General features: G+C 51.8%; 2 protein-coding genes and 1 long non-coding RNA gene across 3 annotated transcripts; 2 read left to right on the forward strand and 1 right to left on the reverse strand.

The window, feature by feature from the left end:
* Nucleotides 1-6,590: 6,590 nt before the first annotated feature.
* C13H10orf143 (chromosome 13 C10orf143 homolog) lies at nucleotides 6,591-47,881 on the reverse strand. Its single transcript, XM_046026922.1, has 4 exons — nucleotides 47,586-47,881; nucleotides 18,511-18,618; nucleotides 18,341-18,403; nucleotides 6,591-7,133 (listed from the first exon to the last, which is right to left on the reverse strand). Exons 1-4 carry the CDS (start codon nucleotides 47,685-47,687, stop codon nucleotides 7,104-7,106), a joined length of 303 nt encoding a protein of 100 aa, XP_045882878.1. The 5' UTR covers nucleotides 47,688-47,881; the 3' UTR covers nucleotides 6,591-7,103.
* A 727-nt stretch (nucleotides 47,882-48,608) lies between these two features.
* Nucleotides 48,609-49,943, forward strand: LOC123955193. The gene is made up of 2 exons (XR_006821222.1): nucleotides 48,609-48,743; nucleotides 49,387-49,943. It is a non-coding gene; the product is annotated as an uncharacterized LOC123955193 (long non-coding RNA).
* A 13,406-nt stretch (nucleotides 49,944-63,349) lies between these two features.
* Nucleotides 63,350-96,824, forward strand: GLRX3 (glutaredoxin 3). Its single transcript, XM_046027191.1, has 11 exons — nucleotides 63,350-63,477; nucleotides 69,906-70,014; nucleotides 78,994-79,068; nucleotides 79,799-80,000; nucleotides 86,053-86,225; nucleotides 86,437-86,498; nucleotides 88,764-88,821; nucleotides 90,482-90,534; nucleotides 93,311-93,350; nucleotides 93,444-93,536; nucleotides 96,583-96,824. Exons 1-11 carry the CDS (start codon nucleotides 63,389-63,391, stop codon nucleotides 96,631-96,633), a joined length of 1,005 nt encoding a protein of 334 aa, XP_045883147.1. The 5' UTR covers nucleotides 63,350-63,388; the 3' UTR covers nucleotides 96,634-96,824.
* Nucleotides 96,825-141,601: the final 44,777 nt, after the last annotated feature.

The raw sequence follows: 141,601 nt of genomic DNA on the forward strand, positions 1-141,601 counted from the left end.
GACCTTCCCCTGCAACACGGTTAATGAAAAGCAGTTATCCTGGTCGTCACTGGGTCACTGCCCAGCACTCCGCCATCCCGCTGACCCCACCCTCACCCCTAACTCCAGCAGGGCTCAGGAGCGCCACCCACCCCTGCAGGACGGCCCAGCACGACCGGGAGGAGTGGAGCCCATCCAGACGCCTGTCAGGGCCGTGTGCCCCCAAACACGGGGTCGAAGCCTCGCCCCCAACGCAGACTGTCTATCTGCCCATCGCACCTAGGGTGGGGTGCTTGTCTGAGTCCCAGATTATCCGGGGTTTCCAGTGGCTGGAGGAAGAAGGGGATGTGGAGAATGAGTGATAAGGGTCTGGGCCATCCACAGCCGAAGATCGCAGGAGATGAGGGGAAGAAACGCCTCCATTCCTCACAGAGAGGGAGAAGACTGAGTACTTGTAAGTCTTGACTGGATTTGTGTTGTTTTTTTTTATTGTGGTAAAACACACATGACCTAAATTGTGCTATATCTGAGCGTCCCCATCTGTGGCACGAAGCATAGCCACAGTGTTGCACAACCCTAATTCCAGGCGTCCCCAGCGCTGTTTCACCTTCAACTGGAAGCCTGTCCCCGCCGAGCAACTTCTCACCCGCCCGGCTGCGCCCTGCGAAGTTCGTGCCAGGCAGCCCCGCCTTCCTGCCCGGCTGCGCAAGTACGAGGTCACGTGTGACGGCCGGCGGGAAATCCTCACCAAATGTGCGTATGGATTTGTAAGGAACTGATGGGTCACAAGTTTCTAAAGGTGCTTTAAAATGCACAGCGAAACCGCAAGTCCTAGTCATGAGCGGAGGGCAGCAGCCCTGAGATGACGTCTAGAACAGCGCTCTCCACGGGGCCTGCCCTGTGGGGGAGGGGGCTTCGCCACAGGGTCAAGGTCAACGTTGGGGGGCAGAGAGGGCCCGGCTTGACGCCCCATTGCTGGCATCCAAGGCCCCATGCACAGATCCACAGTCGCAGTCACTACTCCCGGGTCCCATTCAAGGAACCTCAAATGCGTCATTCCACGGTTCACTGCTCACAGCGGGTTCCAGAGGGGAAACCGAGGCACAGGGTCAGGGCTGGGGAAGCAGAGCAGTCGCAGGCAGGCACCTACCCCAGCGGTCTGCCAGACAGTACTTCAGGCAGTGGGTTTGAGGGCTGCCTTGTCTGACAAAGTATACGATTTGAATTCCTCCAAAAACTGGAAATACTGTCCACGTAGAACCAGGGAGCTGTCTGCCCCTCCACAAAGGTCCCGTTTTCTCACCACCTCAGTGACTCAGGGATGCCGATTCTCAGAACGGTGGGTGGCAGCTATGGGATCTTACTGAAAGGCTGCAGGGACCCTCCCAGACCAAGTGTCTGCCTATTAACAAGACCCCCAGCCCTGGGACCCACCCACGGGCGGCCTGAGGAGCCCGCTTTGGACAGGCTCTGTCCTCAGTAGTCCGGTGAGGGTAATGACTCCCTCAAAGGGTTTTAGGTTGTTAGAAACGATCATGCAGCACACTGACCTACAGTGTCACTAAGGACAGAGCAGCTTCCTTCTCACTACATTTTGGGGGGAAATGCACTATTCAGTTGTCAACAGCAGTATTCCAGGAAATGATCATCTGAAACAGTTATGATCAGAACATCTCATGCAAAAGAGAGAGCTAGGACTGAGCTTCAAGTACGGGACCTGTACTAGGGAAACAAGAGCCAACGCAGGAAGAAAAGGAAGCGCCTGGATACATAAACTGTGTGTATCTGGCAAAGAACCCAGTGTCTCTGGGCAGCAGGTCCCCGTCCTGGAGCGCTGCTTGTCCTGCAATTAATCAGGAAATTCGGCCGCAATCCAACTGCCGTCTTACGTGGCTTTTATTTCTGAGACCTGATGAGGTGATTCTGGGGTGGATGCGGATGAACAAGCGAGAAAAGCCGGGAGCCGGGAGCGCCCTGACTGACAGCGGGAAGCCGCAGAAGTCAACCGCCCGCGCAAGGACACGTACGCGCCTGGGCCTGGCTTCGCACTTTCTGCATGCGCTGTGCTTGAGTAAAAAAGCTACACGCATGCATGCATCCCCCGTCACACACGCACACGCACACACACGCGCGGTGCTCCGGCCACCAGATGACAAAGACAGATCAGAGAATGGAAGACAAAGCACTTTTCTCAGAATTTTACTCTTTTTTTTTAAAGGTCATAACTAAATGTGATTTAAGTTTGTATTTGTAACTATTGTCACTTAAGTGAATTTAGATGTCAGGGTGGAAATGGAATTTACCATCAGTGGAGAAAAATGTGGTCAGAGTAACTGTTAGTATCTGGGGAAGAAATCGAGCTAGACGTATCACCCTTTGCCCCTCAAAATTTTTTAGCTAGAGGCAGGTTTTAGATGTTAAGAATGAAATAAGAAGCATGCAGAGTTATAGATGCATAATTACTTATCAATTCATGTGCTGTACAGAACTTGGGAGAAAGGAAGACCTTTCCTGAGTGATTCTCAAGCTGGAAACCAGAGAAAAAGAGGCTGACAGGACAGGAAAGTCCTACGCGTGGCCAAGGGGACCATAAGCATCACTGAGAAGAAAGTGAAAAATCATAAAGTGGAAAAAATATTTGTAACAGAAAAACAGACTTATTACCCTTAACATATAAAGAAGTGTTAAAAATAATTAACAAAAAGATACAGGTCCCAATAGAAAAATGGGCGAAGATGGAAGTTCATGAGATACGCACACGGCCGATAAATGTATCAGAAACGCAAACACCAGATGAACGGAACGAAGTCAGCAGCAAAGATCAGAGAGGCAAGGATCAAAACAGAACTTCTGCCAAAAAATCAAAATGGAATCTGATCAAGCTTTCCAATCAACTACCAATTCACAGGAAATGTAGCGGTCAGAGGCGTAGGTAAAACATAATAGAGACACGATTAGCAAAATCTTGACACAAACTCTACAAACAAATGAGCTTTTTGAAAATACAGCCCAAGGGGGGAAAGTAAGGGATACCCTCAATCTGTAGAGACAGAACTCATCAGCCCGTCAGATGTGTAGACATTATTTGGATCCCAATTCAGACAAGTCATAAAACACAAAACCAAAACAATCACGTATGAAATTGATAAGACATGCAGAAATTTAACCAGAGACTAGAGATTTCCTAATAGAAGGAATTACTGTAAATGTTGTTTGAGGAGTAACAATCACACCCTGGTGATGGCTTTTTAAATGTCTCTGGGAGGGTCACATGGAAGTAATTACAGGTGAACTGACATTACATCTGGGACCTGCGTCCAGTGCACGGAGCGGGTGGGCAGCCAGAGCTGGCCACGGGCTGGGCACTGCCAGAGATGAACGGCACTTGAAGGAGTCCCTTGTACTGTTTCTGCTGCCAACTTCGGGTGTGTTCATAGTGTTCCAAGTTTGGAAAAAGCACAGAGTAGGCTCTACTAGCCTTGGTGACAGGGAAGGGCTGTGCGCTCTTGGAACAAAATTTGAGAAGGCAGAAAACCAGAATGGACCCTCTGTCCCACCAATTCAACTTGGAGAACGTTCTCTTATGAAAATAGTTGGAAAACTTTATGAAAAGGGGTAAGAATGGTTACCCGCAATTTCTGTAATAGCAAGTAGATAAATGAATGGTGAACGGATGAAGGTCTGAGAAGAACCTACACACACATTCCAGAGGGACTAGACAAAGGCCCTGGGGCACTTCCGTTCAAGGGGACAATGTGCAGCGGTTCAAGGAGAGGACCCCGTACACATTCATGGACACGAAAACATGTGCATCAACATCAGAAGCACATGTCTCTGGGAGTTCCCGTTTACGGGGAAAGTTTTACAGCGACACGTATGCTACCATCAGGGTGGGACGCGGAACTTCATGTCCGTTTTTCATTTTCATGGATGTATATAGTTTTAGATTTTTCTGTACTAAGTATGGATTTGAGGCCTAATTTTAAATGTTTAAGAAAAAAAATTTGTAAGTAAACCATATATTAAAAGGAGGCAAAACATTTTGAACGATGTTAATGTCTCTTCCTTAACCACTTAACCGCGTTTTTGGGTTTTCTGAAATGAGAGTTTTAGAATTTGTCGGTTTCGAAGCCACCAGAAACTCGTTTTGTGAAACGACAGGAGGAACGTGCTGACGTTCTCGTCCGTGCACCAAACATGAGCAACGCCGGAGCGTGGGTTCAAGGACAAACTGAAAACTTAGCTCATGGCCCTGCGCAGACGAAGTTGCAAGTCGGCTTCCTCAGCTGACAAGGGCAGGTCTTTCCCTCCTCTTCTGACAACGAAACACAGATGGGTGTTCCAGTGTTTCACTGGGTGGCTCAGTCGGTTGAGCATCTGCCCGCAGCTCGGGTCGTGATCCCGGGGTCCTGGGATCGAGCCCCACGTTGGGCTCCCTGCGTTGGCCTGCCACGAGCACTCTCACTCTCGCTCCCTCTCTCAAACCTTTTTTGTAAAAACGAGAACACAGATGAAGCACTTTAAGGCCTGAGCCCTTCTGTGGGCCTCACGGGTGGGGCGTGTGCAGGTGTTACCTGTTAGCCGATGTGCTCCCATCGCGCGGTGCTGACAGACTCATGTGGCCGGGAGGAGTGGCTGCCGTGGGAGGCATGTGGCCGCCTCGGGCACTATTCCAGCGAATCCCAACATGAGACCCGGGCCTCGAGCCTGCCCCGCTGGGCATCCTGCCTGGCCTTCACCCCTGAAGACGGAAAAGACATCCCCACACCTACCTTCCGACTTCATAACCAACCTGTTCTGGCAAGACGGGCCACGCGCTCTGGGACGGGTCCCCGCCACTTCCCCAGGCCACATTTCCCTGCAGCAAGCGGCCCCCCTGCCACAGCACGGCAGTCCACGCCAGCCCGCAGCCACCATCTGCGCCCGTGGCGCCCGCGTCCCCAGCTCCGCGTCCCCCGTTCTTCCCCAGTGAAGAAGCATCGCTCTTCCAACCCTGAACACAGCCAGCCAGTCACCTGCACGCCATCTCCCTCACAGCCTCCAAGGGCAGCGCCTGAAGGAGGCTGCCTGGGCGCGGCGGGCCCAGAGCCGAGGGGAGGCCGCAGGCCGGGGTGTGCGGCAGCCGGCAGGGGAGGCCAGGCTGGGATGGGCCCTGGGATGAGGACCCCACGGCCGTCTGCCCTGTGACCCGGACTGAGTGGACAAGACGCGCTGAGGAGACACCAAAGCCATGTGTCACACGCGCTCGCTGACACAGTGTCCATGGCGAGCATCCCTCCCCGCCCGGGAGCCAGAGGGATTCGTGATGAAACTGCCGGGCCCAGCGTCACCCCAACCTTCGTCCTTGCTGCCGCTGCGCTAACTTCCATGTCCTTTGCTCTCCGAAGTGCCTGCTTTGGGGTTTGAGGGGCTGCCCAGTGGAGCTCGGCGGCGGCCCCCGAGCGGTCACCAAGGTCGTCTGTGTATGCCTGTGCCTCGGGCTCCCCGCAAGGCCTGTGCGCCGTCACCCCCTTGTGCAGAGGGAGGGAGACAAGGCCCCAAGATGCTGGTGACTGGCTCACGCGGCACGACGCCGTGGGGGACATGGGCCCCGCACCCCGTGTGCCTGGCTCTGCACGGGTGCTCTCCAGCCGGCAGGAAGATGCACGGGTGCTCTCCAGCCGGCAGGAAGATGCACGGGTGCTCTCCAGCCGGCAGGAAGATGCACGGGTGCTCTCCAGCCGGCAGGAAGATGCACGGGTGCTCTCCAGCCGGCAGGAAGATGCACGGGTGCTCTCCAGCCGGCAGGAAGATGCACGGGTGCTCTCCAGCCGGCAGGAAGATGCACGGGGCTTGTTCTCTACAGAAAAGCTTTTCATTCCCTAAGTAGCCGGGGCGACGTGTGTGCTACGGCCCTGACCACAGCGACCGAGTCCGGGTGTGGCCACCCCCTCTCCCCGCGAGGCCAGGGCAGAGGCACGAGCTCACCCCGGAAGAAACGCTGTGAACCTAAGAACTCCGGAATGCCCGCGGTTTCTCGGAGAACGGAGACGTGTCTCCTTCTGAAGAGAGGAGGCCGTGACAGCTGTCGCACAGCATTCACGGCCACGAATCCCAGCCACGCCGCTCTGGGCCTCGGCTGCGCTGGCGGGGACGGCCGGCTCGGCTCAGCAGACCGTGCCCTGACCCGCGGCCAAGCGCCCATGACCGCCCACGACGCTGGGGGCAGAGAGTCTCCTCTGTCTCCGCAACAAAGCAGGGCGCCCTGCGGCTCCCGATGACCCCCAGCCGGCCGGCACCGTGCCTGCCTGTCCCCACACCGGTCTTCTCCAGCCCTCCCGTGCCACGGGAAACCCCTCCACGACACTCGCCGTGGCCGTCATGGACTGGCTCTTCAGACCACCAGTGCTGAGGGGTGGTCGCTGGCGGAGAACACGGCCCTGGGGGTGACACGAGGACAACGCGGGGAGTGCGGGGCTCTGGGCGGGGGAAGAACCGGGAGCAGTCCCAGGACCCAGTGGTTTCCTGGCCACCTTGCCTGTAAGCACGAGGCCGTCGCAGGAAGCCTTCAGACCCGGGCAGAAGGACGCCGGTCTCCAGTCAGACGATGCACAGAAAACCCAAGAGAAATGAGAAATTTCCATTTTAATACCAAAGAGGCTCTGTGTCTGATAACTCCATTTGGGGAATTACACAGAACAGACTGGACACCCGCATTTACTGAAATTTAGTTTACGATTACAGAGCATTTTAGATATAAAAATAAGTCTTTTAATTACAAAAGAGTACACGAGCAGCCCTGGACCCACCCACAAAACGACGGGAAGGTGTGAAGCAGGACCACACCCGGACCCTGTTCCAGAAGCCACACGGTCCTCAAACCTCACAGGAAATGGGACACTGACTTTTTTTTTTTAACTTTTAAACGATGCAAACGATTTCCTTGTCAAGAAAGAGCCATCTGAAAGGTGTGGCGGGGGACGTGGGGCTGAAGACTCCTCTGAGGTGACAGGGTCCTCCTGACGCGCGCGGCAGGCGGTGGGATCTCCTGGCCGGGCACGCGGGCTGCGATGTGACGGGTGGGCACCCAGTCCCTGCTGAGGGCGACCCTCGCTGGCACAGACAGAGCCTTCCAGCTCGCACTCCTACTGGCTCTCGGTGTGGTTAAGATGTCCCTACAATGATACAAGAACACACGGTGGGAAGGGATTCACGGCGGCGGTCACCCCCGCGCAGGGCTGCACCTAAAATCACAGGCCCGTCACTTGTGAAGAATGTTTTGTTTCTGAGGTAAGTACATGTTCACAGACTATACATACCATATAATAAAAAAGATATTAAAGCACTTTCTACGGTGTCTGTTACATAGAAAGTTCCCAATAAACATTATTTTTCTTCTCCCCTATAGTGCTATGAGGGAAAAAAAAGAGTGAAAATATAATTTATATATTCATAAAGTAGAATTATTTAAAATCACGTTGTCTAGATATCGAGTAGGGACCCAACACAAAGGCGCTGCGGCGGGACCAGGTTCCGGAAGTGCCCCGGGTTCGTAACCGTCCAGGGCCCCTGCCCACCTCACCTCACGCCCCCTCACCTTCACCCGCAGGAGGAAACGGGACGACCAGATGGCTCGGGGCAGACAGGTGGCCAGACCCCGAGCCACTGTGAAGTGACCGGTCTTGCCCAGCATCTAGGAGCCTTTGTCCCACTTGGCCACGATCCCAGCAGAGAGCAGTGTGAACCCGTGGCCCAGTGGCAGGAGCCGGCAGGGGGGTCCTGCTCTGTAAGACCACGTTACGATGCCAGCGGGCTCCCCGGGCTGGCGGAGGCCTGGAAGGGCGGGTGGGGCCAGAAAGCCTGGTCCACGACTGTGTCCACTTCCGAGAAGGCGGTGCTGTTCTGAGCCACGGGGACCCAGCCTGAGAGGCCTGGGACTGGCAACCGGTCGCGGAGGTGGGACCCAGGCTTGTGAGCACCCATGTCACAAACATGGCTCGTTCAGGTGGCTCGGAATGGGATGGTTTGGAGGCTGCTGATTCTACCGGGGGGGGGGGGTGGTCTGGAAGGCTTTACACAGGAGAGCTATCTTGAGTGGACCAAAAAGACACAGTGGAATCCTACAAGGTGGAAGAGAGCCTCCCAGGCAATGGGAACAACAGGTCAGAATGTTCTAGAACCAGAGAAGCCATCGGGGACAAGGGAAGCCACGTTCACGGCACACACAGGCAGGGACAGGGGATCTACTTGGATGGTCAGGCTGCACCTAGACTGTAAGTACAGGTGCTGAATTTATTCCACAGGCCTGGTTCCCAGAGCAGTAAGACTGGCTGGTAGGGAGGGACCAGACAATGCCGTCGCCGTCTTCGTCTGCTGCCAGCAGCACCACCAGCGCGCGGCTCGGAAACCAAACTTTCTTTTCAAGAAGGTCTTCACTGAGACGCCTCCATCTGGCCCCCGTCCCCACTCCCACCCTCCCCATGCAACGGGGTCTTGCTGGAGGCAGAGCGGACCAGACAGTAACAATCACACAGACAGGCGTCAGCATGAACACTGAGACGTCTGCAGGACCCGGGGCACAGGAGAACCTGCACTCACTGCTCCTTAAAGCTGCCGGGTTCCCGCCCAGGGCCCGGTCAGGTTCTCATGTCACTCTAGTCGCTCTTCTCGGCACCTTCCCATTCGTCAACGTCCACCTCACAGTGCAGAGCCATAGTGACACCCAAGCAGGAGCCTGTCTGTCCCTGACCGAGTGGTCGGGCACGCGATCCCCGGACCTTGCAGGGCCCCGCGGCGCACACCAGCCCCCACGGGCGCGTGTGACGGCGGGGTCTGGGCGCCGACTGCGTGTCTGACTCCACAGGAGCGAGGAGGTGAGTTGTGCCCGCCAGGCCTGTGCTCGCTGACCATGCCGGTGCCTGAGCAGGCCTGAAACGTCTCTTGTAAGACACCGTGGGAACATGTCACTTCTGGTAAAATACACTTCCAACAATTTTCCACCAAAGAAACATGGGTTTTGAAGACAGCTTTTATTCGTTTCTAATACTGGGATCAAAGGGGCCTCAGGCCCAAAGGTGTCGCACCTGGACACGGCACAGTGAGTGTCAAAGCACAGATCCTCTCGGAGGCAGGGGGGAAGCCTCCGGGCCTACGACGACCCTCCGGAAGACGGACAGCTGACTTCCCATCGGAAACACAGACATCAGGAGGCAGCGAGAGGACGCAGGCACAGTGATGAACTCCGGTCCATGCAGAGTTCTGGATCCAGCCAAACTAGCCTCCAGAGACAAAGGTGTTCCTAGGACAGCCCCAGGTACAGAGGACAGGCTGTGGCGAGCAGACCTAGCCTGCAACAACTACTGAAGGGAATCCTGCAGGTCCTGGAACCCAAAGTCAGACATTCACATTTTTCTCAAAGTGCGAAATGGCCTTTCAACACGGCTCACCCTCTCCTCGGGGCAGAACAGATCTTACCCTTCCAGAAGCTTTTGTTCTGTTCTTCTGGTCATCTGGAGACTTGCTGCTCCCCACCTCCAGAGGAAATCATGTGACTGTGCTTGTCTCCGAATTCCCACCGAGTAAGACTTCATCTCTCTCTCCCTCCATCCGAGCCACTGTCCCAGGGCACCCACCGGCCTGGGTCCTCGTGCTGTAGAGGCCCCCACTCCGGCCCGTTTCAGCTGTACCTCTCCGTGGGGCGAAGAATCCGCAGAGCCAATGGGATGTGTCCACCCAGACCGCTGCTCCCCTCAGAGCCTGCTTTCCGGGGGGCAGCCTCTTCTCCAGGTACGTTCCCCTGAGGACAGACTGCTCCATGGCCCCACTCCAAAGGCTCGCTGTCTGTTGGAGGGAGGCTGTGTGAGGTGGGAGCGGGGCTGAGGAGCCTGGACGTGTCCTTCGAATGTGCTCAGGGCCCCGTGTCACAGAGGACAGAGCCCAGAAGCAGGGAGAGCCATGCCCGGCAGCCAGCCTTCCCATATCCCACAGGTCCCGGGACGGGACTCTGAGAAATTCAGGAATTCTGTATCGGAATCTGGCTTCCGCCTTGTCATCAAGGCTTCGTTGTCAACGAGCATGTGAAGTAGCTGAGGAGAGCAGGGCCCACATCAATGCAAAGGACACCTGATTCTTGAGATGACTTCTTTGGTTTTTTTGCCTCCATTCCAGATTCTTCCATAGCTCGGAGGCTCTGGAACTTGCCGTAGCCTTATCTGTGTAGGACCCTTCCAGGTCGTGGGAATGGACAACAGGAACAAAACTCAACAATCAGCAGTACTCAGCAGCTTCCAGTGAGCAACTCGGAACAACACCGAGCAAACTTTATCATCTCCTCCCACGGATCACCCGCAAACGGACCAAGGTTGACAACTGCTCCATCTGGAGCGGGGGCGGGGGGGGGGGAGGCAAGTGGGTAGGACTGAAGTCGGGGAGGTGGAGGCGGCCAGGTGGCATCCCGTAACCTTGCCCATGCTCCCGAGGTGGAGTCGGGTGCTCGCGCTGGGAAGAAGATCCAGGGCTGAATCCGGGCTCAGGCTCATGCTGGGCTCAGCCCGAGCAGGCGACTCACAACACCCACATCCCAGATGCGTGAGGACGGGGAGCATCACGGAGGAGCACTGCTGAGCTGGGGACAAACAGGTCCTTTTGAAACCAGGAACGTGGAGGAATGTGCATTCTGGAAAAGCCTTGAGTTTACAACGAAAAACCAAACAAACCGCACGCCCAGCTGTCACGGACTTCGGAAGCGGGCACGAGGGCAGACTCTCCAAACTCCAGGGAGCAGCCGCTCTCACACAGAACTGTTTCAGCGCGAACCCAGGTGTCCGGGCTCTGGAGGGGCATCTGGAACTCGGAGAGGACACCACCGCGGTCTCCAGCAGGCGCCCCTATGAGGAGCCTGAGCACTTTAACGAACCCACTTGCCTGGGGTTGCTACTGTCTTTCTTTTTTTTTTTTTTAAGATTTTATTTATTTATTTGACAGAGAGAGATCACAAGTAGGCAGAGAGGCAGGCAGAGAGAGAGGAGGAAGCAGGCTCCCTGCTGAGCAGAGAGCTCGATGTGGGACTCGATCCCAGGACCCTTAGATCATGACCTGAGCCAAAGGCAGTGGCTTAAACCACTGAGCCACCCAGGCGCCCCTGCTACTGTCTTTCTAAATTTCTAGTTTTTTTGTTTTACCCCTTTTGATCCCTCTCACCCTCTACCTCTGGCACCCACCAAGCCGCGCTCAGTCTCTACGCACTGCTTTTTCTTCTTCTAAGACTCCACTCACAGTGGGATCACACAGTGGGAGTCTTTTTCTGACTTATCTCACTCAGCACAAAGCCCTCCAGGTTCACCCACAGTGTTGCAAATGGCAAGATTTCATCCTTTTTTACAGCTGAGTAACACTCCACTTTGTGCGCACACACGGCTTCTCGACCCGCTCACGCGCCGTGTTCGAACGTTCGACATCCAACAAGCACGAGGACTCTGCGTCCCGGCACCGTCCCTGCAGCTCCTCTTGGGTTTTCTGTGTAGGTAATTACAGCAGCTGGAAACGATAGTTTATTTTCTCCGGTCCAATTCTTACACTGTCGCTTCTTTTTGTTGTCTTTACGCGCCAAAAGTCAAAGCATCATCCCTCCCGGGGCAGTCAGGCACCCGCCCGCGAGCAGACTCAGCGCTGAACAGAAGTGAGACGGCCAGCGAACCTGGGCTCCCCTCTTCGTCAACACAAATGCTTCCACGACGTGGGACAAGCCCCACACCTCCCCAGGATAAACACTTCTGTCTCTGGTTTGCTGAGTTGTTATCCTGGGTGGAACTGGGGTGACCAGATGCTGTTTCTGCATCAACGAGATGATCATTTGGGTTTTTCCTCCTTTGATCCGGTAGTCATTTTCTAACGTGAACTCACCCACATGTTACTTCACACAGGATTTCTGTTGACCCATAAAGCCATCTGCGATGGTAGCTTTTAGGTTATCTTTCGCAACTCATCTCAATCTCTCTATCACTGGTCCGTTCATGTTCTCTTCTGGAGTCAGTCTGGGCGGCCGCATTCCCTGTGGGGGGGGGGGGCGGGGGGCTCCCACTCTGGTCATCCCAGCCTTGTGCATGGTACAGCCGGTCCCCATGTTCGCAGGTGCACTGTCCCCTTCGAGTGCGTCAAAGATGTCATGCCAAGGTTTCCCCAACAAGAGGTCCGGGTCAAAGCACCCCCGCCCCAGACAAGGCCTCCTGCCTCCCCAGCGGCCCCACAGAACTTCATCATCCTTCCCCTGCACCGTGACAATGTGTGCAGACTCCACGCCCAACACCCACCCGCCACGACTTCAGGAGAACAAACCAGCGACAGACAAAAACGCAATACACCCTCAGGGCACACCGCGTAGCCAGGGGGAGAGCCCGTGAGAGAAACGCCTGAAGCGCCCCGCATCCCCCGAGTCCGCACGCCTTAGGAGAAAGCAGCTCATCGTCAACTTGGGGTCTCTCATTCTCAGCAACATCTTTTACTCCTTTAGTTTATATCAATGTTTTACATGTTCACGCTGACTCTCAACAGCATCATACGACACGCGGTCTTCTGTAATTCCCTTAATCCATCCCTTTTTACTGTGTATACTTCATTGAATATACCCAAACTGATCTATCCGTTGTCCTATTGGACAGGTGGGTTGTTTCCGGCTTTTTGCAAGCAAGCAATGACATTGTAAGTATTCTGTACATGTTTCTTCGAGCGTCTGTTAAGATTCCCAGGAAGCAATCTTCTGGGTCACCGGGAACAGCCGCCAGCACTCTGAGCAGGTACCTGCTCTGCAAGTCACCGAGCCAAGGTGCACGGCCTCGAATGAGGTGGGCGGACCCTTTCACTCCACATTCTCGCCTGCACGTCCATCATCAGCTTCTAATGAGCAACCCGGCACTGTTCATACTCCATCTCCAATGGATCATCTTTAAAGGGCTCGGGTTTGGCAAGCAGTTCCTTTTAGGTCAGGGGAAGGGATATGTGCGTAGGACTCAAGTGGGGGGAAGTGGACTAAGGCTAGAGGACAGAGGATGTCCCATATCCTCCTCCACACTGGAGCTTTGTTCCTATTTTTTTCCTGCTAATTCGATGCTTTAAGTTGATACCCTTAATTACTAGCAAGGCTTAATGTCCGTTCACATTTACTGGCTAATTTGGTTCCCTCTTCTCTGAACTGCCAATTTGCACTTTGTCCGTGTATCTGCTACACTCCATTTGTACGTCACAAACGTCTTCCCTGCCTTATGGGATCTTCTTAAACCGTAATGAGGAACTTTGATATGCAATGTGTCTTATGTACATAGTCAACTGTATGCATTTTTTCCCGTGTGGCTTTATTAGATTTTGTACTTTGCACATTTAGGGTCTTTAACCTTCCACCCACCTCCCAAGACTGATATGTGTGAGGGAGAGATCTAGTCTTCTTTTTCCCCATAAGATGGCCACACATCTTGGCACAGTTAGAGGACCCTGTCCTTCCCAAATGACCTGCTATACCATCTCTGCAATGCATCGAGCGGCCATATACCCAAGTTTAAAGCCCACGGATTTACTGCATTGGTCTATTTCCCTACCTGGGCCAAGGGCACAGTCGGAATTCTCGGAATTCTCGCAACTTTGTAATGTGTCTTGACATCTGACGGTGATCTCCACCACCTTGTTCTTCCGCTTCTAAACTGTCTGGCTACACATGTCTCTCTCCAATTCTGGGAAATTCTCAGCTACTATCTTTTCAAAAGCCGTAAGTCTTTTCATTACCCTTTTCTCTTCTGTTCTCTAAATTCATTCCTTCTGGATTTCCTGACAGAACTTCCATTCTTAGGGGCTGCTGGGTGGCTCAGTGGGTTAAGCATCTGCCTTCGGCTCAGGTCATGATCTCAGGGTCCTGAGATCGAGCCCGCATCGGACTCTCTGCTCCGCGGGGAGCCTGCCTCCCCCACTCCCTCTCTGCCTGCCTCTCTGCCTACTTGTGATCTCTGTCTGTCAAATAAATAAAATCTTTTAAAAAAAAAAAGAAGAAGAAGAAGCTAAATCCGAAGACAGTGGACTTGAGTCGATCCAAACGCCTCTGCTCTGGGATTCGCCTTTGGCTGTCCTGACACAGCCAGACTCTTCTCCTGGCCACCGTGTTCCTCTGGTCGGAGTCGTCCAGCACTGAGCCTTGGCCAAGGAGCTGTCCCTGCATCTGGGGAAGCGGTCACGAAGACTCAGGCCCTCGTCGCAGGTGAGAGCCGCTCGCTGCGCCCAGTGCGGGACAGGGAGGCCGTGAGCACGCGGACCGGCCAGGAGGCCCGGAGAGCACCCAGAGCCTGCCCGCAACCACTGGGCCCCCAACTCCTTATCTCTCAACGGACGGTGCTGAACAAACTCTAGGATCCTTGACAAAGCTGGGCCAAGTGGACAGGCGTGATCTGATTCTCACAGAAGCAGCGAGGAAGTTTCCCTTGGTTCCATCTGGTGGCGTTTTCTCCTCTCAGGATAAGAATAAAGGACTGACAAGGACGAGCTTCTGCAGAAACGGGACACAAAGGGCAAACACACTGCACCTCGGCCTTCTCTCCTCTGTGTCAGGACGTCGTATTTCGTCCCCGTCTCGGCCTGGCACCTGGGCCGCTGGGCGTGACCACAGCAGCCATCCCCCGTGGGGTGCAGGCCGGGGAGAAAGGCAGACTGTGCGGCCGCTCCTGGGCCGCTCCTGCCTCAGGGCTTTGTCGACAGGTGTCGTGGAGGCAGGAAGCAATCACCAGTGAGACAGAGAGGAACGCCCAGCACGCGGGCCTCACCCCGGAGACCCAGAGGCCCGTGCTTAGAACAGCAATCTTTCTCTTTTCCCCCCAGGTGGACTTGGCCTCTCGTTAGATAATTAAGCCCAAAAGGATCTCGTCAGGGAGGGACCTAGGGACTCGCACAGGGAGTTTAACGTGGCTTCAAACACACTAAGGGAGGAAGCGCAGAAAAGCCTTCTGCCTGGCGGGGGTGGGCGAGGCAACCAGACACTCCCTCCCCAGACAGCCTCAGCCTCCCCCGGGGGCAGGTCAGGGGGAGGACGTAGGGAGGCGGTGGCATGACCCAGGGGCAGGAGCCCAGGCCACGCACGGAGCTGGGACCACTGGGACAAATCTGCAGGAGCCTGCACCCTGGAGGGAGGGGCAGAGGGAGAGATGCTCCCGCCCCGGCCGGCCTGGCCCCAGACCCCAGCGTCCGGGTCAGAAACCAGAAGCCAAGGAGTCCCCACAAGGCAGAGCAGAGCAGAGGCGGGGAAGGTTGCTGAGGAGGCACAGGCAGTGGCCGTCAGGCCAACCCATACAACCGGAGGGCAGTGCCGCCCGCGAGGGCTCCTGCGCCGGGAGCTTTGATGTCAGAGACCAGATGCTCTTGAAGACGGTGGCGGGAACCCAGCATCTCCACCTCAGCAAAGGAGGGAAATCTGTCCCTCCTGGAGTTTTCTGCCTTATGCTACCCCCCAGCCCAACGGAGCTTCGCTCGGTTGCTTGGAGAGCTTGCGGAGCCCTGCCAGCTTTCACTTAATGGGTCAGAATCCACCAAGGACGGCGTGGTCTCCACCCTCCCGCGGTTGCCATGGGCCCCGGGCTGGCGGGGCCAACCCGAGCAAGGAAGCGGGGGGCAGGGCTGGGCCCAGAGGAGCGAGCACCTGGGAGGGATGGGGGTTTGCCTGAGGCGGCCAGCGGCACTGCTTCTGGGCTCGGGGCCCGGAGCACCGCCCCTTACCGCAGGGACAGGGACGGTCTCCCTGCAGCTGTCAGTCACCTGAGCAGGACGCAGCAGAGGTCAGAGGAGGCAGCTCCGCCCCGGCAGGGACCTCGCAGCAGCCAAAGCTGCAGTCCACGCGCAGGCGGCCAGCGCAGACCCTACGGAGAGGGGACCACGCACCAACCTGGAAATGAGGCGGAGGAGGCCAGCTAAGAAAGGCCCCACATACCTGTGAAGCCAAGACCCCGCATTCGTGAGAAACGGCTCATGTTCAAAATGAGGAAAAGCTCAGGAGGAGAGAGAGAGCAGGTGCTCAGGCACGAAGCTGAGAGCGTGGAGATTCAGGGCAGGACCCGCCAGTCGGCTGAGGTCCTGCACAGTCAGAACCACACCAGGAAACCAGGTACAAGGGGGGTGATGTGGGGGGCACCAAGGGAGGCAACGGGGGAACAGGGAGGTGATGGGGGGAACAGGGTGGCGATGGGGGGCACCAAGGGAGGTTATGGTGAGGGCAGCACCAAAGCAGCTGAGACTCGCAGGCAGGTTTCCCATTAGGCTCCACAGACCCTCCGATACAAACTTTGCTTCTCATTGACCCCAGGTCACCACCCTAGGTCCGCTCTAGGAAGATGCTACAGGACAGGGCACACTCAGGCACACGAGTGCACATTTGTGAATGGAGCCGTGTGTCTAATAAAGTCTTCTGAAATTTGGAATCGCCGCCCATCGGTGATTTATTGTTAAGCACTTCTCCCTGGGATCTCACATTTCTAAAAATACTATTTGCTTTTTATTTAACACTGAACCTTCTGATGTTCCAGAATACAAAAATGGTGTCTTATTATTTTAAAAGCTTAGGAGAGAAACTAGCCATATTATTAGAAAAAGAAGATATATGCAGCTATAGTCTGTTCAAATATCAAGAGGTGTGACTTTTCAAATTCACATTTCAATCTTTATTTACATAAGACTTTTAGAAACAGTGGGTGTAAATATTAAATCACCCAAGCCTGGATGAAATTTTATTGAGAATAACTACAGATAAAGGGAAACTGATTTTTTAAAGTCAGTTTCTGAAATTTAGATGGAAAGAATATCGAGCACTAGGGAAAAATGATGTATTTACCTATCAATATAGGTTCTCTGCTCACAGATTCATTTCCTGTGAAACAGAACAGAGGCAAGCTTGGGGAGTAACAAAGGAAAGAAAAATCCTAATCAAATAGAAACTGTTGTTCAAACAGAATATTAGCTAAAATGATCCAATCAGTTGCTTGAGCCAAATTTTTTTTTCTTTAAGCCATTCATGCCAGAACACAGCACCTTAGAGCATTAAGAATCCACATGATGCTCCAAGCGTCGGCCCAGCAGATGGGAGATTTGAGAAATACATTCCATGGAAATGGGATGAGAACAAAGAAGGTTGCCAGTTAGTCACCAGTGTTAACACGATTTACTCATAACGGGGCCACATTTCTCAAGGTAAACATTGTGTTTACCTGGGCATGTGTGCTTGTTAAAGGAATTGACCTAAAATACAGTAAGTTCGAATCACCAGATCTCTGACTTCACTATTGTTCAGGATTATGGCACGGAATGCAGTGTAACATGCAGAAATTCTCCTGAAAATAAGTACGAAAAGCACACCTTCACAGAATGAGTTGGACACTAAGCTTTGTTTTCCTATTTCTACAACGACTTCAGACGATCGGCAGTTCACGTGGGCCATAACTGACACCACGCTAGGTCTTCAATTAAAACAAAATCCGTGCCTCTCACTGTAAAACATGTAAAACCCGGCAGCCTGCGGTACGCCCATTCAAGATCTTACAACGGATCCACTCAATCTTTTGCTGACCAAAACAGAGCACTACAGTTCTCTCAACCCTATAGAGGGGTCTGAGAAACACTCACGTGTACAGAGATACACACGCACCCCCAGTTTCTAAACACACAACACATAGACACACACTCTTCTCCTGGTTTCTACATGGCAATTAAACATAATTCTATTTTATTCCAATATTAACATTCCAAGTCTAAAATAAAAAAAAAAAAAAACACAAGAATTACAGAGGTTACCAAGGACATTAACTTGTTCTTAGAATAAGCACAAAATTACTAACAATCGTACTATTAATGCCTGTGTGTACTTTACGGTACACTACCCAACACAGGAAACTGAGATTCTGACTTCGGCCATTGTAGACCCTTTACGTTGAAATAATGGTGTGAACACTGCATTTCTCCTCCCGAAATCTGCAGTTTCTGTGAAGTTTATGGGAACACCAAAGAAAGGAGAAAACAACAACCATTCCTATTCCTATTTTTATAATTAACTGAGGTCAGGGCTTCACTCCAAGATGTCCCCAAATGATCTCTATTAACTGTATCTGGTGGCCTGTTCCCTTCCCTGAACCCTGTGTTGAGAAAAGATTTTAAGTGCATTTTCATTTCTATTTCCAATCTGAAGCTGGAAACAAATCAGTCTGCACCCCAGCAGAACGCCAAGAAAAGCTTAAATCAATCTGCACCTTTTTATTTATATCCCTCATTCCTTAGAAATGTAATTGCCGTTTTTATTAACTTTGTTTTATGGATCTAATATTTACGAACAAGTCTGTCTTTCATGTCACAGCAAGAAGGTTAATGCACTTACAGACTCCCCCGCAATACATCTCGGGCAAGGCTGGGCCGAGCTCCCTCCACCGTTGTGAGGAATCTAGTCAACAAATCAGAGCCGCAGACGCATCAGAACAGGGACTATTTACACTTTTTATTAAAATATTTAAATGGATCACAGCTGGCTTGGTGGGAACGACAACCTACCCCGACACGTGGCCGCGCCTCACCACTCCAGGACACTGGGGCGCTGAGGTTTGTGGGGGGGCAGCCCCACTCCGGCCCGGCCGCTTCTCCTCTCCTGCATGCCCGTTTCTGGAAGACATGAAACGTCACTTGAGGTGGCTCTGGGAGCACGGGACACTAATTGGATTTGCCTTCTGTGAACTTCGGCGGCAAACACAGACCCCTGCAGAGTTGCATGAGTTTATAGGACGTTTGAGGGGTGATTTTAAACGTCGTCTTTCAGGAACATGTTCCATCAATTACATTTAACTTTATTATTTCTAGCACTGTTTGGTGTTTATTTGGCTTTATGGATTTAAAATAGACATTTTAAACAATTTTGGTCAAAACTGTTATAATAAACTTGTGACTGGTTTATTGATATTGAAAATAAACAAAATCTATCAATTTTGATCTGGAAACTAGTTACATGCTTTAACACATTTTGCCTACTTCCAAGTTCCATACTTTCTTAATAAAATATGAATAATTCACAGGAGGAAAATTCTTTGTTTCATTGACACTGAAGAGCAAATTAATTTTACTTATTTTCAGGTTGCACACATGCTCTGTTAACTGATAACCTTCGGGAAAGTTAGCATTTGGTTTTTGCTTCCCCATGAACTAAAGAAGATAAATTACAAAAGCAATCCTCTAACACTAAAGGAAAAAAAAAAACATTCACTCTCAAAATGCCAAGACTCTGTGCATTTTGTGCACAACTTCGTGTTCAGCAACACAAAGATGAGAACCAGTAAGAGTTTTGCAAAGGGTGGTGAAGTCCAACCCTTACCCCCAGGGCCAGCCTGCAGACTCTGCTACTGGACAGCTCCCACCAGGTCTGAAAACAAAGCCCTCACACCGGCTCCCTCTGCTTCTCTGGTCTCTTGCAAACCATCATCATGGTTTCCACCCAATTTGTTTCTTATCTGTACTATTACTTGTGTTTTCTAAACTGACTTCTTTTTTTAAACTTAATGGATTTATTCATTATATCATGGGTTTGGAGTGCTAGGTTTACTGTTCTCTAACATGCCTTAAAAGATTACAGGGAAATTTTGAAATGAAACCGGAAAATGCTGAACTCTGAGCCCCTCAGCCCACCGAGAAGAATTTCTTGGGTGAGTGCTTACCTCTGGAAGGCTGAAGACAAGACTGGCTACGCAGTCACTGACTTCCTTATGGTTCCCCAAATGAAACTACAAATTCTACATCAAACCACACCCTGGGCATAATGAAGCCAGAGAATGTGAAATATGAAGAAAAGGGTAAGAGAAAAGCCACCGGGTCCTGTGTGGGCCCCCTAGGCCCCCACCTCACATGGGCTGTCACAGTCTCCAGGGACCAGGCCAGAAGGAAAGGCCGCAGGACAGAGAGCAGCACCGAGAAGGGTGAGAAGTCCACACGAACGTGAAGAAGAGCTGACGTGCCCGAGCGCCTGTGTCAGCCCACGCACAGCGTTAAGGGACAGACACCATTTCCGGAGACGTTCCCGGGAAGACAACAGGCAAAGGGGAGGGAGAGGCACCCTTTGGCAACTGAGCGGTGAAGCTAAGAGGAAGAGGAGCAGCGCGGGGCTGTAGGCGTAAAGAGGAAATCGCATCAGATTCACCCCCGCCCGTCCTCCCCAAAGCCAAGCAGCCGGCCAGCAGCTCCCACCGCGCCACCTGCACTTGGCTACACCAAACGAAGAGGCTGCAGCCAGATTTGCGATCTCTTAAACACTCAAAACCAGAAAAACGTCCTCCTGAAAACCACCGCAAGTCTAAAGAAAATTGGAATTTACACTCCCAAAACGTAATTAAACATATTCAAACATTTGAGGATATGAAAAACCACCCTGAATTAGAAATGTAGAATTAAAAACAGAAAAGGACAAAAATGGAGAGAGCAAGGGATTGGTACGTGGACTCGGGAAAGTAATGGAAGGAAAATAAAATTACCTCAGAAGTAAGGACTCGATTACAGAGCATCCAAGGAGAATAAATTCAAACAAAAACTAACAAAGGGCATTGAGGAAAGACAGGATCACAACCAAGAGGAGGACAGCAATAGAAAGACTGGAAAAGGGGAGGAAAGCAAAACAAAACAATACAGCAAAGCTAACATTTAACTCTGTAAGAAAATTCCCAGAATAGAAAAAGGCCCAGGGCGCCTGGGTGGCTCAGTGGGTTAAAGCCGCTGCCTTCGGCTCAGGTCATGATCTCGGGGTCCTGGGATCGAGTCCCGCATCGGGCTCTCTGCTCAGCAGGGAGCCTGCTTCCCTTCCTCTCTCTCTCTCTCTCTCTGCCTGCCTCTCTGCCTGCTTGTGATCTCTGTCAAATAAATAAATAAAATCTTTAAAAAAAAAAGAAAGAAAAAGGCCCAAATCTTCAAAGGAAAGGTACCTGGGGAAAGGTTCACAGGGTACCTGGGGATAATGTCTCAGAAGGATCAACTCTGAGATGCCTCCCAATGAAACAAGGGAGTTCAAAGGAAAGGACAAAGTCCTCAGGGCCGGAGGGCAATAACCAATGACTATGCCAAGGAAGCAAGCTGGCGGGCGACTTCTCAGAACCAACACACAGGCACCCCAACGAGGCAGCAACTTTTTTTTAAATTCAATTAAAGTATGAAGCAAGACTTTTAAATCCAGCCAGCCATCCTTCAATAACCAAGCCTACAGAAATGCAGTCTTTAACAGCGTGAATTTGGAGAGGAGGACGCCCGGTCAGCCTTTCTTGAGGATTCTATGGGAGGGTAAGCTTTCCCTGCTGCGGCGACGACCAGGAGCTACAGCAGAAGGATTTAGGAGACACAGACATACATGGTAGGACAGAATAAAGGCGCAATGAAGCCAAAAGACCCACGTGCAAATATGACACACAGTAACAAAACAGAAGTAACTCAACTAAAAATGTGAGATGAAGGAAGAGGTAAAGAGCAAAACCTTTGAGTAGTGCACAGGTAGTTACTGTAAGCAACAGGTGTGCACTAAAGAATGTGAGAAAGAAACCAAATCAGACAATAAAGAGTTCAACAAAACAGGTTACTGAGGACATAGAAATAGGTTTAAATACAAAGGTAATGACTAGAAAATACAAATCTCTCTAAATCCAAAATCAAAAATATAAAAGCAAAGAATACAGATCTTATCAAGGAATTGCAAATACAACAAAACACACATATTATAAAATATTCGGATAGAGCTGCAAACAAATACATCGGTCATGTCAATAAATATTAATGGCCTTAATTTACCAATTTAAAGAAAAAGGTTTTTAATTGGGCTCACAGAGCAAGACCCAACTGAACCCTGCATACAAGAGGCACACCCAAAATAAAGTCCTTCAGAAAGGCCAAAGAGCAAAAGAATGAGTGAAGGTAAATGAAACGAAAAGAGAGACATAGGCAAGTAGAATTCAAGTCCCAAAGAGTTAAACACAAGAGGATATTTAATGTTAAAGCTGCATTTCCGATGAAAACAGTAACACTCGTGAACATCTATAGAACCAAGTCACACAACCACCACCCTGGGGGGCCCGTGTGGCTCAGTCTGTGAAGTGTCTGCCAGCGGCTCAGGTCGTGATCTCAGTGTCCTGGAATGAGCCCCACGTTGGGCTCCCTGCTCAGCGGGGAATCTGCTTCTCCCTCTCCCTCCATGCTTTCCCTCTTTCTTTCTCTCACATAAAATCTAAAAAACAAAAACCCCCACCACCTTTACAAAGCAAAGGTGACAGGATATGCAAGGCGAGGCAGCAGGCACGGACTGAGAACGGGAGCTCAAATACACCCTCTCCATTCGAGGCAGAGCAAGTGCACGAGGAAGGTATGAAGACAGACGGAAGCAACAGCAACAACCAAGGCAGAGCTTATAACACACAGTAAAGTCCATACCCTGATAATACAGAAAACATATTTTTCTCAAGAATCTATAGCATCCCTACAAATGGTCATATATTAGGTCACAAAGAAAACATCAACCATTTCCATAATGTAGAAATACTCCAAACGCTACTTTCTGATCACAATGAAATAAAAGTATACATTATTACAAACAACAAAAAAACCCAGAAAGTCATTTCCACTTCGATATTTAAAAAATCTGTTGTTCAAAACAAAGAGGCAACCCACGGAATGGGAGAAGATATTTGTAAATGACAGTACAGACAAAAGGTTGATATCCAGGATCTACAAAGAACTTCTCAAACTCAACACACACAAAACAGATAATCATATCAAAAAATGGGCAGAAGATATGAACAGACACTTCTCCAACGAAGACATACAAATGGCTATCAGACACATGAAAAAATGTTCATCATCACTAGCCATCAGGGAGATTCAAATTAAAACCACATGGAGATACCACCTAACACCAGTTAGAATGGCCAAAATTAGCAAGACAGGAAACAACGTGTGCTGGAGAGGATGTGGAGAAAGGGGAACCCTCTTACACTGTTGGTGGGAATGCAAGTTAGTGCAGCCACTTTGGAGAACAGTGTGGAGATTCCTGAAGAAATTAAAAATAGAGCTTCCCTATGACCCTGCAATTGCACTGCTGGGTATTTACCCCAAAGATACAGATGTAGTGAAAAGAAGGGCCATCTGTACCCCAATGTTTATTGCAGCAATGGCTACGGTCGCCAAACTGTGGAAAGAACCAAGATGCCCTTCAACGGATGAATGGATAAGGAAGATGTGGTCCATATACACAATGGAGTATTATGCCTCCATCAGAAAGGACGAATACCCAACTTTTGTAGCAACATGGACAGGACTGGAAGAAATTATGCTGAGTGAAATAAGTCAAGCAGAGAGAGTCAAGTATCATATGGTCTCACGTATTTGTGGAGCATAACAAATAACATGGAGGACATGGGGAGATGGAGAGGAGAGGGAGTTGAGGGAAACTGGAAGGGGAGATGAACCATGAGAGACTATGGACTCTGAAAAACAACCAGAGGGTTATGAAGGGGCGGCGGGAGGGGGGGGTGGGGTGGGGTGGGAGGTTGAGGAACCAGGTGGTGGGTAATAGGGAGGGCACGTACTGCATGGAGCACTGGGTGTGATGCCAAAACAATGAACACTGTTATGCTGTAAATAAGCAAATAAAAATAATTTTAAAAAATAAATAAATAAATAAAATAAATAAAATCTTAAAAAAAAATCTGTTGTTGACATTTAGTGAAAGACTAAAATACAAACTAAAAGTATAGAATTTTTAAAAATAATTACACAGAAAACACAGAATCTATGGGATGCATTTAAAGCAGTAATTGGAGAAAAATTCATAATATTTTTATCAATAAAAATGAAAAAAAATGACATTAATCAACCAACATGCCTTAGCTTGTTAGTACCCCAAAACGAAATGCAAGGAAGAAACAATGGAGGGAAAAGCTGACTAATGAGGGGAAGTTTTCCACTAAAAACAGCAGAGCTAACTAGTAATTAATTCTAAGTCTTAATGGTTTTTTGCAGGGCCAGGGTATGGGAATTAACAAAGGAGAAAATCTACCAGCTACTTGATCAAGAAAAAAGGGGAGAAAGAACAAATACGGAGAATAAGAAATGACACGGGGTAAGTGACCAGTGAAACAAGAAATTTTAAAAATCCGAAGAGACTCCTTTGTAGACCTCCATGCAAACAGACTCGAACATGTTGCTGGCATGGACAGCTCCCCAAGGAAGCTCAGATTGGCCATGACCAAGACTGATCCCACCGCAGTCAGAGAGCCAAACCAGATGGAAGTCAGAGAAGACAAAGTTCCCCAAGCAGGCACCTCCCCAAGGAGCACCAGGCCAGAGAGCTTCACAGGGGGTTCTACCGAACGCTGAAGACCAGAGAGTTCCAGTGCTCTACATAAACTGCTCCAGAGCACTGATGGGGATGGAGAAGTTCCCAAGTCCTTTTACGAAGCAAGATTAATACTGATACACCAGGTAAAGAAGAACAAAGAAAGAAAACCATGACCAGTATCCCTCATGAATATCAATGCACTAATATTAAATAAAACATTAACAAACAGAATCTAACACCGCAGGAAGAAGCCACACACCATGACCAAGTAGGATTTTGTTCAGAAATGAAAGTTGGGTTCAATATTAGGAAATCCGGTATCATTCCTCGTATTAATAAACCTAAGAAAAAGATGTATGATGATCTACCCAAATACTGAAAAACACTTTGACAAAATTTAAAACCCATTTATAAAAATTACAGGAAACAGAAATTGAGAGTTATATTGTTAACATGATAAAATATACCTACTTTATTCCTAATGGGAGTATCTTACTTAATGGGAAAGACCAGTGGCATTTCCACTAAAATCAAGGCGAGGATGTCCAGTCTCCATTTCTGCTTACCACTGCCCTACCCTAGAGGCATTACATGACCCTAAATAATTACGAAAGTCAAATCAAGTGGAGGCATAAGAATGAGCAAGGAAGTAAAACTATGACTATTCGCAGATATCGTAATATATATCTGGAAACCCCCAGAGAATCAATGATAAAACTAACCCAAACAATGAACGAATCAATTGACTAGTAGGACACAAAGTTCCTACGAATATATACATATATACGAATGAGGTTCATTCGTATATATTTTATATGATACAAAATGTGTATACACATTGTGTACACATTGTGTATACACAATGTGTATTTTGTATCATATATACGAATGAACCTCAGGCGGACTAAGGACCTAAAAATGTAAGGAAATGAAACTACAGAATTCCTAGAAGAAAAGAGGGGTGAGCTGCTGATATAGACAGACTTTCTCACTGTCACTCCATACCCAGAAGCAATGAAACAAACACTGATGAATTTGACTACATAAAAATAAAAATGTTTGGAGGACAAAACGAAACAAAACAAAGCAAACGGTGCCCTCCACGGCACAGAATAGACAAACTGGAGGAAAGTATTTGCAGCCTACACCACAGGAAAAGGGCCGCTCCCCTTAATATATGAAACTCTCCTAGAAAATGAGGGACAAAAAAAAAAAAAAAAAAAAAAATGAGGGACAAAGAACCAAACACACTGAAGAAATATGGAAAAAAGCCACAAAGAGACAATCGACAAGAAGTTTACAAGTCCGAGCTTGCTCACACTTAGTGAGCAAACGAGGAGACCCCACATGGCACTTGGCATCTACCAGACCGGCCACGGCCGAGGTGGGAAGCGGACTCTGCTGGAGGCCGTAGGGAGACAGGCTGTCCTGCACTGCAAATTGTGCAGGAAACTGGTGCTACCTAACAAAAGCTATAAACAGACTTTTTAACCCGGAAATTACACCTATAGGAACTTACCCAACAGGCACACCTACGACGATATGGGAAAAAAGCCTGCACAGGGTTACTCGCTGTAGCCCTGGTTAAGCTGGAAGATCCTGGAAACCACCTCAATAGGCACAGGCACGAGAAGCTGCTGGAGAAGCCGCTGGAGAAGCCGCTGGAGAAGTCGCTGGAGAAGCCGCTGGAGATGCGCGGTGCAGCTCAACAGCGCGGCTCCAGGCAGCTGTAAAACCAGGGGAAGACCTACGCGGACCAGCCTGTGGTGATTCCCAAGACTTACAGTGAGGGGCAAAGTGCAGAAGAAGAGAATGCAAGTAGGGCGATGAGCTTCTGCCCGGGCCCGAGGTGCCAGACACCTGCCGAGGCGGAAGCGGGAGTCCGGCTGAGCGTCTGGTCCCCAAGGTCACCAGTCTGAGCATATGCCAGTTGACGTGGGAACACTGCGGCCAGCAATTTCCGGATTTCACTTTTACCTCAGCGCATCCCGGACCACTTCCCCACAGACTGACCGCCCGGAATCCTAAGGAAGACCAAGACTCCTAACACTCAGCCCAGCTCCTCAGTTCTTTAATTTGCATTAGAAACAGCTTCCGGCTTTAACAACCGGGCGCAGTCAACGTGGCGGAGGAGAGGCGGCTGAGACGGCATCGGGTCGCAGCAGATCAGCTGGTTGTCAAACATTCCCAACACCGACGAATGCAACAGGACACGGAAGAGCAGAAGAGCAGCAATCCTAGAGACAGAAAATCGACCACTTTCTGAAAGGCAGGACCAGCGGAGAAGTGAATGAAAAGCGACGGGAAGCTAGACCGTGGGGGAAGGACCGGCTCCCGGCAAGCGGCAGAGCAAGGGGACACAAAATCAGGACTTTTAAAAGTCTGTTCCACCGAGGGACTTCGCTCCAGAGGCTAAACCGGGGTGAAGCCCACACGGGGACAGCATGGCCTCAGGACCCACGGGGTCACAGAAGGATCGGGGATGTCTGAGTGCCGCAGAGCTCGCAGGTATCAGAGCGGGAAAGCCGGCTACAGAGACGGAGCGAGGAGTGAGCTCTCAGCTCGGGCTTACCTTGAACTCTGATCTGTGGCTCAGTCAGGCCACTGCTCTTTGAGCAGGGACTCCACAAGTGGTAGATCCGGGGACACCCCCCTGCAAGAGCAGCAGGGATCTGCTGGGTTTGGAGACTCCAGGCGGGGCTGTGTGCCAGAGACAGAGACACAGGTCACAGGCTCGGGGAGCTTGGAGCTCAGCCAGAGGCCAGGGAGTCAGGAGTGACTGAGCGCTTTTCTCCAAGGATGCACTGAGGAGTGGGGCCCCGAGCTTTCTGCGCCTCCAGGCCGGAGACTGGGAGACCGCCACCTTCATTCCCGTCCTCCGGAGCTCTACGGAAAGCATTCAGGGAACAAAAGCTCCAAGAGCGAACCCAAGCAGATTACTTAGCCCGGCCCAGGGCAAGGACGGTGCAATTCCCCTTTGGGAAAAGACATTTGAGAATCACTGCAACAGGTCCCTCCCCCAGAAGATCAGCAAGAACATCCAGCCAAGACCAAACTCACTGATCAAGAAGAGCAGAATTCAAGAGGAGGGGAAAGCAAAGCATAGAATTCATGGCTTTCTCCCCATGAGTCCCTCGTCTTGTAAATGTAATTAATTTTTTTGGATTTTTTTCTTATTCTAATTGTTTAAACTTTTCTTCTTTTCTCTTTTAACGTTTTTAAACTAGTTTATCTTAACAATACCTTTCATTAAAAAATCTTTTTGAACCTTCATTATTATATTTTATCCTTTATTGTATCTAACTTTATTTTTTGTATTCATGTATTTTGTATTTTCTTCTAAAAAAAATTTGGGATACAACTTCTTCTAATAGATCAAATATACCTTAAATCTAGCACAGGGCTTTGTTCTAGTCTCCAGCCTGAGCAAATTCTCTCCACTTTTCTTTTTCTTTCTTTTCCCAAGCAACTTATCAACTCCTTTTTTAGAATTTTTTAAAAAATTTTCATGTTTATAGTCATAGTCCATCCCGTCATTGTGATTACCCTTATTTTGTGTATGTGCATCTATATATAGATATGTATATCTACATGTATCTATATAGATATATCTCTATACATATAGATACATATAGATATATGTAGACGTGTATCTATAACTATACCTATATATACGAAAGTTTTTCTTTCTTTAAAATTTTGGGAGGTAGTTTCTTCTAAGACCAAAATACTCCCCAAATTAAATGGGTGCCTCTGTTCTACTCACCAGTCTAATACATATATTTTCTTTGAAAAAAATTTTTTTTTCTGAACTTCTTTTTACCCTTCCTTCCCCCCACAATTTGGGGTCTCTTCTGACTTGGTTAATGCACATTTTCCTGGGGTCTTTGCTACCCTTTTAGTATTTTATTCTCTCCTTTATTCTTATCTGGATAAAATGACAAGGCGGAAAAATTCACCACAAAGAAGAGAACAAGAGGCAGTATTGAAGGCTAGGGACCTAATCAATGCAGACATTGGTAATATGTCCAATCTAGAGTTCTGAATGATGATTCTCAAGGTGCTAGGTGGGCTTGAAAAAGACATGGAAGGTATTAGAGAAACCATGTCTGGAGAAATAAAAGCCCTTTCTGGAGAAAGAAAAGAACTAAAATATAACCAAGCTGAAATTAAAAAACTATTAATGAAGTACAATAAAAAATGGAGGCTCTTATTGCTAGGATAAATGAGGCAGAAGAGAGAATTAGTGATATAGAAGACCAAAAGGCAGAATAAAGAAGCTGAGCAAAAGAGAGACAAACAACTACTGGACCATGAGGGGAGAATTCGAGAGATAAGTGATACCATAAGACGAAATAATATTAGAATAATTAGGCTTCCAGAAGAAGAAGAAGAAAGAGAGAAGGGAACAGAAGGTATATTGGAGAGAATTTCCCTAATATGGCAAAGGGAACAAGCATCAAAATCCAGGAGGCGCAGAGAAACCCCCTCAAAATCAATAAGAACAGGTCCACACCCTGTCTTCTAATAGTAAAATTTACAAGTCTTAGTGACAAAGAGAAAATCCTGAAAGCAGCCCAGGACAAGAAGTCTATAACATACAAAGGTAGAAATATTAGATTGGCAGCAGACTTATCCACAGAGACCTGGCAGGCCAGAAAGAACTGGCATGATATATTCAGAGCACTAAATGAGAAAAACATGCAGCCAAGAATACTCTATCCAGCTAGGCTATCATTGAAAATAGAAGGAGAGGGGAGACTGGGTGGCTCAGTGGGTTAAGCCGCTGCCTTCGGCTCGGGTCATGATCTCGGGGTCCTGGGATCGAGTCCCGCATCGGGCTCTCTGCTCAGCAGGGAGCCTGCTTCCCTCTCTCTCTCTCTGCCTGCCTATCTACTTGTGATCTCTCTCTGTCAAATAAATAAATACAAGCTTAAAAAAAAAAAAAATAGAAGGAGAGATTAAAAAGCTTCCAGGACAAACAAAAACTAAAAGAATTTGCAAACACCAAACCAGCCCTACAGGAAATATTGAAAGCAGTCCTCTAAGCAAAGAGAGAGCCTAAAAGTAGTAGACCAGAAAGGAACAGAGACAATATACAGTAATAGCCACCTTACAGGCAATACAATGGCACTAAATTCATATCTCTCAATAGTTACCCTGAATGTTAATGGGCTAAATGCCCCAATCAAAAGACACAGGGTATCAGAATGGATAAAAAAACAAAACCCATCAATATGCTGCCTACAAGAAACTCATTTTAGACACGAAGACACCTCCAGATTTAAAGTGAGTGGGTGGGGGCACCCAGGTGGCTCAGTGGGTTAAGCCTCTGCCTTCGGCTGAGGTCATGATCTCAGGGTTCTGGGATCGAGCCCCACATCGGGCTTGCTGCACAGCAAGAAGCCTGCTTCCCCATCTCTCTCTCCCTCTGCCTGCCTCTCTGCCTACTTGTGATCCCTCTCTGTCAAATAAATAAATAAAATCTTTTAAGAAATAAAAAAATAAAGTGAGGGGTGGAAAACACTTTACCATGCTAATGGACATCAAAAGAAAGCTGGGGTGGCAATCCTTATATCAGATCAATTAGATTTTAAGCCAAAGACTATAATAAAAGATGAGGAAGGATACTGTATCATACTCAAAGGGTCTGTCCAACAAGAAGATCTAACAATTTTAAATATCTATGCCCCTAACATGGGAGCGGCCAACTACATAAACAAATTAATAACAAAATCAAAGAAACACAACAATAATACAATAATAGTAGGGGACACCTCCCTCACTAAAATGGACAGAATATCCAAGCAAAAGATCAACAAGGAAATAAAGGCCTTAAATACACACTGGACCAGGTGGGCATCACAGATATATTCAGAACATTCCACCCCAAAGCTACACAATACACATTTTTCTCTAGTGCACATGGAACATTCTCCAGAATAGATCACATCCTGGGTCACAAATCAGATCTCAACCAGTACCAAAAGATTGGGATCATTCCTTGCATATTTTCAGACCACAATGCTCTGAAGCTAAAACACAATCACAAGAGAAAATTTGGAAAGAACCCAAATACATGGAGGCTAAAGAGCATCCCACTAATGAATGAATGGGTCAGGGGTGCCTGGGTGGCTCAGTGGGTTGAGCCTCTGCCTTCGGCTCAGGTCATGATCTCAGGGTCATGGGATCGAGCCTGCTTCCCCCTCTCTCTCTGCCTCTCTGCCTACTTGTGGTCTCTGTCTGTCAAATAAATAAATAAAATCTTAAAAAAAAAAAAAGAATGAATGGGTCAACCAGGAAATTAAAGAAGAATTGAAAAAATTCATGGAAACAAATGATAATGAAAACACAACAGTTCAAAATCTGTGGGACACAGCAAAGGCAGTCCTCAGAGGAAAATATATAGTGGTACAAGCCTTTCTCGTGAAACAAGAAAGGTCTCAAACACACAACCTAATCCTACACCTAACGGAGCTGAAGAAAGAACAACAAAGAAGGCCTAAACCCAGCAGGAGAAGAGAAATAACAAAGATCAGAGCAGAAATCAATGAAATAGAAACCAAAAAAATAATAGAACATCAACAAAACTAGAAGCTGGTTCTTTGAAAGAATAAGATTGATAAACCCTGGCCAGACTTATGAAAAAGAAAAGAGAAAGGACCCAAATAATTAAGATCATGAATGAAAGAGGAGAAATCACAACCAACACCAAAGAAATGCAAACAATTATAAGAACATGTTATGAGCAAATATACACCAGCAAATTTGACAATCTGGAAGAAATGGATGCATTCCTAGAGATGTATAAACTACCACAACTGAACCAGGAAGAAACAGAAAACCTGAACAGACCCATAACCAGTAAGGAGACTGGAGCAGTCATCAAAAATCTCCCAACAAACAAGAGCCCAGGGCCAGACGGCGTCTCAGGGGAATTCTACCAAACATTTAAAGAAGAATTAATTCCTATTCTCCTGAAACTGTTCCAAAAAATAGAAATGGAAGGAAAACTTCCAAACTCATTTTATGAGGCCAGCATTACCTTGATCCCAAAACCAAACAAAGAACCCATCAAGAAAGAGAACTACAGATCAATATCCTTGATGAACACAGATGCAAAAATTCTCACCAAAATACCAGCCAATAAGATCCAACAGTACTTTATCCCAGGACTGCAAGGTTAGTTCAACATCCACAAATCAATCAATGTGATACAACACATTAATGAACAAGAGAACAGGGTGCCTGGGTGGCTTAAATGGTTGGGTGACTGCCTTCAACGTAGGTCATGATCCTGGAGTCCCAGGATCAAGTCCCACATCGGGCTCCCAGCTCCATGGGGAGTCTGCTTCTCTCTGACCTTCTCCCCTTTCATGCTCTCTCTCACGCTCATTCTCTCAAAAAAAAAGAACAAGAACCATATGATACTCTCAATAGATGCTAAAAAAGCATTTGACAAAGTACAGCATCCTTTCCTGATCAAAACTCTTCAAAGTGTAGGGATAGAGGGTACATACCTCTATCATCAAAACCATCTATGAAATATCATCAAAACCATCTATGAAAAACCCACCGTGAATATCATTCTCAATGGAGAAAAACTGAGAGCTTTTCCATAAGGTCAAGCACGGCAGGGACGTCCATTATCACCACTGCTATTCAACATAGTATTAGAAGTCCTAGCCTCGACAATCAGAAAACAAAAAGAAATTAAAGGCATCCAAATCGGCAAAGAAGTAGTCAAACTCTCACTCTTTGCAGATGACATGATATTTTATGTGGAAAACCCGAAAGACTCCACTCCACTTGTACAGGAATTCAGTAAAGTGTCAGGATATAAAATCAATGCACAGAAATCAGTTGCATTTCAATACACCAATAGTAAGACAGAAGAAAAAGAAATTAAGGAGTCAATCCCATTTACAATTGCACCCAAAACCATAAGATACCTAGGAATAAACCTAACCAAAGAGGTAAAGAATCTGTACTCAGAAAACTATAAAGTACTCATGAGCGAAATTGAGGAAGACACAAAGAAATGGAAAAATGTTCCATGCTCATGGATTGGAAGAACAAATGTTGTGAAAATGTCTATGCTACCTAAAGCAATCTACACATTTAACACAATCCCTATCAAAATACCATCCATTTTTTTCAAAGAAATGTAACAAATAATCCTAAAATTTATATGGAACCAGAAAAGACCTCGACTAGCCAGAGGAATATTGAAAAAGAAAGCCAAAGTTGGTGGCATCACAATTCCAAACTTCAAGCTCTATTACCAAGCTGTCATCTTCAAGACAGCATGGTACTGACAAAAAAACAGACACATAGATCAATGGAACAGAATAGAGAGCCCAGAAATAGACCAGAAATAGACCCTCAACCCTATGTTCAACTAATCTCGTCCAGTAGAAAAAAGACAGTTTCTTCAACAAATGGTGTTGGGAAAATTGGACAGCCACATGCAGAAAAATGAAACTGGACCATTTCTTTACACCACACACGAAAATAGATTCAAAATGGATGAAGGACCTCAATGTGACAGGAATCCATCCAAATCCTTGAGGAGAACACAGGCAGCAACCTCTTCAACCTCAGCCGCAGCCACTTCTTACTAGGAACATCGCCAAAGGCAAGGGAAGCAAGGGCAAAAAATGAACTATTGGGACTTCATCAAGATCAAAAGCTTCTGCACAGCAAAGGAAACGATCATCAAAACCAAAAGACAACGGACAGAATGGGAGAAGATATTTGCAAACGACATATCAGATAAAGGGCTAGTACCCCAAATCTATAAAGAACTTACCAAACTCAACACCCAAAGAACAAATAATTCAATCAAGAAATGGTCAGAGGACATGAACAGACATTTCTGCAAAGAAGACATCCAGATGGCCAACAGACACATGAAGAAGTGCTCCACGTCACTCGGCATCAGGGAAATACAAATCAAAACCACAATGAGATCCCACCTCACACCAGTCAGAATGGCTAAAATTAACAAGTCAGGAAATGAGAGATGCTGGCGAGGATGCAGAGAAAGGGGAACCCTCCTACACTGTTGGTGGGAATGCAAGCTAGTGCAGCCGCTGTGGAAAACAGTTTGGAGGTTCCTCAAAAAGTTGAAAATAGAGCTACGCTACGACCCAGCAATCACACTACTGGGTATTTACCCTAAAGATACAAACGTAGTGATCCGAAGGGGCACATGCACCCAAATGTTTACAGCAGCAATGTCCACAACAGCCAAACTATGGAAAGAACCTAGAAGTCCATCAACAGATGAATGGATAAAGAAGATGTGATGTATATAATACATTATACGTTAATTAAAAAATTAAAAAAAAAAAAGAAATACAGCTTTCAGGGCTCTGAACTTAAAATTAATCAGGGACTTCTGTAAATGCCAGGAGATGTATCACTGACTGGACTTATTTTCAGAGATGGAATTTTCCCTTCCTTGTCTCGTGTTAATTGTGTTCTCTACATCTTTGGCAAATAAAATAAAATAAATTATACACAAGAGAAAAAAAAAGTAGGGGTTGCGAACACTTGACCTCGCCTGCTCATCCGGACAAAGGAAAGACAGGGAGGGAACACCAGGAACTAAAGACATTGCTTTCCCACGGATGGCAGATGGGAAAAGGTAAGAAGAAAGGGGGACGAGAGGTATGCAGCGGGGGCAGACACGGTGCAAATTCTTCCGAAGCTCTAGTCACAGAACTGCAGTAACACTTCACATACCCGAAAAGAAATCAACCTGGACGTCAGACCGAAATGGAACACAAATTATAGCAAATGAAACTATCTTACAAACAGATAACAGAGCCACACTGAAATGAGGAACTAGCCTCAGTAATTCTGGAAAATACTATTTTCACTAGAAACTCTTTAAGTCTCAGGACAAAAAAGAGCTGTATGCAAATATTGACTCTAGTTAACGGATCTGGTTCTCAGAGATGAGCAATTTTGAAAGTATTTTATTGGTAAACTGGGACTGTATAAATAAGAAAACACACTGTGAATAAGGAGAGCCTGGTTTCTCTCTGTTGAAGAGACAAGTTACAAGAAAGGGAAGGGAGGAGGCTGTTAAAGAACCCAGTGGTGGGGCGCCTGGGTGGCTCAGTCGCTGAGCATCCAAGTCCTGATTTTGGCTCAGGTCATGATCTCAGGGTCATGAGATCAAGCCCCACATCGGACTCTATGTTGGGTGTGGAGTCTGCTTGAGATTCTCTCTCTCCTTCTCCTCCTCCTCCTAAATAAATCCTTTAAAAAAAAAAGAAAGAAAGAAAAGAACAAGAACCCAGGGATGCTGGATCTGGACTGAAGTCAGCATGAATGCAGTTCTCAGTACGCATCCAGACAGCAGCGGAGGAACCCAGCTGTGTGGATATGCGCGTAATATGAAGCACGGGAACGAGCAATTACACACGAGGACGCGCACCCATGCCAACACGTACACTTTCTAGCTGTGTCTGCTGTGACTGGTGGCATCCTACTGGTGGCAAGGCTATACCTAGCACGTAGACACTGCTTTCTAACTACCATCTCCTGTTAAAGGAATCTAGGCTCCATGGAGAGGGGTCGGATCAGGCCTTGAACAGGCAAAGCATGAGATGAGCCTGAGACACTTCGTGTCACCGCAAATAAGTTTTTTGAAAAAGCATGAGGCCACGTCAAAAAGACGAAGGTACGCCATCCTGAAGGAGTTCCCAACAGCCAAAGCCGGAACAACTTAGGTAATAAAATAAGGAACAAGAGCATTGGATCGTAATCTCGAGAATAAAATAAATACCTGTGAGTCTAACCAGACATCAACAAATGAATACATCATGAGGGGAAGACATCCTCTCTCCTTTTCAGCGGAATTCTAATTAACAAGTGGAAAGGAATGAGGAAAACACAAAACCACCGTTAAGTAAATGCCACAGTGAAGGTTATTGCAAACAAGATTTACCAGGAGATGCTAAAAATCACTGGGCGAGAGTTTAAGGAGAGATAGGATATTGGCACAGCCTCAAAGCATCTCCTCCAAGGTTTTCATTAATTACAAAGAGAAAAATGGTGACTTCACAGTGGTTGAAATCACCTTCGCGGAGGGACAAAGTCAACGCCAGCAATAAGGACAGGCACCGCGAACCCCTGATCTGATGCACTGAGAAGGCGGAGCGTCACCTCTGTGGTCTTCATGCCAAATGCGTGGCCTTCGTTAATCACAGAAAACATGAGACAACCCAGACTGCGCGACACTCTACAAAATAACTGACCACCATCCATTGAAAGTGTCAAGGTCGTGAGCACTGGTTAGTGCCACAGATCCGAGGAGACTGAGAAGCACAAGAACCACATGCAGTGTGGACCCTGGATTCTACCCAGGTCAGAGAAGGGCTGTTCTGGGAAAACAGGGGAGACAGGAGAAGGTCTGGCGTCTTCGCAGCCCCTCACTTTTCACAGTGCGCTCACTGTACTAACATTACGTAAGTCGTTTAACTGACGGTATACCTGAATTCTCTCCATTATATTTGGGGGGACCCTTTCTGTAAATCTGTAACTACTCTGAAATAAAGTTTTTAAAAGTGAAGGGAAAACAATCTCTCATACCCCTGGTGGTAAGTATACCACACTTCCAGAAATCCTGATTTAAGCCAAATTGTTTTCCCATGATCTCAACCCACTGATTCCAATTTTTCCCTCTTGAGCAACATAAAATAAACAGTCGCTCCAGCAGGAGACAAACATCCGTCCAGATGTTTGCCGATCGCGCTCAGGGACGCAAGAGGTTTCCTCTCTCCAACCCACCATTCCTGCAGCTTTCGCTATCCCACACCCAAGATGTTTTCCAGACTCTTCCTATCTGAGACACCCCGCTCTAGAGTTTCCAAACGGTCAGTACCCCTCTTAAAATAAACCATAAAAGACACTTGCAAAGCCAAGTGGCCCCCACAGCGGAGAGCAGAATGGCTGCCCTCCGTGGCTCCGCAGTGCGTGTGCAAGGAAGAAACCCACCGGCTGGAACAAGCGCAGTGGCCCCGTGGCGTGGCTGGTCCGAGAGAGGTGGGCATCCTCCACTGCCCCCGCGTCTTCTCCGCGTGAAGCGGCTGCCCCAGCCCTGGTGCTCTCTGAAGGTTCCTCTTTACACGGAAGGGCTCCTTAATTTGACATCTGTGTGGTCTTCTGGTCTATCGGAGTACGTCCAGTCCTCCTTGTCTCGAATACTGCAGTGATCCTACTAACCACCCTCAAGATGTTTGCAAAGAACGCAGCCCTCTGCGCCCTGACCAAGGCAGATGAGAACACCCCGGGAGACCGAGGACGTGGGTCTCGGGTTACTCGGGACATAATCCTCACACTGTCAGCACAAACACAATGGGTTAAACTGGTCTACTCCTGCAAGCTGGGCTGATATAAAGTAAGCCCACATCACTGTATACATGGGCTTCACGCTCCCCGTCCATAACACGGCAGCAGGCTGGCAGCGCAGCGGCGTCGTTCCCTGCTCTCTTCCGAGTAACACCAGACTGGCCAGAAAGGGAAGCAAGGAGGCAAGGGCGGGAGACTCCGACCTAGAACTCATACTTTCTGGATGACCCCTCAAACGCTGGAAGTGCATCAGAACCATTTCTGTGCTGGGTCAAGTGACACCTGGCACGTTAAGTCAGCAGCCTTGTGCTCATCCGTGGCGACAAGCTGACATTCTTTAAGTGGGTCAGGCAGTTGGGGAATTGGGTCTCCACATCCAGTAGCCGGTGAAAGGGGGAGTCATGCTGGTACATAGCTGGTGGGTAAGAGCTGGGCTCCTCTAGGGCATGTGGGGGTTACCTGCTTGGGGGCTCCTGACCAACTGAGTGGATTAAATTATTCACGTTTTCTGCTATTTATAGCAGATTACTGAGAGCTGACCGCATGCGCTATTGACCTGGACACTTACTTGGCCAATTGTCCAGTTATTACGGATTGGCCTGCACCAAAGGAAAATGAAGCCCGCGGAGACATTTAACTCTAGGATTGTGTTGCAGGGTTTGTTTTACTCCCTCCTGGAGAGGCTATGTCAGCCTTCATAGAGGCAAACAAAGATTTACCACCCAACTACGAAGACACTTGCACTGTATAAACAAAATTAAAATCCCGAGTATACACAAAGACCCCATTACTTAGCAATATTGAGTATCAATCGAATAGCAACCTCACCAGAGAACACTGCAAACACGACTGGTTAAGAGAAGACACCTGATAAGACACATAAATTAAAATATAAAATATGTACTGTGCTGCTTCAATGACAGAACAAAAACCCTGGCAGGTGTCGGCAAAAACAAGGTGCCCTCTGGTGAGCAGCATGAGCCCACCTTTGCTGCCGCGGACTTTCTCCTTCATTAGAAGTGACGAGGCCCAGCTGGATGAGCAGGGCGCGGGGCGGGGAGGAGGGTCACAGGCTCCACGACTTGACTGAGTGTAGAAACCAGACTGGGGATGTCTTCAGGACGCACCTGGCACACACTGGTGAGCCAGAAGAGGGGCACAAGCCCAGAGAGCACAGCCCCGGGCCACCTCTGGAAACTGCTCCTCTGCCGCATGCCCCAGAGGGATGTGGAGGAAAAAAAGACGCCAACTTCCTGAAACGTCAACAAAAAAGCACCCTGTATTCTCCCCAATCTGCACAGCAAGAAAATAGATTCTTTTTTTTTTCCTTTTTAGATTTTATTTATTCATTTGCCAAAGAGAGAGAGATCACAAGCAGGCAGAGTAGCAGGCAGAGAAAGAGGAGGAAGCAGGCTCCCCGCTGAGCAAGGAGCCGGATGGGGGGGCTCCATCCCAGGACCCTGGGATCATGACCCAGGCCAAAGGCAGAGGCTTAACCAACCAAGCCACCCAGGCACCCCGAAAATGGATTAATTCTTAAAAAATTAAACGCCTGAATTAAGCATCTTTAATGCACGCGCCAGCACACGAGCTAAGCATACACAGAATACGGATGTAAACCACTAGAACTCAGAAGGCAGTTAAGGGTGAGTCTCTCGACACACGCATCTAATCTTTCATTCTCTACATACTGTGGGCATTTTTATGACTTTTTTCTAAAGACCATTTGCACTAGCAATGTGTAACGCTGGTTAACTGAGTCCTAGTTACCAGAAACAGTGGCGGAGTGAGGCTGCATAGTTCAGCAGAGAGGTTCACTTGCGCTGGAGAGGCAGCTGTGGGTGTCCGCCAACCTGAACACAGAACCATTAACGCGGGAACAGCCAGATTAACAAGGCCTGTGGAGCGTCGGAGGGAAAACAGCTCCACCAGGCCCAGGGTCTCCTTCAGGAACCCTCTGGCGTGTGTGGATGTTCACCTCTGGTGTCATGTGTCCTCTCGGGAGGTCCGCTTTCTTGGGAGATTGAGCATGGTGACACCTGACACAGGGTCAACTGCGGAAACCAGAAGCTACGGTTCCTCCTCTCCACTCCACACTCTCAGGGCACGCTGCAACGTTAACCACATGGATCTTACATCTTGATGCTGTGCTCTACTCGGCTGTGACCACTTCCGGAAGACGCGTCAGCCTGCCGTACGTGGGCTTCCCAGCCCATACCCCGACCCCGTCTGGCTGGGACACGGGGAGGTTCAGGGAAGAGAAGCAGTCTAAGACCACAGTCAAAAGCAAGAGTGACAATTTAATTCCCAGTGGGCTAGTGACCTAGAGGAAGGCAACAGAGGGGGGAAAAAAAGCCATGCTCATACTTCCAATTAAAGTAAAAAATGGGAATGAACTTGCTAGACCTACGAAGGATCAAGTGCAGGCTCGCGAGATTTACGAAGTCCACCATGAACCACAGTCACACTCCTGATTAAAGTGAAGGATCTTAGGAAACCAGGTATACAAATTTACCCACCACAGCTGGGACTCATAAAGGTCACGCACGGTTATAAAAACTACAGTTTAGGGGGGCGCCTGGGTGGCTCAGTGGATTAAGCCGCTGCCTTCGGCTCAGGTCATGATCTCAGGGTCCTGGGATCGAGCCCCGCATCCGGCTCTCTGCTCCGCAGGGAGCCTGCTTCCTCCTCTCTCTGCCTTCCTCTCTGCCTACTTGTGATCTCTCTCTCTGTCAAATAAATAAATAAGATCTTTAAAAAGAAGAAAAAAAAAAAAAACTACAGTTTAGGGACGTTTCCACATTGGTTACTTCATTGGATCCTCTTAACAACCTCATGACATAGGAAAGATAAGAAACTATTTCTGTTTTGGAGATGGGAGAAATAAAATCCAAAAACCTGAACTGGCTTGTGTGGAGTCTGGTGATCTGAAAGGACAAAGCTGGGGCTTTGGTGGCTTTCAGTCTAACCTGGGAGATGAGACTGAAAAATAATACCGAAGAAGCACTAAAAACCAAACCATGTATGAAAAAGATTTGAAAAGTTAATATAAACTTAAAAAGATCTACCATAATCAAACAGTGTGTTACTGGCATAGGGATAAACATACAGATCCACGGAACAGCACAGAGAACCCGGAAATAAACCAGTACATTTACGGTGAACTGACCTTTGACAAAAGCGCCAAGACAACAGTCTTCATCAGAAACGGTATGGGCACGATTCAAGGTCCGTGTGCAAAAGGAGAAACTTAGGGCCCTACCTACACACCACACACAAACTCTAACACAAAGGGATCGGAGAGCTAAACATAAGTGCGAAAAGCATAAACATTTTAGAGGGGAACATAGGACAAGATCTCTGTGACCTTAGGTAAAGAATTCTAAGATATGACTACAAAAACATGATCTATAAAGAACCAAGTTAACAGACTGTACTTCATCAATATCGAAAACTCTGCAGGCGTTGAAAGGCAGCATTAAGAAAGTATAAAGACAAGCCACATTCTTGGAGAAAATGTTCACACGTCATCTGTACGCTAGAAGACATGCATCCAGAATACATAGAGAAGTCTTCCAATTCAACAAGACGACACAATTTTTAACTGAGCAAAGGACTTGATAGTGATCCCCAACAAAGACATACAAAAGGCCCGAAAGTACGTGAAAAAACATGTGACGTCATTTGTCATTAGAAAAATGCCGATGAGAAACACAACGGGAGAGCAGTTCCCTGATGGCTACCGTCAGAAAGAGACGGTAAGGAGCGCTGGCAAGGTGTGGAGAGACCAGAAGCCTCATTCCGTACTGGTGGGAACCCAAACGGTACAGACGCTGCGGAAAACACTTGGGCCATTCCTCAGAACGTTAAGCCCCTGGCTACCGCACGACCCAGCAATTCACAGCGAAGTAACCGCCCAAGAGACACGAGAACACGCGTGCACACAAACACTTGCGTGTGGATGTTCACAGCGGCGTCCTGTCAAGTCTCGAAGTACCAACGACCCGCACGTCCGTCGTGCAGGGCACGGGTGAAGTGGGCAAGAGCCGCATCGGGGAGCATCACTCAGCAACGGGAAGGGAGAAGACACGGATCCATGTGTCCGCGGGGGTGAGCCTCAAAAACGCGATTAGACCGAGTGAAAGGAGCCAGTCGGGACAGAGCACCACTGTGATTCTGTGTGTCCCAACTGTCGGGCACAGACGGACCCACAGGGACAGAAGGTCAGTCACAGCTGCTAAGGCCCGGGGAGGGTGGAAGACAGTGACCGCCCCCTGGAACCCAGTTTCTTTCTGGTCATGAACGTGGTCTTTATTTGGGTGGCAGAGATGTTTACAGAGCTCTGCAAATGAGTAAAGCGACTGACCTCTGCACTTTAAGAGTGAACTTTGTGGTGCGTAAATTCCAAACAGATCTGTTTTTAAATATGCGCAGAAGCTCTGAATAATTCACGGAGAAAGTGACCATGATGAGAAGACCCATGAAGAGCGGTTCGCCAGCAGGTCACTCGGGAAGCGCAGATCAGAATCAGAGACACCAACCGCACCGCCCCTGGAGGCACCCACCGCCCGCAGGGGAGGCGGACTCACCAGCGCCCTCCCCAGGCTGCCGGCAGGAACGCGGCGAACGCGGACTCACCAGCGCCCTCTCCGGCGGGACGCGGCGGCTCGGGCAGCACAGACCAGCGACCCTGCTCCACGGCTGCGGAGGACTCCGGGAGCCCCAGCCGCCCGCGCCCGCTCCGAACGCGGTACTGCACTGCGCACGGCAGCCTCACCGCAACCGACGCGAGGTCCGAGGAGTGAAACGCGGGAAACGGCGAGGGGCGGGTTCGCGCAGGGGAGCGGCCGCCAGCGGCAAGGAGGCCCCGCTGCGGGCGCGACGCCCCACGGAGGGGCGGGAAGGCGCGGGCAGGGGCGCGGCGGCTGCGAGGGACGGAGCCGAGCGGGGAAGGCGGGCCGGGGGACATGAACGCGTGAGCTGCGACACGGTGGCGGGGGTGACGCGAGGTTCTCCATCCGGGCTGCGGCCCCAGCGCCGCGGGTCACCAGGAACCACCCCACGCGGGCCGACGGGTCGCCGCCTCCCGACCTCGCTCCGGTGACCGCCGCAGGACAGACGCAGGCTGAGCCGCAGCCAGGCCGGCGACGGCGACAACGGGGCATGCTGGGGCGCCCGCCCGCCGGGTCCCATCCCCCGAGCGCGGAGCGTCCCCGAGAGCAGCGGGGGCGGCACGTGTCGGCGATTCCCCCGCTTCCTCCTTGACACGCGCCCGTGTCAGTCCGCCGGGATGCGCCCGCGGGACCCCGCTCCGCGCCGGCGCCACACCCCGAGCCCCGGTGCCCCGCGGGCCACCGCCTCACGCCGACGCTTCGGGGCCACCAGGGCACGTGCGGATCGCGGCGACTGCGGCGGCTGCGCGAGAGATGGAGGCGGGGCCGGAAGCGGGGCGGGGGCGCCGACGGCAGGGGCGGCCCGCGGAGCCCGAGCTCACGCCCGCCAGGGAGCCGCGGAGCCCGACCGGGGACGAGCGAGCCGAGGAGCACCGCACGGGCAGCGCCGCAGCCGCCGTCAGGGCCTCGCGGCGGGGAGAACAGCGACGAGCGACCCCGGCGCGGCGGCCCAGCGGACCGGCGGACCTTGCCCGGGTGGACACCGCAGGGCTCCTGGAGGGCCGGTAAAGCCGTGGGCCATCGGCGGTTTTGCTGACCCCGCTGCACTCACTGCGTCATGTTCAAGGGCAAGCAAAGGCCGGTCTGAAAGCTGCAGAGATTGGTGAAAATGGTAGATGGGACTTTATAATTTATTCATATCAGAATCTCCCCCAGTTGCATCAAAAATACTCAGTAAAGCCTCAGGATACAAAATACACAAATCTGTTGCACTTCTATACACTAGTAAGGAAGTACCAGAAAGAGAAATTAATCCCATTTATAACTGCACCAAAATTAATAAAACACCTAGGAATAAACTGAACCAGAGGGGAAAGCCTGTACTCTGAAAACTGTAAAACTGATGAAAGAAACTAAAGACAACAAAGGGGCACCTGGGTGGCTCAGTGGGTTAAGCGGCTGCCCTTGGCTCGAGTCATGATCCCAAAGTCCTGGGATCAAGCCCCACATAGGGCTCCTTGCTCAGCGGGGAGTCTGCTTCTCCCTCTGCCGGCTGCTTCCCCTGTCCGTGCTCACTCTCTCTCTCTGACAAACAGAAAAACAAAATCTTTTTCTAAAAGTACATTTAAAAAAAAAAAAAAAAAAAAAAAGGAGCCGTGCCTGGGTGGCTCAGTGAGTTAAAGCCTCTGCCTTCAGCTCGGGTCCTGATCCCCGGGTCCTGGGACCCAGCCCCAGGCGGGCTCTCTACTCAGCAGGGAGCCTGCTTCCTCCTCCCTCTCTGCCTGCCTCTTGGCTTCCTTGTGATCTCTGTCTGTCAAATAAATAAATAAAATCTTTAAAAAAAAAAGAAAGAAAGAAATTAGACACAAACCAATGGAAAGATATTCTATGCTCATGAACTGGAAGAACCAATACTGTTAAAATGTCCATACTACCCAAAACAATCTACAAATTTAATGCAATCCTTACCAAAATACTAAGAACATTTTTTTACAGAACTAAAACAAATAATATTAAAATTTGTAGGAAACCAAAAAAGACCGAAATAGCCAAAACAATCTCAAGAAGAAGAACACAGCTGGAGCTACCACAACCCCAGGCTCTAAGATATCCTACAAAGCCGCAGGAATCAAAACAGCAGGAAACTGGCCCCAAAACAGACACAGACATCAATGGAACAGACTAGAGAACCCAAAAATACAGCCACAATTATATGGTCCATTAATCTATGACAAAGGAGGCATATGCAATGGGGCAAAGAGAGCCTCTTCAACCCAATGGTGCTGGGAAAACTGGACAGCTACATGTGAAACCATGAAACTGGACCACGTTCTGACATCATATACAAAAATAAATTCAGAATGGATGAAAGACCTGAGCATGAGACCTGAAACCATAAAAAACCTAGAAGAAAATACAGGCAGCAACCTTTTGGACATCAAGTAAGAAGATGCTGTCTCCTGAGCAAGGGTCACAAAGGCAAAAATAACCTATTGGGTCTACATCAAAATAAGAAGATCTGCACAGTAAAGGAAAGAACCAATAAAACAAAAGGTAACCTAGTGAATGGGAGAAGATATTTGCAAGTGATATATACAATAAAGGGTTAATTTCCAAAATATATAAAGAACTCATACAACGCAACACCAAAAAACCCAAATAATCCAATTAAATGGGCAAAACGTGAATAGACATTTTCCCAAAGAAGACATACAAACGGCCAACAGACACATGAAAAGACGCTCGACATCACTAATCACACACAGAAATGCAAATCACAACTACAATGAGCTATCACCTTACACCTGTCAGAATGGTCAAAATAAAAAACACATGACATAACAAGTGCTGGTGAGGGTATGGGAAAAAAGGGACGCTCGTCCACCACTGGTGGGAATGCAAACTGGTGCAGCCACTGCGGACAGCAGTATGGAAGTTCCTCAAAAAATTAAAAACAGAATCGATATATGATCCAGTGATTCCCACGACCAGGTAGTTACCCAAAGAAAATGGAAACACTAATGCAAAAAGATACATGCACCCCTATGTTTACAGCAGCAGCATCAACAAAAGCCCAGATATGAAAGCAGCCCAAGCGTCCATCCATAGATGAATGGATAAAGAAGATGTAGTACACACACAACGGAACATCACCCAGCCGCAAAAAAGAACGAGGTCTTGCTATCTGTAACACGGATTGACCTAGAAGATACCATCCTAAGTGAAATAAGTCAGCCAGCGAAAGACAAATACCATATGCTTTTGCATGGATGGAATTTAAGAAACAGAACAAAGAACAAACAAAAGGAGACCCGAAACACCTTCTTACATAAAGAGCACAAACGGGTGGTTGTCACAGAGGCGGCAGGCAGGGAGGTCCCGTAAGATAAAGGGGACTAAGAGGACACCTACTGTGACGAGCACTGAGTAATGTACAGAATCGTCCAATAATTATACTGTATATCTGAAACTAATATAACACTGTACGTACATTACACTTCCACTAAAAAAAGTACATACCAGAAAAATACTCTGGTAAAAATGTTTTTCAAAAGAAAAACAAGTGATAAACAAAACACCTGTCAATAGCCAATGAGGTACTGCGCGCTGCTATGTTATTCCACAGGACGCTGACAAGAGTCAAAAGAAATTACAAGAGAGAAGCGGCCTCTCCTCCCTAGGAATCAAAAGCTGGAAAATGGATCTTGGATCAACCCAAAGGAAACCGGAAAAGACACCAATTCAATTGTGAGCTGAGACATTCTGGGTGCTTCTCTCCCAGAGAACTGGCTTTCTATAGAGGTCATGTGGAAGGAGCGTCTTCACGGATGGTACAGGCTGAGCATTCACGACTCGAGGTGTTCTGGGCATGTGCTTTCCTTCTGGAACAGGTAGTGCGGTGACTGTGCCGTGAGCGGGAGGCCTGAACAAGCCACGCACCTGATGCCCCCAGGTCTCACGGTCAATCTAACAAGGATTTCCCTTTTCTTTCTGCAGAGCCTAGAATACTGCTTGCTGTACAACAGGTGCTCCAAACGTGTCAACCTAACAGAAATGATAGCCCTACTGATACTTAACTGCTCCACCTGTGACCTCATAAGGCACCCTTCCCACAGTCAGGACCCTCGGGGGATGAGCAGAGGTGGCTGCCCCTGGCTCTGATAACTGCTTGTGAAGCTATTACAGAGATGGGTCCTGGGAGCTGCCGTTTCTAAACTCCACTGGTGCTCATGATGCACAAGGTGTAGAACCACTAATCTGTGAACAGAGGTAGGAAATGCACTTTGCACAGAACCAAATTCTGGAAGGGGGCACGTGTGAGAGAGAGAGAGAGAGAAGAGAAAACATGGAGCAAGGACTTGGGTACTTCACTGAACTCCATCTGAATTATTAGACAAAGACCAAGGCACACGACAGTATAAACAAGGACTTTATGGGATTAAGAGGCCATACACGCCCTGGCAGTTAGACACTGAGCTCACTACTCCTGGGCAACGGCCGGGGCTTACAGCAGCCTCAAGCTGGGCACGTCACTTCAGCACCGCAGTCTTAAAGACCATTCGAGGTTTCGCCTCTAAGCCTTTCTTCCTTTCCCATCAATAAGGACTTTGTTGCAAAGCCCCATACAGGAGGCTAAAGAGCCCCATAGCTAAGAGGACAGGCTCTGGAGGCAGACAGTGAGGTCTAAGCCCTACTTCCCTACAAGCTGTGTATCCCCGAGCCAGCCCATTAACCTCCCTGCACCTCAGCTTCCTCCCTTGTAATCTGGGAACAGTAACAGGTTATTGTGAACGTCAGAGAACCCCCTGGCACCCACTCAATGAGCAGCAGTACCTGTAACCTCTGTTAAATGTCCCGAAGACGGAAAATGCAGCCTGTCCGAGGCGCAGCTCCTTTCCTCCTGCAGATCCGCACCAGTCTCACCAGTCTTCTCTCAGTAACAGCACCACTGCCCACCCCGGTGCTCCAGTCACAGCCCTGGGAGCCAGCCCATTCACTGCCTCACGGTCGTCTCCATCCAAGCCTGTCACCTCCCGGAATCCAGACACTCCTTGCCTCCCTGCCATCACTCTGACCACCAGAACCTTCATTCTCCCCAGAGCTCCCAGAATAAGCTCGTAAAATGTCAGTATGATCATGTCACTTTACTATTTACTTCCAGCGTGTGGAATGCGAGCACTGTCGTGGTGACCCAGCGCTGACCTCAAGTAAGGGGACCACACTGGGGAGTGCCGGAGCCCGGAGCAATCTGGGTCCCTGGGTGTCTCTGATATGGGCAGCCCCAGTCCCAGCCCTGTACTTACCGTCCCCAATCCACCCACCCCTCCGCCTTGTTGGAGCGAATGTGGTTTGAAGCCTCCCTTGCAGAAGCTGAACCTGTGCCCTGGCAACATGGACCCTGGAGGTGCGGTGCTTCTGTGACAGGGCGTAGGTGACACTGGCCTGGTGGGCGGGCAGTGGGGGTGAGGACGCCAGTGCAGGGAAGGAGACTAGCCACTCCTGTTACGCTGTGCAAAACGTCGGAGAAAGCAGGGCTTGCATTACTCGGGCGTCAGACTCCAAGCTGATGAAGCCTGCAGGCGCAGAGGACGCAGGATTCAGCTGCGGGGCTGCCGGCGGCTCCGGGGTGCTCTGAGCCGGGAAGCCCCGCGTCAAGGAGGTGGGGTGAGAGCCAGGGAATCCGCAAGCGGGCGTGGAAGTCAGAGCCCTGCTGCGGCCCCACGGGACTCCCTCCAGCTCCCGGAAAGGCTAAGGAATTCCTGTCTCCCCTCCTGCTTCCCTTCCAGACTCCGCAGGCCTGGTCACGCTGGTCCAGCTCCCGCCGGACCTTGATCGGGGCCCGCGCCACCAGCCACTCGCCTCGCCCCGTTCGCTCCGCTCGAAGCGCTCCACCCAGGCGTGCCCTCCACCCCGCAGCCCTACCCGCCCAGCCCGGCGCCTGCACGCGGGGGCGTGACTCAGGAGCAGCAGCGCGCACACCCCGAGCCGGCGCGCGGGTCAGGACACTGCGAAGGACACTGGGTCGCGTCCTTCCCGCAGCGCCAAACAAGCCGCTTGCGGCTCCTACATCTCCGCGCAGGCGCGGCCGGGGAGCCCGGAGGCGGGGCAGCGCCGCGGCCCCGCCCCTGACCCCGCCCCTCGGCCCTGGCCTCACCCAGCCCGCCAGGAGGGCGCGGACGCGGGCGCGACCCCGGCCAGGCCGCCTCCGGGAAGGCCCCCGGGCAGCCACAATGCCCAGAGGGGCACGCCCAGGGACTCCGCCCTCCCGGTCCTCACGCCCAGGCCCTGGGGCTCACCGCGTCCCCCGGAACCTGAAGCTCTTCCGCCCTCCGCCGTCGCCACCGGCCCAGCACCAGGGTGTCCATCCGGCCCCAGGCCCGAGTCCGCGGGCCTCTCATTCCACCGGGCGCCGGCCGCCGGCCCAAACCGCTGTGTCCACGCCTCCTTCCCCCACGTGTCCCGGGGGAGCCAATGAGAGACGGGGAGCGAGGCGAAACCCGGAGGGGCTGGCCCCGCGGAGCCTGCGGGCCGGCGCAGCCAAGACCTGCGTCTTCTGAGCGAAAGGGCGCTTCTGTCCCAGGTCACCATTTCTCGAGGGCCGGCCTGTCACCTCTCCGACCACTGCGAAGAACCCACTCCTTTAGCGTCCTGCTACGCCTGGTCTACCGGCGGCGGATCGGCCGGGAGAGCGCCCGCCTCCTCGCTCTTGTGATTGGTCGTTCAGCGCCGTCGGCCGCCGTCTTCCTGCGGCTGGTGGCTGATGGATGGCGCAGCGAGCCAATCCGCTTGGGCGAGGGAGCGGGTCTCTGGGAACTGTAGTCCCGAGGAGCTGGACTCACTTCCGGGCGGCGGCGGCCCTGGGGCTGTCCCCGGGCCTCCGGCGGGTGTTGACCGCGCGGGGCTTTCCCGGCCCGCTGCAGGGCTGTGCACAGGGACAGTGGAGGCCTCGCCGCCCGCCGCTGCGCTGAGCCCGCCGCCGCGCTCGCGTCCTCCGGGAGCCGGGTCGGGAGCAGGCGGCCCCCGCCCAGAGCGCGCCGTCTGACCCTCCTGTTAAGCAGCTCCTGCCCGAGCCGGGCCTCGGGCAGTGGCCGGCGGCGGCGGCGGGTCACTGGGCTGCGGCCAGCGGGGAGGAAAGCTGGTCTGCGGAGGGCGGGGCGCCGGGACGGGGTGGGGGCCGGGGGCCGGGTGCGTGGGCGCCGCGACCTCTCCTGCCCGACCTCAGCTCCGGAGCCGCCGCGGCCGTGGCGCCAGCGTGAGGACGGCGGGCGGGAAAGCAGGCCCCGCCCTGGGACCGGATGAGCCCCCGCCCGGCTCCCCGCGGCGGTGCTGGGCGAGCTCGCCGGCTCGTCGGCCTCCGTCCGCGCCCTCGGAAGGCGGCGGTGAATCGGGCGTCCGGAGGGCGCGGGGAGGTTCGCAGGGGACGTGGCCAGTGACCCTCGAGATGCTCAGAAACGGTGCGTCCCACCGCTCGTCCCGCGGCGATAGCGCCGCCGCCGGCGCACGGCCCCGGCCCAACCCCGGGGCTCTCCCCCGCGAGGACCGCAGGGCGCCCGCGGTGCACACGCTGAGTTGTGGAGACTCGATGTGGAAAGTGAGGTGACCGTGGTAACCGGCCCTATTGCGGTCACCAGGCTGCGGTGTGAGTATGTATCAAGTCCTCGTTCTGCGGCGTTCTGTGCCGGTCGCGCAACAAACGGAGGCCCTTTGGGGCCAGGTGTGTTTTGGAATTGATCGCCAGGATTTTTTTTAAGGGCCGTATGTATACGGTGTGAAACACCTTCAGCGGGGCCGGGATGACACCTGTAATCCAGCACAGTATTTCTGTGGCAAAATGTGGGAATGTTCAGAAATAATCACCCTAACTGGGACATATAACAGCATTAGTCTTGTATCAGTTTCCCTGAGTTTGCCCAGAATGTAGGAAGAACTCACTGGTAGGACCACATTTCAGAATTGAAAATAAGGTGCTACCGTGATGCTGTAGGACTCCCTCTACTTTAAAAGCTTTTTTTCTTGGTGTTGCAGTTTTGATGAAATGATCTGCTGTGTCGTCTGGTTTCTTATCACTGGTCTTTGTACTTGGGGCTGCTCTTCCAGGTGCCGAGTGAACCGTCGGGTCATGAGGGTCATGTAGCTTAGCCTACAAGCTAGTGACAGACCCTCTCCTTGACCAAACTGCACTCGGGCTCCCCTGAACTCTCTTCTCAACGAGTCCCCGACTTTCGGGCTTCCTCGTCAGTCTCTGCATTGTCCAGTTTAAGCAAGAATCTTGCTAAGTTGGTTTGCCAGAATCCCCGATCCTTGATGCCTGATCAGCCTCAGTATCTGATGGGGCTCCTCATTCCCCACATCCCCCTGGGTGATGTCTGATCACCCGGCCTGCCTTCAGCAAGGATCCCATTAGGTTGATTTAGAAAGAATTGCCCCTCACCCCAGATGTTTCCTCCTAGTAACTTTTCACCCACCAACTTTCCCCTGCCCCGATCCCACTCCTTGGCTGTAAATTCCCACTCTTCTCTGTATTGGGAATTGATCCTACTCTTCCCTGCTGCAAAACTCCAATGTAGTAATTCCTATAACTGTCATAATACATTAACTGTTAGAAAAAAAAAATGTCACAATGATCCCCCTGAATAAAGTCTGCCTTACCTTCATGTCGTGTCGTGAATAATTTTTTCTTTAAAACACTGTGTACAGAAATAAATATTTAATAGATCACAATTTAGTGTAATACACTGTTTACCAAACACCAATCATTTGGGTGTCAATTACAATATGTACATAAAACTCTGCTATTACTTAGTATATTTGTTTAGATTAATATTGTAAATTTTTTAAACTAAAAATAATATAAAACATCTGTTATATGATGTTTATAGGGCTCACTATTTTAATATTTTAAAGCAAATACATTAACTATTAGAAAAAACCTGGAAAATCCTCATGACATCGGATTCTTGCACATGACTCCAAAACCAGAGTCAACAATAACAAAAATACATAAACTTGACGATATCAAAATTAAACACTTCTGCACATCAAAGGACACCATTAACAGTGATAAAGCAACCCACGAAAATACTGGTTTAAATATTGGCAAATCGTGTCTCTGATAAGGAGTTGATATCTAGAATACATAAAGAACACCTACAATTCCACATCAGAGAAACAAACAACCTGATTAAAGAGCGGGCCAAGGCTTGCATAGACAACTCTTCAAAATGATACACGATGGCCAATAACCACTTGTAGAGATGCACAACATCAACTGATCGTGGGGAGTGGAAGCCCAAAGCACAATGAGATACCACCTCACACCCACTGGGAGGCCCATCATAAAAACACGAGTGTCGGCTAGAATGTGGAGAAATTAGAAGCCTTGGGTGTTGCTGGTGAGAATGTTAAACACTATTAAACACAGTATGGTGAAGTCGGTCAGAGAAAGGCAAATACCATATGATTTCAGTGATATGCGGAATATGAGAAACAAAAGAGATGTGTTCATCTCTTCTGAGGGAAGGAGGAAAAACCGAGAGGGAAACAAACGTAAGAGACTCTTAGCCCTAGAGAACAGACTGACTTTGGACAGAAGAAGGTGAGTGGGGGATGGGCTAGATGGGGGATGGGCATTAAGGAGGCACTTGTTAGGATGAGCAGTGGATGTTGTAGGTAAGTGATAAATCACAATATTCTAGTCCTGAAACCAATATTCCACTGTATATGAACTAGCTAGAATTTAAATAAAAACTTAAAATATTTTTAAAAAAAAGTATAGCATTTCCTCAAAAAATGAAGAATAAAATTACGATTCTGCTCCACTTCTGGGTACATAACACAAGATAACAAAGCCGGGGCTCGAGCTCCCATGTTCACAGCAGCACTAGACACAGTAGCAAAAGGTGGAAAGAACCCGGGGCGCCTGGGTGGCTCAGTGGGTGAAGCCTCTGCCTTCCGCTCAGGTCATGGTCTCAGGGTCCTGGGATCAAGTTCGGCATCGGGCTCTCTGCTCAGCGGGGAGCCTGCTTCCCTCTCTCTCTTTCTGCCTGCCTCTCTGCCTGCTTGTGATCTCTGTCTGTCAAATAAATAAATAAAATCTTTAAAAAAAAAAAAAGGTGGAAAGAACCCAAGTGTCCAGAGACAGATGAACGGATGAATAAAATGCGGTCCACCCATACAATGGAATACTGTTTAGCCTTTAGGAAGGACATTCTCTCTTTCTCTCTCTCTTTTTTTTTTTTTTTACATTTTATTTATTTACTTGATAGAGGCAGAGAGGCAGGAGGGGGTTGGGGGGTGGGGGGTGGGAGCATGGTTCCCTGCTGAGCAGAGAGCCTGAGGCGGGGCTCAATCCCAGGACCCTGAGATCATGACCTGAGCCGAAGGCAGAGGCATTAACCCTCTGAGCCCCCCAGGTGCCCAAGAAAGGACATTCTGACACCAGCTACTACATGGAACCCCGAGGGCGTTATGCTCCACGAAATGAGCCCATCACAAAAGACAAAGGATAACCCTACTTCCATGAAGTACTGGGATAATCAGACTCGCAGAGACAGGCAGATAGTGGTTTCCAGGGGCTGGGGGAGGCGTCTGGGGTGTTAGTAGTTCATGGGTGCAGACTTTCCCTTTAGAAAGATGGGAACGGTTCCAGACACGGATGGATGGTGTTGATGGTCGCTGAAGCCACTGAACTGTACACTTAAAAATGTTTAAAATGGTGAATGTTATGTTATGTATATTTCACTACAATAATAAAGTAAATATACTAAATAATAAAAGAAAAGTGTTTTTCCGTGCACTGCTTACCATCACTTGCACACCGCCTTCCGGGGAAATGGCTCTCAGGAGGAAGGTGACCTGAGTTCCGCTTCTACCCTGCTCATCTCCAGCTCCCAGGCAGAGTGCTTGAACCTCTCATTCCCCGTCACTCTCAGGGTATAAAATTGGGATGCTAAGAGAGGTGCCTACCTCATTGCGGTGCTGTGAATTTTGGGGGAGATACTGTCTGCTGAGTGGCGGGCATGACGCGCAATGTGGAGTGCATGGTCAGCTCACAGCTCACTGTAGCTGCCCGGCCACCTTGGGTCTGTCCCCATCTGAGCACTGGACGTTTGCGGTAGTTTGGTTTGCCGAAGGCTGCAGAACCTAACGAGTGATGTGCACCGGGGCAGCTGTTCATTTCTGAGCCTCAGTTTCTCCATCTGCACAGTAGGAATACAATAGCTTCCTCCTGTCACCTGCCTTCCGGGAAGAGGGAGCTTCAAGGAGTGGCTGCAGATTATTGGAAAACATGCTCGGGGGCGCCTGGGGGGCTCAGCTGGTGTCTGACTCTGGATTTCAGCCCAGGTCATCATCTCAGGGTCATGAGATCGAGCCCGATGTCTGGCTTCGTGCTGGACATGGAGCCTGCTCGGGATTCTCTCTCCCTCTCCCTCTGTCCTTCCCCCCGACTCACATGCTCTCCCTCTAGAAGTAAAGAAATAAAATACATATAAAAAAACAAGAAAGAAAAACATGCTCAGCTTAGCCTGGCCAAGGGAGGGGTGTGTGTGTGTCTCTCTGTGTGTGTGTGTGTGTGTGTGTGTGTGTTGTTGGGAGGGGGTTGAGTAACTGTTTTGTTGCAAAGCTACGTCTGATTCTCCAATGACTTAAACATCCCCCCTTTCAAGGTCCCTCCAATGACCTCCTAAAAATTGTTACCTCTGCTTATCTTGCTGGGATGTAAAGAGACACTGCATGTTAAAGCTCTAGTACAGAGATTGGCACATAGTAGCTATTTAATAAACGACAAAGGTCCCTTCTTTTGCTTCTTGCCCTCTTATTAAAAGAAATTCCCAGCACTTCCTTGGGCACCTGTATAGGTTTATAATTTTTCTTTGAAATCCACAGCTTTTAAATATTATTATAGCAATACCGGTCATCCTCTTTGCCTGGAAACATTTCCCCCTAAGCTGCAAGGGCGTGTTTCTTGTTGCTCAGAGGGCTACTGATCTGTCCCTCCTCAGAAGGGCTGGGCCCACGCCCTGCCCTGAAGCAGCCGCCCTGCTCGCCGCTCACCCACAGCCTGGCTCCCCACCTCCAGGACACTCGGCGCCAGGTGTTCGTTTTCTCTTCTTCCGTTGGGGTCCCGTACACACCCCTCGCCACCGGCGTGCTCGTGCTCCACTGGCCAGGGACAGGCCCACGGCTGGACGCGAGCGCTGGAGGCTAGAGCAGTCCGTTTGGCACCCGGACATCAGGGGACCCCAGAGCAGTGCTGCAGGGCCGTCTTCGTGCTCAGATGAAGAACCGGGGCTCAGACGCTTTGCCCGTGGTGCCCAGGGCTGCGGAAGGCCCGGGGGGGGGGGGGGGCGGCCCTGACTTCTGACACGGCCCTGTCTGGATCCCCTACTGTTTCCGCCTTTCCTTCCTGTGAAGAGCCTCCTTACTGAGTGGTGGGTCTTCCAGAAAGCCAGGTGAGTTGGATCAAACCAGCAAGCCACACACCCCAGCCCTATCCAAGGGCTCTAGTCTGCCGTTCGCCCCACGGGCCTTGGTCCCGCAGCCCAGTTTCTAGGCCCCCTGCTGTAAAGTGCAGCCCTCCAGAGGCGGCTTTTGCAAGGGACAACTCTGTTGTACCCTTTACTCTGCACTCTGCTTCTGTGCCAGAAGTGGCTGGAGCACGGGAGTCGGTGGTGGGGGCCTTCTCCTCCCGGAGAACCTGGCAGGTCTCTGCCCCTGTGTGCCGCTTCTCCGAGCAGTCTGGGTCCTCCAGGTCCCTTCCCTGACCTGGGGCCCTGTGCACGCCTGGCCTCTCTCCTTCTCCTCATTGCTCGCAGTCCAGCTGCTGTCCATCACTCCCATGGGAGCTCCCCTCCACCTGTGGGGACTGGCCTGGTCCTCCACAGAAGCCACCCCCTTTCTGTCATGCTGTCCTTATCTTCCCAACTGTGTCCCTCCAGTCTTGGATGCTTTCTGCATAGAGCGGGCATATGACAAAGGTTCTTTCTTGGTGACTTAACAGGGAATACGTGCTGCCTAGGGAAGTCCTCTCAGTCATGACAGGAAGCCGCCTTACCGGTGAGACCATCAGTGGACACATCGCAAAGTCAGAACTGCAAGGGCTCAGTACTGATGGGTGACTGAGGTCCATGCGCGCACCTGTTCACTCACTCGGAAACATTCCATTGCCCGCAAAGTGGAAGGCTCTCTGAGTAGGTGCAACTCTGTTATCCGTGAACTCAGAGGCTGACCCTCTGTTCGCTGGAAGCTCTAAGAGTGTCTTTCTCTCTGTGTCCCCAGCGCCCAGCACAGGCAGGGCCCAGGGTGGGGATTCAGGGTCAAGACAGTGAATGAATGAGAGCACAAGGTGACCAGAGTCGTGTCTGCTCCAGCCGAGGCCAGGAGGCCTTAGAGAGGTGCCCTGGCCTCTCCCCTCTTCGGACCTGCTATCAGCAGACGACATTTGTTGTCGCTGGACCGTTAAGTGGAATGACAAGCTTTCCTGTCTCTTGGCCCTCGTTGTTAGGCTTGGTCTTCAGCTCTACAGTGAACGGGCAGCTTGTAAGGGCCTCTCACTGGGGACGGGGGGCTTTATTCCTGGAGGATTCAGGTCTGAGAGATGCACTTCTGTCCAGAAGATCAGCGCACCTTTGTTTTTCCGGGGGTCGTGGTTTTGTGTCAATGCCGTTTTAGCTGGGGCTGTATTTTCCTTTACGGCAAGACTTGGTGCAGGAGTTCTCTAAATGCCGTCTCTATAATGATCCAGGAATACTTCATTGAGGAGAAGGAAAAAAAAAGAAAGAAAGAAAAACCCACCATATCTCAACTTCCAAAATAATATCTCTGTGTGGAGACTTCTGAGATCTAAGCCAGTTCCCCAAATCATTTCCTGCTCCTGTAAATGTGCTCTTCGGGGATGACCAGCAATGGATACTTATGTAACATCGACAGACTTTATGACCAGTGCAAATGAGACATGTATATGATGCTGGGCAAGGCACGTGTCCCAGTCCCTCCTGGAATGTGAGTGTAAACACTTGCCGCGTACAGAAGGCAAGCATTTCATGGTCTGCCGTTTTGCATTTTCTTCCCAGGTACTGTGAATAAATAAAAATATTAATAACCCACAATTGTGCCTTCTAAAACCAATAATAGCTTTCTGTTTGAATGGAAGTATTAATTGTATCTCAACTTATCTCTGCTCCTAATCACTTGGTAATGTTCGTCAAGCGCCAGACGTCAGTGTACTTTCTGTGCTATGCTATGTCTGAACAACAGATTGAAATTTTAGCTTGATGTTTTATATTTCATCCTAAATTTCTTTTATTTGCGGGTGTACGAAGTCACAGTGGTTATGTTTGATAATCCATTTTGGCATGTATTTTCATATAAATTATAGGGTGTTTTGGCCTCTCGGCTCTCACGACATAGCAAGGAGATCCCCGGCAGCATGTGGAAATATGACTGTGTGTGGGTTGGAAGTAATAAGGGTTATAAATGACTCACTAGGTATAGAAAATAAAGGAGAAGACTTATCAGGGAGAAGTAAAGAAGCTTGCTCTCTTTATGTTCCAGGAAAGAAGGCACCAGAAAGATATATTGCTGTCCCCTTCTTGTTATTTCTAAGGGGGGTTTTATTAACCCCTTTATATCAATCAAAATAAATTGATTGCCAGTGAATGCAGTATTTCCTGACTATATACAACTTGAAATTTTAAGACAAAAGCAAAGGCATGGAAGCTCATATGCTACAGCTCCCGGTAAATAAGAGACAGAGCCCCTCCGAAGAGACTGCTAAACAGTGTTAAAGATTTGTACGGCCGTCGCTTAGAACATTCTCTTGAAGGACATGGCTAGGCCTTGGGATTCTTTGGAATTCGCCTTCATCCTGCTGTGTTAGTGACCAGGTATTCTAGAACACTGTCGTTTCATATTTACGTGCTGACGTAAAAGGACATATTTCTGTGGGGTAAATATGGTTATGGCCAGTAATAACTCGGTCCTGTGCAGGAATGATGATTCAAGGGGAAAGAACACTGGGCGGCCGGAAACCCGCTGTGCCTCTGAAGAGGGGTCCCTCTCGGCTTGTTGTGATTCAGGGACAAAAGTGTGTGCAAAACTAGAAAACTGGGATTTCATCCAAATGGCAGATAGCATCCCTCCTGGTCTGGACCAGTCCTGAGAGAAGACTGGAGAGTCGGGGACAATAGGCATAAAACATAGCAGGATACAAGGTGGGATTGGTAGGGGTCCCCCCACGAAGGGGCCAAGGATGCCAGAGAGCATTGTCCTCTTCCACCTCAGCCCCTAGGGCGGCTGCGGCCGGACCTCTGCCAGGCTGGGTACCCGGCAGAGCTGTCTTCAGGGTCTGCAGAACCTGCCAGATGGGGCTTAGCACCTCTGTCTCCCTCAGACCGGGGGCATCAAGGGCTACTCTTTCCGGGGCCCCACGCCCCTTCCTCTTATCAAACGAAGGAGACTCTCCCCTGTACCTCCTGTTATTCATTTCGTGGTTCAACACAATGGGACTGAGAAAAGAATGTGTGTCTTGCCTTGAAAGTCTGAAGTGGGTGGTGGGGCTGAAATGATTCAGGGGCTATTTCTTCTGATCGAATAATGAATTAAACATTATATAAGTAACAAATAACATTAAATAAATATTAAATAAATAATAAAGCATGTTTCATACGAACACGAGTGATAGCTACTGACTTAAGGTAGGCCGACGACGGAGGGACTACCAAGGAGTGCTGTCCTCGGCCAGAAGGACGCGTGCTTGGAGGCGCAAACTCAGCTACTGCGTCACGAGACCCCGAAATGCTGCCTCGTTTGTGTTACATACACATCAGGGCAACAGGGCCCGTGCGTCGTGGAGATGTCAGTGGTTCGCTTTTTCTCCTTTCTTTTTGGCTTGTTTGGTTCTGAGGAAGGAATTCAAGCCCGCAGCGACGTGGCAGGAAAACTGTCACAGCCATCGAAATCCGACCTGGGCCAGCCGGCGTGGAGACCGTGCAGCCGCGAACCCTTTCTGGATTCGGAGCAAACCCGGGCTGGTCCCCAGCACCTGCAGTTACGTCATTCCTTTGCCCCCACCCCCGACAGCGCCCCTGAACTTCCCAGGGAACCGCTGCTGACAAGAGGGGGGCTCCCGGGCCGGCCAAGGGCGGGTGCATTGAGCTCCGCACACTTCGCCCTGACTGGCCCACTGGACTCCGGCGAGGGCCGTCGTGCCGGGCCAACGTTCACACAGCAGCCCTGGAAGAGGCCCAAGAATGCACATTTCAGATGACTGAAAGCAGAATCCTAGTATCCCGTCGTCCTGTACCGGGGGAAACGTCACGGTTCTCTTTCACAGACTAGAAAGTGCAGGAAGCGTGTGTGGCCGAATTTCGAGGCATTGAGGCCAGGGAGTGACTGCTGTGGTCAGGGATTGAACCAAAGTCTGGTCAGCTTCTCGGGCTGGGGTGGCATCTGCCATGTGTCGAGAACAACGATGGACTGTGAGCTGTGCGCGCGGACATCTGTCTTTATGGAACGCGCGTGTGTGTTCCAGTGTTTCCCAGACCTCTGTACCCTGAACTCCTTCCACAGGTAGGAAGGGCCACGTCCACGCACGGTGCCCACTGGATGCTCCAGACGGCCATGCCACGCGCACATCTCCGTGCCAAGCAGACCGTCAGAGAATGCCAAGGTCAGCGCACCCGAGGCCCACGTGTTCACGTGAGATGACACGGGTGCGGAGCCAGTGTCTGGAAGGGTCCTGGGTCGGACCTCAGGTGCTGGAGCCACACAGCCCGAAGGAGCTCGCCTGGTTAAAGCTTAACTCCCTTAAGAATTACTTCTGACTAAAAAAAAAAAAAAAAAAAAAAAAAAAAAGAATTACTTCTGACTGATGAGCGACGCTGTTTGTGACACCAAATCAAGTTCACCTGTGTCCTTCGTTTCTCAGAACTGAAGCAAGAATTAGAAATGGGAGCAGAGAATTCACAGCAGAGGGCCTTAGAGAACACCTACACAGACACGCACGGCACACGCAGTACTGTTTCCATGTGGAAAGTGGACCCAAGACAACAAGCAGCTGCCTATAGGCACACAGAGATTTCGAGCACTCACGATCAACAGTGTCCGGTCTCTCCACCTGCCCCGATGACACCCGCAAACAAACACGCGTGTGCGCATGCAAGTGACAGCCTGGTCCCCGCCAGCACCCTCCCTCTCCCCCAGCCCTGCACGGGCGCGCGTTGCCGGTGCAGCACAGACTCTGGAACCTAACAGGGTGTCCGGTGCGTCGGCCACTGAACTGAGGAGGGCCCGGGAAGGTGCTCGAAGTTGGCGGGTCGGGGAAAAGCCCGTGTTTAGTGGATCAGCAGAGTGCCTACAGACACAAAATCAGTTTGTGTAAATCCCGAACGGTGGCCTCTCGATGTTGCATACAGAGACCACCCGACAAAGGATGCTCCTTGCCCAGCCTGAGGAGGCAGCTGATGCCCCCTACAGTCTGCAGGCCGTCCGCAGCCGGTCCCGCTGCCCGGTCCAGTCCTGCGTGGGAGAGAAGTTAGAATTTACACCGGGGATGGAAAATGGGCTGTCAATTCTCAGGATGACTTTTTTCCCTGATAAATTATAAATAATGAAATGTGAATTTAAAAATTATCGACTAAAGTGTTTTTGGAGGTCGGAGTAATTGGATTAAGATGTGAGTACATTTCTTATAAATATATTTCCTCTAGAGAGCACCTTAGGAGATATGCGTGTGTGTGTGTGTGTGTGTGTGTGTGTGTGTGTGTGTGTGTGTAGCAAACCCAGAACATTCAACCCAGTTCCAGATCAGGGGAGTGGATACATGCTTACCCATGTAGTCACATCTTAGGAGAAACCAGATGGCTGTGGAACCATCAGATAACACACACGTCTGAAAAGAAATGGAATGTATTTTTATTGGCACAGCCAAGATGAAGTATGTCTTGAAATCTGTTTCACAAATAAACTTGCACATAAATTGTCCATTCACTGCTTCGAAATCTTTTTTCACGTTTGAGGAGCTGTCAGGGGTCCCTAATAAACATGAGTCTTATTTAGTTTACTGGATATATAATTCTTCTTTTCTTTGAAAATAATTATTTTTCAAGCAAGTGCAGCAAAAATACAACCAATAAAAATCTAGCTATGACAGCATAAACCACGTTTATAGCCAGCATATACATAGAGTTCTTCCAATAAAAGCAGTTTCTAGTAAGGAAAGGAACACAACAAATTGGCCGGCTGGTGCCAAGATCCAAGGCTGGGCTCCTAAGGGTTGACGGACAAAGCCTCACCGCCTGTTGCCACTTCCCCATCAGGATAGTCCCTGACTGTCGGGGACTGCTGGAACATCCCACCTGCTGGCATGTTTCAACATGGTTTGTGAAACGCCCTCGGCAAGACCCAATCTTGAAGGGGCCTCCAAAGCTGATGGACAGTGGGGTGAGAATGTCCTGGGAGGGCTCTGGAGGTCAGGACACAGACCCTCTACCTTTTGGTTCTCCCTATTCTGCGTCCAGAGATGTGGTCTCTTGAGAGGGCGGTGCCAGGGTGAGTGCAGGGCTGGGGCACAGGGTTTATGGTGGATTTCACAGATTCTGGCCCAGGGATTCTGCTCTGGATTTTGGTCACTTCCAGTCCCCACCCGTCAGGGCTCTCTAGAAGGTGTGCTATTTGGGCCCTTTCCAGCCCTGTACCCACCGGTGGTCACTGTGCCCCTGGTTAGGAGCCCTGGCCACCAGTGCGTGTGAGCCCACGGGGAGTGGGGGGAAGGGGGGGGGACTCCTGGTCGTCCCCAGCCAGGTGCGGACTCCTCCTGGGGAGCTCCATGTTCGTGGGTTCTCAGCAGACATGCGGGTGCTCATTTATGCTTTTTATAGTAGCTGGAGAAGATGTTCTCCCAGCTTGAAAACAGAAATTAAAATATGTATCCTTCAGGTGCAAATCTACTGTACTTACGGTTTTACTGTTTCTCTGCAGGGGGGCTCCATTAATCTTGTAACAGGGAAATTCCTAAGGAAATTAATTCCCTCCAGTTGGGGTTATTCTCAACTGGTCTTTGGGGCGGAGTAATTGGAATTTAAGAGTCTCTCTTAAAAGAAACATTGGCCATTTTACTTGAATAACAACACTTTTTTTTTTTAAAGATTTTTAAATTTATTTCACACACAGAGAGATCACAAGTAGGCAGAGAAGCAGGCAGAGAGAGGAGGAAGCAGGCTCCCTGCTGAGCAGAGAGCCCAAGGTGAGGCTCCATCCCAGGACCCTGAGATCATGACCTGAGCCGAAGGCAGAGGCTTTAACCCACTGAGCCACCCAGGCGCCCCATAACAACACTTTTTAATGCCATGCTTTGCCCATTAAAAACGCCGGCTCATTCTCTCCCTCTCAGAACTCCTGTGTCTCTCAGCACCTTGGGGTGAAATTTACAACCTGACCCCCTCTGAAGCACCCCCCCACCCGCCCCCCTGCCAGGCTGGGCTTTTATTCCTGTCCTCCTCTGTACTGACCAGGCACTCTTCCCCACCATGGCTCATTGGTGTCTGCATTGCCCTTGGCCCTGTGCCCTGCCAGGGAGTGACACTTGGCCCTGGGAAGGAAGGATGTGTCATTAAAATGCAAGGCTGAAATATTTCCTTGCTTGTTTAAGAGCAGTAAATGTCAGCTGTCGTTACCGGAAAAACTGATCACACCTCCATCTCTCTCGCACACACACTTCTTTAAAATGGGGTCAATTCACCAGCATCGGTGGACCTGCTTTGCTACCAGGAAGGCCCCCTGCAGCTCTGTCTGGAGCTCTGGCTCTTCTAGGCCAGGATTTCCGTCTTCAAGACCCATCACCCAAGCTTCCGGGTCTCCACGTTCCAGGTCCCTGAGGTGCCACACAGCACCCTTGGGGAGGCCTAACATCCGTTTCAGGATTGTGCTGCTGTCCTGGGACAGCTGTTCCTGACCTAGGAGAGTATGGAAGCCCAGAGAGACCCCTGCCCCAGGGACACTTCAGGTAAAATATCACTAGGTTCCCAAAGGGGATGCCCCGAGGGAATAGGACATGGCTACATGATGCTTCCATATGGGGTCAGCAGAAGGTCAGTGTCTGGTATGAACACACGCTGGGGACAGAGGCCAAAATCAGCCGCAGTGTCTTGCTTTCCTGTGTTTTTAAGCTTTTGAGCCCTAACAGGGGTGTATGGGAAAGCCAAGTCCAGAATATTCTGTGACAGGCCACACCAGTTTAAAATGATGAGGAGGAGTTTTTCCCTTTGGGTGCGACGTGGTTAGAGAGAGGACAGGATATTATTAACAGCATGCGGGTGGGATGGGGTGCTGTGGTGGGCCACCAGATGGGCTTGAGGTGGTGACAGAAAGCCTAGGGCGAGTCTTGATTCTGCCCCTTCCCTGCTGCGGGTCTGGGCGTTTCCTTAGCTACGACGTGCAGGTCGGTGGTGATGTCTTTACGTCAGCAGCTGGACAGAGCTTCCAGTGATAAATACAGACGCCTGTGAAGGCTTTGGCAGGGGCAGATAATATGCCTACAGACCCGCCGCTCACCTGCAACAGCCGCACAGTGCTTGGGCTCAGGGCCCGGCAGAGCTGTCTCTGTCGCTAAAGTCAGAACATTTTAAAGCTCAGAGGTCAGCTTCTACCCCTGAGGCCTGTTGATGTCAACAGTGAGAGCTGCAGAGAGAGCCCGAGGCAGAAGAAGGAATGTAACCTGGGAGTTTCCCTAACATTCTTTCCTGAAAGTAGAGAGGTGCTCTGTAGCTGGTGTGTGCTGCTCTCAGCAAATTCCATTTAAAGGGAAAATCAGGCTTTTTAAAACAGCCACATTAGAGGGAGTGATTACTGCTGCTTTTTGAAAAAGAATGACTATAGCACATTTCCCTAGTGCATTACAGTTTCATTATTTTTTAAATGACAAAGCCGGTCCATGTCCTTTGAAAAAATGCAAATGACACTAAAAAGTACAGGATGTAAAAAGGGAAGGTCCTCCCTTTGATTCCCCTCTTTTCTGGGGGCAAGCTCTGCTAACACTTTGGGGATATCCTTCTGAAGACCTTTTTTCTATGTAATGTTCAGCTTATATACAGTCATGCTATTTTACTTACCTATAATTCTGTTTAAAATGGCCATCGGAGTACATACATCCTAATTTGCAACGGGCTGTTTCCCCCCACCTTCTATTGCATTTTTGCATAGTAATCTCTAGGTTTTATTTGTTTTTTTAAAAAGCCCCCCTTTTTTTACATTTTAAAATAATTTCGTGCCACGTGCAGTTGTAAGGAATAATAGAGAGAGATCCTGTGCATATTCTCCCCCAACGATGACATCTCGCAAAGCTGTAGTACAAAATCACAACCGGGATGTCCACATTCCCGCCATCCGCCCCTCTCCTTCGGGTTCCCGGGTGTTACTGGAAAGCGTGTGTGTGTGTGTGGGGGGGGGGGGGTCCCATGCAATCCCATGTTTAGGTTTGCACATGTACCACCGCAGTTGGGATACAAAACAGTTCCTCGTGGCTCTTACTGCATTTTTTTTTTTAAAAGATTTCATTTATTTGACAGAGAGAGATCACAAGCAGGCAGAGAGGAGGAAGCAGGCTCCCCGCAGAGCAGAGAGCGGATGCGGGACTCGATCCCAGGACCCTGAGATCATGACCTGAGCCGAAGGCAGAGGCTTTAACCCACTGAGCCACCCAGGCGCCCCTCTTACTGCATTTTAAACGTGATTTCCCATTTTCGGTAATATCCCCGTCTTTTATTTAATTTCATTTTAGGTTAAAATGTCATCTTGTTGAACGTCCAGACCTCGTGACTTCACCTACACTCAGTCACCCGCGCGCACCCCTTCTCCCAGCGGCCGTAGGAGCTGCCCAGAGGGCGCGGGGCCCGGGGGCCGTGCGGAGCCGCGTGGGGGGCGGGAGCCGGCAGCGCGCGGGTCCAACACGCGGACGCTCCCCCGGAAGCCCCGCCCCGGTTCCGCGCTCCCGGCCGGCGCCGGACCAGGGCTGGGCCAGGGGCGGGGCTTCCGCGCGCGGCCCCCGGAGGCCCCGCCCCCGCCGGCCGCCCGCGCTCGATTGCTCCTGTCTGGCGGCTGCAGCATGGCGGCGGGGGCGGCCGAGGCGGCGGCGGCTGTGGTGGAGGTCGGCTCAGCCCAGCACTTTGAGGAGCTGCTGCGCCTCAGAGCCAAGTGAGCGGGGCGGCGGGCGGCAGGGCTGTGGGGGCGCGCGCGGGGGGCGGCCTCTCGGGCGGCGGCGGGCGGCGCGGCTCCTTCGCGCCCGGCCGGTGGGGCCTGGTGGGGCGGCGGACTGGCGAGGCCCCCGGTCCCCGAGCCCGGCCCCCCGGCCCGGGCAGAGGAACGGGATAGAGAGGGCCCAGCTCGGCCTCCCGGCCCGGCCTCGCCGCCCGGCCTGGCGGCCTCCGGGGCCTCGGGCGACGCGGTGACTCAGCCCGCGGCCGGGGGGAGGGGGTGCCCCGACCCCGCCGGCCCGACCCAGGCCCGGGCCCGGCTCGCTTTTTCCGCCGCGGGTGGCTCAGGAAGGCCGGGCTGCTGGGGCGGCCGTGCCCGTGGGCGCGCAGCGTTCGGGCGCCGAGGGGCGGGCGGTGCTCCGGTTGTGCAGGGCACCGGCCGGCGCGCGAGGCTTTCCGGGCTCGGGAGCCGGCGGCTGCGGTCCGCTCGGGTCTGGGACGCGTGCTTCCAGCTGTTGGGCCGCCCCGGAGCGGCGACCTGGAGGCCGGCGGGCCCGGGAGCCCTCCGAGGACCGGGTGGGAGCCCGGGCCCGACTGCCCGCGAGGCTGCCCCAGCCCCGCCTCTAACTAGCCCTGGAGCCCCTGGGCAGGTTTCAGACCGGGCCTCAGTTTCCCCGGAGGCGTGCGGCCCGGTCCGAGTGGGGGGCGCGGGCCGATGAGATGATGCGGGCCGTGCGACCTGGCCTCGCGTGCGGGCCGAGTGGCTGCGTGGTTCCGGGCAGGGCAGGCTTGTGGAGCCCAGCCCTGTGCTGCCCGCCGGATCTGAAGCGGAGGCCGGGAGCGCTCTGCTGCGGAGAGCGGGTGGGATGCGGCGCTGGTCGCCGGTGCGGGAAGCCGAGCCGAGCGGCAGGTCCCGCCTTGCGCCTGGTTGGCCGCGCGTGCTGGAGGAGACGGCGTGCACGGTGCTAACCGGAACGGCCCGTTGGACGTCTCAGGTTTCCTTGGAGAAGCGTTTAGGGGGAAAAGGGAAGGGACCGTCCTCACCGACGAAGGGTGGGTGGTGCGGCGGCCGCAGCGGCCTCTTCAAAGCAGCCGGGCTCGCGCGCGCCTGCCCCTCCCAAACGTCCGGAAGACTGTTCTGTCTCGTGCTGCACATTTTCGTTCTTATGTTTCATTTTCTTATCACCCAAATCCTTGAGATCGCACAGTCCGTACGATTTGGATGTGCTCCTGCCGGGGGTCTGTACGCGAAGCGATGCGGGAAACCGCAGGCCCTGGCCGTGAGGGAGGCGTGGAAAAGTAGTCAACAGTACTTGGTGCCCGAAGCAGTAAAACTCTACCTACTGAATACCACTTCTCAGTTTTAAGATGTTACGTGAATTGAAATTTTGGCCGGGCGCCTGGGTGGCTCAGCCGGTTAAAGGTCTGCCTTCTGCTCAGGTCATGGTCCCCGGGTCCTGGAGCAGGCCCTGCGTCAGGCTCCCTGCTCAGCGGGGCGCCTGCTTCCCCCTCTGCCTCTCCCCACTTGTGCTGCTGCTCTCCTTCTCTCTCTCAAGTAAAGGGATCAGATCTTTTTAAAAATTCCTATATTTTTACCTTTCCTTAAGTCATCTCAGCTGTTGTGTATCACTGAAACCTCAGCTCCTCCGTACAGTGAGGATTTTGATTCCCATCTGCAGAGGAATGGAAGAGGTTTTACCATTTTAGAATACTCGAGAGTCGAGGATAGTATTTGGTAAATGGTAGCTGGTGTGCTCAGGATAACCCGCTGCGGGCGCAGAGCACCCAGTAGTAACAGAGAAACGGCTGTTCGTTGAGCACTAATTCTTTTGCTGACGTACAACTGGTGTTCATTGCATTGACTAAAATTATATTAGTTGGGATTTGAACCAGGTCTTTTTTGTTTTTCCTCAAACAGTGCACTGTGCCAGTTGGGTTATTTCATGCAGGCGGAGAGCACTTCCCTGTAACCTGAGAGAGGGCGGCAGCATTTGTGTTCGTTTCAGGTTTATGTCCTTGTGCTACTAGGCAGTGCGTACCTCATTAGAAAGCTGAGCATCTCAGTGGGAGGTTACTGTGGGCAATGTAAAATTACTGTTGCTGTTAATACCATGCTTTTATCGTTCACATGTTTTTATGTTTTGTTTGATCTTCCCAGTATCCCAAGGTATCGGGTATTTCTATTTTATTTTGTTTAATTTAAAAGTATTTTTAAAAAGTATTTATTTGACAGAGAGAGCACAAGCAGGGGGAACAGCAGAGGGAGAGGGAGGAGCAACTGAGCAGGGAGCCCAGTGTGGGACTCTATCCCAGGACCCGGGGATCAGGACCTGAGTGGAAGGGGGATGCTTAACTGACTGAGCCACCTAAGTGCTCTATTTTTTTAATATGTATATACACACACATACATGCATGTATATGTATGTATACCTACGTGTATTTATTTGCTTGACACAGAGATCACAAGCAGGCACAGAGGCAGGCAGAGGGAGAGAGGGAGAAGCAGGCTCCCTGCTGGCAGAGAGCCCGATGCAGGGCTTGATCCCAGGATGCTGAGATCATGACCTGAGCCAAAGGCAGAAGCTTAACCCCCTGAGCCCCCCAGGTGCCCCCCATTTTTAAAATATTTTAAAAATATTTTATTTATTTATTTGACAGGGAGAGCACGAGCACAAGCAGGGGGAGCAGCAGGCAGAGGGAGAGGGAGAAGCTGGCTTCCGCTGGGTGGGGAGCCAAATGTGGGGCTCCATCCCATGGCTCTGGGATCTTGACCTGAGCCAAAGGCAGACACTTAGGCTACTGAGCCACCCAGGTGCCCCTAGTTACTACTATTTTACAATATGGAAGTTAAGATTGCACATTTAACTTAAGATTTAAATTACTCTTCAAAACCGTGTCAGTGGTAATGGAATTTAAGTTGTGTGGGTATGCCATTTTTTCCTTTTTATTAAACTATTATGGTACAATTGATACACAATAGTATATTAGTTTAAGGGGTGTCTTTTTTTGCATGTCAGTTCATATTGTTAAAAATGGTAACATTTAAAAATTTTAAAAAGTAGGGGCGCCTGGGTGGCTTAAAGCCTCTGCCTTCAGCTCAGGTCATGATCCCAGAGTCCTGGGATCGAGCCCCACATTGGGCTCTTTGCTCTGTGGGGAGCCTGCTTCCTCCTCTCTCTCTGCCTGCCTCTCTGCCTACTTGTGATCTCTGTCTGTCAAATAAATAAATAAAATCTTTAAAAAAATAAAATTTTAAAAAATATAATCATATTGTGAACATTTTTCCATGTCATTAAAGTTTTTTGAAATGAGTTTTAATGTCTTGATACTATTTTGTTATAGGACCATTAAAAAAGCTATAGTGTTGTTGAAGAATTGATTCTTCCTGTTAAATGTTATGTAAGATCATGGGAAAGTACTCATATATATACATCTTTGTGTCTTTAATTACTTCTTAGGATACTTGACAGTGTATAAGAAATTTCTGAAAGGTTCCAATTTAATTTTTACCAGTAGGATATGGAAATGCTTGGTTCCATCTTTTTTTTTTTTTTAATCATAGAATATTATTATTTAAAAAAATCCTTTTTCAGTTTAGTTAGAAGTGGTATCCTGGCTTTTTTAAAAAGATGAGGCATTACCTAACATACCGTAATGAAATGCACAGATCTTAATAGCTAGGTGCGATGAATTTTGACAGTCGTATATACACAAGTAGCAAGAACTTTTTGTTCTAACAACCTAGAGCCCCAGAATGTTCCTTTCCCATAGTTTCTGCCACTGACCTGCTCTTTGTTACTCTAGGTTAGTTTTGCCTGTTCTTGGTACTTGATGTAAGTGGAGTGACACAGCTCATGGTCTTGTACCTCTGGGGCGTCTCTGCATCATGTGTTTAAGGCGCACGTTGTGCTGTGCCCCTGTACGTGGTTCCTTTTCACTGCCGAGTAGTAGTCTGTAGTAGACACATACAGCGGTTTCTCCGGCTTGTGAACGTTTGCGGTTATTTCCAGTTTTTGGCTGTTGTGTCCGAGGACGCTGTGAACATTTTTATTTACTTATTTATTAATTTTTTAAAAAAATTTATTTGAGCGAGCGAGCGCGAGTTGGGGGGGAGGGCCCTAGGGAGAAGCAGACTCCCCTCTGAGCCGGGAGCCTGATGTGGGACTGGATCCTGGGACTCCAGGATCATGACCTGAGCCCAAGGCAGTCACTTAACCAGTTGAACCACCCAGGCACCCCTGCTTTCAACATTCTTGTGCAGTTCTTGTCCTTTTGTGGGAGCCCTGGGCCTTGGGGCCTCCCCAGCGTCCTCTGCAGAGGCTCACTGGCCAGAGCTCAGCTCCAGGGCCCCAGACAGCGGCAGGGATGACTGAGCGGTGTCGTCAGGCTCTGTGCCCAGGAGGAAAGGGACACAGTCTCTGCCATAGACCCCGAGGCCCACCTAACCACACACTGAGGTTTCTGAGTTCTGCTGGACACCAGTGAGCACCCATTGATCAGGGACCCACAATACGTCCTTTCCAGCCTTGGGTGGGTCTTTCGTGCTTTCCTCTTGTGTGCCCCTGGGCAGCACTCCCTGCTTCCTCACTGCTGTCTCTGACTGCAGGCCTCCATTTTCCTTTGTTTCAGCAAATGACCTTGCTTCCTGCCTGGCAAAACCGGACTTCAGGAGCATCTCCCCCACTCTCCTACTCTCCCCCCACAACGTCTAACGTTTATTTGTAGCTTTACCCATTCATGATTCCTTCACTCCTGACCCAGAGGAGGCTGTCCCTTCCCTCACGGTGAATTCTCTGCTCTTAGATTTCCCTTCTCCTGCCACCCCCAGAGAGCTCGTATCCTCAGCCTCTCTTGCATCTTCACCCTTCCCTCCCAACTTGGACTACACCCTGTGAAACAAACCCGAAGATTTTCTTGCATTAAAGAAAAAAAGCATTGATCCTTTCTTTCCCTCTGCCTAGCACTCTCTGTTTACAGACAGCTCTCTTCCAGCGCAGATTTCTAGCCCCTGATAGCCTCTTCTTCGTTCAGTCCCCGCACGCTGCAGTCTGGCCCAGCTGGACTGGGTGCTTGTCACTCCTTGGTTCTCGGCATCCTTTTCTTGTGTTTTGGGAGGTCTTTTAACCTTGCTGTGCCTTTTAGGCTCCATTCTCTGGTCTACTGCCTGGGTTCCTTTTCTTCCATCTGTCATAACTTACTGTCGATTAAGTCCAGAGGCTCTGACCTCTGTCTTTTTTCCTCTAGTGTAGGAGAGCTCGGTGCCAGCTCTGTTCTTGATTCCCAAGTCCGTCTGTGGGTAAAGCACAGAGTTCTTTTCTGTGCTCCCGACCATCGCTAACAGCTACCCCCACAGGTGTCCTTTCCTCTCAGGCCGGCAGCTTCTATACGTGATGAGTGGCTCCTGCCACCAGGCGTCATCCGTCACTGAGCCAGAAGCTTGGAGTCTCTAGACATGCTTCCAAGGTCACTAGATCCTGCCCCTCCTACCTCTCCCCCAGGACCTCCCTTTGCTTCTGCTCACAGGCCCTGGGTGGGAGGCTCCTGCTTCTCTCAGCTGTATTGTTCCCCTGGTTTTACGGTTTGCCACTCCTTCTCTTGCCCACAGGTTAGTTGTCCTTAGTTCCTTTCTCTAGATAACATATTTTTCAATGTGTTTTCTTGCTGATTTTTCAGATTTTTTTGGTCGGGGATGGTTATAATTTGTACTTAGAATCCTATAGAAGGGGTTTTCAGTTCAATATGAAGACAGACTTGAAGGATAGCTTAGCCAAGACTGTTTGATATGAAAATAGTTGATAAGTACACGCTGAGATGCCCAAGAACTTGGTCAATAATTTATTAATCCACTGTTCTGTCTGTTCATACCATCAGTTTTTAGAAAATCTTTTGTGGTAGAACATAAAAAAAGCCCGTCTTTGTGAAAATGAGTTCCATTTTTTCCTTTGTTTTCTGCCTGTATGCTTTGCATTTTCAACATTTTATTCCTGTTCCTATGCTCACAGTTAGACACTGGCATCCCAGTACTGTGCTTAAAAAGTGAATGTTGCGTAGTGACTGTGCACGTGTGGCCATTTGTCACCAACGGGCGCCTTGGCTGCCGCAGTCTAGTTTCCACCTTTCCTAAGGGTCTGAAAACACAATTGATTTATTTGACTATTAGTTGAGATGGATGAATATCTAGAACCACTTCATATGAGCTAAGTCTTCACTCAAGAAATGTCATTAACTTGAAAATTCATCCAAAAGATTGCCAAGACCTTGCAAGCCTTATATTCCAGTCTGTGTTTAATGCAGTAGAATTCTAGCAGTGGAAAAACGGTTCAGGCACTTCTTGTGAAGGTGTTTGGTAATAGAATTTAACCTGTGTCAGTATTTCCTTATTTCTAAAGATACTTTAACTTTAAAACATTGCATTTTGTTGATTTCTAGGTCCCTCCTTGTGGTCCATTTCTGGGCGCCATGGGCCCCGCAGTGTGCTCAGATGAACGACGTGATGGCAGAATTGGCCAAAGACCAGCCTCGAGTTTCATTTGTGAAGGTATTATGTTTGTGGCACCACGTTTTTTATGAAGCAGACTGCATTTTATCAACATAAGGGAGGAGGGATGTGGAATTCCACATGTTTATAATTGCCATTAGTGTTCTTTTTGCAACAGATTATTATTATTATTATTATTATTGTTATTATTATTTTAAAGGTTTATTAAGTGAAGATCTAGAAAAAGCTCTTAAGAGCAAGGGGATCTCGACAGGGTTGCCTGCAGTAGATTATTCTTAAAAATCTTAAAATTGTTTTGCATTACTCAAGTACCAAGTATTGTGATCATCGCCACACTTTCCCTAACACGTGTGTGGTGGGAGGACAGAACCAGTAAATTACAGAGTGGGCAGTGGGCATGTTTTCCAGCAGAAGCAGCCAGATCATTCACTGCGGATCATCATGGATCGAGTAGAGTAAAAATATTAATAAAGCTTGCTTCATTGAAGCGCAAGGTGTGATGTGGAAAGCAGTGAAGGAAGGGTGTGCGGAGGCCGCCAGGGAGCAGGGCAACAGGAAGAGGCAGCTGTCTGCGGTCGGGGAGATGCAGACCTGCAGGAGAAACGGAACGCTCTTCTCACCTGTTTAGGAAGTGGAGGAGCAAGGAACCCAGCGTCTCCCCGCCTTGCCTTGTTTTACCCAGCTTTGCACAGTCTGCATCCCCGTTTGTGTCTTGTGGGGGCGCCCTCTGGGAAGGTGACGGTTGAGGCTGTAGACCGGCTCAACGGCTCACTTGGTTGAGCGCATTTAATGCCGTCATTCAGGACTAAGCCTTGGTTGAGGCAACAAAGCCCAAATAGGAGTCAGGAATCTTAGAAATGAAGTTTTGGGAAGGGAGGCACACCCCGTATTCAAGAGCTTGAATCCTTAGGATTTAAAGAAACAAAAAGTACCAAATCCTTATTGTTTAAAACCAGAATTAGTGAGTTGAGAGCACATGTTGACAGATACACCCATGTATGGGGCTAAAAGTGGTCTCTTCTGTATTTTCCGCTTTTTATGTAAACCGAAAACAGAATTCGGACAGGCTAATGCATCGGTGTAATAGGCGGCGCAGTTTTCAGGCAGTTCTACGCAGGGACATGCGCTTTGAATAGGTGTTGCAGTTAGAGGTCTCACATCAGACGGCGTCCAAGGTGTACAGCGAGAACGCTGCCCCGTACCTTCCCTGTCAGCCCTGGTATCCCACCCTATAAAGAAAGGACTGCTTACATTAATTTTGCATGAATCTTTTCAGTGTTTTTTTTATGAAGGTAGAGCAAATATAGATGTAATAGTTAGCTTTTTAAAATTTAAGGACTTATTTAAAATTCCAATGAAATGTGTAATGTAATCTTAGAATGTAACCCTAAAATGTCCAACATAAATAATAGAAGGAGACATTAAAACTGCATGTTTGGTCAGCGATAAAAGATAATGATTACCAGCGAAATGAATGATTAAACGTTTCCATCATGAGATTAATCAAGATGATGGTAATTGTTGCATGTCTGGTTTTATGTGTACAATGTTACTGGTGAGGTAGCACATTGTTCTTCGTTGCCATCTGAATGATTTATTCAAAGCGACTATAGAATTACTTCTCACATTGGTACCACACTTGGCAGTGAGATTTTAAGTTGTTGAAGTGCTTAAGTGTCTGAGTAAGCCAGGGGTTGGGAAGTCCTTATCTGTGGGGGACGCCGGAACCTGAGTGCGCCTGCTGCTGGTGGGAAGGCTGACAGCACGGGGTGGCTAGTTCTCCCAGGAGGCGTGGCTTTCTGCACATTCACTCTGTGGAGGAGTTTCGCTTTTCTTTCTTCCTTTCTTTCTTTGCTTTTTTTTTAAGTTCTTTAGGATTTCATTTATTTTAGAAAGAGAGCACATGAGTGGAGGGGAGCTGCATTGGGTGGGGGGTCCCGTGGGAAGAATCTCAAAACCTCAAGAGACTTTGCACTGAGCACGGAGCCCGACACAGGGCTGCATTCACCCCCTGAGATCATGACCTGAACTGAAACCCAGAGTTGGATCCTCCAGCAACTGAGTCACCCAGGCATCCCAGCAGTGTTTCTTTTAAATGGTAAAAGTAATGTGCATGGAGTTTGTCAGGGAGGTAATTTGAATGTTGAGCAAATAACTATTAGAAAGATCTGTTGGTATGTCCCAGTAAGAGAGGATGCAGTTCATTTAGAGAGAGCTTGCTTTTGTTAGTGAGAGCAGTTGAGCCATCTCGGGTAGGGAACCCATGTTCTGCCACCTCTGTCTTTTAATTTGATTTCTTAGTTTTTTTTTTTTTTTTTTTTCTTTTTAAAGATACAGTTAGAGAGAGAGTGCACGAGCTCTGTCGGGGTGGTGGCATAGGGAGAAGGAGAAGCAGACTCCCCACTGAGCAGGGAGCCTGACGTGGGATTTGATCCCAGGACCCTGAGATCATGATCTGAGCCAAAGGCAGGCGCCTAACTGACTGAGCCACCCAGGTTCCCCTAGTCTGGCATTTTTGACTTGTGAATTATAGAGATCAATTGATTCCTTAACTTACGTTTACAAAATCATTGTATTAGGTGATCTTAAACATGACGTTTTGAAGAGTTTGAGTATAAAGTTTTGTGACCATAAATAGTTTCTTACTTTGTGGATGATGGAAAAGCAATATCTGAGAAAAGTGAGCGTGCATTTTGGCCTGCGTATCCTGCTCACTGGAACAGGTTGCTGAAAGGCAGGACCCGTAGGTTTACTGGAGCTGAATGAGCACACTTTTGCTTGTACTGATGGTGCAGTGACGGAGGGCTCCCGTGCTCCTCAGCACCACGCAGTGTGACCTCTCCTACGCTGGCCACCCTGTCTAGACCTCCGTGAGGCTCTGGGCCCCAGGCGGAGGGTTGCCCGCATCCAAGGCCTTAGCAGAGATACACGAGTTATTTGTACAGCTGAAAGTCTTATTGAAAACTTAACATTTGTTCAGAATAAAATTAAATGGCAAATTAAAATGTTACATGCCTTTACTTTTCAAATTATGTAAAGTCAGCTTGTTGGCATTTTTATCTTTAACTAAAATGGGAAAACACATTTATCATTTAATCACTTGTTTGGGAGATAGAATCTTTCAAGATCTAGTGTCTGGTGGAAAGGTAGGAAGGAGGAAGAGAAGCACAAAGCTCTTTGTGATGGGAAAGCTGAGTACCACTAGTTCTGTTCGAGGTCCAGATCAAATTCATCCTTTTATAGGAGTGGCCATTCATTTTTAACTTTACATTTGATTTTATTATGATTTACTTATTGAAATTTTATTCAACTTTTTAATTATTAAATTTATCATTACTTTTTCTCCAAATTAAAGTTGTATGTTGTTAAAGTACTCAACATGATGATTCAATTCAAATTCATTTTCTATGAAGTCTCCTGTGTACTCTTGTGGCTTTTTTTTCCTTTCATCTCCAAACTTAGTCTGTGCCATTGGTTCAACTGTTGGTTAGAGACTCTTGTGTTTTTTCTGTTCTGTCATTTAATTTCCTGTTTTAATTGGCTTTTTTTTTTTAAGAGAGAGCACTTGTGGGGGTGGGGGGAGGGAAGGAAGGGAGCGAGAGAATCCCAAGCGGACTTCATCCCCAGCCCAGAGCGCAACGTGGGGCTTGATCTCACAACCCCGAGATCATGATCTGAGTGAAAATCAAGTGGGACACCCAACCCACTGACCTACCCAGATGTCCCTTGTTTGTTCTTGACTAGATGGTGGGATACTTGAAATAGAGACCTTTACCTTACCTTGTTTTCATTGCTTTCCTCTGTGTAGGTGGCCCCCACCTTCTGTGTCTCCCTCCCGCACCCCTCTTCCAGCTTGGTATCCTGCTCTAGTTAGGCTGTGGTATTCATTTTCCATTACAGTGCACTTTAGTACATGCATTCTCAAAGTCAGGCTTACTGTCCGCCTGGTTGGTGAGGTTGGTATTACTGTGTTTCATTTAGTAATGATCTTGTTACACTGTACAGTACCTGCCGTACTTGAATTTTATTATGTCCTTGGTCGCGTTAGGTATGATGGCGGAGGTATAGAGGGAGTTATATACTTAAGTTAGCATTTTTTTATTTTCAGAAACTGAGACTTGTTTTAGTTTGATTTATCGTTGAATTATGCGAGCATCTTAAAATACAGTTCATAGTATTTAATTTCTAAGGGTTTATATAATCAGTATAGATAATTTCCATATGGTTATAGAAATGTTTTATTCTAAATGTCTGTACGATTAGCTTGTGTAAACAGACAATGTCGGGCAATCTCCAGAAGGGTACTAACCAGCTCTCTAGCTAGGTACCAGTTAGCTGAATTCCTGTTTTTCAGCACCAGAGAATACTGTTGATGATTATAATAATAATAATATAATAAATATAATTACAAATTACATATAATTTATATATATTTATATAAATATACTTATAAATATAAATATATGATAATAAATATAATAATGATAATAATAACAATGATGATGGCATTTTAGAGAACATATGTAGGATTCCATTTTGGGGGAACTCTTAAAAATGCCTCTCAGATAATTCAAGTAAAATTGCTAAATCTTAAAAATACCCCAGTTTTTAATTTATCCTATCTGGGTAATAAAAAAATACAAATAGTTGACAAAGTTTCTTAGTTATTCCTGGGCTAAGTTTGGTAAAGGGCTTTGAAAAGCTACCAAAAACTTGGATTTATGTATCTATCTGGACAAAGAATTTGATTCTGAAAAATTTTCCTTTTAGACCACATGTCACAAGAGTTAGAAAGAAGCCTCTTCATGAAGCTTAACAAAACGTCTCTGAAGGTCAGGTTCACTGTTCGCAGCCCTGGGGACCGGGACCGCCCTGGCGGTGGTCAGTGCCATTGTAGGCTTAGCAGTAGTGGCCAACGTTTGTTCAGTGTTGTGTCCGAATCTATTTATCTGACGCTTATATTTGCCACCATTATGCTAGTCACTGGGAGTACAGAACAGTAGGGCCATTGAGTCACATAGAGCCAAGGTAATTTCAGATAGTAGTAAGTTCTGAAAGGAAGGAAATAGGCCAGTGAAGAGGAGGACGTGGGGGGCAGGTGGGTACTTTATTTGGGTTGGGCTAGAGAGGTGTGTCTGGAAAGGGAAAGCAGGAATGTGAAAAGGAGTTACTGGAAGAGCTGGGGACGAACTTTTAGATGGTACATCAGCAAGTGAACACTGTTGGAGGGCCGACAGGAGGCCGGTGGAGCTAATGAAGGAGGAGGGGTTATGGCTAGAGGTCGGAGAGGTAGGGAAGAGCCATATGGCCTTGTGGGCACTGGAAGGGTTGGGTTTTATTATTATACATTATTGAGTGCAGTGGGAGTGACACACAGTTGGGTTTCTGTTAAGTGGATTCCTCCAGCTGTCCTGGGGGAAGTGGTTTGAAGTGGGGGAAGGAAGGATGCAGACTAGAAGCAAGTACACTCATTAAGAAGCTGTTTTCACAGGCCAGTGAGCCTGTGACTCTAGTGGAGAGGGAGCATTGAAATGATGTGATGGTCTGATTTGGCTTTTATTTTGGAGGGGAAACCCGGAGGACCTGTTGATAGAGTGGATGTCTGGTGAGGGAAATGGATTAATCAAAATTGTCTCTTTTTCACAAGTAGACAGAGAGGCAGGCAGAGAGAGAGAGAGAGAGGGAAGCAGGCTCCCTGCTGAGCAGAGAGCCCGATGTGGGACTCGATCCCAGGACCCCAAGATCATGACCTGAGCGGAAGGCAGCGGCTTAACCCACCGAGCCACCCAGGCGCCCAAAATTGTCTCCTTTTTGATTTGATCATCTGGGTGGATTAAAGAGATCAAGATGCCGTGGGGAGGAACAGGTTTAGTGGGAGACACCTAGTAGAGATCTGAGCGCAGATGTTGAGTGTATAGCTTGGAGGGGATGGGGGACGGTCTGGCCTGGATACAACTAGGGCATTGTTGCATATTGGTGTTACTTAGAGCCACAGCGTTGGAGGAGACCAGTGAAGGAGAATGAGGATAAATAGGAGAAGTGCACTCAGAACCAAGTCCTGGGATGTGCCAGCCATGTAGAGGTTGGCCAGATGTGAAGGAAGAAGCCGGAGAGACTGTCTCAGATTTCGGGAAAAAGAAACAATGGGAAGCCAAGTGAAGGCGCGGTGAGAAGGTGGGTGTGGTCACACGGATGATACTGAAAAGTCAGTCAAATGAGGACAGAGGATTTGCTGAAATGGCAGCATGGCCGTGTAGAGCAGGACTTGGCTCTGGAACCACACTTGCCCTGCTCCACCACTCAAGAGTGTTGGAATCTTGGCTGACTTATCTAACCTTGTTAAGGGCCAGTTTCCTCCGGAAGTTAGGTGTGATAACCTCCTCACAGTACAGCATCTGTTAGTCTGCCTTGAGTACACAGAACGCACTTAGAACAGTGGCTGGCCTGGATTCGTCATAGATGTGAACCATTACTGTCTTAGTGGTCTTTGGTGACCCTGGAGGGAGTGAATTCCCTACCTCTGGATTTCCCTTGCTGCGGTAACACCTCCCTGCCTCTCTTCACCCCACTCCACAGACATAAAGCAGACTTTAGGGGAAGGGTCCGACTTTGAGAGTCATGGTTCAGCAAGCAAGTGGTTCCCACCAAAGGCATTCTGTCTGAGATTCCATCCTGGAAATGTTCATGTTTGGTGGATGCTAAAGTCATGTATACATCCTGTCTTTGATATTTCATCTTTCTTTTTGATTGATACAGTAGACAAAGTGTACCACAATATAGTGAAAAAAGCGTAGGTTTTATAGTCAAGCAAACTTGTGTTTGTTTCTTAGCTCTACTACTCATTAACCGTGTGTCTTTGGACAAGTTACGTCTTTACCTAGCCACCATTGTGTATTATACACCTGTCCAGGTTTTAATTTAGTAATTTAGGCCATTGTCTGCAAAGGGCTTGTCATGGTTTTTGGCGTTGGGCAGGCCTTCCAGGAAAGATTGCTGTTACTGATCACCTTTGGTCTTTTCTGAATGCAGGTCAGTGTTCGGTACTCTTTATTTTTATTGATAGAACTGTCATGTTGTTTTACATCCAGTAAAAATATTCCCAGCGAATTTCAGTGTGCAAAGGTTTTAGAACTTCAGGTGCCCTTGATGTTCTGGGGAATGGGTTTGCCTTCGGTGGCCTGTTAGCCGGTGCTCGGGGGAGCTTGTCTGTCACCGCTGCCTTGCGAAGATGTCACCGCTGTCTTGCTAAGATCGCACCTTCCTGGGAGCTGCTTTGTGAGAGGCGCATGTGGCGATCTTCCTGACTTTAGAAATTTCAGAAGGATTGTTCGCTTTCTGGAAAACTGTCGTTAAGGAAGACTGTTGGAAACCAGCAGGACATGAGAAGAGGTCAGCTTTTAGCCACAGAGAGGACTGTGTTTTTGAGTCCAGATACTTCCTGGTCTTGTTTGGTTAAGACTATTATGTTGTGGGTCTCTCTCTTTTTTTTTTTTTATCCCTTCTCTTCTTAGTATTGCCCCTTTTTAAAATTTGTCTTATTTTGCGGTTGAGTCCAGTAGTACCCAAGGTAGGGATAGTAACTGAGCCTAACCCAATGCCAAAGTGTGGTGGGCACTCGAGAGATTATTTGAAAGAAAGAAAATAATGAACCACCTTAATCATTGCCTTTTCTGTTCCTCTTTGGTCTGAGTGTGCAGTTGTATGAAAGAAAACACAGAAGTTTTAAAAACGTTGAGAAAGTATGTTCTAAATAGCTGTCTCCACGTGCTTTGTCTGCTCCCTGTTCATTTTTTCAGGTTTATTGGACAGTAGATACTGATTTAAAATGTATATAATTTTCACCTTAGGACATTTTGAAAAATGAAAGTAATTAAAAATATTGTTTCAAAAGGTGTTCAACGAAAAAAAAATAAAGTAGGAAAAGAGCACCCAAGAAATGTATGAAATGGAAGGTAGGAAGCAAAGACAAACGACTCTGCCTCCCACTTACCGTCAGGGTTCATTTGGATAGATATATACTGGATCGGGGAAAGTGCTAGATAAAAATAGTGTTTCAGGCCCAGTGGAAATCTTTCATTCCTGGAAAAATACAGGATATATATTTTTAAATCTTTTAACAATATAATTTATCAATAAATTTTATTTCCTACAGGTATAATGTGAATACAGATTTTTATTGGTTTTAAAAATTTTATATTAAATTGACAGTCCTATGAGGGAAGGATATAATATTATGTCTTGGTTTTTCTCAAAGTGTATGGTTTAGAAAGTCCTACATAAATAGCTTACAGGAATTGTGTTCTAATTACTTAGAGTTGAGTTATTAAATATGTTTAAAATTCATATGTCAGATAGCACATCGTATCTTGTTGGGGGGCCTCAAGGAGATTACCGAGCAGAATGCAGTCATCTTATTTAAAATGCATTTAAATGTGTGAATAGACCCAGAAGCAAATAGCCTAGCAAGATATCTGCTTAGCATCGGCAGCCTTGCAGGAGTTAATGGTAAAATTTATCAGACATCAATAGTTTATTGAAGAAATACTCCTTTTTGCTCCCTAATTCGCGGAAGGCTACAGCTGTCAGTCGTGATGTACTGCCTCTTGAAATTAGTCAATAGAGCAAACAGCAAGAATTGCTGTGGGCAGAAAATAAGCGCTGTAATCATGACATAACTGGGGTCAGTGATTTATGGATTCCAATATAGTAGTAGCTGCATATGATTGAGAATTTACTAGGTCACTAGTGCACCAAAAATTTTATTCACAGCCTCCAGGCATCTTTTGAAATGTGCAACAAAATAAAAACCTCTGAACCTGTTTTGACACTGCAGACTCAGTGATGACGCGCCAGCCCAGTGAGTCTCATTTAAATGTAAATGTGTCGTAAACTTCCCTCCCTTTCTCTTTGAAAACATCAACTACTTGAAGGGACGGTGCATGTGAAGCTGATTTACATATTGAAGTAGTCAAAAAAGGACCTTTTTATAATCAAGCTTTAAATTCTTTTATTTTAAAGTTGGAAGCTGAAGCTGTTCCTGAAGTATCTGAAAAATATGAAATTAGTTCTGTTCCCACCTTTCTGTTTTTCAAGGTAAGGATAAAGATGGCACAAGAGATCCTGCATCTGTCCTGGGCCACGGGCTCTGTCTTGGTCCCTTTACCCTCTCCCCGATCCCTGAACATTCAGCACTAGGTTGTTCCTGGCTTTGCCCTGTCTTCTCATAGTCTCCGTGTGTTTGCACTGACGCCGAAGCTTGGCCTGGGGATCCTGAAGAAGTGACATGGGCAGTCAGAGTTGGGGGTTCTAGACAACAATCCAGATACTTGGCTGTAGGCCCCAAATGTTCCCTGAGTTGCGCAGAAGTTGGTTACTTAGGGCCTGTGCCTGGGCGTAATGGAACATCTGGCTGGTCCTGGTTTGATTAATGACTCTCTTAGGAAGCAGGTGCAAAGCTGTGCTTTAGGGCACCCCGGAGTGTTACCATGTTCCCCCCAGTACCGCATTTATACTCAGTAATAGATTTGTCCCAGTGAGGGTGGGGAAATCCTTTCTGTTTTAGGTCAGACTCTGATCTGGTTTGAGATTGAGGCATAGTGATGTTCTCCTAGTATGCTTACAAAAAGAGAAAAAAGACAATTCCGTATTTCTAAAATGGAGATGCATCTGGGAGTTGGTAATCAGGTGTAAAAACATCTAATGATAGCGTTGACGCCTTTAAAAACTGGCTAGAGCTGTGAGTTCATACTTGTTAAAATTTTGGATCTTAAAAGGGATGATGGAAAAATGCCACACATATTCTAAACGACTTTTTTAACTTCAGAATTCTCAGAAAATTGACCGATTAGATGGTGCACATGCCCCTGAGTTGACCAAAAAAGTTCAGCGCCACGCATCTAGCGGCTCCTTCCCACCCAGTGGTAACGAGCGTCCTAAAGAAGATCTCAACCTTCGCCTGAAGAAGTTAACTCATGCCGCCCCTTGCATGTTGTTTATGAAAGGAACTCCACAGGAGCCGCGCTGTGGTAAGAAGCTGCTTTCACAAGGACACACACCCAATGGGTGCTTTACCAGTGGCCACGTGCCGGTCTCTGTTCTGTCCGTCCCTCTTACACTCGCGTTGAGATACCTTTAGAAAATCCGGAGAGTTGTGATTCCCACTGCATTCTGCCGTGTGGTGGCGAGAGTTAGTGTGCAGCAGACACAGAGAATGCTGGAACCCAGAGGCATCTTAGAAATCATCTGATTGAAGATTTTTGTGTTATTTACATAAATACCCAAAGAGGGGGAGGCCGTTCAGGTCACCTTGGAGCGGAGTTGGGATTAGGTCCAGCCACCACTGAATGGGCTTTTTGTCTGCTCAGTTCATTTTGCTATTTATTAACAGTTTCCTGGCTTTCTTAGCAGTCTCTCTTGACGCATGTTGTCCAGATTCAGCAGTTTAAAAATACGTAGAATTTTGGTGGCATTCCTGTCTCCCCTGTGCTTTCACCTTCCTTCTTGTCCCAGAGTCGAATTATGTGACTGCAGTGTTCACCTGTTGCTTCTAGGTGCTAATGATGGACAGATTCTGAATTCTGTGGCTTATAGTCACTCTTATTTTCTGTACATATATGCTTGTAATTTTGTCCTTAAGTGACTTTTAGAGTTTATTCGACCCCTCTGGTATTGGGTTTATGTTATTTTCTTTTTACTATGCCTAGTGCAGTGTTATTATGCTTCATAATTGAGCATTTCATGCCCTTTGATGGTGCTGTTGAGAATCTGAGAGTGTTTGTTTCAACTGTACAGGAGGGAGTTTATTAAGATACGCAGCAGTAAAACAGAATGTGCTACTGATCCGATTCCTGCGTGTCCAGTGTGGCTTTATAAAAACAACCTGGCTTCCAGTGTGAATTTAATTGTAAGTTCTTCCCTATATGGTTAGCAAATTACATATTAGATTATGAAAGTCTAGTTTTAAAAATAAAGTTTCATCTTGAGTCCTGTCTTAAAAAGGTAAAGAAGTGGTTCCTCTTTCTCTCAGTCCTACTTGAAAAATGTCCTTGCTACTATTTACACATCAGGTAATGCCTGCTATTTATATGTTGAAAAACCTCGTTTCTAGGGGCGCCTGGGTGGCTCAGTGGGTTAAAGCCTCTGCCTCCAGTTCAGATCATGATCTCAGGGTTCTGGGATCGAGCCCAACATGGGGCTCTCTGCTCAGTAGGGAGCCTGCTTCCCTTCCTCTCTCTCTCTCTGCCTGCCTTTCTGCCTTCTTGTGATCTCTGTCTGTCAAATAAATAAATAAAATCTTTTAAAAAAAAAAAAGAAAGAAAAAGAAAAACTTCGTTTCTACCAGAATTAACCCCAGATAGCAACAGCCGGTCTCTTTTGTGCTGGTTTGTTTTTAATAGTGGTTGCGACTGGTTTACTTTCTCTCATCAGGCAGGAAAATAATTTCTGATACCTTCTGTGGTGACCTGAGAACAGGGACTTAGAACACGAGTGGGCTGGTTTTATTGAGTGCCTTCCTTGCGTCCTGAACCGCGGGTGACTGCTGTCAGATGTGGGTGAGCCCGTGGGACGGTTGCTACCCCGTAATTCTGCAGTAGAACCCAGAGAGTACTCTCTTCTTGGGATTGGCACAGGAGCATTCTCTCACGCCTTTCTGAGTGAGAGCCTGAGGGGACGGGCAGGTGGTAAAAGTGCAGCTTGGGAAGGGGTGCTAAGCAGGGAGGAGGCGGTGCGCGGGAAGCGTGGTGGCCAGATGTCACTGCAGGTGAGCTGCTCCCAACACCACCTTGTGCCCCTGCCCTGCTGATGTAGGTGCAGGTCAGTGACCCTCCCTGAGCCCTCAGTCCTTCGTTCGCTGGTGTTGGGGTTGGAGCCAGTCTTGGAGATCTTTTCAGATCAGATGTCGCATGATTATTCAAGTAAGTTAGAGTCACGCGTGGAGATAGTCGTTTTCCTGCTTACCTTTTTATCAGACTTAATGCATAATGTTTTTCTAGCCATTTGTATGTTAACTGCCTGACGTTTAGAAGACTATAAATAAGGTAGAATAAAAAAGAAGCTTTATAACATGTCAGAACAATCTGAAAAACACAGTATCATAGACATTTGGATAATAAAAGATGTAATTAGGGAATTTGAAAGAAATTTTTAGATATATATGATTTTTAGATATTATGAATAATTATAATATATAAAATATATATAATAAATATAATTATTATGAATAATTAATATTAGATAGATTTTTAGATATATATGATTTACCAGTTACAGTTTCATTCCAAACAGGTACTTGTTTTATTCTTTATAATTTCTTAAGAAGATTTTATCTATTTTGGAGAGAGAGAGAGAGTGATTGATTGGTGGGGGGAGGGGCAGAGGGACTTTCAAGGAGACCCCCTGCTGAGCTTGGAGCCCGCCACCAGACCTGATGCCACGACCCCAGGGTCATAACCAGAGCCCAAATCATGAGTTGGATACTGACCTGACCGAGCCCCCCCCCCAGCACTCCTATTCTTTATCATTTTTAGAATTACGTTTTTAACAGGATTCTCTGTCTCCTAATGTCTTGATTTCTGTAACAGCATGTCTTTCTGTCAGATGTAGTAAATATGGGACATCGGGTAAACAGATCATTTCGGAATGTAGATATTCTTTTTTTTTTGATTTTTGATTTTTGATTTTTTAATCTTTTTATCGTCCACTTATTTTTTTTTTAAATTAATTTATTTATTTTTATTTGCTTATTTACAGCATAACAGTGTTCATTGTTTTGGCATCACACCCAGTGCTCCATGCAGTACGTGCCCTCCCTATTACCCACCACCTGGTTCCTCAACCTCCCACCCCACCCCACCCCCTCCCGCCGCCCCTTCATAACCCTCTGGTTGTTTTTCAGAGTCCATAGTCTCTCATGGTTCATCTCCCCTTCCAGTTTCCCTCAACTCCCTCTCCTCTCCATCTCCCCATGTCCTCCATGTTCTTTGTTATGCTCCACAAATAAGTGAGACCATATGATACTTGACTCTCTCTGCTTGACTTATTTCGCTCAGCATAATTTCTTCCAGTCCCGTCCATGTTGCTACAAAAGTTGGGTATTCGTCCTTTCTGATGGAGGCATAATACTCCATTGTGTATATGGACCACATCTTCCTTATCCATTCATCCGTTGAAGGGCATCTTGGTTCTTTCCACAGTTTGGCGACCGTAGCCATTGCTGCAATAAACATTGGGGTACAAATGGCCCTTCTTTTCACTACATCTGTATCTTTGGGGTAAATACCCAGCAGTGCAATTGCAGGGTCGGAATGTAGGTATTCTTTAAAAGTACCTACTTAAGGATCGAGTGGAAGGGATTTTTGCTGTGACTGCCCTGCCGCTTCCTTCACTGATGCGCCTCTGGCCCTGTTCCCCTTCTCTGTGCCCGTGACACAACCGCCTGCATCTTAAGCTGTTCTCTTACATAGGAGCACACTTGACCTTCACCCTCGTCCTTTCCGAGCTGCTTAGGGGAGAAGAGGTTTGCCCTCGTGTTGGCACATCGGAGATGGAGGGTAGCCAGAGCCTCCTTTACAGAAGCAGCAGCCGTTCGTGCTCATGGATGCACCTGGCTGGTATTTCTGTGTTTCGTACAGGATTCCCGCGGAAGGCCCCACCGCCGGTAGCACCCAGGCCTCCCTTGGGTCCTGTTGTGGAGTAGGGCTGTGGCGAGTTTTGATTAGCTGGCCCCCACCTTGCTTTCAATTAATCAAAAACCATTAGTGAGTAACATTAAATTTTTTCTCAAGGAAGCCCTGAAAGCCATTTCGGGGTCTGCCGTGGAGCCCGCTGGCTCTCAGCCCGACCCTTGCACGCTTTACACCCTGTCCCTTTCGCTTTTCCTTTCGGGCTCTCCCGGCAGAGTGTGTTCGCGTGTTATGAGCCTGGGGCATTGGTCGGGTGTCTGTCGTTGAAGAATTAGATTATCCTTATTCTGTGTTCCTCAGGAGGACAGGAGACAGAGGGCGCTCATGTTTTAGGCAGATTTTCAAGAAGCACGGAGATGTCCATCTTTTTAAACAGAATGTTAAATCCTCGAACATGCGGGTTAATTAAGTTATTTGGGATTTCTTGTATCCATTTCAGTTAACAAAACTTTTAGCAAAGCAAAGGATATTTGAACTGCGGGACAGACATTTCTTCTGCAGTAAAAGTCTCCCTGAGTGGGGTTTTCTTTTCAGTCAGACACAAGCAGTGTAGGTTCAGAAGTGGGTTTTAGGGTTTTATTGGGACTGCATAGTGCCTGGCCCAGGTCGGTGCACTGTTCTTGCCCCCCGTCGTGAGTACAGATGACTGCAGACTGAAGCGCTGGTTGTGCGGCAGCCAAACGTGGTTCTCCCTTTTGTAAATATTTCTATGGCATGCGTGCATGTTTCTTAAAAAAAACAGTGTGTAAATACTGTGTTACTCGTAGGAAGCCTTCTCACTATTTTATCCTTAAGCATAACATTTCCAGTCTGCTACTTTAACCCTTAAAAATGAAACATTACCCATCAATCTTTCTAGTCTGCATGTAATTGCCTAAAGCTAAAATGAAGCTTTTCCTCAGCCAGTTACAGTAGAAATGAGTTAATATATTGGCAACAGAATAACCATCAGCAATCAGCCGTTAGCTGTTTACTAATGAACTCCCAGATGAATGAAAAACATTTCAGAGTCAGTGTTTTACTTCAGGCAGTACATGAACTTCACACGTGAGTTGGAGGAACAGCACCTTGTGTGGCGTGCGGGTAAGTGCCGGTGCTGCATCTCACTGCACTGGGGTCTGGAAGTCGGCTGGAGCTCAGTGTAACATCCCGGTTTTGAGAGGAAAGTGCTTTTGCATGACGGCGGATGATGCCCATTTTTGCAACTAAATATACCGAATTTTATGATTTGATTTTATTTCAAAAGGCTGATGCTGTGAAATCCTGCAGAAATTTTGCCCCTGAAGAACAGGTCATTTTCTGGTGAATTATGACTGTGTTTGAAAAGAAGGATGGAAAGTGAGAGGAGTGATACAAAGTATTGAAAAACAATTGGGAAGAATTAGCTTATGGAAAGAAAAATATCCTCTTTTCAGATAAGACTAATAGATTTACAAAAGACTGATCTTCACGCTCTCACTCTTCAGTGCTAATGTCATAATCAGAAAATGATGTCAAAAAAGTACAGGACAAAAATGTGTCACAAAAGTATAATAAAATCATGGAACATAAGATTATCACTACAGTGCAGTAAAAAAAAAAAAAAATCACATTACATACGTTGGGGAATGTAAATAGTTTTAAAAAAGAGACTGTCAGGTTATGGTACCAGATGAGAAAGAACACTGTCAGTCTATTGACAGTGCCTATAACAACAGAGAAGACAGGTTTGAAATTCAATGTACCAGTTTCAGCTGAAAGAAGACATTCCTCCTTGACTTTTAATTTATTCTATTAGAGATGGCAAAAGACAGAGAAGAGCTGGACCGGGCGCACAGACCTAGTACAAGGCACTAGAAACCAAACAGTCAGGTTTCCAGTCTGTGTGCACAACGAGTGGCTAATGATGGCTAATGATGGCTGCCGTGGGGCTTTTCCTCCATCCAGTAGTGATTCGTAGAGGTTCACAGACAGCAGAGCTGGGAGGGATGGTCTGGGGCATCCAGGTCAGACCTCTGATTGATGGGGAAGTGCAGGGAGGGGAGGGGGCCGGTGCGGGGCTCAACTGTTTGTCTCCCTGCTGGACTGAGCAGGCGCCAGGTCTTTCTGGCTAGAATTGTTTCTCCTACAACAAAAAATGTGCCTGATAGTAAGAGGAACATTGATAAATATGCACAGACTTTTAAACTCACAAGTGTGCTTTACACTAAGCCATACTGGAGTATGTGATATAGTTCAAGCTCAGATGAGGGGTTTTGGCATTCATTTTTCTCTTTACGTGCTGCATAGGCGTGCTGATTGAGTCCTGGGTGAAACAGGCAGACTCTGGTCAGTAGCTGATGTGTGCCGTGAAGGAATATGGAATCACGGGTATGAGAAAGAAGCTAAGTTCTTGATTTTTCTTTTTCCTATGCAGGTTTCAGCAAGCAGATGGTGGAAATCCTTAACAAACATAATATTCAGTTTAGCAGTTTTGATATCTTCTCAGATGAAGAAGTTCGTCAGGGCCTCAAAACCTATTCCAACTGGCCCACCTATCCCCAGCTTTATGTTTCTGGAGAGCTCATAGGAGGACTTGATATAATCAAGGTTAGAACTGAGAAGTCTGTACTTTGCAAAGAATTTTCCTTTAGAGCTCACTCTTCTAATGAATCTAGAGTATAAATTAATTTCTACATTTATGAAAAGGAATCTGGGATATATATGAAATATTTCTGATGAATTGATTGATACTCTGTATTAACAAAGAGATTTATGTTGTGGTCAGTGTTTTCTTAAATTTAGATGTGGGTTTTTTTAGGAGCTGGAAGCATCTGACGAACTAGATACCATTTGCCCTAAAGCTCCGAAATTAGAGGAAAGGTACGTATTTTAAAAGTTTCAAATAGTCTACTGTTTAGTACTTTAAAAATATTTCTTAATTCTTGGTTTTTGCCTTGCTCTTTCCATATCGAAATCAGGGATTTGTTTTTGTGTGCCAAGGTCATAATTGTGTTGTTTGCAGTCAGATTAGCCATGCAAACTTGGGAAGGTCTCATTTGCACTGGAGAAATTTTTACACGAAATTAATGATTAGGTGGAGGATATTCTTTGTTTTTATAGAAATATCACTGTTTCAGTGGAACAACTCAATTTTTCTCTGTGTTTTGGAGCTGGGATCCAGCAATCCTGGGCCTCAGGTGGCAATCCCTGCTCATGGCATTGTCAGAGCACTGAGCGTGAAGGGTGCCGGTGTGCGGAGCGCAGGCTTTGTGTGTGGTGTGTGTGTAGACACTTCAGTTTCACACTGCCTTTCTAACCATGAGAGCTTAGAATTCAAGGAGATTTTGGAGCTGTAAAATTGGTCTTTGTTTTACGAAGGATCTCAGTCAGCTTTTAAAGATTTTGTCTTATGGAAATTTTGGACTTTGGCCTGTAGGGAGGCTTAAAGGGATTTTTATTGTAATAAATTTGAATTAATGTAGAGATTTAAAGAAGAATTTTATTTTGAAATACATCAGTGTATCAGCCTTTCATAGTTCGAGCTTGAGTCTGTAAGGTGGAACTTCCTCTTGTGATTTTCTTGCTATTGAGCATTTTGAGAATTTCTAAAATGGTTTATAATAGCGCCTCACTTATCTGTTCTTGATTAATAAGCAGTTTCCCATATATGTCAAACTGGACTGTAAGTGCCACATTTCCTCAAACGATTTGTACTCTTTCTTGCCTTTTTGATAGGACGGTGATGCTCCTAGTCCCTTTGTGAACCGCGCCCCTGGTTGTGTTCTTCGGGGGGAGGGGCAGAGGGAGAGAGAATCTCAAGCAGGCTCCACACCCAATGCAGAGCCCGATGCGGGGCTCGATCTCACGACCCTGAGATCATGAGCGGAACCGAAATCAAGAGTCGGATGTTCAACCGACTGAGTTGCCCGGGTGCGCGCCCAGTTGCGTTCTTTGTGGTACCCCTGGGTGGCTCATGGAGGCGCTGCGGCCTCCGATGTCCTCTGTGCTCGCTGTGTGCTTGCGTCTGCTTTCCGCCCGTCCTTCTCTGTCGGGTACACTGTTGCTGTCATTTGTGTCCCTGTCTTCATCACACCTGCTCTCTCTTCCTGACGTGCGGTGTCTGTTTCCTATGGTCAGAGCCCGAAATTGAACCAGTCACAGAGAGGTTGTACAGGGATGTGTATTCGTTGTACTCGGAGTGATCCCTTGAAGTGCTGCCAGCGTGCAGAGAGCCGGAGCCTGAGCTCCCGGGTCTGGTGACGTCTCTGCGTGTGGGACGGAGGGGCACGTTTGGGTTTCCTGGATCCAGATTGTTGTGTTACTGTAGGTGGCGGATGATGATCTGCGCCATATTCCTTATTTCTTTTCGGAGGGTCAGCCCAGAGTACCGAAGTGATCGTGACCTAGCTGTGAGCATGAGTTGTGCGCTTCGTTTGTGATAACTTTGTTCTCTGAGGAGGGTGAGCTGGGAGTGACCCAGAGCACCAGTGGGAGGAGGATCCCGTGACCCGACCACCACGGGGCTCAGGGGGTCTTCAGCAGCCCCTTCTCATGACGCAGACTGTCCTGAGCTGGCTGACTGGACCTTAGGCCAGACACAGACAGCTGGCGCTCCTGGCAGCAAGTGAGGGCGCGGGTGTGAAAGCCGGCAGGCAGGGGCACAGACTTAGGGTGAGGGCGCTGGGCTTGAGCAGCCGGGGCTGCCGGTGTCGCCGCCCTCGGCACTCCCCTGCTGCTGTGACCTTGCGGGCACTGGGGAGTATGGAGCTGCGTGCGGCCTCGTAGTGGAGCAGGGAGCACACAAGTTCTGGGTTTGGAAGTGGTGGGTGGGCTCCCTGTATGGCCCCTTCTTGAATAATTCCTTATTGAGTTGGTTATTATTATTTTTTTAGTGCTGTGAGTTGATGGGCTTGAATTGCAACTCGAAGGAACATTCATTGCCTTAAAAGCCATATTGTGTTTTATGGTGGCTCAGGGAGAGAATGAAATAAAGGAAAATGTCAATGCATTTGCTTGTTTAATGCCACTCAGAGCTGTGAACTATCATCCTGCTATCCCTCAAATATGCATGTTACTCCTGAAGCGGAGCAAAAGTGGTGTTTAATAATTGAGCTGAGCCATTTTATATCAATTTTCTCTCTTTAGGCTCAAAGTACTGACAAATAAAGCTTCTGTGATGCTCTTTATGAAAGGAAACAAACAGGTAAAGAACTCAAAAATGGTTTTATTTGTAATTTCTTTTGATGTTAACATTTGCAACAAGGGGACACTTAAATCTTTTTTCCTAGCTGTGGCTAATGAAGCTGTAGTGGCATCAGGAAGTTACCAGGCCTTAATTGGTGCTTATGGAGATCAAATAAAGTAATCTGCATTTTGCCTGACTTCATCATCAACATCTCAGTGGGGTGCATTTCTTTCTGCTGCCAAACTTGGTCAACATTGTTCACTCTGTCCTGGTTCTGTTAGCTGCTGTCCCGGCACCATCGTAGGCCGTGGGCTCGTGTAGTGGGCTCCTTGGTCCCGATACTTCCGGAGTACAGGGAGCCTCGTAGCTCTCGGGGTGCGCAGCCCTAGATCACCCTTGAAGAAGTGAAGCGCTGGAGAAATAAGCCCTGTGGCATCGTGCATGGTCAGCATCATTTGGTGAATGAGTGACACAGTTTGGCAGTTCTTGTTTACAATGGGATTGTTCCCATAGCTTTTTGGATGAAGATACATGTTGGTTGGGCATCATTTTGAAGATCAAGTTTCATAGATCACTCCCACCAACAGCTTGAGCAAAACTGATGATCGTTTGTATTTGGACTGGAACGGAGATCTCCAGACACCGGGCTCTGCTGCCTTCCTTTATTCTCAACCAGTTGTGGAGGTGGGCAGAGGGGCACAGTGTGGTCTGTTTCGGAGCTGGGGACGCTACAGCCCTGAGAGGCGAGGCTGGTGGAACAGAGAAACGTGCATTTACGTTTCCTGTGGTGCTGGCACTGCCCAGATATGTGGGCCGCCCGCTCAACCTTCCCGGGCTTAACTGCTTCGGGTGTAAATGGACGGGGTGCCCAGGGGTCATTGAGAATGAGGTTGTGCTAGCTAGTGTGAGAGTTAACATACAGTGGAACCAACTAGTTAAGGTAACTAGTCAGTGTAACTGCTCCAGTGAAGGTAATGACTGGGAAGCTGGTAGGAAAGTTTCAGCATCCTGGGGTCACTAGGGTAGGACCTATATTCTTTGAGCGGTTCACTGATTTTATTAAAACGAAATGGAGGAAGCTGATACTTCTCAGGATAAAGTTATCATTTTATATTTTCTTGGTGATTATTTAAAGCAGATTTTTATTCTCAAAATTCTCCAGTGTTTTCTGGAAGCCCGGCTGGTGTTGATATATTTTGGAAGTGGAATCATTTGTGCTGTTAAGTTTATGTGGGGCCTCGTCGTTCCCATGGGATTGCTGGGATTTGGGGCCTGACAAGAACCATGTCGCAGTGCCATAATTTAAAAAAAAAAAAAGTCAGTACTCTATAAAGATAAATTTTAAAAAATGGGAGTGACTGTCTAGTTGGGAATGGGAAGTTATGATCCTCATCGTTGCAGAAAGCTTAGGTGAGTTGAGGTCATCTGTTGAGAGTGAAATGGAGAAGGAATCGAACTGTAGAGCATCGAGGTTCCACTCAGGAAGGTTTGACCACAGAGCTTGTCGGGTTCCAGGACACGTGTCCTCCCCGGTGGTCAGAGCCTGTAGTGCGCTGGGGCGTGTCCGTGCCACCCTGGTGACCGACATACCATGGGACCATGCCAGTGGGCTGTGTAGAAAACGTAATACGTCTTTATTCATTTCTTTTTTTTTTTTTTTTTCTTTTTCTGCATTTAGGAAGCAAAGTGTGGATTCAGCAAACAGATTCTGGAAATACTAAATAGTACTGGGTACGTAAATCTAGGTTTCAAATGGTGTGTTTAAGAAGTTCCAACTTTTCGGGGCATCTGGGTGGCTCTGTGGGTTAAGCCTCTGCCTTCGGCTCAGGTCATGGTCTCAGGGTCCTGGGGTTGAGCCCCACATTGGGCTCTCTGCTCGCCAGAGAGCCTGCTCCCCCTTTCTGCCTGCCTCTCTGCTTGTGATCTCTCTGTCTAATAAATAAATAAAATCTTGAAAAAAAAAATTCCAACTTTTCAGTTCTGCCATTGATGCCTCTTAGTTGTTACATCTGTAGCCATTTACTTTATTTTTGCTACAGTGTTTTGTGAATGACCTGACTGAGACCACAATAGGGCTTCCTGGCCAGCGTCAACCAGTTGGCAAATAGAGGAGCTTCTTAGAAGGCGATCATTAAAGTTACCGTTTGTCTACTTTCCCAGAAGAAAGTCCTTAACATGCGTAAAGATATTTTAGTGAAAGTGTATCAGAGGTTTTTAATTGTCCTTAAAGTTACTCTCATTTCTAAGCAGTTTATGAAATGGCTGGGGCATGTGCGGAGGTCGTTAGGTGCATCTGAGAAGTGGGGGAAGTTAAGTGGATGTGTTCATGCTTTTTCATCTGCTCAGCGGCGATGCTGACAGTTAAGAAAACTGTTGATTTTCTGCTTAAAAACAAAACCACTTGTTTGGAGATGTTTCATACACGTTCTATAGCGTTTATCAAATGTTTTGTTTTTTTAAAAAATTTCTTTTCTCACTATAGCTTTTTAATACTGTAAGTATTCTAGCCATAGCTTTAAACAGATTAACGAAACCTATGAAGCTATGGGGAAGGTAATCTCTGAAATACTTAGATATTCATGGGCAGGGTTGAAAGTAGTCAGTTGCGTAGCACATGTTAAATACAACTCTGGGGACATAAAAAGCAAAATGACCGATTTCTTCACAAGAAGATTGTGACAGTCTGCAGAGGAGAGTCTAGGGTCTTGTCTTGCTCTGGCCTGCCCCTTCCTCACTGCCTGTGGACGGTGGAGAGGCTGGCTGGCTTCTGGTCATCAGTTTTTGTGGCCCCCTTGCTCTGTCTTCCCTCTGTCACGGCTCCCTGGCATGGTATACTCAGTCCACCTGTTCCTCGTGACAGTGTGTCCCCACGGGGTGTCCCTCCACAAGGCTGTGAGGCCAGAGCGCCGCAGCGCCGGGCCGTGGCGGCCCGTGTGTCTGGTGGAGGGCCTCCGTAACGTCGCTTTCTGCCCCCCGTCTGTCTGATGTTTGGGTTTGCAAGCCCGGCTGTCCCAGAGCAGAGGGGCTTCTTCGGAGATGGAGTCCTCCCAGCTGCGGGCCTGTGATGCACGGGGCGGGAGCCTCTCTGGCTCTTTAGCTTGACCAGACTGATCTCGCTGAGAGCCGTCGCTCCGGAGAACGAGCTGCTGGCTTTGTGTTCTGGCGCCTCTACTCAGACGCTTTCCCTTCACTGCCCAGGGACACATGTTTTGAGGGGCTCTGTGCCAAGTGTCTACCGCATCTCTACAAGAACTTTCAGGAGACGCATTGGCCATTATGACTGCACACACGCACACACGCACGCACGGGCCCAGTACCTCCTATGGTACTGTAACTCATCGCTTTATGACATTGTCCAGATTAGCACCTGCCTCCGTCAGCTCACCTTGCAGGGCAGCCTCCACTGTGGCTTTTTTTCCTTTTAATTATTTTGCTCTTTCAGACATTCCTATTTGGTACTTGGTGCTGATTTATTGTGTCATCTTATTTGTTTTTGACTGTTTTCCGCACCATGGACTATTTTCTTTGAAACTTGTTTGCAGGTGAACAGGATTTCCCTATGAAGGTGGTTTTGGTTTTAAGGAAACTGAAATTCTTTACATGTGGCATTTTCTTTGGCTAGTTTTTGGGAGTGCACATATTCCCAGTCTCCCTGTGGGAATCCGTGCAACACTCACGCTGATTCCTTGACCGCCTGATAGTGACATGGCCCCGAGTTCGCGTGCTTGGGTTTCCACGCGGTGACCGGCATTCATTCTGCAAGTGGGGTTCGTTACGCGGCGTGAGGCCAGACCGTTCTCGCTGGGGTCTGCGGGTCGAGAGCAGCACCTGTGCTCTGAAGTCTGATTATTTTCGCGTGGAGTGCACAGCTCCGCAAGGTGGCGTCTACGGGCAGTGTCCTTGTCCCAGCTAGTGAGCCTCCGGGCCGGCTCTGGGTGTCCACGGGTGTCCGTGGGCCTCAGTGCTGCTCCCCCCTGCTCCCTGAGCACCTGCTAGTAGGTCAGAAGCAGCAGCCCCGGGGTGGGCGGTGGAAATGCGGTGTGAAGGACAGACGTATGTAAACTTTGGATACAAGTCTGACCTGCGGGTTGGCACACTGCGGCTGGTTGCCGACCTGTGCACATAAAGTTTTACTGGCACACAGCCATGCCCACTCCCGTCTGCCCTGTCCAGCTGCTCCTGTGCGGTGCAGCCCGGTGAGCGGCTGCAGCGGACTGGCCGACAGAGCCTGTGTGTTGACTGTCTTGCCTTTTGAGACAAGGTTAGCTGACCCCTGTCTAATCCAGTATTGTCTAGAGAAAAATCCAGATAAATTTATATCTTGGGCTGACTTGTTCTGTGGGGTAACTGACGGATTGAAAAGTAAAGTCATTTCCATTTTCCACTATAAATGTCAGGAGCAACAAAACCGTTTCCTTTTCTTGACTGTTTCTAAAACATGAAATAGGTTTTATAATTTTTGTTTAATGAAACTATTTCCTTTTAAAATGTTTTCTCCTTTTTATAGTGTTGAATATGAGACATTCGATATATTGGAGGATGAAGAAGTAAGTTCTGTGTTTTATGTTTCTTGACCTTTGCCTTATTTTTACTCATTAGGGTCTTACAGTAACATGTCAGAGTTCCCGTTGTTTCCATAGGTTCGGCAGGGGTTAAAAACTTACTCGAATTGGCCCACGTACCCTCAGCTGTATGTGAAAGGGGAGCTTGTTGGAGGTCTGGATATTGTTAAGGTAAGGTCGGAGTTCATCTGGTATCCTAAAGACGGAAATGTTGGCATGTTTGAAAATTACCCTTTTATACCGAAAGGGAGCTGTGGGGCTTCTTGAGTGCTTTCCTTCCTGGCCTCCTATCCGGTCATCTCGGACCCCGTGTTTCCATTTCTGTGTCCGTAGTACCGTGTTCTTTCATTGCCCCTGCTGGATCAGACCATTCTCACCCTCCCCTGAGCCAGTCAGATCATCCCCCTGCCGTGGAGCCTTCTTCTGTACAACCGCCGTCGTCTCCCGAGGGACTGCCCGCTCAGGGCCAAACTGTAACTTGGCATTCTGAGATGCTCTAATTATGGCCAAGCTCAAAATCTGATTTTTACTCCACTCTGCTAAGTCATCCGTGTTTTTAGCTCTTCTTTCCTCATCTCCTCTGCTTTGGACCGCTGGCGCGTTCCATACTTGCACGTTTTCTGTGTCCCTCAGGGCCCCTCTTGTCTACAGATGTTTTGCTCCTCCTCCTTAAGTTCTGTCCTTTTATATTTATGTTGTCCTGTTTTCTCGTGTGCCTTGTGTGCGCTCGGGGCATGGAGAGGAGCGCACCAGGCCGCGGGCGGAGGCCGGACTCCCAGTGCTGCCTGGCCTGCCGGCTGTGACAGATCCCAGAGCCGGGCCCGGTTGCCCAGAGCCCAGGGCGGAACCGCGGTGGCCCGTCTCCTGCCCACCTCTGGGCTCAGGTGCTTCACACCCGGTTAGGTCCGTCAGGTTGTAAGCATGTTTGGAGAATACATCTTTGATGATTAACTTACTGCTTTGGTTTGCTTTACGTAAACTCTCAGTGAGTTTCAGCGGGCCTGGCTCTCCTCTGGGCACGCCCGCCCGATGGCACCTGTGTGCTCCCCGGCTCAGTTTCTCCGCTGGCACGGGGGGGCTGCGGCTCTGCTTCCTCTAATCCCCCAGCCCAGCCGGGCATCATGGTGTTGGGGGAGGGTAGCGGTGGGCGGGGCTGGGGGGCCCCGGACGGGGCCCGAGGAGGAAGCGGGCTCTACTCCGGGAGCACAGCCTCCATGGCGGGAGCGGCTGCTCCCGTGTCCAGTGCTCTGGCCGGCCTTCTGCTTGCCTTGCCGGTTAGAAGAGTCTCTCTGAGGGCAGATGTCTGACTTTGTAAGTGGAAAGCAAGTGATAAGTAGCACTGTTTTAAAATAAGTTTTAGCTCCTATTTTCATAACGTGAAAGGCCCCAGCCCAGCGCTCAGTGACGTCAGCTCCATGGGCCGGGATGTCTTGTCCGCCCTAGCACAGGAGCCGTTCGCCGCCGAGGCCCCTCATCCTGCTGGGTTCCCCGCGCAGCCCCTCTGCCGTAACTTAGGTCCTCGTTTGACTTCACGGTTCTTAGGGCACTGAGTGAGGCGGTTTTCCTAGTAAAGTATCTCATTCCTGGAGGAGAAGAAAAAGTTTAACATAGTGGCTCTTGAGTAGCCCAGAAGCACCAAAAATACACGTGCATCTGGTGTGTTTTATGCACTTTCATTGGTTCAAGACACAGTCTTCAAACCCCAAACACTCTGGGGCCTGTATCGTCTGAGTGTTTTGTAGCCTCTGCTTGAGCCACTGTTAATGCTTGGGAAGATAATGCTCAATAAATCTCATTTAATTCTAAAGCTGATCTTTATGGGCGACTTCTCTGGAGGTGTGTACCAGGACGTTAGAGGACTCTTGTTCACCTGCTAAAAACACGCATTTGGCAGTGTGTGATGCTGGGAACGTGCCCCCCGGGAAGACAGCTGGGGACAGTTAGGTTGCCACGTGGTGGTTTCCTGCAGAGCCCAGTCCTTCACTCTAGTTCCCGGGACGTCGGTGGTGGTCCACTCGCGTTCGTTCTGGCTGGCCTTCAGGGCACTGAGAGCCTTTGTTGTTGAAGGGCTGGATAAAGGAGTTACCCGGTGATTCCACGACTCCGTCAGTCTGGTGTTCTGCGAAAAACGGCCGCTAGTTAACGGGTCAGTGCTCGGTGCCCTGCTGCAGAATGTTTGCATAGACGGTGAGACCGTTCAGACCAGCTTGGCTCCCGGTAGCAGCGGTGCTCGTGAAGAGGGTCCCACCGCGTGCCGGCCATGCTGCCTCTGTGCTAGGCCGTCCTCACAGTGCCCTGGGATGAGGGGACACAGACACAGAGAAGTTCGGGCAGCCAGGAAAGCTGTGGCTGCCGGGCTTCGCCACGAGCTGCATGTCCCCCTCTTCCCCCCGCTCTGGCCCAGGTCTGGCGCTCAGAAAAGTGCTGCCTGCTTCTTCAGTGCGGTAGGACGCCTGCTTATTAGCCGGCTGGTGCTGGGATATCTCAAGGCATCACCGAGTGCTGTCTGAGTCTGTATGACGGGGTCACACCTGTTCGGTTTGAACGAGCGAGGAGGTCAAATGGATTTTAGTGGTTTTACTGATTGAAGTTCATGTTGCTTAGTAATAATCTGAATATTGACATCAAATTAAGTGTTTATCTCAAACTAGAAAGTCTCAATTACCATTCATTGTCACATTTTAAATTTGATAGCTGTGTTCCAAATTTTAAATCTGAAAGCAGAGAATATTTCTGGATGTTTATGTCTTTTTAGTGGTTTTTGGCCTTCATGTGTACACTTTGTACGAGTACTGTGGTCTTTCCGGGCTGGCTTGAAATCGTGACCCAGTGCGGCTGCGGGTGTTGCGTACGTCGCACCGGAGTGGCCTTGACTGGCACATTTCCACATTCTTTCTTCCACATTTGTGCTCGCACGTCACTCACAGCTGTCCCCATATTTACTGCTGGTGTGCAAATAGGAGGCGTCATTGTGTTGCCCTGATTGTTGTCCGTGTTAATGCTGAACAAGCGCTTGGTTTTGAATGCCTTTTGTAACCTGATGGTGCGCTCAGTTTTACGGCGTGCTCCCTGGTTTCAGCGTGCTGGTGGGCTGCAGTTTCATTCCAGTCCGGTGTTTCTTCTTGTTCTCGGATTTGGGTACAGTCTGGGATGGTTCGGAGGTTTCTGTTTTTCATCTCTGCATACACACTGTTTTCGCTTCTGTCTTTGTTGTTAGGAACTGAGAGACAACGGTGAGCTGCTGCCGGTGCTGAAAGGAGAGAACTAGGGAGTGTCCGCTCGGCGCCTGACTGCTGCGGGAGACCTTTATCACAGCCAGGCCGCGTGACTCCGTTCTCAGACCGCTGCTCACCCGTTAGGCTCGGTGTATCCCACCAGCTTGTGCTAAATACGTGTATGTTTTGTTTGTTTTTCACCAAACAGGATGCAATAAACATCTTCAAATCCGATTAGAAATAATTGTGTAAAAAAGCTATCTTTTTTTCTAGATGTTAAATATATAGTAATTAGCCAACTTTAAATTTCTTTTTCCTACTCTGTGGGGACCTGATAGGAGCTGAGCAGCAGGCAGGCTTCAGAAGATGCAGAACAGTGATGGCATCTGAAACCCACAGTCATATTTAGAGTAGCTCATAGACCAAACCAGTGGCTCCCCTCAATGGCCAAAGATCTCTTTACAGCTTGGAAAAATTCCGCTGAAAATGCGTTTCTGACAGCATCCCCGCGTGTGGCCCCAGTGAGACTGCAGAGGCGATGAAGGGCTCAGCTGACTCGGGGACTCGCTTCAGAAGGCATCAGGCAGGGCACGTGTTAGCAGAGGACGAGCGGCGCTCGTGACTGTGCCTGCCCTCACGCTCCTCACAGCAGGGAGAAGAGCTGGACACGAGGGTGTGTTACGTCCACAATTTACTTTAATCATTCTATCGAAAGCACTGATTTAGCCCTTACATAGGCTGAGAACATCCTGACGTCCATGAAAATTTCAACAGTAGTTTTGATCCTGAATCTCACATGTTTAAAAAAGAGTTGTCCCAGGCACCTGGGTGGCTCAGTGGGTTAAGCCTCTGCCTTCGGCTCAGGTCATGATCTCAGGGTCCTGGGATCAAGACCCGCATCGGGCTCTCTGCTCAGCGGGGAGCCTGCCCCCACACCCCGCCTGCCTCTCTGCCTACTTGTGATCTCTCTCTGTCAAATAAATAAATAAAATCTTTAAAAGAAAATAGTTGCCCCATTAGGGCGTTGTCGGGTTCACTGGAAGCCAGTGGCTGAGTTTGCCTCCTCGGTTCTTTGACTTCAGCGGTCATGACCGCGTCCCTCCATCAGATTCTCCCAGCTTCTCGGCCCGGGCGGCTGGGGCTCCACGGAAGCGTCTGGTGGTAGAGTAAGGAAAGGGGTGCAGAAGTCAGCAGTTTTCACGAGAAACTAGAGGGAAGTTAGCCTCTCCCCGGGGCTCGAGCACCCGGCCATCCCCTTGCTCCACTGGACTGTGTGCAGGAGAGTGCCGACTTGTGTGTGTGTGACCAGGGCAGTCTGCACGAGACCCTGAAGGCGGACGTGGCCCTGGGCTTCCGTCGGAGGACTGCATCTGTCATGGCGGCTCTCCTCGCCGCTGTGTGCAATTAGATGGGTCTCCTTTGGGCACTGCTCCGTGAATTTCTTTTTTCCATTTAAAACAAATCATTGCATAAATGAAACCTTCAGAATGTGGATGGAAGTAAATGGTAACAAACTCTGTTAAGCCGCTGGCTTCAGGGATGCCGTGAACCACGGGGGAGAAGCGCACAGTTTTCTCCTGTCCCAGGTGCCACACTGAAAGTCTCGTGTTGGGCTTTCGTGATTTTTGCTCGGTCTGCAGGTGCCACCTGTCAACAAGCTTTTAGCTTCGCCTTATCCTAAGCAGGAATACGTCACTGCAGAGTTGATAAGCTACTTTTCCCCCAATGCACATTCAAATAAACACAACGCATACGTTTTAGCCAGTGCTCGTCTCCAATTTGGGAAACCAAGTTCGGGCCTCAGGTGGTGGTTCTGATTGCGTCTAAGCTCGCTCGTGGCAGGACGGCCCCCCCCCCCCCCCAACGGTGGGCGGCTTGCGCAGTGCGAAACCGGTGCTGTCGGCCTGCAGCACTGCAGGCTGAGTGAGGGCGAGGGCTCGGTTTTCGGGGAGTTGGCCTTGGCTGGAGTCCGTCAGTGGTCGGCGCCACTGGCTCCGGGACGGGCGGTGGCACGCGTGTCTGCTTTAGCCGGTTTCAGCCGGCCACGGAGAAGGTCAGAGATCTCAACCCTGCGAACGGATTTAGCTATTCTTAACCTGATTATTAGGTGTGTTTTAGGAGCAAGGCAAGTGATTCTTGGGCCCAAGTGAACTTCAGTCTCTCTGGGCGATCCCGGGTCTGATTTTCTCATAAAAATGGAGCCTACCCTTGTAATGTTTTGTCAAATTGAAATCCTCCGTCTCCAATCTACAAACCCTAGAGAAAGCTGTTCCCAGTGCTCGGGAGACTGTGGAGCCCTCTAGGTAAGGTGACCGTCTAGGTAAGGTGACCGTGTCACTGGGATGTTGCCTGGTCCAAGCTTTGCTGGGAGCGTGTGGTGGGAGGGGCTCCAGGGAGGTGCTGTGGGAAGGTTTTAGTGAGTTTGGACGTTTTGGAGGAGTCGGGGTGTGCGTCTGGGTTGCAGGGCCCTCTGCACATCCCAGCTGTGCTCGGTAAGCTGCCAAGTGCTTGAGTTTCCTTGTAAAATGGAGCTCATGGTGGGACCCTGAGGGTCCCTGTGGCAGGCGGTTAAGTCTGCAGGGCACAAGGGTCAGCTGGCATTGTGACTGGCCTGTTACCCCCACCCTCAGGATCCCCTTCCAGAAAGGCCTGGAGGAAGGGCGGGTAACTCCTCTTGACTTGTCTGTCCAGGACTGGAGGGAACTTCCTTTCAAAGGAAGCATTCTTAGGGACTTGGCACCCACCTGGGGTGATAAGCCTATAGGAATGGACCACGCTCCCCGCCCTTTTAAGCTCTGATTTTGTTTCATAACCAGAAATTGAAAAAACAAAACCAATGAGAGGAGCTGGGCATTCTGCACAGGAAGGCAAGCAGGAAGGTCAAAACTTGCTCAAGGGCACAGCCGTAGGGTTGGAGCTGGGGTCCCCCTCCAGGATTCTGTGTCTCCCTAAGGCCGAGGCCCACTGCTGCCATGAGGCCCCCCCCAGTGAGGGTGCACAATTCAATTGCCTTCCCGTGCGTGGGAGGAATGGGGGCTGCTCTCACTGGAGCTGCTCCTCTGCTGGGCGTCAGAGCAGATAATCCGTCCTGCCGGCTGCACCCAGGGACTCGAGGATCGACTTGAAGGAGTCCTGGTAGGCAAATGTGTTAGAAGTTGCTGTGTTGACGGAAATGTCCCTCTTGAACAAGAGAACAAGATGGAGGGCTGGCTCTGCCCATGTGGCAGCACAGACGTTTTCGTGTCACCTTGTGGGACAGCTGAACCTCGCGGAGTCAGGAACTCTGGGCCTGTCCATCTTGACTGATGGACGACTTGCTCAAGAAGGATGAAAACAGTGGTTTTCCATTTTCAGCCTACAAAAATCTAACTAAGGAGTTGGGAAATTGAGAAGGATTTTTGTAATCTATATTTTTTATTTCTTTGAGATTGGTTTTTAAAAATAGCATGTTTTGGGGGTGCCTGGGTGGCTCAGTTGGTTAAGCCGCTGCCTTTGGCTCAGGTCATGATCCCAGGGTCTTGGGATCGAGCCCCACATCAGGCCCCTTGCTCAGTGGGGAGCCTGCTTCTGTCTCTGCCTCTGCCTGCCTCTCTGCCTGCTTATGCTCTCTGTCTCTCTGATAAATAAATAAAATCTTTAAAAAAAATTAAAAAATAATTGCATGTTTTTATAAATAGAAAATCTCACTTTTTTAAAAAAAAGATTTTATTTATTTGACAGAGAGAGATCACAAGCAGGCAGAGAGGCAGGCAGAGAGAGAGGAGGAAGCAGGTGCCCCGCTGAGCAGAGAGCCTGATGCGGGGCTCAATCCCAGGACCCTGAGATCATGACCTGAGCCGAAGGCAGCGGCTTTAACCCATTGAGCCACCCAGGCGCCCCGAAAATCTCACTTTAATAACTTAAAACTACATCGTAGTCCTGAAAAGTTTAACTGATCAGTAAAACCACGGCTGAACATCTGAAGCGCCTGACGTAGGTCATCCTCCCTTGTCTCCTTGGAAAGCATCATACAGAACAGACCTGTCCTGTGGTCAGAGGAGAGTTAAAAGGTTAAGACTGGAATACGAAACACGATTCTGATTTAATTTTTAATTAAAATCCGTTTTCTTAAATTGGACAGTTGGTACTTATTACCAAAATCCAAATCTTTTTTTTCCCTAATTTGTTTCTTGGTGGATGAATTCATTTTTTAATACATGTTTCAGATGCTGGGTTCTGGGGATGGACAGAACTCGAAGGAACTTAGGGATGCATCATTCCCTGGAATGGGCAGTTCCCAAGACAAGGTTTTATAATTGGTTTCCCCACCCTGGTTTCAGAATCTTGTCTTCCCCCTTCCCCGCCCTGGAATTTTGTCTGCTACCTAGAGATGTTCAGATTCGAAGGACAGGACTTCAGTTGACCTCGAGGACAGGGAGGTGCCCAACCAGGAGGGTGACCGGGCTGCCTGTGTGCTGGGCGTGTGCCTGGGCTCCCCATGTGCTGGCTTGTCTTGGACTGAGCCTCCTTTGGGAAAGGACTCCTGGTGCATTTACGTTACTGCAAGTTTCCAGGGCCAGGAACTAGAATTTGGGCCCGGACCCCGATCCCAGCCCCACGGCTGTGCTCGAGCAGGCCACACACCCCAGGAGGCCATGCCTGCGAGTCTCCTTGCAGAAGGCTGGCTTCTGAAATGACAGCAGTTTCACGTCCATTTTAGGAGTATTGTGGCTTTTTAAAAATTAAGTGTCACGTGTTAGGGCTCAGCAAATTGTGACCATAAAAAGCTTCTATGCCCTCACACCCTTATCTAAGTGGTTATCGTTTGTAGATCACATTATTTAATCTTCCCTTGAAACACCAAGTTTTCTCTGGGGAAGTTACAAGTCTCCCATAGGAACTCCTACAGGGAGAGCCTGCCCTTTCTGGGGGTCGCCTGGGGGATGCCTGCCTTGTGGTCCTGGTAAGCATTCCTCTCTAGGAGCAAGTGTTCCCGTCAGACACAGTCTAGCCTCTCAGCAAGGCCTTGGACCTGAATGGGGACGTCTGTTCAGGAAGAAGGGACCCGTAGTATTTTAACAGGAGTTAAATTTAGTGTTTTATAGTATTTTTCTATGTGTTGTGTTTTACAAGAAGGACCATGACATAATGAAACAGGAAGAAGGTTGCGTATCTTCAAAGAGCCCCTCCCTCCTGAGGGAGAGCTGGAGGGGGTGGCCTGTGGGCACGGTGCTGGGGCGTCCCGGTCAGCCTCTGTGCCAAACAACCCGGCCCTCCATTCCCAAGAGAACACATTCCCCATGAGTAAGCGAATGCTCTCCAAGGCGCGTCCTGCTGCTGGGAAGGAGCCCGGGGCTTCACTTGGGTGGGGCCTGAGCGCCGGGCCAGCTGTATAACTCCCAGAGCCCAGTGCAGAATGAAGACTTGGGCCCCTCCTTCAAAACGCAGGAAGGGGCGCCTGGGTGGCTCTGTGGGTTAAATGGCTGCCTTCCGCTCAGGTCATGATCTCAGGGTCCTGGGATGGAGCCGCTCCCCCAGCGGTGGGCTCCATGCTCAGCCAGGAGTCTGCTGCTCCCTCTGTCCTCCCTGCTTGCTCTCTCTCTCTTAAATAAAATCGTAAAAAAAAAAAAAAAATAAAAATAAAAAAATAAAAAGGGGCACCTGGGTGGCTCAGTGGGTTAAGCCTCCACCTCCGGCTCAGGTCATGATCTCGGGGTCCTGGGATCGAGCCCCGCGTCCGGCTCTCTGCTCAGCGGGGAGCCTGCTTCCTCCTCTCTCTGCCTGCCTCTCTGCATACTTGGGATCTCTCTGTGTCAAATAGATAAAATATTTAAAACAAAACAACAACAAAAAAATCAAAAGCAGGAAAAAAGTGCCCTTAGAGGTGCTAAAACAAGGCTTTTTTAGTTTTCAAAATTTTTAAAATTTGCAATTTGACGTTCTAAGTGACGCTAAAAATTACTAGCACGAGTCCACCTTTGCATCGTGCAATGGTGGTTCTAAATGCAGATCTGGGAGCATTGGACGTGTCCCTGGAAGACGCCCGACATCGGGTTTGCCACAGCTCGTGCAGAGCTGCGGGTTGTTAAGAACGCCGGAGCGCTGCACACACCAGACTTCCTGTTTCAGTTCTTGATCCGCGCGGGGTCTCCATACTGCGCCTTCAGCGTGTGACGAGGGCGGAGGAGGACCGCGATGCTCCCTCTTCCTCCCGGTGAGGCTCACTGTACCAGACTGGCTGGCACAGGGTTGACAACTCAGGGGACAGGGTTCCTTGGTCGTCTAAGACCGCTGTTTTCTTTTTGTGAACGAGCTTGAATGGAAGGCATGGTTGCTTGGGCTGCGTGGTCCCCACTGCTCTGTTACAGGTGTCACGAGTCACCTGTCCTTGATCTGAGTCCCACTGACCTCCACGTGCCGCGGCCACTGGGATCCCGAGCCCACCGGGCATCAGGCATGCTGTGTGCGGGTGGGGTCGGGGGGCGCAGGGGGACCGGCCTATCACACCGTCTCCTCCTCCCGCGGGCGCGCTCCATCGTCCCGCTACACCTCCCAAACAAAACCCGAGTGCAAAGGTGCGATCAAAGAATTTCCAGGTGACACGGCATGGAAATAGCGTGGGCCCTTCTGAGTGCAGGGCTGGGTAAGGCCCACGAAGACTGCCCTGCGTCAGAGCAAGTGGTCCGAGGAGTGCGGGGCTGGGGACCCATCCCTGACGCCCTGACCCCCCGCTCTTTCCTAGAGATTCTGTTCAAGAGTCGCTTAGCGTAACCGCTGCCCTGCTAACGCCGCTTCTCTCTGAACTTGACCAAAACTGTTCGCTCGAGAAACGTCCCCACTACCCAACACGGTGGCCCGTCGTCCGTGGCAAGGCCTGCGATGACGACATTCCGTGTGGAAGTGTCAGGTGCCGCTGCCCCGCAGGACTCACGGACGCCAGCCCCGCTTCACAGCCCGGAACCGGCGCTGAAAGAACCGGTCCAGGTCACCTGGTAGCTGCTGGCCCCGCGATGTGGCCCTGGGTCCCCTGCTTCCAGAGTCCGCCCTCCCGCTCGCGGAGACACTGAATAGGCGCTGACCTCCCTGAGTCAGCGGGGCCCAGGGCGCTGGGCAGGGCGCGGGGCCAGCCTGCGCGGGCCACGGCCGGTCGCAGCGCGCCCTGAGCTGGGCAGGAGGTCGGGCAAGGTCGGGCCTCCCCCGCGTCCACCAGGAGGGACGAATGAGGGCCCCAGGGGCGGCTCTCGCGGAAGGCCAGGCGCGGCCGGGCGCTCGGTGCCGGGCACGGAGGAACTGCTGAGGGCCCAGCACGGCGACAGCCGAGAGTCCCGCCGTGCCCGCGGGGAGCAGGTGCCCAGATCGCCCAAGTCGCTGGGCAGTGACTGCGCCGGGACACAGCGCGCGCTCCATCCCCGCCGCTCCGGGACGCGGCGCGCGCTCCTCCTCCGAAGTGTGCTGGGGCCGGCGCGGGGGGCCAGGGCCTCGCCGAGCGCGTGGTCACAGGGAAGCTCCGCCCCGGGCAAGGCCTCCGGGGTCGTCGCGCCCGGGGACAGGCTGGGGCGCCGACCTCCCATCCTGGGCGCACACGGGAGTTCGACATCCAGGGACGGAAACGCTCCCGCGTGCGCTGCCCTCTTACCCCGGCACGTGCGGGCGGAGGGCCCCTGCGCACCCCGGCTTCCGCCTGCGCCTCCGGGGCACAGGTGCGCGCCCGGTTCCCGCCACGCTCTGTGCGCAGGCTCGGCCCGCGGGGAGGGAGCGCGCAGGCCCCGCCCCCGCCGCCCCCCGCCCCCGCCGACCGCGCGCCCCCCGCCCCCGCCGCCCCCGCTCGGCCCGCGCGCCAACTTTGCGGAGTGCCCGGCTCCGGGCGAACACCGCATGCGGAGGTAAGTCCCACCACGCCCTCTCCGCGAGGCTCGGCCCGAGGGCGCCCCCCGCGGGCTCGGAGCCGGGACGCCCCCGCCTGTGGGGCCGTGCGTGCGGCCGCCGCGGGCTCTCGCGGGGAAGGCGCCGCCGGTGCCTGCGGCCGGGTGTGCGGGTCGGAGCGGGTCGGGCCCTGCGCACGCGGGGTCCCTGCCCGACCCCAGCGCGCCGCGGTCGCGGGGTCTCCAGGTGCGCCCGGTCCGCCTGCAGCCCCAGCGCGGCGGGCGGCGAGGCCGAGCTTTCCAGCCCGCGCGGCGGGGCGGGGTCCGGGGTGACCTCGGAGGGACCGGGCCGCGAGCTGCCGCGTCCGGAGAGTCAGAACCTCTCAAGCCTCGGTTCTCGCGAGCGCAGACCGGCCCGGCCAGGGCTCCCGCTCCCTGGCCGCCGCTGGGTCGGAGCTGCGGGCGCGAGGTCAGCCTCGGAGGGGCCTCCACGCCGGCCGCCCACCTCCGGGCGGGCCGAGGCCGCACGTGTCCACGCGGGGGCGCTGCGCACCGCGTCCCGAACGGGCCCACGCCGCCTGCAGGGAGGCTGCCGGGCACCAGGGGGCGTGCGAGGACCGAGGAGCGCGCCGGAGCCGGCTCGGGGAGCCGGGCACGCGCGCCTTGCTGTGAGTCCGGGCCGTGAGCGCGCCTGAGAGCCCGGAGTCCCGCGCCTCCCTGGCTTCCCGGGAGCGCGCCCCGCGCACCTGTGCGGAGGTCCGCCGACTCACGTGGTCTTCCGGCCCAGGAGGCCGCCGGGCGTCCGGGCAGCAGGGGACCCTCGCAGGGCGGGCGCCCTAGACCTGGGCCTGCTGGCAGCCGCGTCCCCGCCTGGGCCTCCCGGGACCGCGCACCAACCCCGACGGCCCAGCGCGCCCCTCACTGCCCTGCGGAGGGGACCGCGCTCAGCACGCGCCCCCAGCCCGCCCCAGGGCCGCAGCCGACCGGCCTCGGGCCTGTGTGGGGGCGGCTCCCCGCGGGGGCTCCCTGCTGTCCCCTCACAGCCCGGAGCCCAGGGCCCTGGGGGACACCGGGGACCACCTGAGTAGATCTTCAGAATCAGCGCGTTCGCTAGATGGTGTCAGGCTCGGCTAGTTACAGAAACGTGGAGCAGGTGCACCGCAGGGCCGAGTCTTCCCCGTGTCTACACCCTGAGGACCCAGAGTCCAGTCCGTGTCTACACCCGCCCAGGCAGAGTCTACCCTGTGTCTATACGGTGTCTGCACCACGTCTAACCCCGTGTCTACACCCTGTCTACACCCTGCCCACCCAGATCTTACCCTGTGTCTATACCGTGTCTACACCACGTCTGCCCCGTGTCTACACTCCGTCTACACCCTGCCCACCCAGATCTTACCCTGTGTCTATACCGTGTCTACACCACGTCTACCCCGTGTCTACACTCCGTCTACACCCTGCCCACCCAGAGTCTAGCCTGTGTCTACGGAGTGCCATCCATAGGGACTGCTTCTTTGGAAGGAGGTCACCATGTGCAGCCTGCGGCCGTCCTTGGTGGGACTATCTGATGACACGGCTTGGAGTTCTTCTCCATGGAAACGTTGGCAAATTTTTCATTTCTTCCCGTTTGTGTATTTATCCGATCACTTGCGTGTGCCAGTGGGCACGCGTGGGTATTTATTTTAGACTTCGAGGTAGGAGAGAGAATGGTCTTAGACTGGGGTAAGGCTGGTGTAGGTGAATGGCTTTTGTTGTAGGGTCTCTCTTCTGGTCTGTGTTTGGGGTATTTCAAATGAAGTGAAAAGAACGGAGTCCGGGCCATCACTGGGGGATTGAACCAAGCAGATGGACAGTCGCCATCCCCATGGCACCCTGCGGTGAGGATGGCGGCTGCTCTGGGTGTTTCTGGCCTATTTCTGACCCACCTCCCTGTCTGGGGTCACATCTCGCGCTCCTGGGGCACGGGCCCAGCTTCCACTGGCAGCAGCACCTGCCGTATTCAGTGCTCTTGCTCAGCTGACGCAGACTGAGAGCAAGCCTCGACCTGCTGGACCAGGGCCCTGTGTTCCTGGACGGCCTCCTCCATCGGCCGTGCACCCTGTCTTGTCCTGGCCAGCAGTGTGGGCACCGCGGGGGAAAGAGGACTTTGCAAAGCCCTGGGCTGGAGTGTGCCTGTGCCTGCTGGGTCCCCCGGGGGGCTTCAGGCACACCTGCAGCTTGTGCCCGGTTTGGGGCACGCTCACAGCCAAGGGAGGCGTGTCTGTGGGGGCCTAGCCCCTATCCTGTGCCCCCCAGCCACCGTCCCCCACCCCCACCTGCTTGGACCGCATCCCGCCTGGGCCGTTGGATGTGGGCTCATTATCTTGTCTGTCTTGGGGAACGGTATTGGCTTGGCAGTTAATAAAGGATTTTAATTAAAGAAGGAAGAATCGTTTTGGCGAGGTACACTTGTTCCCAAACTCAAATGACCTATCAAAGTTATAAGTTTGGTTTATTTCCATATGAGACTCTGCAGTTTTAGGGGGAATTCACTCTGGAGCCAGGGGGAGAGGCTGGGCATCCTGGGGGAAACCTTTTTTCTCTTTCTTCCCTACTGCAAATGCCCAGCAGCCTTCCCGTCCTTGCTTCCTCGGGCTGTCCCCACCTGCCACCCCTCAGAACCCCCAGTAGGTCCAGACATGTGCTCTCTTCCTGGGTCTCTGCTTCCCTGGGGTGTGGCCTCCCGCAGGAGCTGCCCGGCCCCTGCGAGCTTCTGAGCTGCTCCAGCCTGCTCCGTACACGCTGGCCAGTGGGACTTGGGGAAAACTCGGGGTAATAGCCGGTTCCCATGCACTTGTAAGAAATAACAGAAATGCGGGTGTGCTCACCCTGGTCCCCGTAAGGGCATCGTGGCAGTTTACCAGCACCGTGTCGATACCAGTGCAAACCGCCAACCTTGACCAGATGACATCAGCATGACATCAGCTCTGTTTCAAAGCTGTGCCCGGACAGGTGGCACCTACCTGATTATCCCAGCAGGAGTCCGGTGTCCGGGGCGGGGGGAGCAGGGTCGGAGCTCTTGGTGCGCCGCCTGGCACACGTCTTGGGAGTGCTCCGTGTTAATGACGCTTTCCTGTGAACAGGACAGGCTTTTGTCGCGCCTGTACCGGCTGTCTGTGGCCCCAGTAAGAGCACTCTGTCCCTTCACGTCCTGTCTCTGGCCTGTCTGCACCCTCGTGGGTCTGCTTCCAGCTGGGGTGCGGGGACACACACACGGGATATGTGGGCCAGGCTCTGTGGGGTCTCTCATCCTCCCATCCGCCCGCCAGCCTGGGCTTGTTCTCACTGTAGCGCAGTGTCCGGGAAAGGCAGTGGGCGGGTTCAGCGCCTCCGGATCCCTGGGGAGAGCTGGTCTCTGGTCTTTCCTCGGCAGCTGCAGAGCCACCCCAGGTCCAGGTGCACACTGGGGCTATAGGGGTGCACGAGAGGGGCCAGCGTGCAGGGAGGGAGAGGGGGCATCTGTGCGCCTGGCCTGGTGCGGCTGAGCTGCCGGGACAGTGGCTGGTGCCTGGGCCCCAGGCCGGGTCTGGGAGGCTGCTGTGGGGGTGTGTGGGACTGATTTCTTTCAGTGCTTCTGGCTGAGACCCTCGGCCCAGAGGATGATGCTGTCAGGAGAGGGACAGTGATGGTGCCAGTTTCTCCACGAACCCCGGTGACCTAACCGTTGTGTGTGAGGGCGCTGGGCAGACCCCGTGGAGAAGGGCCAGGTGCGTGGACCGCCCCCCCGAGCCCAGCCTTCTCTCCTCCGGACGAGCACGGACGCAGCGATGGAGGCAAGCTGCTCGTGGACGGTTTTGCAGGGAACACGTCTGCCTACTTGTGCAACGTGTGAGTGATTGATCCCAAACATAGTTGGAGGTAGAAATTGTGAAAAAGACACCCGATGTCTGGCCGGTTGAAATTTGTGCTTCATCACAGCCCTGGGACCTCTGTGAGAAGTGTGTCCTCCTCCACCCTCGCTGGAGAAGGGGCGGGGCGTCCCCCCTGCAGCTCTCCTGCCTCCTGGCTGTAGGTCACAGCAGTCCGCCTGGGTGGGGGCCTCGCAGCCCACCTGCCCCCGCAGCTCTCCGGCTCCGCGAGGTCTGGGTTGCAGGATATGGAGAAAGCAACTTGTGAACAGTAATATGAATGTCCAGTTACTGCTAAAAACACCCTCGAACCTTCACTACTCGTTATCTCCGAAGCCCAGGTGACCACGCAGCATCCCCGCCCCAGGGCCAGCGACCAGTCGGTCCCCACCCCCCTCCCCCGGCGCGAAGGCTTCGTCGGGATCTCCGGTGGCTGGGTTCCCGAAGCTCCTTTCTAAAACGCGCTGCCCTTAAGTGTGGACTTCGCTTAGAAAGGAGACCTCAGAGCTGGGTGAAAGCCACAGGCCTGGCTCCGAGGATTTACAAGGAGCGGCTGGAGGGCGGAAATCAGGGACGCTGGGCTTTGCTCCGTTTCCGCTGCTGAGGCCTACACGGATGTCAGGTTTCGAGATACTTGCCTATCAGCTCTGCTGGCTTCTCTGCGGTGTTAATCCTCCCCGTACACCCCTCAGGTCCCCCCACTCCCGTCCCAGCTGGTGTCGGCCTTTAGTGGCTGTGTCCTGGGGAATCCTGTGCTGGGAGGGAGGCCTGCTCTGTTCCCCCCGGCGCTCTGAGTGGATGGGGTTGGGGGAGCAAGGAGCCCGGTTTGGGGGACAGGGGGCAGGGGTGAGGAAAGCCGACCGGGAGTGGGAGAGGAGACAACTGCCCCCTCCATGGGTTCCTCCCTGGCTGGGGGAGCACAGAGAGCCCCAGGGTCTCCCCAGGTGGTGGCGGGACAGCAGGAGGGGCCAGCACTGGGGTGGGCTGGAGGGAGGCCATCCCGCTGGACCTCGGACTCGAAGCTCCCCTGGGGCAGGGCAGAGGTGGCCCCGGCGGGGCTGTGGCCCTGCCCTCCTCAGCCTGGTGTCTGGGCGTCAGGCCACAGGGAGGCCCTGGGAGTGACAGAGGCAGCCGAGGGGCCCCGTCGCTCTGGAAGAGAAGGCAGGAAGGGCTGTTTCTGGAGCGTGTGTGAGGCCAGATGCTGACCGAGGCGTTTCCCGCCCCCTCCCCCTCCCCGTGCAGCTGGATGTGCTGCGCTGCTCCGCCCTGGGTGCCCCGCGGTCCCGACAGCGCTCTGCCTGGGTTTGCGCTTTAGGCAGGGCTGGGGAAGGGTGTGGGGAGGCCGCCGGGGGTCCCTCCTGGGTGGCCGTGTGCCAGCAGTGAGCCGGGCCCCGGAGGGCCAGCTGTGAGCTGGAGGGAGGCAGAAAGGGCCTGGCAGGAGGGCGGGGTGCTCCCCGGCGGAGTCCGTGGTGGGGGCCGCGGTGGGGGGGCGCCGGTCCCTGCGAGTGGCTGTCCCGTGGGGTGGGGGTCCGAGCAGCAGGAACTGGCTGAGGGGTGCGGGCGGGCGTCGGCAGCACAGGGCCAGCCGCACTCTTCGGGGCCCGCGGCGTGTGTTGAGTCCAGAGGGCTGCTCCGGCCCGCGCAGAGGAGGACAGTCCGTGTCGGGGCTCTAAAAACGTGTTAGGGGGATGAGCCCAAAGTGTGTAGTGTGCGGAGCAGATGACGCGCGGACAGGAGGCTCTCGGCCGCACGGGGCAGGTGTCCCTGGGTCGGTGGCCCTGCAGCCTCCTGTGTCCCCAGGCCTGGGCCCTCCCGGGGCTGCCAGCCTCCCCGTCCCCGGGAGTGCGCAGGCTGAGGGGGCAGCTGCGGCTCGCTCTCCCTGTGGCTGCGCTCCAGACACGCCCGACGGTGGGGGGGCTCCGTCCCTGCCTGCTGGGCTGCTTGCTCGCTCTGTAGGACGCCAGCCCTGAGAGCCCAGCGTCCGGTCCGTGCCCTGCAGGCAGCACAGTCCTCAGGACCGTGACAGCCCTGCCCGGCCCCTCCGGCGATGCCCTTGCCCTGGAAAGGAGAGCCGCAGATGGCGCATCCCAGAGTCAACCTTTCCTTCAAGCGAACGTCAGAAGTCCCATCATTTCACTAGAAGCCCTCTACGACCCCACTTGCTTTTATTAACCTGGAAGCTGCTCACGGAGTGGCCTGGAGGACAGGGGGCTCGCGAGGCAGGAGGAGTTCCTCAGGGTCATGGCCATGACCCGCCGCTGTGACCTGCGGCCCGGCGCGCAGACCAGCCTCTCCCATGGACGGCTGGCCTCGGGGCTACCCCAGGGGCTGAGGACTGCTTTCCGGTTTTGACCCCCGTGCCCACCCGCGGGGAGGTATTAGTTAACCTTAGAAGGAGGGGAGGTGCGCCGCCACTGGGTGTGTGTGGCAGGGTTCCACTCCCAAGTGGCTGAAAGAGCCGGTGTGGACAGGAAGCAGAGGGTGGTGTCCCAGGGTTCGGGGCACGAGGGGAGTTCGTGTGTCACGGGGGACAGAGCTTCAGTCGGGAAGACGAGACCGTCCTGGAGATGGACGGTGGGGACGGCCACACCACAGGGTGACGGATTTTGTGCTGCTCAACTGTGCACTTAGAAAATGGCGAAGTCTGTGTTCTGTGTGTTTTACCATAATTTGGGGGCCCCGGTCAGCTTTGCATTAACCAAGACACTTGACTCCTCCGTGAACCCGATCGCCAGCGCCGGAGACGAGGTCTGACTGCCGGCCGTGTGCGCGGGGCGGTGGGGGCCGCATGGGGCAGACGCATCCTGGGTGCGGCTGTCCGTGAACTGGGCTGTCCGTGACCCTTTGCCCCCGTTCCTCCTTCTGTGATTGGGGACAGCGCCCTCAGCATCTTAGCAGCCGCGGAAGCCGGAGGACCGTGATGGGTCCCGAGGAATGGCTCTGAGCGGCGAGTGTGGTTGCTTCAAGTGCGGGTTGTTGTTCTGAGTCCCAGGGTAAGTTCTACACACCTAGGGTGCCCGCGTGTCCTTGCGTGGCCGGCTCCCACGGTCCATGCCCGGCACCATTCCCCAGGCGCTCGTCCGTTCTCTGTGGCATCTCCTCGTGGCGTGACACATAGGGCCCTTATTCGTGGAAGACGCCGCGCCGTGCCCAGCTGCTGTTCTGGTGGAAAGCGTCCCGCCCCCAGCTGCGGGGGGCTGCCGTCCGCAGGCCCGAGGTCCTGCCCCTTCCCGGGGTGTCAGCCCTCTGGAGGCTGTCCAGGGGCAGAGCTCCGTGGGGGTGGGCTGAAGCCCTTGTGGGGACCACAGGAAGCCTTGCCCGTACCCCCTGTGGCTCCCCTTGCCCAGAGGGTCCTGCTCAGAGGGCCCCTAGGAAACCTCCTGCACACCGGCCTCCGGGGCAGGGCGGGTCCCTTGGGGGGGGCCTCTGAGAGCAGACACCGAAGTGAGACTTGGAAGCGGACAGTGAGGACCGGCCTCGGGGTGGGGTGGGGGGGCCCGGCCTGAGCCAGGGTCACTTCTGAGAACTGTGAGCTGCAGTGGGGAGCTGGCCTGGTGGCTGCGGAAGGGGCAGCCCCTGGCGCTGGAGGAACGTGGGGCTCATCATGGCAACGAGGGCAGGGGGACGCACTCCGGGACAGCGGGTGTCCAGGGCCCTTGGCAGCAGCGAGAGCCCCCACCCTGGCCACGGGGGCAGCCGAGGTTTCACCCGAGCAGAGCTCAGCCTTGGCAGGGGAAGCCAAAGGAGATGTGGGATGGGGTCCCCGAGGGTCTGGGATCAGAAGGGGCCCGTCCTCCAACTGCTGACTGGAGCTCCCTGCGCCCCACGCTTGAAGACAGTGCACACCTCTGCCCCGCTGGCCCAAGCCTCCCCTGCAGGGGCCCCAGGACACTACCTCGGCCCATGTTGGGCCTGCCCAGGGCTCAGCCCTATCGCTATCCTTGCCTCGGGCTGCGGTTGGGGAAGTTAAGCGAAGGGAAACTCCAAAAGGATCTTCATCTGCTGAAGGAGACTCTCGGGACATCCGAGGCCTGGCTGTGGTCAAGGGAGGCGGGTTTCCCCCCAGCGAGGCCCTGACATCAGGACTCTGGGAGCTTCCTGGACGGGGCCTTACTCTGCCCACCTCTAGTACTTGTCTGTGGGCTGCAGGTTATAAGGACACTTAATTTTTTTATTTTTTTTAAATATATATTTTTTTATTTATTTGACAGACAGAAATCACAACTAGGCAGAGAGGCAGGCAGAGAGAGAGGAGGAAGCAGGCTCCCTGCGGAGCGGAGAGCCTGACGTGGGGCTCGATCCCAGGACCCTGAGATCATGACCTGAGCCGAAGGCAGTGGCTTAATCCACTGAGCCACCCAGGCGCCCCAGGACACTTAATTTTTAAAACATTTTATTTGAGATCAAGAGCATGACCTGGGGTGGAGGGAGAGGGAGAAGCAGACCCCCCGCTGAGCAGGGGCGATGATGCGGGTCCCGGGACCCCGACCTGAGTGGCCCTTCGCCGACTGGGCCCCCCAGGTGGAAGGGAATTTGATTTGACCTCCCATTTCCTTCTGCCTTTGTTTCCCCCATCAGGGCTGACCCTCAGCTGTAGCACAGCAGGGTAGAAAAGGGGATTTGTGACATGGGATACAGACGAGCTAGGGGAGTGGTGGCCCCTAAGGGCAGACTCTGGGGGAGCCAAGTGAGGGGAAATTGCTGGAAGCCCCCGTCCTCCTGGGGTGTGTCCCTCGGGAGAGCCTGCAAGTCGGGGGGCACAACCGGGCAGGGCTCCGGCACCCCTGAGGAGCTCCCCAGTGGCCTCCCTCACAGGGGCAGCAGGGGCCGGGGGGAGGGAGGGAGCTCCTCCCTCGCAGAGGGAGCCTCGGTCCAGCAGCGAGAAGTTGGGAGGGGTGCTGCCCTGGGGCGCTGGGGATGGGTCCGCTGCCAGCGGCTATCAGCAGGGACAGCCGGGGAGGGGCGGGGGGCCGCCTGGGGCAGGGCACAGCCTGGCCACATTGCCAGGGCCTGAGTCACTTCCCCCCCTGCAACCCCTGACTGAGGGAGGCCTGGTGTTCTGGAGGAAGGATGGGCTGGGGGAGGCTGGCACCATGGGGCCTCAGCACACGCAGGCCCGGGGCGGGGAGGCGGGGGCAGGTCTCCCTGACAAAGGGCTGGATGGAGCCAAGGTGGCCTAACATCCCGGAGCTGTGTCTGGCTGAAGGCCATGTGCAGTCCCTGGGGAGAGGACCGGCCAGGTTTGTCTTCTAGCCGGGGACCCTGGGAGTCGGGAGAGGACTGTGGAGGTGCCAGGGCCCAGCCTGAGGGAGCAGAGACCCGGAAAGTTCACCCGGAAAGTGAGCCAGGAGGGGTCCTCGACAGGAAGGGCCCAGGACAGCCAGGAGGTCCAGGTCCCCACTGTGAGTTCTTTAAGCTTTCGAAAACCTGTTCATCTGCATGATTATGGCAAAGGTAGCACAACGTGAGGCTCACCCCCGTCTCCGTTTGAAGTGTCCAGTTGGCTGGTGTACGTTCATCCCCACTGGTGGGGGCCTTGCCCCTGCCGGCAGCCCCCGCAGCCCCCAGAGCCGGTTTCTCCTGGGAGCGAACAGGTGATCCCACTTGGCGGGAGGCCGATGCTCCGGAGAACAGCCCGACCTCCTGGTGTCTCTGCGTCTCTACAACCCCCTTTCCCAAGAGCCCCCAGACTGCTCTTTCCTGTCTTCCTGGGTTTTTAACATCAGAAAGCTCCTTACCCTCCAGAGAGGAAGTAGCCTTTTAAGAGAGCTTCTTGAAAGGCAAAGTAATTCCCACAGGTTATTTTTAATGCTCTTGTTATACGAATTGCACAAGAAATAGTTTCTTTCCCATAAGCTTTGGCTGCTGTGGATCTGCGGAAAGCCCTGCCTGCCCTCCCTCCCTCTCCTCCCCCTCCCTTCCTCCTGAGGCCTCCCTCCTTAGACTTCCCTCGGTCTCCCTCCCTCCCTCCCCCCTCCCTCCCTCCTCCCTTTCTCTCTCCCTCCCTCTCTCTCCTTCCCTCCCCTGCCTTCTTCCCTCCTCTCTCTTCACCTTCCTCCTCCTCCTCCTTCCCTCAAGCCTCCCTCCCTCTCCCTCCTCTCCCATTCTCTTCCTCCCCTCCCTCCCCCCTTCCTCCCATCCCTCCTCCCTCTCCTCTACCCTCTCCTGCCCTCTTTCCCCTCCCCACACCCTCTTCCTCCACATGTCGCCCTCATACCCTCCCTCCTCTCATGTCCCCTCCCCACTTCCCTCCCCCCTTCCCTGTTAGGTGGCTGGGGGGCTTGCAGTAACCCTTCCAGGTGTGGTCCTGTGCCCTGTGCCTGGAGCTCTGAGGGGCAGAGGGTCACTAAATGCCCACTGTGATCCTCGAGTTGGCTCCAGGCCAACTCTGCCGTCTGGGCCCCCCACGATGCCCAGGGGCACACCTGTGCCTTGGCGGCCACTCTCAGTTTGCCATCTCAGAGATGCTGGCTGGAAGACGATTTCTGTCTAACCGTGGGGGCCACGTGTTGCTGGCACGGCCCGTGGGTCAGGTGATTTTCTGGACGATTGCCTCCTTCATGTTCAGGGAGGCAGTGCCCTCCACGCCTCTGACCACCGTGGGCAAGGCACAGGGGAGGAGGCGTCCTTTCTGCGAAGCTGGGTGGCCATGGGCAGAGCCTGTTGGGCAGCTCGGGGCTGCCGGCCAGTGCCCTGTGCCTTCTAGCGCCCAGGTAGACACGCACCGGGCCCTGCTCCCACGCCGTCTGCAGGTGCGTCTGGCCCAGCACAGGGCTCCTGGCTCCGGCCTTCCTGACATTGGCAGGCGAGGCTATGAGAACCCACCGAGAATCTGATACTGTGATTCTTTAAATGCTCTTAGTTCAGGTCAAAAATGCTGGCCAGGTCACTTCACCACATTCTTGAAGGTCACAAAGGGTGTATCCAGCCAATTTAGAGGGTTCTTGTTGTGAACAGTTTCTTGTGGGTTTTCACTGTTCAGCGAGCAACGAGATTGATCTCATGCGTTTGTTCGCATTTTCCTCCAAAGATCATTATACGTGATACACTCTGGCACGCCGAGTTCCCCTCTCTGTGTTCCGTCACTTTGAAACTGTGGAGATATTATAGATTGTGCAATAAAAAGCTGATTCTGTATCGAATGAGACAGAAAGGCCCTCTTTCTAATTGCGCGTGTTAATCTTGTACACATCTTCATCAGGGCCGTTAGTATATTGGAGGATGCATCAGGGTTGGCGGGTGAGAGAGTGTCCTCATCCAGCACAGGTTAATACATTTCTCTCTGTTGCGAGCGTCCCGGATGGGGCTCAGGTCTGCACGGGGGACCCTGCCTCTCCTGCAGCGCGGGGCTGCACACAGACCAGGTAGAGGGACCGTGGTAGGCTGGGGGTTTAGTGCCTCGTGAGCCAGGGCCCTCCTCACACTGGAGCCTCGCCGCAAAGCCGAACAGTGACTGAGACTCTACTTTGGGGGCCGGAAGCAGATCCGAGAGGTGAGGATGGGGGCAGGGTGCAGGGCAGGATCTGAGCCCAGGTCAGTGGGTCTGAGCCCAAAGCCCCAACTTTTCCCCTCAACCGTGGGTCTCCGTGAACCGGGGTGGGGGAGGCAGCACGTGCGCTGGTAAGAAGGCAGCCCCGTCTTCCCAGGGGGGCTCACTCTTGTTCCAGGGCTGCCTCTGGCCACCAGCAGGTCGGGGCGGGGGCGGGGGGGGGGGGGAGCTGGCCCCACCCCAGGACTTGCGCCGTCTGTCGGGTTTCCTGGTCCAGCACCAAGGACAGAGCACAGGGAGAGGCGCCAGAAGGAGTGAGAACGGAAGGACCGAGGACCAAGGAGTTAAAACCTTCCTCCCTGCCTCTCGAAGCTTCTGGATGTGGGCGTTTGGTTTCAGAGCTGAGGTGAGGGATGAAGACAGCTTTTAAGCAAAAAAACAAACAAAAACACTTAAGTAGCAGCTTACTGGTCTAGTCGAGGAAAGAACTGTGGGAACTTATCTCCCAAACGAAGGGGGCGTTAGTCGGGCTCTGGGAAGTAGCCTGCTTGCTCTTGGGGTTCGCGCGGCCTGTGTTTGCCTCTTGCCGCTGCCGTGGAGGCGGCAGGAGCTCCCGGTGGTCTCGCCGTGATGTTCCTTCTGTTAGCTCGGCTGGCCAGTGTTTGTGAGCGTCCTCTGGCATATTCTGCGGAAACCCGGTCCCCTGAGGGGGGCCTCCCTGGGAGCCGGGCGGCGTGCGACTGGCTTTGTGAGGCGGCTGTGAAGGGCCCACGTCCGCTGCCTGCGCCTGGCCCTCCGGAGGGCCCCGGGGCTGCAGGACGGAGGCTGGGGGGGTCCCTCGGGGGAGGTCGGTCTTCCTGTGGCAGGTGGGCGGGCAGAGCAGACATGGCAGGTGTTTACGAACAGGAGGAAGCTTCTAGATAGAACCCCGCTGGCCCAGCAGCTCTGCTGGAACAGTCCGAGCAGACGGGACCAGAACAGAGTGTGTTGGACAGTTTGTGGCTTTAGAAACACAACGTCAGCATTTACGGATTTCGTCTCTCCCGGGGCACGGTTTTCCTCAGTTTGCTTAATCCCTCCCTTACTCCACGGGTGCTTGGGTGTCTGGCCTGCACGCCCCCCCCCCCAGCTTTCCGTGCGAAGGGCTGCTGCGTCTGGTGTCCTTGCGCTTTCATCTTTTTGAAGGAAGATTTGGACTCAGTGAAGGAACCAGCACGTCCAGTGTCTGCCCAGTGCTCTGAGAACTGGCTGGTGACTCTTGTGCTCTCCGTGTCCAGAATATTCCAGGGAGGGCAGGCTGGCCGCCTATCGGGGTGTCCTGGGGGGATCGCTGGGCCGTGGGTGCCCACTTCTGTGAACGCAGAAGGATTCCGGCAGTGAAATTAGGAGTCTAAGTAGACTTGTCAATGGCCAAATGAAATGGTGAGAATTATATTAAGAAAACTTTATTAAGAGAATTAAATATTAATTGACACATGGGAGTGTATCCAGGGGAGGATTTCTAGGGAGTAGAGTCTCCAGAACTGTGTGTTTTAGGCAGCACAGGGAGGGATGCTTAGCCCGAAAAGGCATTGGAACCACCATCAGGGACCACGTATGGGCAGGACATCAGAAGAGGCTGCCTTTCCTGGGTGGCTTCCCAGGGTGGACATAGACCAGTAAAGACCACAGGGAGGGGCAGATTGAGGCTCAGGATGCAGAAGCGCCTTTGAGCACGTGCGTTTGTCGGAAGAGCTGGGCGGGACTTCGAAGCGGAGGTGGGGGATGGGGCCTCCCTTCTCTGGTCCTGACACCAGCGATGAGCAAACGGAAACGCATAAGTACAGAAATAGAAGAAACCACGTTCAGGAGGAAAACCCCCAGGCCCAGGACGGGAGGAGAGGACGGGGTGAACCGCGACCGAAGGGGGTCCGGGAAAGGCGGGGACCAGATGGAGTGGAGAAAATGGCTTTTCCAGCCCCAAATGCTTGTTGTAAAATCTGCTTTAGCCCTCCAGGCTGTAGGGCCAGGCTGAAGCAATTTAAAAATCAGATAAAAGGGAAAATATCCACGGGAAAAGTTGCAAACAAAACGACAAATCACAGTAAGAAACTCGTAGCCCAGGGGCGCCTGGCGGGCTCAGTTGGTGCAACACGTGACTCTTGATCTCCGGGTTGTGGGATCGAGCCCCACATAGGGCATAGAAATTCCTTAAAAATGAAATCTTAAAAAAACCCCACAAAAACCCAAAACTCATGGCCCTGAGAAAGTGAGAAGAACCCACAGAGGAAGATGCACACCCAAGGAAAACAGCTCGAAGATGGGAGAGTTCGGATCCCTCCAGGAGACTGAAGAGGGGATGGAATTCTTGAAATGGGGACAGGAGGGTGTTCAGCCAGGACAGGTCCAGTTCCCGGGAAGCGGACTCTGAGGCAAAGGCCTTCATGTGAGGAATTTCTCCAAGGATTCTTGGAGCAACGTCTGCAAGGGCCTGAGGGCCGGACAGAGCAAAGGGAGGCGCTGAGCGCAGCGGTGGCCCCGACAGACCAGCCCCCAGGGAGCCCTGGAGCTCGGACGGCCCTCAGAATTGTCTTCAGGGAGGCGGGCGACCTGTGTCCCCCGGGGCAGGCCAGCTGTGGTCAGCCGGGCTTCTCGGCACCCGCGGCTGCGGCGCCGCATCTTGCGGACGCTTCTGCGAGCTCAGGTAGGCGTCCAGGAGCTCAGTGTCTCATTCTTGTTGATTAATACTCCGCTTTTGCTGGTGCAGACGTGGTTATCGGCTTTGTGCTTCCTGCAAACGTTGTTTCTCCTGTGTTAACCTAATCAAATGGCTCCGAGCTCCGCACCCTCTGCAGCAGGTTCTCTAACCGTGAGGAAAAAGCCACGCATGGTAATGTTCATGTATATTTCATCACTGCTTTTGTTTGAAATCACTCAACGTCAAAAACAAAAATGAAAACAGAAGTGTGTTGCTGTGAAAAGGCAAAAGAACCTGAGACCAGCTGGGGTCCCAGAAGACTTCGTGTTTCCCGGGGAGCGTTTGGGTCAAGGTGCCGCCCAGCGTCACAGATGTTGAGCTGAACCCCGGTCTCTGGCCGGCGGGTGGCCGCTCCAGGCACCAGAGCCCGTGCACTGTAGGACCCCGTCTCTCCTCCCCTTGCCCCTTTTGAAGTCCCCAGAACAGGCCTCGTCCACACTTGGTGATTTTGGGTTATCTGCCAGATGCTTGCTTCTCTGCACACCCCGTCCCTGTGCTACGGAAACGCTGCTCCGGGACAAGCAGTTCTGAATTCTCGGTGCCAGAATTTCCGAATGAGGCTCCGGTCCTTGCCCTCCAGGGGCTGAGTGTTCAGATTCCTTTGCTTTCACCGGGATCCCTTCTTTTCCCTGACTTGCCTGAGGGCTGCTCTAGGAACCGCTAATATTTCCCTGGTGGCTCCGTACAGAGCACACATGTGCTGTAACTGTACGAGCTGTCCCGGGGCAGCTGCAGCGAGTGACCCACACTGGCCGACTGCAACTGATCCTCGCGTGTTCTGGAGGCCAGAAGTCTGACGTCAAGGTGGGGCAGGGCCATGCTCCTTCTGGAGGCTCTGGGGGTCCTTCCTGTCTCTTCCCCTCAACCTCATCCATCCTCACCCATCCTCACGTGGATGTCCTCTCCGTGGCTTCCTTTCTGTCCCTGCAAAGGACACTTTTACTGGATTTAAGGACCACCCAGATAATCCAGGATGATGTCCTTACCTGACGTCTGCGAGGACCCTATTTCCAGGTAAGGTCACATTCCTAGGTCCTGCGCACTAGGGCGTGGACACGTCTTTTGAGGCCGGCACACAACCCATCACGTCACCCAGGGTCTGCACGAGATTGTGGACTCTTGAGTGGACACGCAGTGTGGGGGAGCCATTGGCGGCTTCGTGGTTGAGGGTGGGAATGAGATGAACTCCAGTGGGTGCTGGAAGGTCCCGTAGGCTGAGCGAGAGAGGACTGGGCGGGAGCGGCCTGACTCTGGGCCAGAGGAAGCCACTGGAGGTGTTCGAAGAGTCCGTCAGCAGTGAGGACCCGAGAGGCCCACAGAGGCTCGGTCTGCGCCTGCGCCCTCCGTCCCCACTAAGGGGCAGCCTGACTTTGGGTGTGGCAGAGTCGGGCCCCCGAAAGGTATTTGTGTGGACAGTTCCCTCCCTTTCACAGGTAGTGTCTGGCCTCGGGTGGCCGAGCCGAGGGGGGTTTTCTGCGGAGATGTTGTCCCTCAGGGGTGGCTGTCGAAGCCGCGTGGGGCTGGTGGGGGAGGGGCTGGGTGGGGGCTGGGGGGCGACGGCCTTGGTGGTGGCAGGGAGCTGGCTCCCTGGTCTGTGCGCATATGTCGGTCGTGTGGACGACGGGAGGGCAAGGTCCCTGCTTTGCTGCATGAGGTCCCTGGAGACGGACCCTCGGTGAGGTGGAAGGAGGGCGGTGCTCGCCCCCGAAACCCCGCTTCCGTGGGCTGCTCTGACTGTCCTACCCGCCTGAAGCTGGCTCTCCTGCCCCTCAGGGCTCGTTCCCCTCACCCTGTCCCTCCATGCCTGATGGCGCCTGCGCCCTGGGGAGGGTCTGTGCCACAGCCCCCCTCCCCCGTTCCTCTGGACTGTGGCCTCTGGCTCTGCTGGAGGTCCCTCCCTGCCCCTCCCCCGGCCCCCCCCCCCCCCCCCCCCCCCCCCCCCCCCCGTCCTCCGGCCTTTCTCCAGGGCCACGTTATGACTTCCCAGGCCTGGGGCACTTCGGCTTTCCTGGGTCTTCCTCCATAAAAACACATTAAACGTTGTATTTTGTGATTGCCTTGCGGGAAGAAGGACACAGCGCTTGTGAGAAATGAAGCGTTTCGGTGGGCCTTTGCCTGGTGCCTGTGGGGCCCGTGGTTTGCTCGTGCACTGAGAAAAGCCCCGCTGGCCTTCAGAGACCCGGTGGCACCCACGGTTATGGCAGCCCTGCCCACCCCGTACCCCCAGCTTGGGCGGGGCCCCCCAACAATACCACGTTAGCGTGCCCGCCGGCCCGTGTGATCTGGCCGTGGCTCCCTGCCGCCCTCAGGCCATGGTTCTCTGGCTCCGGGACCCTGCCGCCACCGCTGCCCCGGGAACCAGACTGGCAGAGTTAAGGACTCACACTTCAAACTCCAAGTAAATGCTCAGTAAGAGAGTACGGCAAGCCAGCCCTGCCGGGGCTTCTGGAACAATCTCTGTACATTTACCCAGCGCTGGGAGAGGTTACAGCGGGAGCCTCTGGTGCTGGGGGTGACGCCGCAGCCGGTCAGCGGTCAGTATCCAGGTCCGCAGACACACGTGCGCGGGGCTGGTGCAGCAGGTGCAGTGTACTGGGAGGAACACGGCAAGTACAGCAGCGGGAGTTTGCGGCTTCCTGCGGGGGACACTGGAGGGGACCCCCGGCTGCATCCCTGGGAGGGGGCAGGTGCTGTTGTCACATACGCTCACGCACAAGAGAAAACACAGACCCGGCTCAGCCTCTCGGCTCAGCCAGGGTCCACGCAGGGAGGTGTCGGGGAGAACACGTGGCCTTCTGCTCCGGGGAGGGTCTTCCGCAGCCTGGTGTCTCTGGGGCTGGGGCCCGGGGCTGGCTCCACAGACAGGGAGACGCGCAGGGAGCCTGCATTTGAAAGGAGCTGGGGGCCTCCGTTACCCGCCGTGTCCCAGCTGGTGCTGGATGGTGGCCACTGCCTCACTGCAGCGTGTACGGGGTTCCGCCTGCTCCCTCCCGTGGACACAGCCCTACCCCCGCCGTGGCCCTGCCCGTGGCGCTCACAGCAGACTCCGGGGTCACGCAGGCCCGCGCGCTGCAGCCAGGGGAGCGCGGTTCTTCTGAGCCCAAGTAGCTGCCGGAACCCCTCGAGTTTCGCAAGGACGGTCGTGTGGGCAGACGGCGCCGAGAGCCGCAGGCTCCTGCCGCCCGGTGGGCCTGCTGTGCGGCGGGCCCTGCTGCCCCGTGAGCCGTGGCGTCCCCGGGTCCTGCGGGGCTCCTGGTCCTCTGCCCCGCGAGGGCCCTGAGTGGACAGTGCGGAGGCGTTCATTAATAACGCATTCCCGGGGTCAGCTGCGAGGCCATCAATTAAAACCGAAACCCGCTAACTTCCGACACAAAATCAATGCCGTCAACACCAGCGGGGGCAGACCGGGATGGGGGGCTTTGATGTGCCCTCGGGGCTGGGGCCACGTGGCCTTCCTGCTGAATCGCAGCCCGTGCAAGCCCGCGGTGGTCCTGGCGGGCGCAGAGCGCCGGGGCCACCACCGGCCCGTGTCCTCTCCCACGGCCTGGCGCGGCTCGGGCGGGTGTGCGCGGGTCGGGGCGGCTCCCCGGGACTCAGGCCCCTGATCTGCCGCAGCGTGTTTGCACTAAGCATTGGCCCCGCACGGACGGCAAAATCCCATCACTTGTGCAGCGAATTTAACGGTGTCAAAGCTGATTCCCCTTCGCGGTTGTCACTGGACCCCCGCAGCGTGCACCCCGGGGTGGCTTTCCGCAGCGCCGTTGGGCCCCGGGCAGCGAGTGGCACGTGCGCGCCCCTCGGCCCGAGATTTCCCGGCCGGAAGGTGCTGCGCATGAGCGCCCAGAGCGCCGCAGGGGGTCCACGGGCCGCAGGGGGTCCACGGGCCGCGATCGTGGAGGCAGCCCTGATGCCCGCCGCGCGGTCCGTGCACGCGAGAGGCCGCTGAGCCGTCCGCGGCATGTGCTGCGCTCCTGCGTGACCCAGAGCGAGGACCGAGTCATGCGGGGGAAGCTTGTAACCGGTGCAGTTTTACACGGATGATGAGCAGACGCAGCAGTTTTTGTTTTTACTATTTTTTTTAAAAGATTTTATTTATTTATTTGACAGAGAGACATCACAAATAGGCAGAGAGAGACGGAAGGCAGGCTCCCCGCTGAGCGGAGAGCCCGTTGCAGGGCTCGATCCCAGGACCCTGAGATCATGACCTGAGCCGAAGGCAGTGGCTTAACCCACTGAGCCACTGAGGCGCCCTAGTTTTCCTATTTTTTATTAAAGATCTTATTTATTTGAAGGAGAGCGAGCAAGCACGTGTGGGGGGAGGGGCAGAGCGAGAGGGAGGAGCAGACTCCCCACTGAGAAGGGAACCCCACCTGGGGCTCGATCCCGGGACCCCGAGATCATGACCTGACCGGAAGGCAGACACTTACCCGACTGAGCCCCCCAGGCGCCCCTGTATTTTGTTTGTTTGTTAAGGATGAGAAGTACAACACCTGCGTAAGCATCAGGCGCATGCATGTGTGTGCGTGTAGCTGCTTCTCTGGACCTGGGTGTCTAGGGGGCGGGAGGAATCCTCTGTCCTTCGAGTCTCTGGCTGAGCCAAGATTAAGCTGGTAGAGGGCGGACTCAGGGGAGACACATTTACTGAACTGCCACCTGCTCGTCAGAGGCTTCAGAGGTGACTGAACCCCCAGCGGGGCCAGAGCAGGGGGCTTTCCTGCTCTGGGACCGGGCAGCTGTGAGTACGTGATGAGCCGGCCAGAGTGAGCCGTTCGTGCAGGGCTGGCGAGCACCCAGGGCGGCGCTAGGAGGGAGGGGTTCATTTGCAGGGATGTCGCATCCGCATTTCCTGCCTCTCTCAGTAAGAACAGCTTTCCCCCTGCTACGGTCCCCCCCACCCACGGGAGTTTCATCTGCTTTCAGGGAGGGGAGGGTCCGGGCATCCTTCTTATGCAACGGCCTTTAGTTCAAAACAAGCGGTGTGCTGGAGAGGCCTGTTTTGTTTTGTTTTTTTATTTGTTTATTTACAGCGTAAAAGTATTCATTGTTTTTGCACCACACCCAGTGCTCCATGCAGTACGTGCCCTCCCTATTACCCACCACCTGGTTCCTCAACCTCCCATCCCCCCGCCCCTTCAAAACCCTCTGGTTGTTTTTCAGAGTCCATAGTCTCTCATGGTTCATGGAGAGGCCCGTTTTGGGGTGACATATTCTGGTTTCGTTCAGTCTGAAAGTACATATTATGTGCCAGGATGGGTGACAGAGGTCTTTTCTGGGTGCCGAGGCTACTCATAACTTCTGTTTTCTTGCACGTTTTATGATTTTCCTTATAATAAAAATGCGAATGTAAAAACTTGGTGTACAAACTAGCCCCCGGGAGGTGCTGTTTCCGGCAATGCACTGTGTTTCGGAGAGTCCTGCTGCTCAGGGTGCTGGGAACCACGGCTGGGATGCTTTCTGCTCCTGCAGCGACCGTCCTGCATCAGCCCCTTGCTGGTGGGTGTGTGGAGCCCGCCATGCTGGGATTCACACGGTTGTGCCTGGCCTTGGGCTTTCCCGTGTGGCTGTGGTCCAGCACCAGCTCTCCGTGGGGTGCTCCTGTGGTTCCCCGGGTCCCCTGTTGCCGAGATCGCCCCGCGGGAACGTGATGCTTCTCTGTGGTCTGCACCTTTCCTGATAGTGTCTGCTTTTCCTCCTCCCACTGGCCTGTCTCCTGTGTTTTCTTGTTCTTTTTTTCCAAAAAGCTTTTGGTAGGGACACCTGGGTGGCTCAGTCGGTGAAGCGTCTGCCCTCAGCTTGGATCACAACCCCGGAGTCCTAGGATCAAGCCCTGCTTCAGGGTCTCTCTTCTCCCTGCTGGTGCTCTCTCTCGCTGTCTCTGTCACTATTTTTCTCTCACAAATAAATAAAATCTTAAAAAAAGAAGCTTTTGGTGAAATATAGATAGCATATAATTTAACCACTAAGAAAAAATTAAACTTTTCAAATACACCATTCACTGGCCTGAAGCACATTGACACGGTGGGCACCTGTCACCACCGCCCATCTCCAGAATGGTGTCATCTGCCCCATAAGACCCTTGGTCCCCACCCCCCGCCCCCAGCCCCTTGCACCCTCCCTCCTGCTTTCAGTCTCCAGGATTTCCCTGACTCTAGGGACTCACGAGTGAAACCACACCATATTTGTCCTTCTGTGACTGCCTTATTTCCCTGAGCCTGATGTCCTCAAGGTTCATCCATCCGCAGCCGGTGTTAGACTTTCCCTCCTGTTTACTGCGGAACAAAATTCCCTTGTAGGGTGGACCTCTGCTTGTCTCCTCCTCTGACCGTGGACACCCGGCTGCATCCGCCCTTCACTCCTGTGAATAATGCAGCTTCAGACCTGGGTGCCTGCCTGTCTCTCTGACCCCTGTTTTCAGTTCTTTCAGGCAGGTACAGAGGAGCGGAATTGCTGGGTCACAGGGTCATTCTCGGTTTGATTTTTTGAGGCTCTGTCACATAGTTTCCATGATGGCTTGTCATTCCCGCCCATTGTGCATGGTAACTCTGGGGAGGGAGTGCTTCCCTTCGGTGCGCACAGCTGCTCTGAAATACAGCCACCTCGAGGGCAACATTATTGCCATGTTTGTCTTCAGTTTGCTTCGTGCAAAGACCTGTGTGTTGGCCTGAGTCAGAATGTGGCCCCAGGAGGAGAGTCTCTTGATTTGGAACATAACCTCAAGGACCAGAAACCAAGCAGACACCCACAGGACTTTGTATGGTTCCTGGGGGGCAGCAGCCCTACCTGCCATGGAGGGTCAGTGCCACGGAGGGCCCAGTGCAAAATGATGTGTGGAACAATTTTAGGACCAAACACCGAACCCAGTGTGTGAGGGGCATGAGACAGCCCCCGCTGGATGCTGGGGACCCACCTTGCCTGAAACGGGTCACACTCTGGCAAACTCCAGATTCTGCGGCGTGCTTTGTAAAGGATGACCCTTGGGCCATGTAGGAGGTCTGGAGGCTCCTTTGGCCTCACTGACCACGGGTGGGGCACAGTGGATGGGGGTAGGCAGCCCTCAGTCATGCCCGACCTTTATTCATTCGGCTTCAAAAGCAACAATTCAGTATTTCTCCTGATCCTGTGGCTTGGCGGGGTCGTCATGCTGGCCTCTCCGGTGTTCATGCACACGCTCTTTGATCTGGTGGGTCAGCGGCTGGCAAAGCTCGTCTCACTCACATGGCCTGCACGACCTCCTTCCGTGTCGGGACCTTGGATGAACAGGTTGAGGGGCTGGGCTGTCCTTCGCTGTTCCTGAGTGGTATACCTTATCGTAAACTAGTCCTCTAGGAGGTAAAACGTCTCACGGAGTTCTGTGAGCCCCTCCAGCGAATCGTGGACCTTGAGCCAGGGGTGGTGGGAAGCTCTGATCCACAGCCGGTCGACAGAAGGACGGGGAACGGCCTGGACTTGCCATTGAGGTCTGCCGTGGGGGAGGGGTGGTCTCATGGGACTGAGCCTCTGACCTGCAGGGTCTGAGCTGTGTCCGGATTGACTGGTGACGTCCCAGTGGAGTTAAAACCACAGGACACTCATCTGGCATCGGAGAATTCCTTGGTGTGGGACAGACCGTCCGTGTCAGAGCGTGAGTGTGAGCGGTGGGACCGACCGTCCGTGTCAGCGTGAGTGTGAGCGGTGGGACCGACCGTCCGTGTCAGAGCGTGAGTGTGAGCGGTGGGACCGACCGTCCGTGTCAGAGCGTGAGTGTGAGCGGTGGGACCGACCGTCCGTGTCAGAGCGTGAGTGTGAGCGGTGGGACCGACCATCTGTGTCAGAGTGCTGAGTGTGAGCGGTGGGACCGACCGCCTGTCTGGGTGTGAGCGGTGGTGTGGAGACAGAGAACTCTCGCAGCCTCCCTGCGCTGAGGTGCGGTGGGGCTGGGCAGTGTCCGCCGTCTGGTCAGGCGCCGGCCCTTCTGTTCACCTGCCCTGAGAAGGGACTGTCACTGAGGGGGCCGCTCCCGCTCCCGCTCCCGGGACGCCGGACCTCTGGGAAGGGCTCTTTCGTTCCACACGCACGGTCATCGTCAATGTTTGGGAGCTGCCGGCTGCGCCCTCAGAGATGCCCCCCACTCTGCAGGACCCCTGGGAGTCCGCAGGCCTCGCCGTGCTTGTGAGGAGCTGGCGGAGCGGACGAGGCGTCCAGCGTCCCACGCCACTGCTCTCTGCTCGCCCAGGGCTGCAGCAGTCTTTGCTGGCTCCTCCCGTGACCTCCTTGAGACCCGGCAGGACATGCTGTGGTGCTGGGGACGGAGCTGCCCGGTGCCCTGCCTGGAGCCCGTGTTTCCTGGACACTCAGTCAGCTCAGATGGCCCAGAAGACTGTCTCATACTTGGGGTTTCTTGGTTCCGAGAGCCTTCTCGGGGGGTCCTTCCCTGGATGAGCATCATGGTGGTTTGGCACGAGGTCCCTTGTGAAGGGTTGTGCCCTCCCCCCACCAGGACTTCCGTGGTGACCCACAGGTCCCTGGTAGTGGTGTGCTGGGCTCTTCCTTCTGAGCCTGAGCCCTTGACCTTGCCAGACAGAAGAGCTGGGCTATCTGGATTTTTGCCCATCTTTGCAGAAAGTAGTTTTAGTTTTCCTAAATAAGGTGGATTTGGAGACAAAAACAGAAGACTTATTTGATCTGACTCATCAAACTGTGGCAGCTGAAGGGGGAGCCTCCAATAATTGGACCCAAATCCCTATGTTTTGCCGATGAGAAAACAGACACCCGTATGGGGTCGGTGGCTTGTCCCCAGTCACCACGCAGTGTTAGTAGAAGCAGGGCAGCTCCCGTGCTGGCCGCAGCCCTCTGTCCACCAGCTGGCCTCACTTGGGGCTTGGGCAATGTCTGGGCCTGAGGCTGGAAGCAGGAACGGTAACAGCTGGTGGTCCCAGGCCTCCCTGTGTGCCGGGTGCCGTGCTCAGCCTCACAGCCGCCCACCGTAGGCACTGGCCGGAGCTGCTCGTCACAGCTGGGGAGCCCGAGGCACAGCTGGGAAATGATGTCCGTCCTGGCTGATGGGATGAAATAGAATTGATTGCTTGAAGCTTGGCCCACAGGTCTCTCCTGGGGCCTCCTGCGGGTTTCCATCCTTAAAAGGAGTCTTGGAGAGGAAGACCTGCCCAGCGAAGTCAGGAGTGACATAGCGAACAGATACCGTACGATGCCGAGGGCCCGGCTGAGAAGGGACAGGTGTCTTCTGGAAGGGTGCCTGGCTGCTGCTGGCCGTGCCAACGCAGGGCCCTGGGCGGTCATCTGTGGTCACTTGGGACTTCAGCCTCTGGTCGGAGGGCCATGGGCTTTCCCCCCGAGCTGTCCACACGAGCGAGGGCAGAGCACTTCCCACCGTAGCTGGGACCACTGGGCATCCCAGGCTCAGCGGGAGTGCTCGAGGGTCTGAGAGCCTCCCTGATGGAACAGGGCCAGGCAGGGGCGTGCGGGCAGGCCAGGCCAAGGACTTTGATTTAGGATGCATTCCCCGTCTTGAGCTTGATGGGGACCTCGGTCATCTATCATCTCTGCGGGGAACTTATGGAAGCAGATGCCTGTCCTCGAGCAGAGGAACGGTGTACTCCCTGACAGTGTGTGACCAGGGAGACATTTGTTCAGGCCTTTGAGAGGATTCGTGCCATAAACTTCCGGCAAAATCACGGGGAGGTTATAAACGTAACCGTCACAATGTATATCTATTTAATAATGTGATGTTTCCCAGACTCTGATTGCTCTCCGCCAGCTGCGCGGGGCTGGGGGGGCAGGCTCTGCCAGACCGGGGGGTCCTCGCGGCTGCACGCCAGGTTAGCATCTAGGGGAGATGCCGTCCTTTGGTCAGTGGCCACAGCGGAAGCAGAGCTTGTTTCTGTGAGGGGAGGAGGATATCCGTGCTTAGGTTTTGTTTTGTGAATCATCGAAGGTATTGGAATGGGGAGAAGGTGACGAGCCAGACGGTCAGGCGGCACCCAAGCTTCGCCGTTGACCCGGCGCTGTCACATCTGCAGGACAGCCAGCCCGTCTTCGCCCCCCAGAGCACAGAGGTGCCCAAGGGTCCTAAGTGCCTGGCCGAGCCACAGCCCCCATTGGCCGTCTGCAGGTTCCTCACTTCAGTTTGCGGGTGCGTGTGAGGCATGTGTGTGCAACTGCGGGTGTGTGGGTGCATGGAAATGGATGCGTTTCTGTGTGCCGCTGAATGGACATCCAACCTTGATGAATTTCATGAGGTTCTGTCTAAAATCTGTGTAAAACGGTATTTTTTGGGGCACCCGGGTGGCTCAGTGGGTTAAAGCCTCTGCCTTCGGCTCAGGTCATGATCTCAGGGTCCTGGGATTGAGCCCCACATCAGGCTCTCTGCTCAGCAGGGAGCCTGCTTCCCCCTTTCTCTGCCTGCCTCTCTGCCTGCTTGTGATCTGTCTGTCAAATAAAATCTTTTAAAAAAAAAAAGGTATTTTATTTTATTTTTTAAAGCATTTTATTTGGGGTGCCTGGGTGGCTCAGTGGGTTGAGCCTCTGCCTTTGGTTCAGGTCATGGTCTTGGGGTCCTGGGATCGAGCCCCGCATCGGCCCTCTCTCTCTGCCTGCCTTTCTGCCTACTTATGATCTCTCTGTCAAATAATTATTATGAATGAAGTTTTTGAAAAAAAATAAAGCATTTTACTTATTTGAGAGAGAGAGAAAGTGAGAGCAGAAGCAGGGGGTGGGACAGAGGGAGAAGCAGACCCCCCACAGAGCTGGGATCCCAATGCGGGACTCCATCCCAGGACCCCAAGATCATGACCTGAGCAGAAGGCAGATGCCCAACGCACTGAGCCACCCAGGCGCCCCAAATGTGTATTTTATGTTACATTTTAGATACATTTATTTTCTCTGACTCTAAAGTGGATAAACATATTGTGAGAAGTTGGAAAGTAGAGAAAGGTTTGAAGAAGCAAATGAAGTTTCCCCTGAAACTGCGGCCGGTCCTGACGACGCCCCTCGTCCTCTGCTGTGTGTGTTGGGCTCATTTGTTCCAGTAACATCGCAATGGGGGCCTCCTCTGGCCACGGCTTTTAAACCCTTAGTGGTCTGTGGTCCTCCTCCTTTCTGTGCCTTTGTTGGTGCCCCATGGGCTGCCCCTGTAGAGGGCATTTCCTGGGCCCCCTTCCCTCACCGGCTAGTTTCCAGTCAGGTTCCTGAATGACAAGCCAGCAGGGCCATGGGGTGGGGGGTCTTTTCCTGCTCCCGCTTTGCTCTGGTGCTGGTTCTCTGGGAGACCCTCCCCCAGCACAGCCCAAGGACTGGGTTCCCCCTTGGTTCTGGCCCCAGCCCTCAGGGTGATTGTTCAGGCGGAGGGCTGGCTTTGGCCAGCGTCTGGGTTCTCGGCGCCCTTGTTTGGTTGTTTGACTCTCCATCTGGACCTTCTAGGGAGAAATCTCTTCCCTGAGGACACATCCTGGGATGTAGAGCGGGTGCAGAGGACCAGGTGGTCTTCTGTGGCTGGGAGCCAGAACTACAGCCTCAGGGACAGGAACCTGGAAAGACTTGTATGGATTTTTGATCTCATGGGGCGCCTGTGTGGGTCAGTCGGTTAAGCATCTGACTCTAGATTCGGCTCAGGTGATGATCTCGGTGTCATGAAATCAAGCCCCACCTGGGGCTCCGTGCTGCGTGTGGAGCCTGCTTAAGATTCCCTCCCTCTCCCTCTGGCCACCCCCCTAAAAAAAAGAAAGGCCATGATTCTTAGGTGGCTGGCATCTGTATGTGGTACAAAGGTGTATGTCGGCAGTGAGTTCTTGGAATCCTGCCCACGGGACACACCCCGGCCTTTCTCAGTGAACCCGGAGCCATCCGTGGACTAGTGCTGTCCGTGGTACTCAGATTAGCGCTGTCCATGGCACTCGGTGTTCTCATTCCACAAACAAGGAGATGGACGCTCGACTTGAAGTGACACGTTTTCAGGGCACCTGGCTGGCCCAGTCGGTTGGGCATCTGCCTTCAGCTCAGGTAATGGTCCTGGGGTCCTGAGATCAAGTCTCACATCAGGCTCCCTGCTTCACGGGGAGACCGCTTCTCCCTCTCCTTCCCAACCATTCTCTCTCGAGCTGTCTCTTGTCTCTCTCTCTCTCATAAATAAATAAATAAATAAATAAAATCTTAAAAAAAAAAAGACAATGTGACATGTTTTATAAATAGCCTAAGTGTGATTGCAACAGGCAACTTGCATTTTATGTCTTTTATTATTTTTTTTCATTTTTGTTTTCATTTTATGTCTTTTAAAAAAATACTCTAGACCAGTTATATCAGTCTCTTCAGCTGTCCCCTGGGTCTTGCATCCATCGTGACTGCAGAGTCCCCCGGGTCTCCCAGTGCGACAGTGAAGCCTCGTGAGAGGACTGGCTTACCTCCCCCAGCGCTGGGGTCCCCATGTGTGTGCCCCACCCCGGTGTGTATGTTGAAACCTAACCCTCATGATGACATACGGGGACGTGGGCCTTTGGGAGGTGATTAGGTCATGGGCTCTGGGAATGGGCTTAGTGCCCTTACAGAAGAGACAGAGAGCGCTAGCACGCCCCTCCCACCACCAGGTGACTATGCAGCCAGGATGTGGCCGTCCACCACCGGAAGAGGCCCTCACCTGGACCTGACCACGTCGGCCTTGCAGCCTCCAGAACCATGTGAAATAAATGTCTGCTGCTTCTGAGGCCCCCCAGTCTGGGATATTTTGTTCCCGCAGCCTGAACAGATGAAGGCACCGTCTTCCCAGGAAGCACCCTGGCCATCCATTTACGAAGATCCACAGGAACGGATTAGTCCATGGTGCCGTCACGAGCTCCTGAGTTTTAACAGTTGAGTTTAGAATTTTTTTTTAAGTCTTGCTTGGTTGCATAATTGGATTATGGCAGGACTAGTGTCCTGTGTGAACACTACTTACTGACCACAGACCTGGAGGAAGAGACAGGACGAGGCCGGGGAGGAAGACACAGGACGAGGCCTGAGTGGGGAATCCGCTACTTACCCTTCATTGTCATCAGGGAGAGAAACAGGAATGGTTCTCCTCAAAACAATCCTGGGAAGAATTCCCAAGTATGCCCACACCCCTGTGCTTTGTTCATTCACTCATTCATTCGTTTATAATACCTTTAGTTTTTAAAAAATTTTTAAGTATGTTCTACACCCAACATGGGGCTTGAACCCACAGCACTGAGATCAAGAGATGCATGCTCTCCTAACTGAATCAGGCAGGTGCCACTGGTCTTTTATTGAAAATAAACGTCATTTTGGAATACATTTGGAATACAGCCGAGAGCTGCCCTGCGCCCTTCTCCCAGTTTCCCTTAACGCCAACTCTTGCATCTACGGTGTCTGTACTCGTCCTCGGGAACTGGTCAGTACCGGCGCACCGCCATTCACTCGGCTCCAGACTTTATCTGGAATCCTCTAGCTTTTGGTGCTGGTCCCTCTTTTCCTCTGAGAGCCAGTTTGGGAAATAACAATGACATTGCATTTGGTTGTCACGCCACCTTCACCCACTGTAGTCTGTCACAGTTTCAGATTTTCCTTGTTTTTGATGACGTCAGCAGTTTTGAGGCCATCTGGCTTGTGTTTTTTAGACTCTCCCTCAGTTTCTCATGAGCAGGAACCACCATCTGGTGAAGTGCCTGTCTCACCCCGCCGTTGCAAAGGGTATGTGCTTTCAACATGACTTCTCCTTGGTGATGTTAATGTGGACACTTTAGGGGACTGTCCACCAGCTTTCTGTACTGTCAGGTCCCCTGTCCAGACTCTGCTCTTTGGAAGCAATGATGAAGTCCAGCCTTACTCAGAGTTGGGAGGGGAATGAAGCTCCATTTCCTGGATAGGGAAATTGCAGCATAAATTATTTGAAATTTTTCTGTAATGAGGACTTATTTCTTCTCCCCATTTATTTATTCAAGCATTTATATCAATAGAGACTCATGTATATTCATTTTACACTTTTGGTTGGAATCCCATCCTGCATTATTTTTTAATTGTTCAAGTTGTTCCAGGGTGGCCATTGGGGCTGCTTGGACATGTTCTTAGCCTTTTGCTTCTTGAGCGCTTATGTTCTGACATTTGAGATGCTCCATCTCATTTTCTGTTTGTCCTGCTCTAGTCCTAGAATCAGACATTTCTTCAAGCAGTCCTCACTCCTTCCTCTGGGGAGTGGAATTTAGAAACCAAGATGTGGGCACTGAGTGTGCTCATTGCTATGGGGTGGTGTTGCTTCTGGGCCCCACGGATGACAGCGCTAGGGAGACTATGTGTCCATCCTACTCCATGCATATTCAAATACCTCTAACTGGTCTTACCCATCTGTGTCTGTGTCATCCTAGCACGAGTTCTACTCATGTTTCTGACTTTAGTTCGGGAGCATCTGGTCCATTTTGGTCTTCCCCCTTGCTTATCTATAACTTCCTCTCTTCCCTGGAGGGCCCTGGTTGCTTCCGTCCTCCACTCACTCTGTTTCTTCCACTCCAGCATACATGAAAAGCCATTTCAGAACCCGGAACTCCTGTGAGAAACAACTTTGCAGAGCAGAGTGTGTGTGGTTCCTTTTTGTCTTGAGCCTTACAGCTTCTACTGAAAATGCTACTTTCTGGAGCTGCTTAGGTCAGCTCCGCTTTCCCTTTGGAGAGCGCATCATGTATAAGCACACCCTGAAGATATGGTAGGGTCAGTTACAGACCAGCACGATAAAGCAAATTTCACGTTAAGGAGAGTCAAATAAGCTTTTGATTTCCCGGTGCATGTATAAGTTTACGCTATACTGTAGTCTGGAAAGGGTGTGGTAACATTATGTCCAAAAAAAAAGTGCACATGCCTTAATTTAAAGTACTTAATTGCTAGACAATGCTAACTGTCATGTGACCTTTCAGTGAGTCAGAATCTTTCTGCTGAAGGAGGGTCTGCCTTGGTGTCGATGGCTGACTGATCGCGGTGCCGGTTACTGGAGGTTGGGTTGGCCGTAGCAGTTTCTTAAAATGAGACAGTGATGAAGTTTGATGTCCTGATTATCTCTGATTATTCTCTTTAGCAGGTGATGCTGCTTGATAGCATTTTACTCACAACAGGACTTGTTCAAAGTGGTGAAGTCCGTCCTCTCAACCCTGCTACTCTGCTTCGTCAACGACGCTTGTGCCATATTCGAAATCCTTTGTTGTCATTTGGGCAGTTTTCACGATACTTTCTCCAGGAGAAGAGTCCGTCTCAAGAAACCACTTTCTTGGCTCATCCATAAGAAGCTACTCCTCATCCATTCGAGCTTTATCATGAGATTCTAGCAATTCAGCCCCGTCTTCAGGCTCCACTTCTGATTCTAGATCTCTTGCTGTTCCTGCCACATCTGCCGTGGCTTCCTCCACTGATGTCTTGAGCCCCTCAAAGTCATCCATGAGGGTTGGAATCAACTCCTTCCAGACTCCCACTGCTGTTAATACTGTGACCTCTTCCACGACTCGTAAATGTTCTTAATGCCCTCTAAAATAGTGAATCCATTCCAGAAAGCTTTCAGCTTCCGTTGCCCACATCCATCAGAGGAATCACTGTGTGTGGCGGCTGTAGCTTTGTGAAGTGTATTTTTTACTTAAATAACAAGACTTGAAAGTCAAAATGACTCCTTGATCTTGGGCTGCAGAACACATGTTGTGTTCGCGGGCATGAGCACATTAATCTCATACATTTCCATCAGACTGTTGGGTGTGACCAGGTACCTTGTCAACGAGCAGAAATATTTTGAAGGGAGTCTTTTTTCTGTGCAGTAGAACTGAACAGGGAGCTTAAAATATTCAGTAAGCCATGTTGTACACAGATATGCCGTCGTCCAGGCTTTGTTGTTCCTTTGGTAGAGGCAAAAAGAGTCGATTTAAGCATGATTCTTTAGGACCCTGGGATTTCAGAATGGTCGAGGAGCATGGGTTCAACTCCATGCCACCAGCGGCATTAACTCCTAACGAGAGAGTCCGCCTGGTCTTCGAAGCTCTGAAGCCAGGCTTTGACTTCTCTCTCCCTAAGAAAGACAAGCTGGCATTTCCTTCCAGTGGAAGACTGTTTCACCTGCACTGAATGTTTCTTGTTTAGTGTGGCTACCTTCATGAATTAGCTAGCTTGTTCTTCTGGAGAATTTGCGACAACTTCTCCGCCAGCACATACGGCTTCAGCTTGCACTTCGATGTTACAGAGATGACTTCTTTCTTAAACCTCGTGACCCTCTGCTAGCTTCAGACTTTTCTCCTGTAGCTTCCTCACCTCTGTTCACTGGAAGAGAGGCAGGGCCTTGCTCTGGACGAAGCTTTGGCTCCAGGGCGTGTTGTGGCTGGCTGCTCTTTCTCTCCATCGGCAGTAAGGCTGTTCCACTTTCTGATCATTTGCGGGTTTACTCGAATAGCACTTTTGGCTTCCTTCAAGAACTTTTCCTTTGTCCCCACCACTGGGCTCACTGTTTGGTGCAAGAGGCCTTCCTCTTGGCCTGTTCTGGCTTTCAACATGCCTTTCCCCATAAGCTACGTCATGTGTAGGTTTTGATTTAAATTGAGAGGTATGTGCCTTTTCCTTTTACTTGCGCACTTAGAGGCCATTGTAGGACAAGGTACCTGGTCAGTGAAAGCGGGCCTAATTTCAGTCTCTCTAGGGAATGGCGAGTTCACGGAGAGGGAGAGAGTTGGGAACAGCCAGCCGGTTGAGTAGTTTCTTACACTCACGGTCTTTGGGTGCCGTCGGTGGTACCCCAACAATGGCGATAGTGGCGTCCAAGATCACTGATCACAGATCACCATAACCGATGTAACAGTAATGACGAAGTTTGAGATGTGGGAGAATTACCAAAATGTGACCCGGGGACACCACGTAAGCAGATACTGCTGACCGACGTGGCCAGACGCGGGGTTGCCACAGTCCTTCGATGTGCGTGAGAGCCGGTGTCCGGGGAGCGCAGCGAGGTGCAGTACAGTAACTTGCAGCTCGCCCGTGTGTGAGGCTTGAGTCGTTTAGCACAGCCGGAGTCCCCCCTGCCGTCCTCGGTCCTTTTGGGTGATTTTTAAAATACTTGCATCCATCAGAGTTCACTTTCCATCTGGAATATTCCATTCCCCTTAGAATTGCGGCACGTACTCCCTTGGCAGTGATCGCTTCCCGGCGCCTGGCGTGCTGGCCCGCGGGCCGTCCCCGAGTGCTGTCCGTCCCAGGTGTCGTGTGCGAACGTGGCCTGTCGGGCCTGCCTTCCTCCAGGGGTGGGAGTTCCTGGCTTGTTCCCGGGTCCGGAGTCGTCGTCCCTGCTGTGGGCGTCGCACTGCTTCTTCACCGCCACGGGCGGGAGGCGGCCTGGCCCTGCCGGCTGTCGGCGATTGTGATTAAGCTGCTAGAGCTCTCTCTGGAGGTTCCGGGTGAGAGTCGGCCTTCAGCTCTTGGCCACAGACGCCCTGGACTCCAGTTCTGGGCTGTGCCTCCTGGGGGCTGAGGGAAACGGATGGCGCTGGGGGAAATTCTGAGGCAGAAGAAAGACACCATGGCCCCCTTGCCGCACACTGCTCCCCTCAGGTGCCCGGGAGCGTGAGGCACATGGAGGCTCGAGGAGGGCTCGCTGGTCGGGCGCCCACCGTGGGAAGAGGAGGGGGCCCTGGGTGGCGAGGCAGTGCGGGCATGGTGTTAGCCACTCACTGAGGCCTTGTCGCTGTCCCTGTTGGGGCTGGGACGAAGTGGGTGACTTGGTGGCAGCTGGTGGTCACCCCCTCCCCCAGTGAATCCCGCTGCCTCCTGGGCCTCTGTGCCGGGCTCGGGAGTCTGGGGGCTTCCCAAGGGCGGTGGGGAGAAGTGGGAATCAGAGGTGGGCCCGACCGCCTTGTCCTCAGAAGGGTACGCCGGCTGCTAGCAGGAAGGGGGAGACGCAGGCTGAGGGGCGGCACGGGGCTGTGCTGGGGTCAGCCTTGGCTGCTGGCCTGCAGATGAGATTGGGCGCGTTCAGGGTGGTATGACCGTAGACTGCCGCTGGCCTGCAAAGGGGACACCGCAGGGGCAGGGTGCCGTGGGTGTGAGGGCTAGCCGGTGTGGGGGCACGGAGGTGTCCCCTGGACGACTGCGTTCCAGGGTTGCCGTTGGGCATTGAGTTGGTTGTGGGAGTTTGCTTGGGCACCAGAACCAGCAGCACAGACCGGACGGACGGTTTCGACAGCAGGTCACTGTGCCCCGGTCCTGGGAGCTGGACGGCTGAGCCCACGGGGTCCACAGGCCTGGTATCTCTTGGGACTTCACCCTTGCCGTGTAGGAGCTGTCTTCTCCCCGTGTCGTCGCGTGGTCACCCTCTGTGTGCATCTGTGCCCAGATTGCCGCCTCCTCGACGGACGCCTGCCGTGCTGGATCCGGGTCTGACCTAGTGACCTCCTCTCACCTCCGTCAGCTCTTTAAAGGCCCCGTCTCCAAAGGCAGTCACCCTATGAGTTTGGGGGACATGGCGCAGCCCCTGGGCAGCCTGTGGGACAGTGGCGGATCCGGTCCGAAGTTGAGGCCGCCCGTGCTGGCTGCCACTGGGTGTGGGCGGTGATGGTCAGGAGGGACCAGAGCTTCGGAGCAGATTCTGGCCCAGCCTGGCCACAGCGCGTTCATCCCGCAGGCTGTCCTTACAGCACAAGGCTGATGCCGCCATCGGGAGTTGGAGCTGGGTCCTCTCTCTGGGACCCTGGATGGGACTGTGCTTGCGGAGAAGGGACCGTCTTTGGGGTGAGGCTGTGTTATCCAAAGTAGCACAGTGGCCCTTGTTCTCTCGGGCAGGCAGCTGTCGGGCTTCGGACACAGGGACGGCAGGTGGAGAGGCCGCGTGTGGGGGTCCCTCCAGATGTGTGAGCACGTGAGCAACAGTCCAGGATGGGGGGACAGCCGTCTGCCAGCCCCCTCCGCTTCAGACCTCAAGAGGTAACCATGAGACCTTCTCAGTGTCTTGAACCCCGTGTTTTGGGGGTGATTTATTGCACAGCAGTACGCCCCTAGAAACGCTGGTTCTGGCACCAGAGACTGCTTTTCCACGTAGACTCAGGCGTGGAGCAAGCGAGCGGCGGCCGGTTGTGCGTGGTCTGCACGTCCCTGTCCTTTCCCGGGCGGCACGGGGCACTGAACCCACACTAGCCCACGTCCCGATAAAGAGTGATGCTCGTTCACCAAACCTAATGGTCTCTGGTGTTTTTATGTGAGTTTCAGAATTTAGTTTTGCTAATTGTCTTCTTTTCAATTTGATTTTCCTGTGGAAGTTAGTCAGAGGGCTCACTGTCTCCGGTTGAAATGAGACCCTCAGTGTATAGAGTTTTAAGTGCTGTTAAAAAGCTCACTGAGGGAAGTTTGATTAAATAAACTTTCACAGCTTTGGTTTTCTAAACAACGAAAGTTAATTACAGGAGGGTGTTTGCACAGAATCCTTCATCCACGGAATTCTGAGCAGTTTACTAAAACTTGAAATGTTAGTCTTGCGTTTATTCAGTATGCAAATAAAGCATAGAAAATATTCCATCAAGCACTTTAAATAGTCGGCCAAACACATCTTTTTTTATTATTAGATTAGAAAACTCAAATAGTTACTCTTTATTGGTTTAATTAACATATTGAAAATACAATTGGGTGTAAACCTATTCTTTTCTCATCGGAGCTTGAAACACCAGCAACTGTTTTGTGGGATTTGAAATTCTATTCTTTAAGGTAAATAGCCGTGTTTTCTATTAATGCTCTCATTATTTATTTAGACCCAGACAGGAAGGCGGCCAGGGGAGGAAAGCCTCATTGGAAGGCTGGCGGTGATTTTCTGTTTGTTTGGTGCCGAACTGGTATTACCCCGCTAAGAAGCTGATTTCATTCTTTCTGTTTAGAGAGGAAGCGTCAAAGCAAATGACCCTCGGACGTTTCTGTTCTTGAAGGCTGCGGTGGTGTCTCAAGGCCGCGGTCATGGGAATCCCGCAGTGGGGCTGACTTTCCAGGCCAGTTAAGCTGCAGTGGGGGAGGGGAGGGCGTGGGGGTGCTCTGGGGGGGGCATTTGGGTCCTCTGGGGAGGCGCGAGAGTGAGGAGGGGAGAGGGAAGAGGGTATGGGAGCAGAGGGTGATCTGAGGCAGAGGAGGCCCCTCCTGGCCCACAGCCCTCCCTCAGAGCAGCACCGGACCTTCCCCCAAGGGAGATTTGTTCTCAGGGCTTGGCCAACACCTTCCTTGGGGCCTCCTCTTGGAAGAGTGGGTGCTGTTGTCCTAATGTTCCCTGGGCTCGGAGGAGAAAGGGCAGAGTGGCTGAGGGCCGGGCTGGTGGGGAGGGTCTGAGGTCCTGGAGAGAGGGTAGGGGGACAGCATGCCAAGCTCACCCGGGACTGATGCCCAGGACTGTGCCCGACTCACATGTCCCCAGGTGGAGTGGGGGCCTCCGGCTGGAGAGGGTCCCACAATGCTCTGTTCTGGGCCATCACCCCAGATCCTTCCCATCCATTGTCCCTAAAACCCCATGTCAGAAAATTTTGGAGTCAAGTTTGGGGACATGGCTCTGGGCCCTGAGACCCTATCTCCCGTGTCCTGCCTTGCTGAGGTCCCTTAATTGGAAAGGACAGCCGTTGAGCTTAGTAGGGAATGAGTGACATAGTCTCCAAGGCTGGGGACACGGACTTGGATGCAGGTGCCTCAAAGCGTGGAAGGAGGCTTTGCACCTTCCTTCCCAGCAGCCTGGGGGTAGGCGGCTGAGGCCGGGCACCCACGGCACACGCTGCTCCCGCCACGCTGAGCTGCATGTCCTGAGCCACGGTGGGCACATCTCCAGGGAAGCTGTGCCTCTGTGGCATGGCCTGTCCCCACAGGGAGGCCACAACGCAGAGCTCTCTGCCCTGCACCCGCCACCCCGCCCAGCTCTTCCCTAGAAACCCAATAGCCAAGGCCCGGGTCACATGAGTATTATCAGTGTCCTCTCTCATGTCCTTCTGCTTGGGTCTCCTCCTGCGTCCCTGTCCTCTCGTGGGACGGGGTAGCCTGCCATTACCACGGGGAGCTGAGCTCCTGCCCAGGCTGTGCTCTGTGCAGATCGCTCAGAGGCACTTGTCACCGGGGCTTGGGTTGGAGCCGCGGGTGGCCGGGTGGGGTGGGCAGACTCTGTCAGTCCTCACCACCCCGCAGACCTCCCTGCTCTGCTCCCTGCGCTCCCCTGCTCAGACACGCCCGCCCTCCAGCTGGAGCTCGCTGCTGTGAGCGGCTTTCCACGGAGCTTCCTGTGGAAACTTTCGTTTAAAGGGAGCTTTGCTTGGAAGCACAACAAAGAAGCAGTGACCAGCAAACCTGCTTTAGCCCGGGTGGTGGGGCTGCCAGGGGCGTGGGAGTCCTGGTGCCTGCCCAGCCCCTCTCTTCCCCCACAGTGGAAACCAAAGAAGTTTCCAGAAACTCTTGGAGGAGTTTGGAATTGTGAACAAGCTGTAATTTCCTGGGTATTCAGCCCATGCGTGACAACTGAGAATTTCCCAGAACTCCTGGGGCTGTGACCTGTCACGTTTCTCTAAATGAATTGCATTTGGTTGAGTTCCTGATCTGCCGGCCGGTGGTGCAGTCTGGGGCTCTGGAGGCCTCTCCGCCCGCCCTGGGATCTCCCCGGGGCTAGGTGTGGGCGAGGCCGTCTCTGCTTTGGCTCTCCTCTGGGATCCTGACCTGCTCCCTGTCCAGGCTCCAGGTCAGAGCGAGGCCCCTCTGCAGGCATGTCCCTGCCCGCCCCTTGTGACCTTGAGCCACGGTGACCCTGGGCCAGGGAACCAGCCCCTGCTCCCACCCTGGCAGCTCCTGCCCTCCCAGCTCTGGGATTCGCACCCTCCACAAGGCAAGACCCGGTGGGTTGGAAACACAGCCCCGGGGAGGCGGGCGTCCCTCAGAGAAGCTCGCGGTCTGTTCCCTGCCAACGGAGCAAAGCCAGCCGCGGTGCTGATGAGTCATTTCAGTTTCCTGTGGCCTTGGTGACAAATGACTGTAAGCCGAGCGGCCGAGAAAACAACACAAATTATTGTCTTGGGGCTCCCAGATGGGTCATGCGGCTGCGTTCCCTCCGCAGGCGCGCCACCGCCCCGTGGCCCCGCCCCCACACCGCCTCTGATTCGACCCCGCCCATCCAGGACCGCCCCGGCTGCCCTCATTCCCCCTGCAGAGTCCTTTCTGCCAAGCGAGTCACACACTCGCAGGACACAGGCGTCCTGGCAGGGTCACCGTACCGCCCACCGCGGAGCTGGTTGGAGTCCTTGCCTCCCCGCCTGGCTCGCTGGGTCCCACCCTTGGCTTTCCCTCCACCCAGTCTGCACCTTTGGCCTCTCCCTGACCCTCTTTAGCCTGGTTCTGGGATGTTTCCGACCTCTCCCCCTCCCTTCCTCACTTTTTTTTTCTTTTTTTCTTTGTTTTTAAGATTTATTTATTTGAAGGGTGGAGGGACAGAGGGAGAGAGAATCTCAAGTACGTTCCAGTCTGAGCCCAGAGCCCAGCGCGGGGCTTGATCCCAGGACCCGGAGATCCTGACCCGAGCCAAAATCAAGAGTCGGCCGCTTAACCGACTGAGCCCCCCAGGTGACCCCCCCGCCCCCGGCCTCCCTTGCTGTGTGCACTCGGCGGGGCCCGTTGGCAGGCTGGGCCTCGCTGGGCCTGGCCTGGCCCCCTAGTTGGCCCTGTGGCAGCTGCTGCCTCCTGGCAGGGCCCAGAGGCCCGTGTCCTGACCTGGCCCTGCTGTCCAGCCAGTCCCCGCTGGGCCGGATGCGGCCCCTCACCAGCAGCCTGTCCTGAGTACGCTTCAGGGGCTTGGTTTGGCAGAAGCGCGGCTGGAGAAGCTGGAATTCCTAACAAGGAGTGTGTTGGTGCTCAGAAGCATCCGGCCTTACACCTGCATTTTGGGGAGAGGCTGGTGGGTCATGGGGTCCCTCTGGGATGTGGGGTCCCGATGGGGCATGTCTTCTCCACCCTGGCTGTGCGGCCCTGGGGGTCCTGGCCCCGTGGGCTCTCTGCTGCCTGCTGTGGCCGCTGCGGCCCCGGCGACGTGAACTCCAGAAGGTGCGGGGCTCAGTTAAAGACGATGGGATAGTGTTGGGAACCGTG

The sequence above is a fragment of the Meles meles genome, chromosome 13, assembly GCF_922984935.1.
Source record: "Meles meles chromosome 13, mMelMel3.1 paternal haplotype, whole genome shotgun sequence".
Classification (NCBI taxonomy): domain Eukaryota; kingdom Metazoa; phylum Chordata; class Mammalia; order Carnivora; family Mustelidae; genus Meles; species Meles meles.

Coding starts and splice junctions, on each gene's coding strand:
- C13H10orf143 (XM_046026922.1), bottom strand. CDS start 47,687: ATGAGAGGCCCGCGGACTCGGGCCTGGGGCCGGATGGACACCCTGGTG. Junction 18,404..18,510: donor AGGCGCGGCCACGTGTCGGG/GTAGGTTGTCGT, acceptor TTTGTTGACTAG/ATTCCTCACAACGGTGGAGG. Junction 7,134..18,340: donor GATGTATTGCGGGGGAGTCT/GTAAGTGCATTA, acceptor GTATCATTGTAG/GGACATCTTAACCACACCGA.
- GLRX3 (XM_046027191.1), top strand. CDS start 63,389: ATGGCGGCGGGGGCGGCCGAGGCGGCGGCGGCTGTGGTGGAGGTCGGC. Junction 79,069..79,798: donor CCACCTTTCTGTTTTTCAAG/GTAAGGATAAAG, acceptor TTTTAACTTCAG/AATTCTCAGAAAATTGACCG. Junction 88,822..90,481: donor TTATGAAAGGAAACAAACAG/GTAAAGAACTCA, acceptor TTCTGCATTTAG/GAAGCAAAGTGTGGATTCAG.